A 144,179-nucleotide genomic window follows, 5' to 3' on the forward strand; every position below is an offset into this window, starting at 1 on the left:
CCAAATACTTTAAAAAGTGTCCATGTGACCATGTTGTGGGACCCTGGCTCAGCAACCATGACGTGGGACCCTGGCTCGGCGATCATGACGTGGGACCTTTGCTCGGCGACCATGACGTGGGACCCTGGCTCGGAGACCACTATAGGAGTGCATTGTTCCTCATCAGCCTCTTCTACAGTGAAAGATGAAGCACTCATTCGCAGGTGGAAGTCGATGTATTGAGCCAGACTGAAGGTACTCCGACCACCAAGCATCAAAGAGAACACTGGCTCATTCAAGCCTGCATGGAAGAAGTTTTTGGGGCAATCTCATTAAACCCAACCTGGTTGGCCAAAGTGCAGTGGTCTTCTACATATTCCTCCAGGGGACGATTCCCATGATGTAGGTGCAGGAGCTGAACTTCTGGGTCCATAGTGTTGGGTCGAGTATTCTGTAAAGTGTGCTGGCAATGACAGGCAGATGAAGACGAGATGATGTGAAGAACCCAAGTGCAGTTTATTACAAAAGTGTAAACCAAAAACCGTAAGAACAACATGAAAACAAAACAGACATAAATTAATAGACTGGACTGGAGAGGACAACACTACACCAAAACAATACTCAACAAAAACAAAGGCAAACATAAGGGCTATAAATACTCTGACATGTGTAACAAGTTAACAAGACCACCAAGACAAGACTAATAAACAAAGGAACCAGTGAGAACAAAACACATGAAACATGGCAGAAACAGGATAATCACATGACTAGACAAGGATGCGAACAAATTCTAAATAAAAGACCTGAAGACATGAACAAACACATTTAAACGTGATAGATATGCATGGAAAATCCCAGATTCAAAGTGATAAAATTACACCTATTTTGTTCCGATCAAGCAAGTGGTTATTCATTTATTATGTATTTGTCGTTTGTTTTTTGTTTTCCACAGGGAAACAGTATAAGCTCAGTTTAATTAATCCTTCTATCAGGTTTTTGTTTGAATATATATATATATATATATATATATATATATATATATATATATATATATATATATATATATATAAAGAGTACAAACCCTGTCATAATTAAGAATGAATACATTTAAAAAAGTTGATAAAAAGATCGAATGCAATATATTGTGATAATATCTGCAATATGAGAGATTTATAAACAATCTTTATGGGCTGGTCATTTTTGACCGGGAACACAAAATGTTTTAGGACAAAATGAACACAACACAATTGTTAATGATGTCATCAAATATGTCAGATTATTAACACCACCAGAAAAGACAAATATCAAACATCAATCTCTATAAGATCTTCTCTTACAAGTTAGCAATTATGAATTTTGTTGTGCCAATTTTCCAGACTGCTGATAGTCTATTGATTGACAATATTGTATGAGGTACATTGTGGGTTACTGTAAAAGATAGAGTATACGGCACAATAATGAAACTTTAATTGTTAAAGTAACCGTAAGACAACTTACATATGAGAAAAAGCACAAGATGTTTATCATGCGAGAAACAAATAGCAGGCTGAACCGCAGTAAACCAGAATAGTACACAAGAAGAGATGTGTAATAGCAGAACAGAACAGGAAAGAGAAAAAGGCTTTTTTTCTTTTATAAAAAGTGCTTCTATGGTAGGACTAGCAATGTACTCATGAAAGAGGTCCAAAACTTTCTATAAATTGAGACCAACAAATGCTTAATACCAAACCAAAAGCACAGAGCATGACACAGTTGTAGTATTTTATATATATAAATATACAGTATATATTTTTTTTCCCCTGTTTATATGTCATGTATTTTCAGTGCACAATGTTACTGCTACTGTATATGTAAACTTCCACACCCTTATTCACAAGATTCTTCATTCTTTTCATAATGGATTATCCGGCTCCTGTGAATAATCCTCAGAGTAGCTTTATACTGAAAGACAGTTTCTGTATAGCCACGTACCATACCATCTAGGCTTCAAAAATGTACATTTGAACACTGAACATTTGCACTGTTATTGCCCAAAAAAGATAGGCCAACAGTTGATAGAACACACATTGATCTTTTTGTGACAACATGTCCCAATAGTGCGGTAAGTTGTGACACTTGTACAGTCTATGTTATGAAACCTGACATTAATGTGCCTATTATACAGGACAGTCTTTTCAGCTAAAACAATAAACCATAAAACAAAAAAACATTTTATGAAACAGCAAAAATGTAAAAGCCTAACATACAAAACTATCAAACCATTGTTTTGTCCAACAAATAATCAAATTACTACATTGTATACATTTACAACATTTAAAAAATATGTGACAACTTGCCCCAACTTGACATAGTCTTTTCAACACATTTCTACCTTTTTGTTAAAATCTACCTTTATTATATAATTGACGAGTATCAGAAATGAACAAGGGCTTGGGGCAAAAATATCAAGAAAAGTGATAAAAATGCCCCCAGAATTCAAAATGAGCAAAAATGCCCCTGTAATGAATGCCACTGTGTTTTATTCCCCATCTGATATATTTCTTAATATTTTATTCTAAGCCTAGGTATGAATATTATTGAATGAAATGTATGATCATTTATGTTAATGATTAATATTAGTACGTCACATTTAGAATTACACATAATATGTCCTCATAAGGCCAAAAAATACCCATGAAAATCGATCAAGGGAGCAAATAATACCCTTAATGAGAAAGTTCATTCCTGACGCTGTAGTTGACCCTTGCCTTAATGTTCACTTGTTTTCCTAACAGCTATTGCAAAAACATGGTGAAATTTAAGTTTGTATAGAATTTACAAATAATATGCTTATTTAGAGGGTTTGAAACTGCGTGTTTGGAACCAACATACAAAAGCCACTGCTAGGGAAAAAAAACACATTTGTGTAGTTTTAACGTAAAGCAGTAGGCCTACATTGTAAATATACTTCACATAGAGAAATGCTGCACTCTAGCGCCTATAACAGGATTCAGGAACAACGTGTTCGTAATTAATCACATGTGCGGGATATTAGTGTGTTCTGAACTATTGTGCAGAGCACCACGTGCAAGGTCCATGTGCTCGTGCTCGTGTGCCCATGCGCAGAGTGCTCGCGCGCTGTTTGTGTGTGATTAGAGATGAACTTCGAGTTCACTTCACTGCAGCAGTGACAGTATGTGTTCACTATGAGATAACGAGACTTACTGCACACGGAGAAGAGTCGATGTGGAACAGGGCTGGATTTGAGATCGCTGCTCATGTTGAGACAGTATGAGTGAAAGAGTGTTTGTGCGTTTCAAACATACCTGTTCGGATCAGAGCAACTGTGTGGGATTTCCAGGAATCGGTTGATCAGGTGAGTCTGTCAACAACGCAAACACCGTGCTTTCCCCCAGCATATCTAAAGAGGACCATCATGACTTCAGATGAAGTGGTCATAACAAATATAATTTAGTTGGGTACTTAAAGTTTATATACTAAAAAAATATATACTAAAGATGGGTTGGATTTATTTAAAATATATTTGTTGAATTTTTGCATCACAATTTTTAAGTAAATGCAACTTATGGTCCTTTTATGTCAGCATAACTAGAAAACATTTGTTAGATATATACAAATGTATAAGTGCATTCATTTACTTAAAAAGGTTATGTCACACAAATAAGATTTGACAACAAATTGCACATTTTTTAAAATTAACATTTTGTTTCTATTTTATTTAAGTGTCTCAAAATAAAATGATAGGTCAGGCGCAACGAAAAATGACTGGATTGCACAGAACCCTAATGGTGACTATAAAAAACAACTAATTACAGTATAACAACATCAATACTAAAAGTGCTAAAATCTCTATGAATTTTTATTAACAACAACATAAATGCCCCAATAAGTTCCTTTTGACCAATGCAAATGAAAAAGTAACAACAAGGATAACATTTTGAGGGAAAAGTGTAAACGAATCATAAATTTCAGAGTTTCCTAGTAATTTGGTATGTCCTCCTATTACCGTAAGAGTGAGAATGTTGGGAATGTTGATTTATTGATGTAAATGTGTATTCAGAAACATCTAAATTTGTTTAATAGGTTATTTTAAAATGTTCACTATATTTTGAAGTGCTCATGACAACATCATTGTGCATGTTAATTATCACGGTATACCTTATTATTATGATTATTTTTTTTAATCCCCTTTTATCCCCAATTTGGAATGCCCAGTTTCCACTACTTAGTAGGTCCTCATGGTGACGCGGTTACTCGCATCAATCCGGGTGGTGAAGGACATGTCTCAGTTGCCTCCACTTCTGAGACCGTTCATCCACGCATCTTATCACGTGGCTCGTTGTGCATGACACCGCGGAGACTCACAGCATGTGGAGACTCATGCTACTCTCCGCAATCCATGCACAACTTACCACGTGCCCCATTGAGAGTAAGAACCGCTAATCATGACCACGAGGAGGTTATCCTCTACCCTCCCTAGCAACCGGGCCAATTTGGCTGCTTAGAAGACCTGGCTGAAGTCACTCAGCACACCCTGGATTTGAACTCCTAGATTTTGGCTTCATAGATTTTTGAAAAACGATTTTGAGTTTAAAATTATCCTTGCATCTTGAACACACATATGCATGTACACATAATAAATAAAACAAATATTTTCTAACTTATTTTATAGTGTGTATATGTATATGTGTATATACTGTATATATATATATATATATATATATATATATATATATATATATATATATATATATATATATATATATATTTATTATTATTATTATTATTATTATTATGTAAATAAAACCACCTGCCTAATATTGTGTAGGTCCCCCTCGTGCCACCAAAATAGTGACAACCCTCATCTCAGAATAACATACAGAGATGATATTCTTCTTAAAATCTGAAGTACTGGCCTGACTGGGACAGCAGAAATAAATCCTTAATAGAATCCTAAATAGACTTACAGTATATAAGAAAATGTAATGAATTTTATATTACATTATACCTGTATAATAAAATCCTTAATAGACCTATATATTTCATGTATTTTTTGTGTCCTAATGAAATAACACACAAATTAGTCTTGCATGAACTACTGAACAGTTTCTTTACTTTTCAGAGTGCTTAATTACTTTGCATTTGTTGACCTGTCCACACTGCTATGAGGAGCCTTTGATCAACCACATGATGGATCTATCGGTCAATATCTCCATCAGCAGGGATGGATCTGACCCCCCCTCTGTCCTGCCATCCAGCATGTCCATTGATAAACTCTTCCCTGCTCTGCTTGAATGTTTTGGGATCATTCTTTGTGGATATGTTGCCGGCCGTGCAAACATCATCCCGGCTACACAAGCCAAAGGACTGGGCAACTTTGTGTCTAAATTTGCGCTGCCTGCTCTGCTGTTTAAAAAAATGGTACTGCTAGACTTTGGAAATGTAATCTGGCCATTTTTCTTCAGTATTTTGGTGGCTAAAGTGACTGTGTTCTTTTTTGTGTGTGTACTCACACTTCTGGTGGCAAACAGAGAGAGCCGTTTCTCCAAAGCCGGACTGTTTTCTATATTTGCCACACAGAGTAATGACTTTGCTCTGGGGTTCCCTATAGGTGAGTACAACTGGACAGCCAAACATATAATATGTGTCAAAGACCTACAAGCTTAAGTACAGTATGCATGTTAACGGAGGTGAAATGCTTTCCTAAAACTATAATGAGGAAAAAAAAAACATACATCATGAAAAACATGATCTCAAACAAACAAACAAAAGAAACAATTCTAAGCCTGTATATGTGAATTCTTTCACTTTCATCTTCTCATTGTTTTCACCTTGCTTCATGAGTCGTTAGGCAACATAATCCAAATGTTGCACAGCCAGTTCGTTTGGTTTGAAGTTTAAGGGATAGTTCACCTAAAAATGAAACTTCTCTTATCATCAGCCATAGTGCACCAGGACACTCACCACACTCCAGCTATTAGTGGAGAGTAGTAGAGTGATACAGCCATTTCACACATATAGTGGATTATTAGCAAGCCATGATTTATAAGGGCTATTGGGCAAATTTGGCCAGGACTCCAGTGTTAGGGGTGTTTTATGAGAAGTGCCGTGGGTTTTTTAATGACAACAGAGAGTCAGGACCTCTGTTTAATGTCTCTTCTGAAAGATCGTGCCTTTTTATAGTATAGTGTTGCCATCGCTATATTTGGGTGTTAGCACCCACACAGACTGCATGGTGAGCACCTCCTGCTGGCTTCACTAAAACATCTTCCAGCAGCAACCTTGGTTCCCTATCGTAGAACTTTACGCTGCATCATTACGCAATTGGGACACGTCTGTGGTCATGTTGTCTGAAGCCCTTATACAATCACGGCAATTTATTGGCTGATGGTGCTTAAGTGACACCCTGAAGGCTCCTTAATGCACCTTAATGATAGGATAAACCATGGTTGTATCATTCAATTCAGATGGGCACCTCCAATGTTCAATAGTGTTATTCCAACAGAGGTTTCTGTTCAGGAAGCCCTGTTCTTGACTCAAGGAATTCACTGTCTCTTGCTGAAAGGGGCAATAGAAGATATTCCCAATTCTCAGAGAGAATGCATTTTTACAGCTGTTATTTCCTGGTCCCGAAGAAAGTCGGTGGCTTACGTCCCATTCAGGATTTAAGATGTTCACATTTAACTCTAATAAAATGATGATTGCAAAAACGAATAGTCACAAGTGTGGCTGGTGGACTGTTTTGTGACAATAGAATACTATATTCACATTCAGATTGCGCTGAACCATAGGCGTTTTCTCAGATGCTGTTTTGGGGTCAAAGCGTACTTTACAAAAGTACTTTTCATACTTGCTTTGGCACCATTCACATAATGCATGGATTCAACTCCATCAAATTGGTTGGTTTTATCTCACTCAGAGTCCCAACATCGAGATTCATTCTCAGGCATTTGAACAATCTAGTGCTGTGAGTCAACTTGGACAAGAGTGTCCTATTACCGAGGCAACAGACTCTGTTTCTAGGTGTAGAGCTAGACTTGCTGGCGATGAAGGTGCACCTGTCTCCAGCTCACTTTCAGTCATTAAACCAGTGTCTAGCGATGTTCAGAGTGGGATGTGCTTTTTTCTGTGAGAACATTCCACAGGCTGTTGGGGCTTATGATCATGGCATCCGCTGTCATTCCCCTTGCATGAAAGACCTTTTCAGTGCTGTATGAACTCCATAAAGGGACTTCAAGCGCTGAGGCATGCGCTTTGTCCCTTCAGAGTGAAACATGGGTGTTACCAAGCTCTGTTGCCATGGAAATGGACCCGCTTTCTGATATTGGGCGTGTGTCACCTAAAGTATTTAAGGCAGAAACCTCTGTGGTTTGGGGTACATCCTTTCGCGCGCAGACTAATAATTGCAGTCCTTCTCTCCTTCCCCATTTGAGATGGAGGAGCATGAAGCTTTACATATGCTTTGCCCAATGCAGGCTTTGCGTGTTTATGTTGACCATTCTAGCCAGTGGCGTAAGTCAGAGCAGTTGTTTGTGTGCTTTATTGGTCACAACAGAGGTGTTTCTGTGTCCAAGGAGAGACTCATTGGCTTGTTGATGCAATTTGAGTGCTTATGAGGTGCATGGGTTGCCTTCACCTTTGGGTATCCGGGCCCAATCTGCAAAGATCGTGGCATCCTCATGGGCTTTGGATAGAGATGCATCCTTGGAGTAAATTGTATGTGCTGCAGGGTGGTCCTCTCTGCATACTTTATTTAGATTTTATAATCTGGACAAGGGTTTGACTCCTGCTTCCGAGGTTCTCTCTGTTGGAACAGGAGTAAATTCATAATTTTTATACATTCTAGCTCGCTTGTGCACCACTGTATGCTTGCCACACGTGCTTGGACATTTGACCGCTACTATTCGCATGGCATGAGGATATTCGTTCCCAATTGCGTAATGACTCTACCAGCTATACCAACTAGTTGCTTTATAGGCTCGTGCATTATTTGCAGAAAATCTGGGATGATGGCACCGGCGGGCACTTTTATGGACCTCGTGGCGTAGCTCAAGTGTGTCACTTATGTTCCATCAGCCAATAAATTGCCATGATTGTATAAGGGCTTCAGAAGAGGTGACCACTGACTTGTCTGTAATTCCCGCTTGACTTGTCCCAATTGAATAATGATGCAGTGTCTCGTTCAGTGGTTGTGTTAGACTTTCTCTTTGTCGGTTATTTTGACGGAGAGGATCGTAAAATTTCCGTCATAATCTAATATTACCCGTCATTTTAATTTTCATATTTTAATGATAATAAGACATTTAATAGCTTTTATTTTCATTCACATTTTCATTTTTTATCATGAAGTTACAGGATGAGCATATAGCAGATGCATGCATTTATTTATTTTTGAAGAGAACAGATGAACAACAGAGACCACACACGAAGCAGATGAATGTTTTTTTTCCCCCGCAGTGAGGGGGAAACTAAAGAAACAAAGAAACAGCGGAGGCCACTAAAACAAGACATATGAACAGCGCAATTTAACAAAAAAACAAATACGATTAAAACATGAACTAAACACAAAAAATGAACTGAACAAAACTCAGTCGACAACTCAAACCTTCCTCCTGGTCCACATCAACTTAAACTGTGTGCTCGCCTGTGCGTAATGAAACGCATCAAGGGAGATTGATGCTGAGGCAATTGTCATTAGATTTTGCATCTTTGCCTCAGACAGACGACTTCTCATGGCAGTTTTATTTTGGTTAAATTGGCTGTTACACAGTCTGCCCGTGAGGGCCCGAATGCTTCGGTACCTCTTGCCAGATGGCAGGAGGGTAAAGAGTTTGTGTGAGGGGTGTGTGGGGTCGTCCACAATGCTGGTTGCTTTGCGGATGCAGTGTTTTTTGTAAATGTCTTTGATGGAGGGAAGAGAGACCCCGATGATCTTCTCAGCTGTCCTCACTATCCTCTGCAGGGCTTTGCGGTCCAAAACGGTGCAAGTCCCAAACCAGGCAGTGATGCAGCTGCTCAGGATGCTCTCAATAGTCCCTCTATAGAATGTAGTGAGTATGGGGGGTGGGAGATGTGCTTTCCTCAGCCTTTGAAGAAAGTAGAGACGCTACTGGACTTTCTTGGTGATAGAGCTGGTGTTGAGGGACCAGGTGAGGTTCTCCGCCAGGTGAACACCAAGGAATTTGGTGCTCTTGACGATCTCCACAGAGGAGCCGTCGATGTTCAGGGGAGAGTGCTCACTCTGTGCTCTCCTAAAGTCAACAACCATCTCTTTTGTTTTGTCCACATTCAGGGATAGGTTGTTGGCTCTACACCAGTCCATTAGCCGCTGCACCTCTCTGTATGCTGACTCATCGTTCTTGCTGATGAGACCCACCACGCTCGTGTCACCTGCGAACTTGACGACAGTGAACAGCATTCGAACATATGAGTCCTTTTTATCTAGGTGGGTGAGGTCCAGATGGAGGGTGGTGGCGTTGAACGGTTTGGACGATACGCAAACTGCAGTGGGTATAGTGAGGGGGGCAGCTGGGTCTTAATGTGCCTCATGACGAGCCTCTCGAAGCACTTCATGATGATGGGTGTGAGTGCGACGGGACGGTAGTCGTTGAGGCAGGACACTGAAGACTTCTTTGGCATAAAGTTTTGCATAAATGTTCAGCCAAAGTTGTGAAGTCAGGAAACATTTCTTCCAGGGCAGTAATCAAAAGTTTGCAGGACTCTCTGAATGTGGGATTTCCCGATCCTGCAAGCACTTGCTTCACTGAGAGGAAATCCTGCAGCATGTGCTCCTTCTGCATCAGTGGCACAGCCGCACCCCTCTGTGACACGTAGTGATCACAGACATGCTCCAAAACATCCAGCCCATAGCTCTTCAATGCGTTGTCAGCACCCGGATAGCGAGAGGCATTGAGTACGGTGTCGAGGTCAGCGATGAGGCTCTCATGCTCCGAAGGAAATCTTTTTCTGATAGATTTGGTGACCTCCACGGTACACAAAACTGAAAAGCTCTGCACGTCTTTTTCTGCATCGTTGTGCACCCTCTGACAAGTCCATTACTCATGTTAGCTTTTATGCAGATGTCGCAGAACATTTTGCCACCTTCCCTCCTCAGCCACATGAACTCCTGCTCCCACTGAACCCGGTACTCCCTCCTGACCTCCTTGCTGCACTTGCTTGCCCCGTAACATTAACTGCCGGTGACTGATAAACATTGTCTGTAGTTTGTCCTACATCCTCCACCACATCTGCATCAGCCACTCTTTTTTTTTTTTGAGTGCTGAACAACATCACAACTATTTGGCCGTTTAAAGAAACTTTGCACACTCCGCTACCATGACATTTTTACAATTGTATGTAGTGGTTACTAAAGCTACACAGGACAAAGACGTCATGCACTGAGATCAAAGACAAGACAATACTATATAATAGCTAACTAATATGCGCACTCGCCACCAACTGGAAAGGGCCAGGAATTACAGTTATGAGTTACAATAGATCACCCTCCGTGTAATCCATCAAAATGACGGATGGCCTTCAGATTTTTCCATCACTGCTAAAAACAAATCGGTCAATGACTGGAAATATTCTGTTAATGCGACCTCTGGTCTCGTTGCCACTCAGGGAATCAAGGTTACACAAGTAACTGAGACATTTTATCCCAGAAGGTCTCCCATCCAAGTACTGGCCAAGCTCAATCCTGCACGGCTTCGGTGTGTAACCAGGCGAGAGCTGAAGGATAATATGCAATTTTACAACATTGCCATTACGACGTAAATCCATAATCCCGGTAAACAATTTTATAAACAACTTCAGAGTCAGAAATATGAAGCTTATGATTTTAAACTCTGTTAAAACTCTGTATTACTTATATTATTTGAGCTGTAAACCCTCCAAAAATTTTCCCCCTTCACTTCCATTGTAAGTTCCTCACTGTAACCTCGATTTTTGCTTCTAAAAAGAAGGGATGAAAGTAGTTGATTTTTCAACCCCTTCCCTCAAACCACCTGTCAGGTCACTTTTATTGATCCAATCTCTACCCAATGGATAATCTTTTTTTCTCATTGTATATGTTTCACTCAAAGTAATGTGGCTTGCAAATTCCGTTTCATGGTGTATCTAATAGTCATTTCTTCTTTGTCCTTCACAGTTGAAGCTTTGTACCGAAACACCCATCCTGAGTACCTGCAATACATCTACCTTGTGGCCCCCATCTCCCTCATGGTCCTAAACCCGCTGGGCTTTGCCTTCTGTGAGGTACAGAGATGGAGGACTGGTGAACCTCACCAGCACAGCAAGCTGCATGTGCTGGGTTTGGTGGTCCTTCAAGTTTTCAAGAACCCCATTGTGTTTATGGTGGTGATCGGAGTCATTTCCCACTTCCTGCTGGGCCAGAAGATCCCTCCCTTCATGGAGGAGTTTATAGATGGTTTGGCTAACTCATTTGGAGGAGTGGCGCTGTTTTATCTGGGTCTGTCCATGGTGGGCCAGCTGAAGAAGCTCACTCGCTCAACTGTGGTGTCACTTATTCTGCTCATCACGGCAAAACTGTGAGTCTGTCATGCATATTTTCATTTACACATGTGCACATTCTAGCCTGGTGTGTTACTGGACAAGTGAGAACCACTGACATTAGACTTCAGTCTTGGTGCATTTGGTCGAATTCCAGGGTGAAAGTGATTTGTTGTGCATGTTAAATTCCTATGAAATTTTGCTATACACATTTTCTGCAAATACGAATTTGTCTAATTTTCCAATGAATCAGTGCATAGGCTTATGTTCAGTGGAAATACATTGACTGCAGTTTGACTTTGAAAGCCTCTTTTTGTATGGCCTAATCAAGACTTTACTCATCTGCCACAGTAAAATCTTTGTATTATCGCTCTCAATAGGCTGATGATGCCTCTGATCTGTCGAGGGATGGTTGAGTTGTTGGACTGTGGAAACACAAGCTCACTGAACCACACCAGTCTTTCAAACTACGCCTTCCTGTATGGAGTTTTCCCTACTGCTCCAAGTGTGGCCATATATGCGTCCCATTACAATATGGAGCTGGAAGTGGTATGTGGATTGTGTCGATTTTTTTTGCACCTATGCTTCTGTTCATGGCCCCAAAAGTATTTGGAATTCTTAAAAATGGATGTCACGGCAAAAAACACCATGAAAGCAATTACAATTTATTTACAAAAAAGAAAGCATAACTTGTAGAAGTTGACACTAAAATGTAGACACTTTGTGGTTGTTAAACATTAGTGGAACATGTTCATAGTTCATGTCATCTGTAGTTACTCTGCTAGGACAACAGTGTGAACTTGAGGGCAACTGTACGGTGGCTGTGAAGTGCACAACAAAACGAGAAATCTGAAAAGGCAACAGCAAATCTAAAATCAAAATAATTCAGAGATACAACACCAAACCTTGAAACACAATGGCAAGACAGGAAACATGTCAGTCGAATCAGAAAGGCTAGGCATCATAGCTTCTCACCTGATTAGCGATGTGGATGTATTAAGCAAGTCCTTTATTCATAATTGGTTCACTGATTATTTCAAAAATTTATGCCAAATGCTCAGTGACTGAAAAACTGAATAATTTGGTAGTAATGATAATCTTAATAAAACAGGAACTGGACACTTTAGAATAGAGCTAAAATAAAGGGATATTGTGACTGTAGGTACGATATTCACCTATGGTAAGAGATGTCTAAAAGTCCACAAACTGTGCTAAAAATGTTGTGGCGACCAAGCATTCATTCATTACTTGCATGTTCCAACTTAACTGTTTTCTGTTATTTAAATTTTTTTACCAAATTATAAAGGTCCCAGTTGCTGCCAATGAATGAATTGACTTGTAATAGGATTCACCCAGTTAGTCCAATTATATGGATTCAGGATTAAATTATTTTACAAAAACATTACTAAAATTCAAGATGTTATTTTTCCATTCTGAAGGTTGTAGTAGACTGCCATTGGTGTAAATTACTAATTTACTTGATGAATTTCAGTTATTTATTAAAAAAATATATTGAAATCTGTATTTGTTTCATTTTACAAACTGGGAAATCTCACCTAAAGCAAGTCAGCCTGTCCAATAGCAGCATACTACAATCTTTGTGAATTCCAGTTAATTTATTCTAAAATAAAAGAAATTTGTGTTCATATAAATGGAAATGCTGGCAAAGCTTCATAATTAGTTAGTCAGCCATCACACTGGCAGCCTATTGCAACCTTTTGAATGTGAAAATGCTTTTTTAATAACACTGTTTGTTGTATTAGAATATCAAGTCAATTGAATGACCGACATTTTAGTACAGGATGTGGACTTTTTATTTAGACAATCCCTTGCAAGGATATCAGGCCCTGTAGGAGGATAGCGATTCTTCACTAAAACTATCTTTGCCCCACTTGCTTTGTTTGCTCAAATGATTCAGTTTTTCAGTCAGTGAGCTTTTGACAGTAATTTTGAAATAATCTGTAAAGCAGTCATGAAGAAAGGGCCAGACACCATCCATACAGCCAATCCGGTGAGAAGGTATGGTTACGTTTGACTGACTTCTCGTTGTTTTTTTTTAATAGCTGTTTTGTTTTGCACTTCAGGGCCACTGTAGAATTTACTTCATACATCCACTAAAATCACCTTGTCATTTACCTTGGTATGGAAATTACAACTTAAATTATTCCCTGGTTACTAAGCCCTTAGTTTGATCTTGTCATCCCAACTCTAGGGAGCACTTAAGCAGAGCTGGTGCAACCCCACACAGCTGATGAACAGTCATTTCAAGAACGTCTCAGAAATTTTAGTTTTAAGAAAAGCTCTAGAATAATTATTTTTCTTATTTTGTAATGAAATGCAATGACTTTCCATTGACTTCAACTGTGAAGTGTAACTCAAGCATCCAAATTGGAGCCACTGTACGGGAATTGTCAATTGTGATTGGGTCAATAGTGATCAACAGTTCTTCACTTAATTGATGATTTGTCCACCGTAGGTGACATCAGGGATGGTGATCAGCACATTTCTCTCCGCTCCCATCATGTATGTTTCTGCCTGGCTGTTGACGATCCCATGGATGGACCCAATGCAGCTAGCGTCTGCTCTACAGAACGTGAGCTTCAGCATCAGCATTATCAGCCTCTTTGCACTGGTGAGTGTCGACACGCTTACCCAAAGAAAGACCTCTCTTTTCATTTCTCTTTCTTTCACCCTCATTATTTTGTCCTGCTCTGCTTCCTCTTAAAAACATGATTAGCTACAGTGTTGATCATGTAATTGTCCCTCATGTTGGAGGTGGGGGCATGTGTTTGCGTTACTGCTGCTTTAATGCAGGTGATTATTATGGGATGAAGGTAAATGCGTGTTATTATCAGTATTACTGCAGGTGTTGTGAAAACCGGGAGTAAATGGATTCTCACGCTGTGGGATATCTGTAACGATGGCAAACTAATCGGGCTTGTTTAATTGTAGACATTTGAGAAGAATGAAGACTCTGACTCTGTTTCAAGGTCTTTAATTAATGATCAGATAAACCATATTCCCAAAATAGCAAGTCCTTGTGTGCCTTATTGCTTTTTATAAAACTGTTACTCCATAACAATATTAAGAACACAATTTTTTGTAATGTATTTTACATTTTTGTTATATAATCTGTAATATTTTACATTATTACTCTTAAGATCCTTGCCATTTTTGGGGATTTCCGCCTGGATTTGGCCTACCCAAATTAAAAAGCTTCCCATTCCCACATACTTTGGCCTAAATACACAGTTTTGGTGTCATTTTACAGGAAACCCTTTGAAGTTGCATAAAACACTGCTAAAAATAAAAAAATAAATAAATATATGTTGTCTGAACTGTAATAACCCTCCTAAAAAAAGAGGCGCTTTTTGATTTTTTTTTATATAAATTCATTTTTGAAAGTGTATAACTCAAGCCCTGTTTGCCATAGCAGCATGCAGACAGTTTTGGCTGTTTCCACTAGATGTCAGCAAATACCTGAAAAAGGAATTTTGTCTGTATCATGTTTTATTTAATATCTATTTAAACGTATCTGAAGGGAGGAATATTACCTTTTTTTGGTGTACTTTCCGCCTACCCAAATCTAAAGTCTCCCCATACCCATATACAGTGCTATAAATGCAAAATCCCAGTGTAATTTTACAGAAAACCCTTTGTCATTACATAAAACACTGTTGAAAGTGGTAAATATGCGCTCAGGTGTCTGGTGAGACGCGTCTGTGTGTTTTGCGCACGTAACCTACCTAGTGATCACTTCACTGTCAGGATACAATATCACAGCCCCTGATTGGTCTATTTGATCTTGAGAGACATTGCCGGAAAGCGGAGGGTCTAAGCTTTACGGCAAAATATGCTTTATCCGGATCGGATGTTTACATATTTTCCGGATTGTTGAATATCATATAACATTACTTTGTGGTGTTTCTGCACTCGCGTGACATATCGAGGAATTACTTGGGCACACAACCACAGAAAACACTGAAAAATGGCTCATTTTGCAGAGAATAACCTTAGGTAAAGGATTATGTAGCATTTGTGGCTAACTGTGCTGTCTAGTGCGAGTAGCACGGCAAATATTCAATAATTTCACTTGTATGTTTACAAATGTTGAATGTATACTTCATGATTCATTCGAAGTGTTTTAGATATGTGATTATACCTCAATAAAAAGACTTATTGGAACTTCTTACTGGCAATGAGAGCTTTCATTTGATACATGGTTTGTACATGTGCATCATATTTGAGCGATATGAGACATATATGTATTCAAAAACGCACATAATTATGACACGACTTTTGATGGGTGGAACTATGTAATTTATTGTAAATAAGTTACTTAGTGTAAAACAAATGCCAAAGTGATGCATATCTCAAGAAAGTAGACATTCTAAGCTTTCAAATGGTACCAGATATGAGCTCATAACTCCTCCGCATACATTTAAAATTTGAAGTACATTATTACTGACGTCATTTTAAATCCGGGATCGTGGATTTTAACTAAACAGTTCAATATAATCAATTTCATTCTTCGACTAGAAGATACAGTCCTTGACATCTGAAAATGGGGGGAACTTGTATCACTAAAACATCTGAAATGCTACAATAATCTCACCTAAATCTCAAGGGGGAGCTACTTTTATCAATTCCAGTATATAGCAGAAATCATCCAGTAAGGGCCAATATTTGATTTTCTGGGGCATTGTTTTACCATTACAAAGGGAATTTGTTTCTAACATTGAAATAAAACGTTTCAACAGATTCATTTTATAAATACATTCATTCAAACAATTACATTTTAAAATTGCATGATCTCTACATTGCATAATGGGCTTTTCTTTCTCATTCACATATTTCCAAATATTTTGGCTATTAAATTAAAATAACTAATGCACCAACACACAGGAGAAAACATTTCTCTAGATTTGGAATAAGGAGCTTTTAGCAACTCTGCAGCTCCTTCATGTCAATTTAATAAAAGTAATATTATACAAAACTAAACATTTAACAATGAACAAGTATACAGTCAGTGTAATGTGTAACCAGACGAGAGTAATCGGATCTAAATGCAGGCTTTTATTATAAAGAACTCAAAACAAACACTAGAAGCAATGGGAACAATAGAACACTAGAAAACAAACACTACAGCCGTGAACGGACAAGAACCGACAAAGACCCAGAGCACATGAGGAACACACAATGGTACCAAAACACAGCTGGGATCAATCAAGGGGAGCACAGAGAACAGAGACAAGAACCCAAAACCTCAAACTAAGTAATAACACTTAAAAATATGAGTCCACGCATAACTAAAATGTACCAAACCTCCCAGTGACCTCTGGTGGCTGCTAGGGGACAGACCTATATGTATCATAGAGCCGGAGAGGTGAACAGAGGGGCATCCATCGACGAAATCTGCGGACCCACCAGAACATTTTTTTTTTCAAGCCCGCCATCTCCAGTGAGAGAAAGCGCTGGTTCAGGGGTGTCCCCTGAGAGAAAATGTATAAATATGTAAAAGTCTGAATATTGTCCTTAAAGTGAGAATCTACATAATACTGCTTGTTTATAAAAAATTCAATAGGCTTTCCTTACCACCCATATATAAAAAAAAATGAATATTCCAGAATCTGTAGTTGTGTCTCCACTACTGTTTTTGAAAATAACCACGCCTGCAACTATGTAAAGTGAATCAGGCTTTATGCTGCGTCTCTACAGCGGGGAGGGGTGGCAACGGAATAAAAGTGCATTCAGTGCAAGGGAATAAGCGCATAGAGCTTGACATGCCCACTCCGCGCACGTATAAACATATGCATACACAATCACTTAGCCAGTTGTCATATAACAAGCACAAAGGTTTAGGTCTCGGTCCAGACTTAATTGTCCTTTGGTCCGGATTCAAACCGGAGTCCGCCTATTGAGCACCCCTGCTCTATGGTGTCCGTGTCTTGCTGAAGAGACAAAGAGTTCCAATGCCGCTAGATCCATTTTGGTCGGTTATTCTGTAATGTTTGCAGAGTGCCAAGACAAAAGATGAGGATCTTAGTGCAGCTTTTATATATAAACTCAAGAATCACAAGAAACATAGGATAAACAAACCACTACATCGAATGGACAAAGACAGAGCACATGAGGGCAATATATACACAGGAGCTAACAAGACACCGGTGGGAGACAATCAGAGAAAGAACCAGGAACAGAATTAAGACAAGAGACAAAAACTACATTTCAAAATAAAAGTCCACAGACACTACAGAACATGTTACAGATCCCCGGTGGTCCAATAGATCACCACGACTACCTTGTGGTCACTCCACCTTCTTTGGAGGTCCCAGCTTCAGGGGTACCTACCTCTGTGGTTTCAGTGGTCTCAACTTCATTGGTCCCAGCTTTGGTGGTCCCGGTGATTTCACCCTCTGAGTTAGGTGTGATCTCTCTTTGGTGGAATTTATCGATTATGCTTTGAGACTCACTCTCTCCTCCTATACAGTGGGGTACAGCAGTACTTCCACTGCAGCATGCAGCGCTCTTGCTGGAGATGGTGGGCTTGAAGAGGCAAAGTCCCCATCTCTGGTGGTCCCCGAGATTTCTCTGAGCCCCCAGCTGCCTTGACCTCTGCGTCCCCAGCTTCCTTGGCCTCTGTGCTCTCTACATCCTTAACAGGCTTGACCACTGAGCTCTCTGTGACTCATGCTGCCTTGACCAATGAACACTCTGCATACCCAGCGGCTCTGACCACTGAGTCCCCAGCGGCTCCATCCTCTGAGTCTCCGCCTCCTGCAGGTCTGCCCTCTGAGTCTCTGGGCCCTCTGCCTGCTTCGTCCTGGTCTTGGGGGGCCCTCTGCTTGCTCCGCCTTAGTCTACTGGTCCGCCTGCTATGCCCTGGTCTCCTGGTCCACCTTGTTCTCCGGGCCCTCCACCGGCTCCGCCCTGGTCCAGGCACACTCCTGATTCCCCAGATAATTTTTGGTTCTTATTTTGGGTGACAGGTGCCGCACTTAAAGGGAGGGATCTGTAACATGTTCTGTTGTGTCTTTGGTAGGGATGGAACGACATGGTTATCTCATTTGTATTTGGTTCGATATACGATATGAGGTTCACGTTTCGATATAATCACATATAAATGACAAAATATTTAAAGTATATATATATATATTCTGAAAATGTTTTAAAGCAAAAAGCTAATTTTCTCATCAAAATAACGTTTTTTAATACACATGTCATCGTTATTATGATAACAAATTTGACTATGTAAAAACACAAAAATTTACATCCTTTTAATATTATATCATGAAATTGTGTATATATAATAATGAAATGAGATATTGCTGTTTGAAATAATGTGTAAAATTTGCAAATAATACATTGAGTTTACATTCATTTGTATAAGAAATGTTAAAAAGTTATCATCACTTTAAGAGTTTCAATGTGCATTTCACATGGTTCTGGTTCAGCAAACATAAAAAAAATCCCTCGCGCATCCATGCTTCTTGAGATTAAAATAAATTTTTCATTTCACCTTTTATCTGACTGTTAAGAACAGAAAGGACATTCAATGAGAGTACGGGATCTCATCTTTGGACACACATTACACGGAGGAAACGGTCTGCTTTAATCTCAAGCACTTCATCACAACAAGGCGATTTTAATTTTTTTTTCCAGGGATTTCAGTACTTAAATTTGTAAAAGATAAATTCAAGCACTTTAAGGACCTTGTGTGTACTTTGTAAACAGTGTAGAAAAAGCACAGTAGGGATAAAATCAAGCGATAGAGAGATTATGATGTTTTACGAGTTATTTCCTTTATGATCACATGGAAAGAAAGCAATGTTGAAAATGTCAAAATATTGAGTTGTTTGGTCGCGATATATCGAAATTCGATATATCTTCCCATCTGTAGTATTTTGACTTTTATTTTGAAATGTAATTTTGGTCTCTTGTCTTAGTTCTGTTCCTGGTTACTTCTCTGATTATCTCCCAACTTGTCTTGTTAGCCTTGTTTGCTCCTGTGTATAAATTGCCCTCATGTGCTCTGTCTTTGTCGGTTCTTGTCCATTCATGGCTGTAGTGGTTTGTTTATTCTCCTGCATTTTCTTTTGAGTATATATATATATATATATATATATATATATATATATATATATATATATATAAAAGCTGCACTTAGGTCCTCATCTCTTGCCTCATCACTATGCAAAAATTACAGTCAGACATATGATTCATACACTAGCAAAGTGTATTATCAATTAATTAATTGATTATCAATAATAAACCGAATTATAAACATGATAAAAAAATTGCATGTAACTTTAACATGTAATATAACTAAAGCATGTTAGTTTACATGTTAGCATAGCATGTTCAATTAAAAGTAATGTCCTATGATTATTAATAATTAACATATGCTGTAGGTGCGTGAAAGCAGATAGACTGCTCCTTCTGCAGGACAGATTTTACATTGTAAATCACATGGCTACCTGCCATAGTAAAAACCTAACCTGTATTTAATGTATCCTGGGTCGCATTTCCTTTTATGTTGCATTGTTTTGTTCATGGTTTTCCAGTACAAGGACATGCATCAAGGGACATTATTTTTGTTGTTGACGTCAACAACAAAATCTACAGGAAGATTTCTCTCCCAACTTTTAAACATTGAAGAGCATTTTTACTTGTATGAGCCCATAATTATCCCATTTGTTTCTAATTTCAAACAGAATTCAAACAGAACATACATATTTCACAGGAGGAAAGGCTCCTCTTTACCATGGTTATGTCAGTGTAGCTAGGCTTCATATTTTTACTGGCTATGCTAAAGTTTTCACTGGGCCCAACACAAAAATGGTAAATAGCTATTTTTACCATCATGGCTTTAAAAATGTCTCAGAGAATTATTTTTTACATATATTATATTTTACAATGTCCCCACCAAACTGAATCACATTTATATTTTGCAAGATATGATTTATGCCTTATGTAATCCCATATATGCACTTTTCATAAATGCATCGTTTTAACCTCAGCCGTCCTGCCATTTACACGTGCTTTTAAGCAAAGTGTTCTGTTGTGCAGATGATGGGTTTTCAGTCACCCGTTTAGTCAGGCTGTCATGCAACTTTTGGCCATGTGTAGTGTATTCACACACAGGATCAAAGATTTAATCACTGAGTTAAAGATGTGATTATTGGCTGAATGTAATAAACTTATGAATCCCTGAGAAGAGACTTACTACCAAATCTGTTGGGATGTGTAATATACATTAGGGGGATATTAGGCCTAATCTGTGAATTTAAGAATGTGTATATAACATGAAATCAGACAACCTAAAGACCAACACAGCCATTAATTCACACCTGAGGAGACAAAGACCCCTCCCCTGAGCCCATCAATGAGGAATGTGACAAAAATACCTGTACGGTCCAGAAATGAGAGATGTAACGGGTGTTTCATGAGGATGATATAAAGTAGACTGTTTTGAATATTCATCTTCACCCTGCAGCTGAACAGCTCTGATGATGATAATAATAGCCTAATAGCCATAGTGATCTTGCTCCTTTTCATATCAAACACCATTATCAGGTGAAATTAATGTTTACTTTTAGAAACATTACCTAATTAAATGTACATTACATTTTGGATATTGAGCAGCTCGTGATTTCCAGGCAAGTGTATAACTGGGGTTTAACAAAGTGGGATTTCTTGTGTTCCAATGTGTGGATTACTAATTTTCACCTACATTTAAAAATGATTTCACACACTGTTAACATGGAATGTGCAGGGATACTTAAAATGTTGCATAAGACGTGCAATCCCACTATGATTAGGGGTTTTCTTCCTTCTATTTTCTACACATTGGTAATAGCTGCTGCTAAGACACTTGGATAAGAGTACAATGCTAGGAGAGTGCGCTCTGTGTCTGCGCGATCTTGTGCATGCACGCGACTGTGCCTTGGTGCCTCCGGTATATTATGCATTTGCACGTCTTTGCGAGATAAATGTACTCGCGCTCGCTCCTCAGTTAGAAGACTTTGTTCGCCCAGTGTAATTGTTGTACTCTCTCACTTGTTTTCTTGCACTAATGTTATAAATGCAGCACTGGCCCGATCGGGCAGTCCTTATTGTCGAGCCCTGTTTATGAAAAAATAAAAACTAGCTGAAACACATCTTGAAACTTTAATTAAAACTGCCGCTGTTGATATAAAATGAGGTCTAATAGATTCTACCTTTTAGATAATTTCATATGAAACTACAACATTTTGTCAAAATATAACAGTTACTTTTAAAATGTAAAATCATGAAACAAATTTGTAAAGGTGCTGGTGTGTAATTATTTTTTGCTGCATAGCACAGTGTTGCTCTTTTCCTCCTCAGTGCTGTTTGGCAAGTCAGGGCTGCTACTGTTTGAGAGGTTCGACTTGACTTCCTCTTTAACGCTTTTAAACTTGAAAAGTCTCACTATTGAAATTGGTCACATCAGTTTTGAGGTCTGCCTTCTGCATCAGAGATAAGAGTAGATCATGATCGTGAGCTTGTTACACTTGTGTGAAAGTGCAGATGAGAAGCCTTTAGCTGATTGTGAGATCAAATTAAATCTCATTAAATCTGCCTTAGCAGTCCTAAATAGGACTAGGCCAAAATATCTTCAATGGGAGAACCATGTCATTGTTCTTTCCCTGCTGTCCACGACCCAGTCCAAATAGACCTGCGACCCACCAGTTCAACACTGCTTTAACACACACACACACACACATATATTCACATATGTCGTTTTGGTCATAACTATCACTCTATTGTGTATTTTACCATGACTGGAATACTGTATTTACCAATCAACATCCAGTACCGAAGTATCTGTTTTGTGGTGATGTATATAAACTGAAATGTGATAAATGGAATTGAAATGGTCATGTTAATGTTTAAACACTTCTAGCAGTTTCTGTGTTTATCTGAAGATGTTTGTCAATCTCAGATGGTGTCATGTTCAAGTGCAGCTGTTTATGACACAAACTTTCTTTTTGCATGATCTTGAGGCCCTGTGGACGAGTTAAACTGGTTATGACGGATTGTTACTGTAGGTGTACTGTATGTGAAGTGTTCAGAAGTGATGGCAAAATGCAAAAAGTATCACAAACCGCAGTGGTTGGAGGGTTATTTTGAAAACTATTTGAAAATCAGACAAAAAGAGAAAGGTACAAGGCTGTGTACTTTCACATGTCATGAACTACAATCCCATGAAGCATTGCGTATAATGTAAATAAAAAAATTATGAGAATATACCAAACTATTGGTTTTAGGTTGTTTATAACAAGTATAGAAATGAAATATTTTGCGTGTATTGCAAAATATTCCAATTTGTTAAGTAGGGAGACCAACTAGATTGCGTCACTCACAGTGCGTTATTAGACTGGACGGTCACATCAGGGCTTGTTTGGCTGCAGTTCTCTGATTGGTGAAGCTTTCTCTGCTGGATCATAGGTTTTGTAGTTGTTCACCATAACTCTGCTATTAAAAACGATTTTTAAACAATGAAGTTGAATTATGGAGACTGAGGGATTCAACGGAAGCTTATACCATCAATTAATAACCTCAGAGCTCATGGTAGGTCTGTCTTAAATTGATTTTCAACTATAATTTATAATCCTTTAGTGTATGAAAAAAAGTTATGGCATTTTTACCTCTAAGTTTTTAGTTCGTTTATGCTAGTTTTAATTTAGTATTTTTCAGTTGATTGTTTCAGTGGATTTCAGTCTATTTTTTTATTTGTTTATTTAAGGGCTGCTTAAGATAACACTTTTATATATTTAGATATGTTTAACACCAGTGTTGTAGTCGATACCAGCTCATCAGAGGATGAGTCCAGGCCAAGACCAGAAAAAGACTTGTATATGCCTAATGCACCCTTAAATAATGTGTTAAATGTACAGTGTAAAGTACTACGTTGACTCTAGGTTTATAAATCATATTTACCTCATATATTATTTGCCTTTTTTAAAAAATTTTTAATTTGGCATGCTCAATTCCCTATGCGCTCTAGGTCCTTGTTGAACTAACCTCAATCTGGGCTGCAGAGGACAAATCTCAGTTGCCTGTGCGTCTGAGACTGTCAATCCGTTCAACTTATTACGTGGCTTGTTGAGCGTGGTACCGCGGAGACCTAGCATGTGTGGAGGCTTCACGCTATTCTCAGCAATATCCACGCACAACTCACCACGCGCCCCACCGGGAGAGAGAACCACATTATTGCAACCACAAGGAGGTTAACCCTCTGGGGTCTGAGGGTGTTTTGGGCCCTGGACAAGTTTTGACATGCCTTGACATTTGTGCCTTTTTCCATTGCTTAAAAACACATTAATGACTAAAGTCTGATAACACTGTTTTCAGCACAAACTGGACTAAAATAATATGTGAGCAACATGTGTGTACATGTTTGTATTTTTGAGAAAATAATGTTTATGCGTGGTTTTTGAAAAAACTAAATTAAGTCATTGAAATAAGGCCATATAACACATACTAAACATTTATCCACAAGCCTTTTGAGAACTGTATCTTGTAGCCTAGAGTTTTTGCTACAAAATGATGTAAAAACCATCCTGATCACTTATTCATACAAAACAATATTGTAATTTAACTTTTGTAAGACACTTTTAGTGTTAGAAAGGTCATATTTGAGGAGGCGTGAACTATCATGAATATTGATTGTAATTCACACTTGAGACAAAAGACCCCTCCCCTGGGCCTATCACTGAGGAATGTGACAGAAAGAGAATGAATGTGAGGAGACTTATTGATCAAAATTAAGTTTTAAGTTAAAAGTAATCTGACTATACATTTTCTTAAAGACTTAATTTTAGACCTATACTACAGTTTAAAAGATGTGTCTTCTGCTCACCAAGACTGCATTTATTTGAGTAAAAAACATTGCAGGAGAATATTTTTTTTTATTTTAATTGTTTTATTTAAAAGTCTTTCTTTAGATATATGTTTCATGTTTGTGTGATAAGTATTCGCGGAGTTTCAGTTCACTTTTGTGACGTGTTTCAGATATATGCTCGCAAACCCAGAGACTGCTGACAGCTCACCCTTTTTATTTTCTTTATTTTACAAAAGCACAAGGTTTTGTTGTTATTGTGAGTGTACACAAATAAAAGTAGACCCTTTATATTCTCTAATGATGTCTTACACTTATCTGTATACCCCAAAATGATGGAGAATTTTATGTTGTTTCTGCTGTAATGATGAAAAAAACCGACGCGTCCGTTGACCCCAGAGGGTTAACCCAAAGTGACCCTACACACCCTAGCAACCGGGCCAATTTGGTTGCTTAGGAGACCTGGCTGGAGTCACTCAGCATGCCTTCCCAGATAGCAATGAGTTGGCGGGCCGCTGGCGGTGCTCCGGAGGCAGTAGAAGTGGCAGAATGGCGATATCGCAAACACGTTGCGATACCGCCTTCGTTCCGCGGCCGGCCCGCTGGCCATCCGCCATTCCGCCGCCGTTATATCGAAGGCGGACCTTCCACGGGGCGTCGGAGGCAAACGATATTTTCGAGCGATCTGCCGCCGCTTATTGTGTGTGTGTGTGTGTGTGTGTGTGTGTGTGTGTGTGTATATATATATATATATATATATATATATATATATAGGCTATATATAGGCTATATATAGGCTATATATATTAATATTTATAGCATGCAGTTTATCAAGAATAATGATTGATCAAACCAGACAAATTTCCATTTGGCGTTTTAATTCCACATTTCAAAGTACAGTAACTGTCATTGAAACAAGATGTCAGATCACTGAAATATAAATAACAGAAAAATACAAACATTATATATATATATACATATACATATATATATATATATATATACATATATACAAACACATACTAAAGAACATGCAGGTTTCCAATTCGATTTTGGTAAATTAAAAAAAAAAAACACTATTGTAACACTTACAATAATTGTTTATAATATAAAGAGGTCAGCTCTGGGATGAAAATAATTACCAGTAAACATAAGCAATGAGGATATTTGGTACCAAATAAAGTGCAGGATACCAAATAAATTGAGGTATAACATCATATTTACACGTCATTTCTAACAATAGGTTAAGTGGTAATAATTTAGAGTAAAGCTCTGGAGTAGAATATACCATTATAACTGCAATGCTGACCTGTGGCACAAGGATTTACAAGCTATATTTAACAATAGAATAACAGTTAAGCACTGTGATGGAATGAAAGTAGAATTTTTGGTACTAGTTAATGTGCAATATCAAGTATCAGAGGTATGAAATAGGATTTACAAACTATAATAGAATCGTTAAGCACTGACGGACTGAAATAAGCCAATACTAAAGTCACGGTAAGTAGAATATTTGATACCAGATAATGTGCAGATATCAAGTAGTAGATGTATAATCTAGGATTTACAAGCTATATTTAAAAATAGAATAGTTAAGCACTGTAACAATGAAATAAGCAGCAAATTGTATATTAAATAATTGAGAACTTTTGGTATCAAAGAATGTGCAGGATAACAGGTATAATATAAATGTTGACATTCAACTTACACATGACAACAAGTGGGAACAAATACAATTAACAGCAGAAAATCTGGCTGTAGAGAACAATCAGAATGTCTGGGGTGGTTGGGGTCTGCGTGGCGTAGTGGGCTAAGAATCACCGGTTTTCCCCGACCTCCAGAATGAGGCAGTGCAAATTGGCATATCTTCAGTGATTCCTTGTGCGCCTGTGTATATACACAAATAAATTAAAAAAAAAAAGAGCAATTTCCACAGTGAACAGTGTGGATTGGGTGAGTGTAGTCTGACACTTTTAGTAGGCTTTTTTAGGGGTCTTGATGTTACTGACTGCAGGATAAAGAAAGGGTTCCAGTTGTCAGTGATGCTGGAGTGTCAGTAGTCAGCCTAGGTTTAAGGGGTCGGCTGTGGGTCCCTCTAAGCTGTGCGGCGCCTTTTTCCACCTTCACGTTCAGATGCTCTTTTCAGGTAACGCATAACTTTAACCTGGATCGCCTCATCAGTGGCATCCTGGGTTGCCGGGTTCTTCCAGATGGCTCCTGTAGAAAATAAAGATCTGTCATTCCATTTGAATGGCATAAGGTCATACACATCTACTTAAATATAAAAAAAAAATATCCAACTTACTTTGAACAATGGTCTTCAGGAACATGTCTCTAAAACATGCTTTATCCCCTACACCAGTCCAGGTTGTATTGATGGAAAAGTGATTAGAGAAGATACACTGAAGCATTCGCCACACGGTTGTCTTTAGGTCCCTCCCACATTTGATTGCCAAAAACCGAAGCTGAAAATACAAAAAAAAAAACGTGTTACAAATTACATTTCTCTGAATCTTCTCATAAATTTAAAATGTGACAGGATGTGGATTCAGACTGTAGAATATGCAGTGTACAATCTTAATTGTACTTTTTAGATTACCCTATGGTGTTATAAACGAAATCAGCACACTTACAAATTGTTGCTGGAGCTCTTTATCCTGCCTCAAACTGTTGTCAAGCAACGCCAAATCTTCCTGGGTGTCTAGGGAGGAGTAACAGATCCCCTGTCAGGGATAACTCTCCAACAGACACATTGGCACTGAAATGTTGCAGCATAGTGTCCATTTTGGTGTCCATGCTACGCACAACATCGCCAAACTCTCCAAGACTTCGCAGCATTAGGGTCTGATCTGCACCTACAGGGGTTCCCAGAATAAAGTAGTCAGTCCTGGTCCTTCAACTACTAAACTATGACATTTATATCTAGGTCTACTACATGTACAGGTGGCCCCAGTGGGAATTAAACCAACAACCACAGGTGTTGTTTGCAAGTTGTACCTGATTGCCCAGTGCGAGCAAACGCCTTCAACATTGTCCCAGCTTGCTTCACCTGCTCTATAAGTGAGCCGCTGTCACCTGGGAAGTAACAATATATTGATTAGCAATACACTAAATATAATAGTAATATAATATAGCCACAATTATCATACCAGTAACTTTCCCTGTAATTTCTATCCACAGTATGTTATGCATGGCATACAAGTTCATAATGAAGAACCGCCTTCCTACCGCCTTCGTTCCGCGGCAGGCCCGCTGGCCATCCGCCGTTCCGCCACCGTTATATCGAAGGCGGACCTTCCGCGGGGCGTCGGAGGCAACCGCTATTTTCGAGCGATCTGCCGCCGCTTAGTGTGTGTGTGTGTGTGTGTGTGTGTGTGTGTGTGTGTGTGTGTGTGTGTGTGTGTGTGTGTGTATATATATATATATATATATATATATATATATATATATATATATATATATATATATATAGGCTATATATATATATATATATAGGCTATATATATATATATATATATATATATATATATATATGCATATATATATATATATATATATATATATATATATATAGGCTATATATATTAATATTTATAGCATGCAGTTTATCAAGAATAATGATTGATCAAACCAGACAAATTTCCATTTGGCGTTTTAATTCCACATTTCAAAGTACAGTAACTGTCATTGAAACAAGATGTCAGATCACTGAAATATAAATAACAGAAAAATACAAACATTATATATATATATATATATATATACACAAACACATACTAAAGAACATGCAGGTTTCCAATTCGATTTTGGTAAATTAAAAAAAGAAAAACACTATTGTAACACTTACAATAATTGTTTATAATATAAAGAGGTCAGCTCTGGGATGAAAATAATTACCAGTAAACATAAGCAATGAGGATATTTGGTACCAAATAAAGTGCAGGATACCAAATAAATTGAGGTATAACATCATATTTACACGTCATTTCTAACAATAGGTTAAGTGGTAATAATTTAGAGTAAAGCTCTGGAGTGGAATATACCATTATAACTGCAATGCTGACCTGTGGCACAAGGATTTACAAGCTATATTTAACAATAGAATAACAGTTAAGCACTGTGATGGAATGAAAGTAGAATTTTTGGTACTAGTTAATGTGCAATATCAAGTATCAGAGGTATGAAATAGGATTTACAAACTATAATAGAATTGTTAAGCACTGACGGACTGAAATAAGCCAATACTAAAGTCACGGTAAGTAGAATATTTGATACCAGATAATGTGCAAATATCAAGTATTAGATGTATAATCTAGGATTTACAAGCTATATTTAAAAATAGAATAGTTAAGCACTGTAACAATGAAATAAGCAGCAAATTGTATATTAAATAATTGAGATCTTTGGTATCAAGGAATGTGCAGGATAACAGGTATAATATAAATGTTGACATTCAACTTACACATGACAACAAGTGGGAACAAATACAATTAACAGCAGAAAATCTGGCTGTAGAGGCTAAGAATCACCGGTTTTGGGCTTCCGGTGACGTCATGGTTGGAACAACAGGTTAGAGACGAAGCTCTGTCAGAAAAAAAGATAGAAAACAGTGACAACTGTATATATATATATATATATATATATATATATATATATATATATATATATATATATATATATATATATAGCTTTCAGGGTGGAAAATAGCCCGTGAACAAGATGACTACTACATCGAAAACGAGAGGACAAGGAAAGACAGGACAGTTGAAAGAATCCGACACTAAACCACCGAACACGAACAGCGCTAGCTTAGATGCTACTAGCCGCGAAGAGCAGGTAGCACATGAGGGCGAAATGTCTTTGATTCAAGAAATGAGAAAACTTCGCGAAGAAAACAGTCAGGGACATAAACAAACAACAAAGACCCTTGAGCGCTTGGAAAAGACTGTGACAGATATTAAGGAGCAGCTCGGTGACCATCAGCAGAAGATCGGTGAGCTGGAGGGGAGAGTGAGCGAGATGGAAGATGCAGGTGCAGGGCAGCACCGTGTGATACGGTACCTGTTTCAACGTGAAAAACAACTCACAGCTGTTTGTGATGATTTACAAAACAGGTTGAGGAGAAATAACTTTGAATATTTCAAATACCAGAGGAAAGTGAACGGAGAGATGCGGTGGAGTTTGTGAAAGCCCTGCTTCCCAAAGTACTGACATTACCAACTAATTTGGACATTAAAATCGAAAGAGCGCACCGCTCACTTCAGTCCAAACCGATAGATCCAGCGGCTCCCCCCAGATCAATCATTGTGAGATTCCTTGACGCAGCAGTGAAAGATATTGTTTTGCAGCAAGCATGGAGCCAAGGAAAGGTGATGTTTCAAGACAAGAGGATTTTCTTCGATCAAGATTACTCTCCTGAGCTACAAAAGAAGCGAGCTAAGGTTCACGCAGTCGTCAAACAGCTAAAGCAGAGGGGCATTCAGGCAAAGTGCCTGTATCCAGCACGACTGAAAGTCAAGATGGACTCGGGAGAAAAAACGTTCCCCTCGCTGACAAACGCCGCGGAAACTTTGAAAGAGATGGGTGTAGATGTGCAGTGTGGGGAGAAAGAGCGCATCGAAGAGAAACTAACTGGAGGATGGAACATCAGCGCGAAGAGGAGGAGAACCAACATGTTGGCGACAGCGGATTTAAAGGCTATGATTCAGGAGGAAGATGAGGATGAGTGAGTAGTCGGAGGTATATAACACCTACAATTTATTTCAGCGTTAAAGGGCTGCTAACGGTACACACAACGTTGAGTGCATATGAACAATGCATAGACTGAAAGCAATAACAGCATAATACAAAAAAAAAAAAAAAAAAGTTGTCACAAAGGGTTTAAAAAAAAAAAAGGAAAAAGTTCTGACGGACTCTTGATGTCTACATGAGTGGTTCACACTCACTAAGACCTTTTTTACATGTTAGTGTAATACTGGTCATTATTGCACACTGGGTGCTTTTCACCACAGAGGGATTAGGTCACCACTCTCTGTCCCATTATTATCGGGGGTCAGACATGGCTATAGTTTATTCTCTGTGTCTGACTGGAAATGTGGAAGTTCTGTTCTATGTTCATAATGTTATTGTTTTGTTTTATCTGAGGCAGGTTGCACTTTTTTTTTTTTGTTTAACTTTGTAAATTTGGAGTTAAATTATTTTATTTGTTTTTGTCTAACAGATGCTTATGAGAGGTTTGGGATGTGTTACATGAATCACTATAAATACAATGATGGCATTACTTAACTTAATTACCTACAACATAAAAGGTATAAACAACCCAATTAAAAGAAAAAAGATACTAGGACAGTTGAAGAAAATGCAGTGCTCTATAGCCTTACTTCAAGAAACCCACCTCACAGAAACAGAACACCAAAAATTAAAAAGAGAATGGGTGGATCAGGTTTACAGTAGCTCTTATGGGAAACGGAAAAAGAGAGGGGTAGCTATATTATTTAGTAGGTCTGTGTACTTTCATTGTGAAAAGGTTTTCCAGGATACAGAGGGTCGATATATTATGGTCATAGGAAGGATTGCTGGTTTTAAATTAACTATTTTGAATGCTTATGCACCAAATGAAGATTGTCCAAAATTTTTCAAAAAGCTTGCACATTTGGTAGTAGATCATGGGGAAGGTTTTTTTTTTTTAAGGGGGGGGGACTTAAATTGCGTACTGAATAATAGAATGGATAAATTACCATCATCCTCAACCTCAAAGCAGAATGTCGAAAAGTCTAATGAATATTATGAAGGAATTAGGGTTGATAGATGCTTGGCGCTACCTTCATCCAAAAGAGAGAGACTTCACCTTTATGTCACAAGTGCATGGAAGCTACTCACGGCTGGATTACTTTTTGGTGTCCAAAAAAGACACATACCGAGTTAAAAATTGTGTTATTAAGCCAATAACCATTTCAGATCATAGCCCAGTACAAATGACACTTGATTTGGGATTAGAGCCATGTATGAAGTATTGGAGATTTAATGTTTCATTATTGACAGATGTTAACATAAGAGAAGAAATAGGGTCAGCAATAATGGAATATTTTGCTTTGAACGACAATGGAATGGTCTCACCTACGGTTTTATGGGAAGCAGGAAAAGCCACAATAAGGGGAAAAATAATATCTATAGGATCTAAGTTAAAGAAAGACAGACTTAAAAAACAAGTAGAATTAGAAACTGAAATTAAGAGATTGGAAAATGAACATAAGCGAAGGGGAAAACAAGAAGTATTTAATAAACTTAAAGACAATAGAGCCAAGCTAGATGAGATTCTGACCTATAAGGCAGAGGGTGCCCTTAGGTTTATCGATAGAAAATATTATGAATCGGGAAATAAGGCTAGCAGGTTATTATCATTTCAACTACAGAAAGCACAAGCTAGTCGAACAATTTCTAAAATTAAACAACCCCATTCCAACAATGTCGAAACTAGTCCAAAAGCAGTAGCAAATACCTTTGCCAAATATTATGAACAATTATATAAGGGTCAACATCAGGAATTGAAAGAAGAAAAAATACATGATTTCTTTAAAAATCTTAAATTAGACAAGCTGACGGCAGATGAAGCCTCTGCGTTAGTAGAGCCAATTAGAGAAAAGGTGAAAGAAACAATTATTAAATTAAAAAATAACAAAACGCCAGGAATAGACGGGTTTTCAGGAGAATATTATAAATTGTTTGTTGATGACCTCACTCCGGTATTATGTAAGTTATACAATTATGTGTTAAATTCAGGGAATCTTCCAGAGTCATGGTCTGAGGCTATCATCACAGTCCTGCATAAGGAAGGAAAAGATCCACTGCAGTGTTCTAGTTATCGTCCTATTAGCCTCCTGTGTGTGGACTATAAAATATTAACATCTATTTTAGCATCTAGAGTACAAAAATACATCAGGAAACTAGTAAATGCAGATCAGACGGGGTTCATTTCAGGTCGCCAAGGGACAAATAATATAAGGAGAGCACTAAACCTGCAGTCACTCGTGGCAAAGGATACTCAAACGTCAATGCTTCTCAGCTTAGATGCTGAGAAAGCATTTGATAGGGTAGACTGGCAATTTTTAGAACAAACATTAATTGAGATGGGCTTCAGTGAAAAATTTACCTTTTGGTTTCAGCAGTTGTATAAGAATCCCAAATCAAAAATGAGAGTTAACGGACATTGCTCTGACTTTTTTGATATAGAGAGAGGCGTAAGACAGGGTGATTCTCTCTCACCCATTCTGTTTGCTCTCAGTATCGAGCCTCTAGCGGAGGCAATAAGACAGGATATCCAGATTGGGGGGGGGTGGAGGATGGTGGGGGGAAAGTTCATAAAATTTCTCTTTTTGCTGACGATATCCTGCTCTTTATAAAACATCCCCTTACTTCAATACCTCGACTAATGCAATGCCTAAAAGATTATGGAGACATTTCTGGATACAAAATTAATCAAAATAAATCAGAGGCGATGATGATATCAGGAATATGGCCTAAACAACTAAACGAGATGGTGTCATTTCATTGGTCTAAACAAGGATTTAGGTATTTGGGGATTATTATCACACCTGAAACTACAAGACTTTTTGAGGCAAACTATAATAAGCTAATTAATCAAATAAGGAGTGATCTAGTTTGTTGGGAAGTTCTTCCTTTATCTCTGTTTGGAAGAGTTGAGACCGTAAGGATGAACCTGCTCCCACGTTTCCTATTTCTATTCCAGTCGTTGCCCATAAGAGTTCCAATTTCCACTTTTAATATGTTAGATAAATTAATTTCTCAATTTATATGGCAACACAAAAGACCCAGAATTAAATTTAAAACACTTCATTTGGCTAAAAATAAAGGAGGTTTGGCTTTGCCAAATATAAAATTGTATTACTGGGCAGCTCAACTAGCAGCAATTGTGACTTGGATCAGGGGAGATGAGGAAGCAAAGTAGACCCAAATAGAGCAAGGGGAAGTTAAGGGTGTACAGTTGTCGGTCCTACCCTTTATAGATCTAAAACATGTCAACAAAATGAAAATTGAAAATGAATGGATAAAACATACAATAAAGGTATGGGCAGAGGTAAAGAAAATGCTTAAGGATGTTGGAACAATTTCTCGAGCTATGCCCATAGTGGGTAATATAGATTTTCCACCTTCAATGTGTGACCATGGTTTTAGGAGATGGGCAATTAATGGTCTCTTTATTCTTAATCAGCTCTTTGAAGATACACACTTAAAGTCCTTCACACAACTTCAGGAACAATTTGATCTTCCCCCAAGTGATTTTTATAGATATTTGCAAATTAGGCATTACATTACAAACCATAAGGAAAAAGAAAGAATTGGCAAAATCCCAAATGGTATAGAACAATATTTTATCACAATTTCAGAAAAATGCCTCCCTGTTGGTAAACATGTCTCTCATCTTTATAAAAGATTATTAATAGACAGGGTTGGAAACACTTATAATATTAAGGAAAAGTGGGAAATAGAAGCCAATATAGTAATAGAGGAGGAGTTATGGGATAAACTCTGTTATAGGTGTCATAAGGGAATTAATAGTCAACAGTGGAAGGAATTTGACTGGAAAATTAAAATGCGTTATTTCATACTCCTCTGGTTATTTCAAAGTTTGTAAAAGACCCCTCTGCATTTAGGGGTCTTGATGTTAGTTTCTATGCTGGAGACAATGTGGTAAAACAGGTGACCATACACATATATTTTGGGACTGTCCAGTAATCCTTGCGTATTGGAAAAATATTAAAGAAGAGATGGAGAAAATTGTAAAAAGAGAAGTTCCCTCAAATGTACGGTTTTTCTTACTGGGTGTTATATCAGTTGATGTGTTCAATGCTGACCAAAGATATATTTTACGGGTACTACTACTAATTGCCAAAAAAAACATTACTGCTAATTGGAAGTCTGTGAAATCACCAACTATAAATGAGTGGAAACCGAGACTAAAACAGATTTATATGATGGAAAAAATGACTGCATCATTACAATTGAAAACTGACCTCTTTAATCAAAGGTGGCACATGGTTAAAGAATATTTAAATCTGTAACTTTTTTTTTTTTATTATTATTTTTTATTATTATTTTGTTATTTTTTAATTTTTTTATATCATTTATATGGCTGTATAGTATTGTATCATGTTTGTTGAGATGTGAAGCTATATATATATATATATATATATATATATATATATATATATATATATATATATATATATACAGAATATTTTTATTTATTACAATTATGATTTTTCTCTGTATTACTCTTGTTATTCTATCACTTGTCTCAGATAATGTCTCTTTTGTTATGTTTTGTGAAAAATATAAATAAAAAGTTCAAAAACAAAAAAAAAGAATCACCGGTTTTCCCCGACCTCCAGAATGAGGCAGTGCAAATTGGCATATCTTCAGTGATTCCTTGTGCGCCTGTGTATATACATAAAAAAAAAAAAAAAAGAGCAATTTCCACAGTGAACAGTGTGGATTGGGTGAGTGTAGTCTGACACTTTTAGCAGGCTTTTTTAGGGGTCTTGATGTTACTGACTGCAGGATAAAGAAAGGGTTCCAGTTGTCAGTGATGCTGGAGTGTCAGTAGTCAGCCTAGGTTTAAGGGGTCGGCTGTGGGTCCCTCTAAGCTGTGCGGCGCCTTTTTCCACCTTCACGTTCAGATGCTCTTTTCAGGTAACGCATAACTTTAACCTGGATCGCCTCATCAGTGGCATCCTGGGTTGCCGGGTTCTTCCAGATGGCTCCTGTAGAAAATAAAGATCTGTCATTCCATTTGAATTGCATAAGATCATACACATCTACTTAAATATAAAAAAAATATCCAACTTACTTTGAACAATGGTCTTCAGGAACATGTCTCTAAAACATGCTTTATCCCCTACACCAGTCCAGGTTGTATTGATGGAAAGGTGATTAGAGAAGATACACTGAAGCATTTGCCACACGGTTGTCTTTCGGTCCCTCCCACATTTGATTGCCAAAAACCGAAGCTGAAAATACAAAAAAAAAAACATGTTACAAATTACATTTCTCTGAAGCTTCTCATAAATTTAAAATGTGACAGGATGTGGATTCAGGCTGTAGAATATGCAGTGTACGATCTTAATTGTACTTTTTAGATTACCCTATGGCGTTATAAACGAATCGGCACACTTACAAATCGTTGCTGGAGCTCTTTATCCTGCCTCAAACTGTTGTCAAGCAACGCCAAATCTTCCTGGGTGTCTAGGGGGGAGTAACAGATCCCCTGTCAGGGATAACTCTCCAACAGACACATTGGCACTGAAATGTTGCAGCATAGTGTCCATTTTGTTGTCCATGCTACGCACAACATCGCCAAACTCCAAGACGTCGCAGCATTAGGGTCTGATCTGCACCTACAGGGGTTCCCAGAATAAAAGAATAAAGTAGTCAGTCCTGGTCCTTCAACTACTAAACTATGACATTTATATCTAGGTCTACTACATGTACAGGTGGCCCCAGTGGGAATTAAACCAACAACCACAGGTGTTGTTTGCAAGTTGTACCTGATTGCCCAGTGCGAGCAAACGCCTTCAACATTGTCCCAACTTGCTTCACCTGCTCTATAAGTGAGCCGCTGTCACCTGGGAAGTAACAATATATTGATTAGCAATACACTAAATATAATAGTAATATAATATAACCACAATTATCATACCAGTAACTTTCCCTGTAATTTCTATCCACAGTATGTTATGCATGGCACACAAGTTCATAATGAAGAACCCTTATGAGAACATCAATTCAATTTAATTTTTTTTCTTTGAAGCAGAATATTTGTTTGTAAAAGGGGAGGAAAAAGAAAATGAAATATTGGTATACAGATTTTGGTTGACATATCATACTGTACAGTGAAATTTGCTATTGTTATATCCCTACTCACCTGAAGGATGGATAGATCAGGCAAATCTCCAGTCAGGCCTTTGTAGAGTGTGTGCTCCTTTTGAATAAAACTTTCATGAGTGGGAAGTTGCATATCCACAGGTATTTTAATTCAAACATGCAACATATTGTAATAAATCTACAATATTCAGCCTTTACCTTACACCCTCGGTTGTTTCTCTACACTTTTATTATATTAAATACTTATTTATATAGCTTGCTCACTGTATAATCATGATAGCCTAATACTTAGAACACAAGATTGCATCTTAAACGAATGACTGAGTTGAAAACTTGAATAAGAACGCATTTTACACAGAGGGGACCAGCTAGGGAAACTTACCTGCCTACAATAACTGTTTTCATTTGAGTTACATTAAACATGAATAACCTTAGCCGAGTCCCCAGGAACATTGGGCTATTAAAGTAAAAAGCCTATAACTGCGGTCTTATCAATTCTAGCTTCACCATACTCTGCTTTTCTCATGGACCTGTAACACAATGCCCTGACAGTGACTTCACCTGTGCCCTGATCTTTATTAGAAACTGAGAGGAGAGCAAGTTAATATAATTAATATTACAATTATCACAAAAATTAACAAACAGTCTGCTTTAAAACTAAGAAAAAACAAGCTTCTATACTAACGTTACATTAAAAATGAACACGTGGCGAACTAGCTTAGCCGCTATCTGCCGGCACACCACATTAGATTAAAATACTTACCCTTGTAGTTGTGCAGATAACTCGATATGTAGAGTTTAAAGCCCTTGTCCCTCTTGCTTGTCGGAGCAGGGGACCAGGCATCAACAATGCGATGAACATCGCGGACGCAAATTTTCGGAAGATCCTGGAGACATCGAAAACATTTTGGGCGACGCACAAGTACACCGTAAAAAGATATGCCGACTTCTGGTGACAGCGGAAGTTCGTCACTACGCTTGTGCACGTAGGCTATTCAGTACTCCCACAGTTTTTGTAATGTGTTTTAGCAACACATTTAACATTTATAATGTGTTTAGATTTTTTTTTATTGCCTTTACAGGGACTTTAACACTTTCTTAAACATTTGTACAGGTCATAATTGCAAATGAATCCCTTACCTGAAAAAGGTAAAATAACAAAAAAAAAAAATGTAAAGACAAACGAAATTTCTGCGCAACTGTGAAACCAGAGGATAATTTAGCTTTTTCATTGAGTTTATCCTTCACGTCAAAACGGGGATTTTCATGTTTATGATATCACCATGGTTGCAAATGAATAAAAAAAATATAAAGTATACCCGAGATTTTGGCCATGTTGCTGATGTCTTTCACTGTTCACTGATACAGGCATTGGTGAAAAGTCTAACTTCATCAATTTATTCTGCTAAATTGTTCATACCATGAATTAAATATCTATTTTAAAACCTAATCAGAATCAGAAAGATATTTATTGCCAAGTAAGATTTACAAAAGGAATTCTTTTTGGTTTATTGGTGCATGTCTCAAATGCGCAGCAATCAAAGAAATGTAAACAATTTTCACCTAAGTGCATAAAATAATTCAATATATTTTACACATATTACTGTATAATCGCTTCAGAGTTTCAAAGTAATTTAAATGTAATTTCCTAAACCTTACCTTATCATGGAATCAAGAGTCAAGACTATGTTATAAACCCTAATGGCTTTGGAGCAAAAAATAATAATAGCCAACATGGCTGGTCGATTTTGAGAGTCTAAGCTGTCCTTGTATTTCAAAGCAGCTTGCCGCCAGCCGGCCGCGGTCGATTGGCGCGAGGCAACCGCCAGAGAAAATGAAGCAGGCGGCCCGCCAGCTTTTCGCGGGCGGCATCTCGCAAGAAATGGGAGCGACTAATTCGGCGGCAAACGTTTCATCCCCGCCAGTGGCACGCACCTATAGCCGACAGCTTGGGGTCTGCGGCAAAAAGAAGCTGTGTGGACATTTTTTGCTATCTGGGTTGGATTCGAACTTGCATCTCCAGGTGTGGTAGTCAGCGTCTTTACTTGCTGAGCTACCCACATATATTATTTGCTTAATATTATGTTGGTTAAACAATATTAAATTATTAAAAGGAAATAAATGCCAGATCATAGTGAACAAAATTATTACAATATCAGTGTTAATAATATGTTAGTAAAAAAAATTAATTAAAGGTATAAGGTGATTGTGACATTGCATGACAATACAGTACAGACCACCAGCTTCTGCTTTCAGTTGTGACGTCAATTTTAGCTGAACCCGGAAGGCTAATTCGTCATTGGTTCCCTTGAGATTTTCCTATGGGTTTTTATAAGAATAATGTTTTTTTTTTTTGTTTTTTTTTAAACCTGTGAGTATAATAAGATCTGTGATCAAACTTTCTTAACTCAAACGTGAATTTTGAAGCCGTATTGATTTGCATACTTAAATGCATGGCAGCTTCAAAAATCACATTTGTCTAATGACTGTGTCTTCAAATAATGTTAACCACATATCTTATTTTACTCATAAATCCAAAACTGATGTTAGGAAATCCATAGGAATATCCAGAGGAAGCCCATGGCGAATTCTCTTCTGGGGTTTTGGACTACAATCTGAACAGCTCTATATTCCATTAATTGTAAGTCAAGTAAACATTTCTGCCATTTAATATACAGGAGCGGACGTGTGATAGACGAGCTCTGCACACTTTGCTAGTTTTTTATTATTTTTATAACAAAATTATTTCATAAACCAGTACGATTCTTAACACCCTGCAACATATCTGTTCTTTTGAAGTCAACATGGCCAAGAATTTAAAATCCTCTGGCTCTGGAGATATTAAAAGACACTTGGATGCTAAAGCAGGTGCCTCGGATGGGCTTGCAGACCAGGGACAATTGGCGAGCATGTTTGTGATGCTGACAAAAGTTGTTGCTGATTTAGAGGATCTTAATCCATTATACGTTGATCGATTATTGCAATGGAAAATAAATTCTCATTGTTTACAATAATCTGGGACGTCAAGAGACGGATTGTAGACTCAAGGAAGTAGCTGCTAATCCACTAGCAACCAATATAGACTTGTAACACGTTTTGGAAAGACTGAAGGATTTGGGAAATCATAGTTGGCGAAATAACGTCCGAATTGTTGGGATTCCTGAGCAAGAAGGCCAAAGGTATGGTGAAATTCATAGACTAGCTCTTCCCGAATTTGCTCGGCATAACAGGCCATAAGCTGGAAATCGAGCAAGCTCACAGGGTCCCGGCTCGCAGATCGGCTGAGTGAAACATGCCCCGATCAGTTCTGACTACATTTCTGAGATCATCCGATAAAGATCTCGTGTTACGTGAGGTGAGGAGCAAAGGAAAGCTTTCTTGGAAGAATCACAAAATATTTTTGTACCTAGACTTTGTGAATTCGACGAGAGTGAAACGTGATGGATTCAAGGAATGAAAGAAACTCTTACATACATGGAAGATCACTTTTGTTGTTCATGAATCTTCTCGTTCTTTGTGTTTATGCCTCCTATTAGATGGACTTTGTTTCGTGGAGTACTTTTTGTAGGACGTTGAAAAGATTTGCTGCACTCACTGAACCTTCGTTTGACTGTCCGAGGAATCTGAACGACTTTTTTATTTATTAATCTTTTGTGTGCTGGTTCCACTAGTGGATGGAATTTTTTTGTGGAAGAACATGCTTTCAAGACAGTTTTGTGAAATGAATATACACGTTCTTTGTGTTTATTCTGTCTATTGGCTGGAGTTTGTTTTATAAATTATTTTCTGTTATGTAATTTCTGTCTCACAAAATGTATATGGACTTGAGCAATCTGATGCAAAGTTGTCGCGGGGACTCTCATAGGTGTACATGGACTGTTTGAGTTTAGAGGGATTGGCGGTGTTGTGCGCAGGGTTAATGTGCACGTTTTTCTTTTTTCTGTTTGTTTGGTTTGGGGTTTGACTATTGCATTAATGTTGGAATGTGGTCTTTTTTATTTTTGACACCCAATCTATTTTTTCTAATGTGTCAAAATGTTAATAAATGTTTCTACAAGAAACATATCTTTCCCCGCAGGAAGCTGAAAAATTTGGGAAGATATGGGTTGGATAGCTTTTCTTTGGTGCTGGCTTGAGTAACAGCAGGGGAGTCATTACATTGATAAGTAAACATCTACAATTCAAGTGTCTCAAACAGATTAAAGATAAATTAGGTAGAGTCATTATCGTTTTAGCAGAAATTCAGGGGCAATTGTTGATTTTGGCTAATATTTACGCACCTAACATTGATAATCAGGGCTTTTTTATATATCTTGAAGGGATGTTGCAAGATGTTGGCACCCCTCATGATATAATATTGGGAGGAGACTTTAATATTTTGATGGATTCAGTCCTTGATCATAGTGAAGCAAAAGTGTGTAAGCCCCCTAGAGCAACATTGACACTTCACAGAATGTGTAAAACATCTTGGCCTTAGAGATATTTGGAGGCTTTTGAACCCATCTGGTAGGGACTATACATTTCATTCATCAGTCCATAAGATTTATTCTAGAATAGATTTAGTTTTTCTAAGTCCCTCATTTCATCTGTTGTGAATTGCTCAGTTGGTATCATTTTAATCTCAGATCATGCCCTGGTGAGTTTAGAGGTTGGTACTTTAATGTATCCCTTTTGCAAAATCCTGATTTCCAACAAACGTTAAAGGCAGAAATCGGTGTTTATATGGAGACCAACTGGTCCTCCGTATCCCCTGTGGGTGTGGCTTTAGAGGCACTTAAGGTGGTTCATTGGGGTCGGATCATACAGTGTGCATCATTCATCAAAAAAATCCAAAGCACGAGAAGTCGTGGAGTTGGAAAGGAATATTGAAAATGCCAAGGCAGAGCTGAAGTGCCGAATGTCATCTGATGTCATAAGAGAATTGACCCGATTGAAATACAGATAATACTATTTCGTCACTAGTTTTGGTTCTTTAGTACAAGACATTTTGAGTCGGGGACAAAGCAGGGAAGCATTTATCTAGATATATAAAGCAGAGAGAGTCTTTTTCTACCATTCCCTGATTCCATGATAACCATGACAATTTAATTAAGGCCCTGCCTACAGGCAAGGCTCTGGGGCCATATGGTTTTGCCACTGAATTTTTTTAGATCTTATGCTACAGAACTGGCTCCACTTTTGTTAGAAGTTTATATGTAATCATTAAAGAATGGAAAGCTTCCTCCAACCATGACTCAAGCCCGGAACAGTAGGATTCTTAAAAAGGACAAAGATTCAAGCAAGTGTTATAGTTCCCGTCCAATTTTCCTTATCCGGCTTCAAATTTTTTCAAACATTCTGGCTAACGGATTAATAAAGTTATGACATCTTTTATACATCTAGATTAGGTGGAGTTTATTCAGGGCCGTAGCTCTTCTGATAACATTAGGCGTTTCGTCAATATCATGTGGTCGCTGCCATCTCACTTGATGCAGAAAAGGCATTTAATATAGTAGAATGGGATTATCTTCTAAGATTTTGCAAATGTACGGGTTCATGACTACTTTTATTGGTTGGATTAAGTTACTTTATAGACACCCAATAGCGGCGGTACAAACAAATGGTTTAATTTCAGATTATTTTACTCTGGATTGGGGCACCCGGCAGGGTTGCCCTCTTTCCCCATTATTGTTCTGTCTTGCCCTTGAACCATTAGCAGCCGCGATAAAAAAGGAGGGTGATTTTCCAGGGATGATGGCAGGAGGTGTGGATCATAAGCTTTTTTTTTATGCAGATGATATTTTATTATTCATCTCTGACCCCATTATATCTATGCCTTGTCTCCACAGGATTATTAGTTCCTTCTCTAAATTTTCAGGTTACAGAGTGAATTGGTCTAAATCCGAAGCTTTGGATCTGACAGGGTATTGCCCAGTAACGGATTTTCAGCTGGGCACCATCCAGTGGCCCAAACAGGGCATTAAGTGTTTGGGCATATTATTCCCAGCTAATTAGTGTGATTTAGTTAGTTAATTTTGACCCCTTAATAAAAAGGTTTTTGAGCGATGTGGGCAGGTGGGCTTCATTACATGCCTCTACGATTGGGAAGGTTAATGTTAATAAAATGTATTTCATTCCAAAGTTCAACTACCTGCTACAATCTCTCCCTCTCCCCCTCTCTCTTATTTCAAGCAATTTAACAGCATAGTGAAGTCCTTTATTTGGAATGGTAAATGTCCCAGATTACATTTAAACAAGTTACAGAGGCTGATTGACAAAGGTGGGCTAGGCCTACCCAAGATTTAGTTTTTTTATTATTATTATTATTATTATTATTATTATGCATTCGGTCTCAGACATTTGGCTCATTTGTCGCTTTACCTGAGGGAGCCCCTCTCTGGTTTCGTATTGAACAGGATGTCTGTGCCCCTATTTCGCCATTGCAAAGCCTTTCTATCAAACTAATCGGAGAGATTAAGTTACACCCTGTTATCTTGCATTTGCACTGTATGGACAAAAGTGTCCAGAGTGTTTAATTCTGACATGTATTTACATGTTGCCTCAAGCATATGGCTGAACCCTAAATTACGTATTAATAAGTCCTCTTTCTGTTGGTCAGAGTGGATTGTGAGGGGGGGTTACTACACTCTGTGATCTATATGAGAGTGGAGTGTTGAGATCTTTTGAGAATTTGGTTCAACATTTTGGGATTCCCAGATCTCAGTTTTATAGGTATTTACAGCTGCGGCAACTGCTCTGTATTGTTTTTAGGAGTAGCACCCCCTGATATTTTTAGTCAGAAATGTTTTTCAGATAAGTTGAAGCTCTCGTGATATATATTTTGAAGAGACTCGACTAGTCATGGGTAAAAGTCAGATTCAAAACTTTTTCAAGTCTAAGTCAAGACCGAATCAAATGCTCATGAGTCCATGGCAAGACCAAGACTATAAAAACATGGTCTTGAGACCCAGTCTGGTCTCCTCTCATCATTTACTCCCCCTCATGTCATCCCAGATGCGTTTGACTTTCTTTCTGCAGCAGAACACAATTGAAGATTTTTACGAGAATATTTCTGTAATAATCCATGCAATGCGAGTGAATGGTGACTAGAAGGTCTGAAGTGATATGATAGCTGTGAGTGAGAAACGGACCAATATTGAAGTCCTTTTTTTACAATCAGTCTCCACCTTTGACCAGCCTCAACCAGTAGGTGGCTGAATTTGAAAGTGAAATTCACTTCCATACCAGAATGTAGAAGTGAAAGTGGAGATTTACAGTAAAAAAGGACTTGTATGTTGTTCTGTTTCTCACTGACACTGATCATATCATTCAGAAGATATGGATTAAACCGATGTAGTTGTATAAATTACTTTAGGCTGTTTTTATGTTCTTTTTGGGACCTTCTGAGATCTGGTCACAATTCAAATGTATTGCATGGACCTACAGAGCTGAGATATTCTTCTAAATATCTTTGTGTTCTGCTGAGGAAAGTCATACACATCTGGGATGGCATGAGGGTAAATGATGAGAGAATTTTCATTTTTGGGTGAACTATCCCTTGACGACATTTACATAATTTGACTTTGAAAACGGCTTGATCGTAATAACTCCTGTTTAATGATGGAGGTTTGTTAAGCTTTAAAATTTTACAATACACTATATATAAAAAAATAAACAAAAATAATAATTCATGGTCATTTTTATGGTATTTTAGTTGAGTCAAGACAACACTGAATATATTTTAAGTTAGTCTTGGCTAACTAGATCTGCTTATGCCACTGTTACTGCAGAGCAAGTATGAAGATTTGCTGGAACATACACAGACATGCTGTGTTGAACATGTAAGACGCTGATGCTGCACAATTATACATAAAACACCGTGGAGCAGATATTGACAAGTGGTGCTGGAGAGGAGGAGGTTTTCACTGAGAAAACTCTTGTAGTGTCCTGCGTTGAGACCAGCTTACCTGCAGACAACTGAGGCAAATGAAATGCTAGACGTAGAGTACACTATTTGATTAGACCATTAAGTACACAACTAGTTGATTGGCATGTTCAAAGAATGTGTAAGGTTATGCCATGTTGAGTTTCTTGACTGAAATAAGTCATTTATTTTGGGATGTTAAGATTTTATTTCATTTACTAACAAGCTTACATTTATTAAACATTTTTGCTTATGATAATAACAATGGTGTTTGAAACAGCCTCTGAAATGCTGTGTTGTTTTTCCTGTCTGCAGGTGTGGAGTGTTGCAGTCATGCTACTGAGCAGGAAGTTTCGCAGAATTCCACATATTTTCACTATAAACTTGTTTGTGGCACAGGTGAGTTAACAGAGAACCTATCCGGGTTTGAGTCATTTTGCTTGTCCATTAAACCTTAAATTGATGGGTTATTCCTCAAAAAATATTACATTTTATTATTACATTACATAATATTACATAGAGACCATTACATACATGTATATTACAAATGTATCTTCAAGGGGGGCCTGGGTAGCTCGTGAGTTCTAATCCAGGGTGTGCTGAGTGACTCCAGCCAGGTCTTCTAAGCTATTGAATTGACACAGTTGCTAGGGAGCGTAGAGTCACATGGGGTAACCTCCTCGTGGTCGCTATAATATGTGGTTCTTGCTCTTAGTGGGGCCGTGAGCTAAATTGTTAATTTGGTAATAGAAAATCACTTGCCATTATATCAGACACAGCTGAAAGCTATTTGGTTTGTTAAATGAAGCTTAACATTGACTTTGTGTTCATTTTTGAATAGACTGGCATGTCTTAAGGTCAATATTTGGTCATAAATTGCAAAAAAAGAAGCAGCTTTCTCTAGAAACTTGTCACTCAATCATTGTTTTGAGGAACGAAGGCCATACAATGCTTAAAAATTCCATAAAACTGAAGATTTCATACAAATGTGTACACTATCATACAGTCTTCAAAGACAAAGGACAACTGGCTCTAACAAGGACAGAAAGAGATGTGGAAGACCAGATGTACAACTAAACAAGAGGATAAGTACATATAGTTTGAGAAATAGATGCCTCACATGTCCTCAGCTGACAGCTTCATTGAATTCTACTTGCTCAACACCAGTTTCATGTACAAATGTAAAGAGAAGAATTGCAAAGAAAAAGGCACTTTTGAAACAGAAAAACAAAAAGAAAAGGTTAGAGTGGGCAAAGAATCGCAGACATTGAACAACAGATAATTGGAAAAGAGTGTTTTGGATCTTAACCCCATTGAGCTTTTGTGGGATCAGCTATACTGTAAGGTGTGTGAGAATTTTCCGACAAGACAGCCACATCTATGAAAAGTGCTACAGGAAGTGTGGGGTGAAATGTCACCTGAGTATCTGGACAAACTGACAGCTAGAATGTCAAGGATCTGCAAAGCTGTCATTGCTGCATGTGGAGGATTTTTTTTTAAAATGAGAACTCCTTTAAGAAGTTCTGAATAGAGGTCGACCGATATACGGTTTTGCCGATTAATCGCAAATAACTATAACGATTTTTGGAACTATCGGTTATCGGCAAAAATGTATACATTTCCCCCTGGAGCGGCTGGGAAGGGCATGCTGTCATTATACAGTATGAGAGCGGCCTCTAGAGGCAAAATAAAAACTATCACTGATGCCTCACGGTGGTTGTTTTGACACGTGAGACTGCACGTTGAATGCAGCGGAACTCTGCACAGAGCTGAACAATGCAGATTTAAAACACCAACAACTAAAAGGTATGTATACAGCACATGTTGTCATATCATAAAAAGTAATTAATTACTCGAATAGATATTGCATTAATAGAGAACAGCAGTATGTTTGCAGACAAGGCTGAGAGGACGCTAACATTAAAGCTAACCTCAAGTGGTTAGAACAATGTGACAAAAAACACGCAAGTCCTACGCAAATGTTTAAATAAAATGTATTCCCATCTATTTGCATAAGTTTATATCCAGTCACGTTTATGCTTTAGCCAGCTAAGTTTTATATTTAAACGTAGTGAGAGATTTGAGAAAAAAATCTTCACGCATTCAAGAGAAACGTATAAACAAATCAGAAACGTATAAACAAATCAGAAATGCATCTGATTTTAATTCATTTTTTGTCCTCACAGTAATACATATTTTTATAATTTTGATTAGATAATCATCAAGTGATCGGCGCGCATGTGTGTGACTTGGAGAATTAAAATTATCGTAACAGCGCAAATTACAACCAAAAATATCACTGAATCTTATAGAAGTGTTAGAAAAAGCATAAGAAATTGTAATTAATGTGAAACTAGGGCAAACAAATACGTGAAAAACCCCTCACCAGAAGTGAAGTGAACAGCCACTTGAAGACATGCAATAGCTCTGTGAATCACAAAAGGCTGTGTTTAATATGTAAATATATAGTATGCGCAGCTGCAACGCGTCAGTGAATGGCGCTGCTCTGTTTACATACACACGCACATACTCGTGGCTATTTTTAGCCTTCACGGCGGTGCTCACAAACCACATCTCGGATGTAGATACTCAATAGATCGGTTCACTTATTATATACATTTAGAACAGCACCGGAGGTGCATTTGGCCTACAAACAGACACATACAGGACTTCCTGTAGAGTTTGGATGAAATGTCAAATTTAAAAGCGTGAGGGTTTAAAATGTGCACAAATTAAATATATTACTGGTGTATTTAAAAAACTTATATATATTTGTTATGATTATTATTGTCATCATTAATATTTGTTTACAATTTTAACAATATTTAAGTTGAATGGGTTCCAAAAAATAACTGAATGAGAAGTACCAGGGGTGGTGGTGGTGGTGTAGTGGTCTAAAGCACATAACTGGTAAACTGGTAATCAGAAGATTGCTGGTTCGATCCCCACAGCCACCACCATTGTGTCCTTGAGTAAGGCACTTAACTCCAGGTTGTTCCGGGGGGGATTGTCCCTGTAATAAGGGCTCTGTAAGTTGCTTTGGATAAAAGCATCTGCCAAATGCATAAATGTAAATGTAAATGTAAGTAAGCTGATGTCTTGCAACTAATTGAACTAAAAAGAGATCTGAATCCTTTAAAGTCCAGATGTAAATTGAAAAATGTTTGGAAAAAACATTCTTGAAGACTGGAATTATTGTTATTTTTGCTGCTACATTATCCAATATACTAGTTTTTTTTTTATTTTTATTTAGTATTTTTTTAGTATTTCCACATAATAATGTAAATATATTCTAAATCGATTATGCAAAAAACAACACTGGTATCGGATTGGGATTGTGTTATTGGTGCATCCCTACTTTTAAATGTTGCTTTTTTTTCATTCAGTATCAATTGTAAAAACTATCGGCAGATTAATCTGTTATCGGCTTGTCTTCCCAACTTAGTTATCGGTATCGGCAAAATCCCATCTCTGTCGGCCTCTAGTTCTGAACATTTTGTTCAAATTATAATAGTAATTTTTCACATTATTAATGTTCTGACTATACATTGTGATTAGCTGAATGTCACTTTGGTGAATAAAAGTACCAATTTCTTTCTATAAGAGCAAAATCTGTACATTATTCCAAACTTTTGGCTGCCAGTTTAGATATTAAATAATCATTAAAAATATGAGTTATGGAAGCTATTAAACTATTACATATCTCTGGTCTTGAATAACCCCATCCATCTTTGCTAATTAAGCTGTTATAAAAAATATATATATATTCTTTTAGCAATTTTGCCTTTTTTAAATTTTTGTTCATTGTTTTTGTTACACTATTCATAAGTTAAAGGTTCAGGAATACTATAGAGGTGTTGGATTTTTCTCTCAGTAAACTCCTTTTCTGGTATCTTTGTACATATTGTGTGCCACACTTGTCTTGTTAATTATGACTATGATTTCGTTACATAGACTTTCACTGTAAAAAATTCAGTCACATTCAGAGTAACATGGAAGTGAAAATTCGGTGATATTTGTCCCACTACACAATCTCTCTGTTGCTGTGTTTGCAGTTATTGGCCTGTGTGGGAATGATAGTGTGGAACTTTGTGGCAGAGCAGGAGAATGTCTTGGGTCAGGTGTTGACCTTTATCCTACTGTACGGCTCCCTCTACAGCACATATATTTGGCCTGGTGAGTAATCAAAAATCATTAAACATCACCTGTCCCACATCATGATGTTCAACCACTAAACACTACCTCTCCCACAGAACATCATTTCTGCACCACTGGCTCCACCAAATGGACAATAAATAAATAATTCCTCCACCCATCAACCATTGTTTGATAAATTCATATATGTATAATATCCCCTTTTTTAATCGCACTCAAAAAATATCAGCAATGGAAGCAAAACTTTTCTTGGGTACATGAATTTCTACTAAAGAAAATGTCTCAAGAAAAAAATCAAGTTTCAAAATGTGATCAACGATTGTTTGTATATTGTGTTGTGAAGGTCTGATCGCTCTTTCTCTACTCCTGCTGAGGAGGAATGAGGAGGTGCAGGTCAGGTCAGGGCTCGTTCTGATCACTGGCTGGGGGTGAGTGTCACAATCATAGTGTTTTAAAAGGATATATCACCCAAAACTGAAACAAAATACTTATCATTCACTCCCCCTCATGCCATCCCAGATGTGTATGACTTTCTTCAGCAGAACACAAATTAAGATTTTTAGAAGAATATTTCAGCTCTGTAGGTCCATACAATGCAACTAAATGGTGACCAGAATTTTGAAGCGCCAAAAAACACAAAGGCATAATAAAAGTAATCTATTAGACACCAGCGTTTAAATCCATGTCTTCAGAATTGATAAAAACAAGTGTGGGTGAGAAATACATAAATAATGAAGTCCTTTTTTACTCAACTTGCACTTTTTCTACCACATTCTTTTTTTTTGAGGGGGGGCATTTTGATCTGTTTCTCACCCACTCCTATCATATCACTTCAGAAAACATGGATTTAACCACTGGAGTCTTATGGATTACTTTTATGATGCCTTTATGTGCTTTTTGGAGCTTCAAAGTTCTGTTGAGCATTCAGTTGCATTGTATGGACCTACAGAGCTGAAATATTCTTCTAAAAATCTTAATTTTGTTCTGCAGAAGAAAGTCATACACATCTGGGATGACATGAGGGTGAGTAAATGATGAGAGATTTTTGGGTGAACTAACCCTGGTGAATAATGCATGTTGATTGATACTGTCCTCCTGTAATACAGTAACAGATTTAGGATCTTTTTAACTCATAGAGAGGGGTGTCTAGTGTTCTCTCTCTTTCCTGCAGTATTCCTGTGCTGGCTTTGAGTGTCACTCTCCTAGCAGGGGAAAGAATGCCAAACACTATTGACTCTGCATTCTTTTATGGAAGGACACAGGTACAGTACAATATAAGGAACAATAGTGTTATTTTCACTGCACTCAATTCTAATTTTCTTTTTTAAATCTGATCTTTAGGACTGACAGCCAGCACTGTTGTTTTGTATCTGTAGTCAATATCTGCTTGCTCTAGTTCCAGACACTGCTGCACGCTGTGTATAATGTTGAATACATGTTACGTCTAAACTACCTTTTCAAAATGTTCCACTCTTTGAGTGTCTGAGTGAATAGTGGGTCTTAGGGAAGCCCGGTTTAATCAGGTTGATTTAGAGTCCTATTCACTGTGCACGGATCAAATGCATGTCTTCAGGGGTGTTCACATAGGATGTGGTGTTGTGTTAAAAAAATCTGATCAGAGTTCAAAAAGCGTCTTCAAAATAACTATAAAACTGAACAGCTTCAGATGTCTGTGTGCATTTGTGCAGAGACCAAGTTAAACATTATTTGAAGTTTATCAGTGTTATTTTGAAATTCATTGAAATTTGTTGAAAGTGGATTTTGTAAAAATTCTGTGCTTTTAGATTGATGGCTGTAGTGGCAGTGCTTTAAAGGGGATGAATTTATAGAAGGGTTTTTTAACATGACAGGCTATTCATTACTGTAACTGTGATCACACTAAAGCATGGTAAAAACACTTGCATTTTTAAATTCATCCCCTGGCTTTAGAACGTCACTGCTAAAATAAGGGAGGGGAGGGGGAGGGGGGGGGGACAAAAAATGCTTACATTTTTATCTGTTTCTCACCCACTCCTATCATATCAATTCAGAAAGCATGGATTTAATCACTGGAGTTTTATGGATTATTTTATTATGCCCTTATGTGCTTTTTGGAACTTCAAAGTTCTGGTCACTATTCAGTTGCATTGTATGGACCTACACAGTTGAGATATTCTTCTAAAACTCTGAATAAACTCACTAGTTGCCCTCACTAAGCAACATCCTGACCCATAGCTTCACAGATAAAAACTTATTTTATTTCCAAATGCATACGAATATGGACTTCTGTGGAATACAAACACCGATATTTCAATAGAGACAGGAGGTGTTTTGAAAAAGAGTGACATTGTGGTCTGTTTTAGAGATGGACCGATTGTGGATTTTGCCGATACCGATAACTAAGGTAGTGCAAAAAACAGACAACTGATTAATCAGCCAATAGTTTTTAAAATTAATTTATAGAATATAAAAACAACAACATTTTATTCTTTCCTTACTATGATGGGCACAGACATAGAGGCAGCAATTGTCCAAACTGAACAAAAGCAGAAGCAGTTTATTGAGCAACCAAAATCCCAATAATAACCAATAATTGGTTATTTTAGAGTGACAAAGACTTGGCACTGTTAAAATACTCTATATTTAAGTATTTACCAAATTAAGGTTTTTATAGCCTACATTCACCAGATTTAAACTATCGGCACCGATTAATGGGTCAAACTGAGATATTGGTCTACCTCTTGGCTGCTCTCACACACAACTGATGTTATCACTTCAGAAGAAATGGATTAAACCACTGGAGCCTTATTGATTACATTTGTGCTGCCTTTGTCTCTTTTTGGAGCTTGAATGTGTTGGAACCCCATTGACTTGTATTGAATAGATAAAAACATCTGTATAATACATCATTGAAAATATTGTGTGTTCTGCACTGATATTGTGAGTAAATGATGAGAGAGTTATCATTTTTGGGTGAACTATTCCTTTACCTCTATACTATAGCATATAAAACATTAACTGGGTCTAAAATAGATGAACATATCAAGTTTACTGTCAGTAATTTTGTAATGTTCTGTAAACTGAATCACTGATGCTGTGCTTTGTGAATGTGTGTGTTGTATGTTGCAGGTGATGTGCACATGTGTGGTGTTGTTTGTGAGTATCGTGGTGTGCGGGGTCTCTCTCAGTTTACTCAGCAGAGGCACACAGGACTATCACACACTTGAACACAGATCATTATCTGGCAGTGAGGAGGATCTGAGACCATCCTATGACACAAACACACAGCCCACCACGGCAGGCAGCATCAATGCAGGTGTCTCTTCATGTATTTCTCTGGCTCTGTCTGGAATTGCTAGATATTGATTGTGAATGTTTTGAGAGAGGTTGATTAGTGTGTGTGTGTGTGTGTGTGTGTGTGTGTGTGTGTGTGTGTGTGTGTGTGTGTGTGTGTGTGTGTGTGTGTGTGTGTGTGTGTGTGTGTGTGTGTGTGTGTGTGTGTGTGCTGTCTGTTTAGAGTGTCAGATGTGTGAGTGTAAGTGTGCTTGTCTGCAGCCCATGCCTGACATGATCACCAACCCCAGAGAGGAAACATCCATACAAGCAGGTACAAACTGACTCGAGATATGAAAATAAATGACTTGATTGATCATAAGAGGTACATGGAACAAGAGAAGCGTCAGAGTTATACTCCTGATAGCATTAGGTAGGATGGATGTGTGAATATTGTAGACCATGGCAGGAGCAGCCTGTTACTAAATTAAAGGTTTTCAAACTTTTTAAAGCAAAGGATTTATTTCATGGATAAAAACCTATTTAGACTTTGTGAGAAAAATAGCAAACATGAGATTATAAAGACAACAATGCAAAATTGTCATTGAAGATTGTACTAAATCAGTTTTTCACAAAAATAAAATACATAGAAAACTGAATGGAAAGTTACAGTCTTCACTGAAAATTATCTGAATGAATGAACTTTGTCACTACATTGTTCTGTTAGTTTGTGTATACTTTGTGTTTTATAAATATATAAAACATTTTAATTATGCCTATATACTTTCAAAACATCCAAAATATAATAAGAGTAAATGAAAAGTGAGACTGCTGCAGGAGTAACCCCTGGACATGAATTTATATCTGTAAGTGGAAATCCGCCTCGGCACTATCTATAAAAGCATTTTTAAAAATAATCAACAACAGTGATTTACCCAGCCTCGTATGATGTTTCCATACAGTGATGTAACTCTTAACCACTATTGTAAGATGCATCATTGGAGAAGTGAACTAGCTAGTCAGGGTTCGGGGTTGTCAGTGAGGGGTAGTACCTCTGATGGGGGAGCTGTCATGCTCCTAAGAGAAGCTTACCTACATTGGTCTCCACTTGACACCCAGCTCTCACCTGTGGCTCCAAGTAGCTGTCAGCATGCAACAGCAGCCATACCTTGGAAACCGCCTTGACTAGTGGGCTAAACCAGGGGGGTCTGAGACCCTCAGTGATTTAGGGCCTGTGAACCTATTGTGTGCCTAGACTGGATCCGGCTGACTGAGCGGAGGAAACCTTACTGGTTCAACAGTCAGGAAGGAGGTGACAGCAAGCATTGTGGAACGCTCAGAGCGTGACAAGACGCGTAGTCATCCACTGCGCCCTGCCATATCTCCAGCTGTCTCGACACTTCTCCTGCCACTGGATACAGAAAGGAAATGGGAAGATAGAGTGAGGCTGACATTTGCACAACTCTCCCTCACTTTAATCCAATTTACATGCAAGTCTTGACATCATATCAAGTCCTGTGGCGCTGGACGAGGGACGAAGCAACAGGTGTGGATACAATTGGAGCTGTAGCCATGGACCTGTACACTCCGGCATAATGGTTGTTCCTCACTGACCAAAAAGCACTGGAGCTCTGTGTCTTCCTGAGTGACTGAGCAGCCCTATTCAGCAGTACTTGTTGCCAGAGAGCTTGCACGCTACAACATTGACATTGCAGCCCTGAGCGAGACTCGCCTTGCTAATGAGGCGGATAATATTCATTCTTCTGGAGTGGCCATAGCAGTGATAAGCATCACGAATCTGGAGTTGGCTTCACCATCAAGAATCATCTTGTTCAGAAACTTGTCAGCCTCCCCAAGGGTGTGAATGACAATGCAGCTCCCATTTCAAAAAGGAAGACAAGATACTCTGATCATTACATATGCTCCCACAATGACCAACCCAGAGGATGTGAAGGATAAATTCTACAAAGAGCAAAACTATTTAGTCTGAGGCAACCGCGTGCCATCACAAAGGTGAAGGAGACTGTGCTGCAAGACTTTCTCTTTGCCGATGATTGTGCTCTGAATGCTAGTACAGAGCCAGAAATGCAAGCCAGTATGGACAAGTTTTCATCTGCATGCAACAACTTCGGCCTCACCATTAATATCAACAAGACTGAGGTCATGCACCAGCAAGCTCCACATGGGAAACCCTCGCACTGAACCATCCACACAGGCAGTGATATTTCTGAGGCGAGGCAAACTGCTAAGGCTGAAAGTGTGGGCTGCGCAATCCGGAGCTGCCCGCACATCATCAACAGTGCCTTCACATGTTTGTCTGACGTGTGAGAGGATATTCCACGACCAAATCGGACTGATCAGCCATCTTCGGACGCACAGAGCCTGGTCATCGAATGAATGAAATGTTGAGGTCTTCCTAGATAATGATGGACAAACATCAACTAGCTATGAACGACCGTTTCCCAAAACTGTAGTAACTATGTCGCACATCCATCGTTTGAACCACGCTGGTTCATCAACAGAGCTGTTTTTAATGACGTTATGTAGGGGGTGGAGTAATATCTTCCGCAAATATTCGATTATAAAAGCTCATATACACATACACCAGAAAGCTGCTTAGTGCGAGAAAGCTGCTGAAGACAGAAAAGCGGCATGCACGTTGTAATGCGATATGTTGCTGTGTTTTAGATATTTATATTGCAAAATAAGCCAAAACAAAAACAAATTATAATCTTATTTTGTTGCAGTGTATAATGGAGCGAAGACTTCCTCTCTCACCTTTCTGTTCACTTCAATCCATCTTTAACTCTTAAAAAAAAAAAACACACAACTTTTTTTTTCCTCCCCAATTTGGAATGCTCAATACCCAATGCGCTCTTAAGTCCTCGTGGTGGCGTAGTGAATCGCCTCAAACCGGGTGACGGAGGACGAACCTCAGTTGCCTCAGTGTCTGAGACCGTCAATCCATGCATCTTATCATGTGGCTTGTTGAGAGCCTTACCGTGGAGACATAGCGCGTGTGGAGGCTTCACGTAATTCTCTGCGGCATCCACGCACGACTCGCCACGTGCCCCACCGAGAGAGAGCACCACATTATAGTGACCATGAGGAGGTTACCCCATGTGACTTTACCCACCCTAACAACCGGGCCAATTTGGTTGCTTAGGAGACCTGGCTAGAGTCACTCAGCACGCCCTGGATTCAAACTTACGACTCCAGGTGTGGTAGTCAGCGTCTTTACTCACTGAGCTACCAAGGCATCAAAATATTTGTATTTTTTTATATTATATTCAACATTCTCAGATAACACTTTTTTTCTTCTGCAGTATAGGTGCTAAAGAAAATGTATGTTATTTTAAATGAGTTTTAGATATTTATATTGGAAAACAAGCTAAAACAATTCAAAGTTGCATTTTGTTGCAGTGTATAATGAAGCGAAGACTTCCCTCTCACATCTTTGTTCATTCTCTCTTATATTGCCAAATTTCTTTAAGACATGCACAGTGAGACTCATACTGTATTATGATAAAGTAAGTCGCGAGTCATCATGTTATAATCTAGCTGCAGCAAGGTTGCGGGCTCGAGGTATGAGCGTCCCCGTGACATCAGCCTGGTGCAGTTTCAATCTCGCCCTCCTTAAATCGGGTCATTAGCGCAACTCATAGAAGAGGTGCAGACCGCACAGAGAAATGCCAGTTTGGGAGTTTGAAGTTATTTACATTATTTACAACTTTAATAACGCTATAAAGCATTAAATATAACTGCATTTAAATTGTAACGCCGGGGCGTTTCCTTTAAAAACGCTCAACACACATGTTTTTCTCCAGCTCTACTTATTCCACAACGTGAGTGCTTCTGTATTTACTTATTTTGTATTTTTTTATAATTTCCTTGTACTTTGTGATGTACATCACCTGAAACTGTTTGCAAAGTTTCGAGTGCATCTGGACTGTGATCTGTGTCATTCTTCCTCTGTCAGGTGTGAACTGCAGTGCTTCTCTCGTGCGTCATCAATAGAGTTGAATGTGATCTCGTGTTGTGTTAAATGAGATCAAACAACTATTCGACAACGAAAGTTTTTGTTGACAATTTTTTTTTGATCAATGTTGTCGATAACGTATTCCTAATAGTTTCATCCCTACTATAAATCCCCTTTCTACGTATTCAATGCTCGTATCTCTAACAATAATGTGATGTCTTTGAATTATCTTCATTTTTTATGTGTTTTTTTCTCCAGAAAATACAGATATACAGTATGTGATTAATTTGATTTATTGCCATTTCATGTAAATTATTCTATTCCAATTTTTTTGTGATTTGACAGCCTTTTTTATCTGATGTCAAATATTGTTTGCCGTTTTCAGGTCAGTGTAGTCAACGATGTGCGTCCACACACTGTTTGCTGGTTGAAGAGAAGCAGAAGCCGTCAGACAGACAGAACACAGACATACATTCAACCAGACATGTGCTTGTGTGTCTGTTACTCAGCGTCAGTCTGCTCGCTGTGAGTACTGCATCACCCATCCTCACACACACACACTTATTAAAAAACAATAGAAGTCAATGGAAGTCCCCATCGGGATTAAAGGTCAAATGTGTGTGTTTTGTAGAATTTCTCCAGCTGTCTCTGGTGGCTCTTTAATGAAGTCCCTGGCCAGTTGTACCTGGAGCTGCAGTTCTTTTGTGTTGTGGCAAATTACGGGCAGGTAAATTTGTGTGTGTGTGACTGTCACATGTTGTTCTAAATGTCAAACATGAAATTTTACTAATTCACCCACTCTGTCTTTTGTATTCAAGGGTTTCATTTCATTTGGCTTTTTTGGCCTTGACAAGCATTTGATTATCTCTCCATTCAAAAAGAGGTAAGTTACTTTAGAAAAAGAAAAAACATCTTATACTTTTGTATTATAATTAGGGCTGCCGATTTAACACATTAATAACGTGCGATTAATTTGACAAAAATTAACGCGTTAAAAATATTAACGCACTTTAATCGCAATGCTTAACTGAGAAATGCAAGCTTGTTGTACCACATGTTTACTCCAGAGGGCAGTAATTGAAATTTCAGCTGTGTGAGCAACACAGTTTATACAGTGAAGAAAACAATTTTGCTTTATAAAGACGTTTTATTTGGTTTTCACAGTTTTGATACCTTAGGTTAATATTTTCTGATTAATCTGTTTATTTTTCTTGCCAAGTTTTAAAATAGATAAGTGTAAATTTATGTCTTTAAAGCCCCTATTTGCACTTTTTTGTAAAGACTTAAAATATTTAAATACCCTTTGTACCTCCAACAACTCCAAAGCATTGAAAACCATTGCACTATGTAATGAATATAATGTCTTGGCATTATTGTAAAATATACAGGTGAAACTCGAAAAATTAGAATATCGTGCAAAAGTTCATTAATTTCAGTAATTCAACTTAAAAGGTGAAACTAATATATTATATAGACTCATTACAAGCAAAGTAAGATATTTCAAGCCTTTATTTGATATAATTTTGATGATTATGGCTTACAGCTTATGAAAACCCCAAATTCAGAATCTCAGAAAATTAGAATATTGTGAAAAGGTTCAGTATTGTAGGCTCAAAGTGTCACACTCTAATCAGCTAAACACCTGCAAAGGGTTCCTGAGCCTTTAAATGGTCTCTCAGTCTGGTTCAGTTGAATTCACAATCATGGGGAAGACTGCTGACCTGACAGTTGTGCAGAAAACCATCATTGACACCCTCCACAAGGAGGGAAAGCCTCAAAAGGTAATTGCAAAAGAAGTTGGATGTTCTCAAAGTGCTGTATCAAAGCACATTAATAGAAAGTTAAGTGGAAGGGAAAAGTGTGGAAGAAAAAGGTGCACAAGCAGCAGGGATGACCGTAGCCTGGAGAGGATTGTCAGGAAAAGCCCATTCAAATGCGTGGGGGAGCTTCACAAGGAGTGGACTGAGGCTGGAGTTACTGCATCAAGAGCCACCACACACAGACGGGTCCTGGACATGGGCTTCAAATGTCAAATGTCTTACCTGGGCTAAAGAAAAAAAGAACTGGTCTGTTGCTCAGTGGTCCAAAGTCCTCTTTTCTGATGATAGCAAATTTTGCATCTCATTTGGAAAACAAGGTCCCAGAGTCTGGAGGAAGAATGGAGAGGCACACAATCCAAGATTCTTGAAGTCCAGTGTGAAGTTTCCACAGTCTGTGTTGGTTTGGGGAGCCATGTCATCGGCTGGTGTTGGTCCACTGTGCTTTATTAAGTCCAGAGTCAACGCAGCCGTCTACCGGGACATTTTAGAGCACTTCATGCTTCCTTCAGCAGACAAGCTTTATGGAGATGCTGACTTCATTTTCCAGCAGGACTTGGCACCTGCCCACACTGCCAAAAGTACCAAAACCTGGTTCAATGACCATGGTATTACTGTGCTTGATTGGCCAGCAAACTCGCCTGACCTGAACCCCATAGAGAATCTATGGGGCATTGCCTAGAGAAAGATGAGAGATATGAGACCAAACAATGCAGAAGAGCTGAAGGCCGCTATTGAAGCATCTTGGTCTTCCATAACACCTCAGCAGTGCCACAGGCTGATAGCATCCATGCCACACCGCATTGAGGCAGTAATTAATGCAAACTGTCACGGGCAATCTGAGAGGCAAAGCGCGCACACGCCCAGAGAATCCACAGTCACTTCCAGGACAGCGGTGACACACGGCGCATGTGGCAGGGCATCCAGGCCATCACCAACTGCAGGACAACATCAGTTGCTTGTGACAAAGATGCCTCCCTTCCAGATGCGCTGAACGACTTCTACGCTCGGTTTGAAGTGCAGAACGACGTGATGGCGAGGAAGTCCACCCCTCCTCCCAATGACCAGGTGCTCTGCACGGCAGATGTGAGGAAAACTCTACGTAGAGTCAACCCACGGAAGGCTGCTGGACCAGACAACATTCCTGGCAGAGTGCTCAGAGGATGTGCAGACCAGCTAGCAGATGTTCTTACCAACATCTTCAACATCTCTCTGAGCAGCGCTGTTGTTCCAACGTGCTTCAAGGCCACCACCATCATCCCCATGCCAAAGAAGTCTTCAGTGTCCTGCCTCAACGACTACCGTCCCGTCGCACTTACACCCATCATCATGAAGTGCTTCGAGAGGCTCGTCATGAGGCAGATTAAGACCCAGCTGCCCCTCTCACTAGACCCACTGCAGTTTGCGTATCGTTCAAACCGTTCAACGGACGATGCCATCACCACAACCCTCCATCTGGCCCTCACCCACCTAGACAATAAGGACTCATACGTTCGAATGCTGTTCATAGATTTCAGCTCAGCATTCAACACAATCATTCCCCAGCACCTGATTGGAAAGCTGAACCTGCTGGGCCTGGACACCTCCCTCTGCAACTGGATCCTGGACTTCCTGACTGGGAGACCTCAGTCAGTCCGGATCGGAAACAGCATCTCCACCACCACCACACTGAGCACTGGGGCCCCCCAGGGCTGTGTGCTCAGTCCACTGCTGTTCACTCTGCTGACTCACGACTGTGCAGCAATGCACAGCTGGAATCACATCATCAAGTTCGCCGATGACACGACCGTGGTGGGTCTCATCAGCAAGAACAACGAGTCAGCATACAGAGAGGAGGTGCAGCGGCTGACGAACTGGTGTAGAGCCAACAACCTGTCCCTGAATGTCGACAAAACAAAAGAGATGGTTGTTGACTTTAGGAGAGCACAAGGTGAACACACTCCGCTGAACATCGACGGCTCCTCTGTGGAGATCGTCAAGAGCACCAAATTCCTTGGTGTTCACCTGGCGGAGAACCTCACCTGGTCCCTCAACACCAGCTCTATCACCAAGAAAGCCCAGCAGCGTCTCTACTTTCTTCGAAGGCTGAGGAAAGCACATCTCCCAACCCCCATCCTCACCACATTCTATAGAGGGACTATTGAGAGCATCCTGAGCAGCTGCATCACTGCCTGGTTTGGGACTTGCACCGTTTCGGACCGCAAAGCCCTGCAGAGGATAGTGAGGACAGCTGAGAAGATCATTGGGGTCTCTCTTCCCTCCATCAAAGACATTTACAAAAAACACTGTATCCGCAAAGCAACCAGCATTGTGGACGACCCCACACACCCCTCACACAAACTCTTTACCCTCCTCCCGTCTGGCAAGAGGTACCGAAGCATTCGGGCCCTCACGGCCAGACTGTGTATCAGCTTCTTCCCCCAAGCCATCAGACTCCTCAATACTCAGAGACTGGTTTGACACACGTGTCCTGAGTTGCACTTTAATTACTGTCACTTTATAACTGTTTGCTACCTCAATAACTGCTATGTGCATAGAACATTATCTCATAGTATGTTATGTTTACATTTTTAGAAACTGTCATCTTTTTGCACTACTGAGTACTGGTCGGCGCTGCACTGTCTATTGTCCTGTTCATTGTCAGTAATTTGTTGTACTGTCCTGTACTTTTTGCACATGTTTGCACGTGCACTTTATATAGGTATATATAGGTAGTTTATATAGGTATTTTATTTCGTTGTGTAGTCTCATGTGGTCCTATGTTGGTCCTTTGTTGTTTTTATGTTAGCACCATGGTCCTGGAGGAACGTTGTCTCGTTTTGCTGTGTACTGTACTAACTGTATATGGTTGAAACGACAATAAAAACCACTTGACTTGACTTGAAAAGGGGCCCAAACCAAGTACTGAGTACATATGCATGATTATACTTTTCAGAGGGCCGACATTTCTGTATTTAAAATCCTTTTTTTTTTATTGATTTCATGTAATATTCTAATTTTCTGAGATTCTGAATTTGGGGTTTTCATAAGCTGTAAGCCATAATCATCAAAATTATATCAAATAAAGGCTTGAAATATCTTACTTTGCTTGTAATGAGTCTATATAATATATTAGTTTCACCTTTTAAGTTGAATTACTGAAATTAATGAACTTTTGCACAATATTCTAATTTTTCGAGTTTCACCTGTATCTGTAGTATTGTGTACTATGTATACCCCTGGCTTGTTTCTAAAAAAAAAAAAAAAAGTCTGATGCAGGTGTACATTGACGGATCCTTAAACAAGCCCTCATAATAAATCTCCAACTGATTGACAAATTCACTTGTAAATGGATTGCTGTGAACTGTATGTCAATGATTGACTTATGATCAATAATATGGTATTAAACAATACATTGTATTCTAAAGCTGCTTTTTGAAAGGTCTTATTAATGATTAACTCTTCTGCCACAAGAATGTAATGCATTTTACTTATATATAATTTTTTTATATTTAAAGATAATTAAAGTATATAGTAATAGTATAGTAATAAAGTATAATTATTTCATCATTATATATTGAATTATTGTTATATGAGGGGCTTTCTCAGCAGATATTTGTATATGCGATTAATCGCGATTAATTAATCGGGACACTAATAATTAATTAGATTACAATTTTTTTTATTGATTGACAGCCCTAATTATAATGTTTTCCCCTTAAGTCCACTTGCAATGTTCACTGTAAATAGTCGTAATTTAGTTTTTAATGACCAATTTCCACCCTCTCTCTGGCACTTGCAATGAAACGGGCTGTTTTTGCTGTTGTACCTTTAAGACTTTGATGCAAATTACCTCTTATGATTGGCTAACCTCTGCATACTTACGTTGTTTATGCTAGGACTTTTTTTGTTTACGAGATCTCAATATTTTTCAGCCTGTTGATGTTGTTTGATATTTATCTCGATAATTACTGTATTTGCTATAAATCGGCTTAATATATATATATATTAAATTCAACTAAGGGATCTCAAGATGTGTTCTAAGTATTAAACTATATTTAACTTGACACAGTGACCTAAAATTTTTATGTTTATGACGCAATGCACCCGAGAAGCTTCACAAGCATGTCTGACGCAGGTGTACATTGGCGGGTCCTTAAACAAGCCATCATAATAAATCTCCAACTGATTGACAAATTCACTTGTGAATGGATTGCTGTGAACCGTATGTCAATGATTGACTTATGATCAATAATATGTTAATAAAGAATACATTGTATTCTAAAACCGCTTTTTGAATGGTCTTATCAATGATGAACTCTTCTGCCACAAGAATGTAATGAATTTTAATTATCTGAATATTTTTATATTTATATACAGTGCATCTGGAAGGTATTCACAGCGCTTCACTTCTTCATATTTTGTTATGTTACACCTTATTCCAAATTGGATTAAATTCATTATTTCCCTCAAAATTCTACAAAGAATACCCCATAATGACAACGTGAAAGAAGTTTGTTTGAACTTTTTGCTAATGTATTCAAAATAAGTAAGTATTCACAGCCTTTGCCATGACACTCAAAATTGAGCTCAGGTGCATCCTGTTTCCACTGATCATTCTTGAGATGTTTCTACAACTTGATTTGAGTCCACCTGCGGTAAATTCAGTTGATTGGATATGAATTGGAAAGGCACACACCTGTCTATATAAGTTCCCACAGTTAACAGTGCATATCAGAGCACAAACCGAGCCATGAAGTCCAAGGAATTGTATGTAGAGCTCCGAGACCGGATTGTAACAAGGCACAGATCTGAGGAAGGTTACAGAAAAATATCGGCAGTATTGAAGGTCACAATGAGCATCATCCGTAAATGGAATATGTTTTTGAACCACCAGGACTCTTCCTAGAGCTGGCCGCGATCGGGGGGAGAAGGGCCTTAGTCAGGGAGGTGACCAAGAACCTGATGGTCACTCTGACAGAGCTCCAGCATTTCTCTGTGGAGGGAGGAGAACCTTCCAGATGAACAACCATCTCTGCAGCATTCCACCAATCAGGCCTGTATGGTAGAGTGGCCAGACGGAAGCCACTCCTCAGTAAAAGACACATGACAGCCTGCCTGGAGTTTGCAGAAAGGCACCAGAAGGACTCTCAGACCACGAGAAACAAAATTCTCTGGTCTGATGAAACTAAGATTTAACTATTTGGCCTGAATGGCAAGCGTCATGTCTGGAGGAAACCAGGCACCGCTCATCACCTGGTCAATACCATCCCTACAGTGAAGCATGGTGGTGGCAGCATCATGCTGTGGGGATGTTTTTCAGTGGCAGGAACTGGGAGACTAGTCAGGATTGAGGGAAAGATGAATGCAGCAATGTACAGCGACATCCTTGATGAAAACCTGCTCCAGAGCGCTCTGGACCTCAGACTGGGGCGAAGTTTCATCTTCTAACAGGACAACGACCCTAAGCACACAGCCAAGATAACAAAGGAGTGGCTACGGGACAACTCTGTGAATGTCCTAATACATTTGCAAAGATTTCAAACAAACTTTTCATGTTGTCATTATGGGGTATTGTTTGTAGAATTTTTAGGAAAATTATGAATTTAATTAATTTTTGGAATAAGGCTGTAACATAACAAAATGTGGAAAAAGTTAAGCACTATGAATACATTGCGGATGCACTGTGTGTGTGTGTGTGTGTGTGTATGTGTATATATATATATTTTTTAATATTTAAAGATAACTGTATAATTATTTAATCATTATATATTGAATTATTGTTATATGAGAGGCTTGCTCAGCAAATATTTTTATATGTGATTAATTAATCGGGACACCATGTAATTCAATTAAACATTTTAATCGATTTATAGCCCTAATAAATAAATAAATAAATAAATATATATTGAAGGAAAACATTAATCCAACACCTATATCACCCATGTGAAAAACTAACTGCCCCCTTAAACATAGCTGGTTGTGCCACCTTTAGCAGTAACAACTGCAACAAAACACATCCTATAACTGGAGATCAGTCTTTCACAACACTGTGGTGGAATTTTGACCCTCTCTTCTTTGCAGAACTGCTTTAGTTCAGCCACAATGGAGGTTTTTCAAGCATGAACTGCCCGTTCTAATGTCCGTCCTGCCACAGCATCTCAATCGGGTTCAAGTCAGGTCTTTGTCTAGGCCAATCCAGAACTTTAATTTAGCATCTTTTAATCCATTCAGAGGTGGACTTGCTCCTATGCTTTGGATCATTGTCTTGCTGCAGAATCCAGCTGCATTTTAGCTCCAACTCACAGACTGATGACCAGATGTTCCCCTTTAGGATTTTCTGGTAGAGAGCACGATTACTGTCTTTCAAACAGTTCATAGAAAATAATAAGTTTGAGCATCATCAAGGTGTGTTTTGGCAAAAATCAGATGAGCCTTAATGTTCTTCTGGGTTAGCAGTGGATTTCGCCGCGCCACACTTCTATGGATGGCATTTTTGGCCAGTGTCTTTCTGACAGTCATGAACGGTGACCTTCATTGATGCGAGAGAGGCCTGCAGTTCATTGGATGTTGTCCTTGGCTTTTTTGTAATTTCCTGGATGTCGTTGTCATAGTGCTCTTGGAGGAATTTTGGAAGGTCGGACACTTCTGGGAAGGTTCACTACTGTGCCAAGTTTTCTCCAGTTGGAGATAATGGTTCTCACTGTGGTTCTTTGGAGTCCCAGAGCCTTTGAAATAGTTTTGTAACCCTTCCCAGACTGATGTACTTCAATCACCTTTTTACTCATCATTTCTGGAATTTCTTTCAACCTTGGCATAGTGTGCTACTGAGTGAGACCTTTTAGCTAACGTCATTCTAGTATTGACCCAGTTAGTATTGGATAACTTTTTTGCTTCAATGTGTTTACTCAGATTGCCTTTGCTTTGTTAGATTTTGTTTTAGATTTTTTAAACAATTTAGTATGAAATATACACAAAAACAGAAGAAATCAGTATGGGGACAAATAGTTTTCCACAGCTGTGTGTGTGTGTGTGTGTGTGTGTGTGTGTGTGTGTGTGTGTGTGTGTGTGTGTGTGTGTGTGTGTGTGTGTGTGTGTGAGTAAGGGCGCTTTCCATTAAATATGATATAAATGTAGGATATTATAGAATTTATTTCATTATGAACTGATTTACTTTAACCAGTGTCTTTGTTTTATATGGTTATTTTGCTGTGGTAGCCTGTATGTTGTGTGTAAGTGGGTGAGACGAGAGCAAAAGGGTGCTTTTCAACCGAAATTGAAATATATTTAGGATATTATAGATTATATGCCAATGCCTTTGTTTTTATGGGTAATTTTGATGTGGTAGTCTGTACAGTTCTTTGAAATAACTGAAATGATATGGAACTGTTATGCAGTCAAGACCTGGAATTACTTCATAGCTGTTTTTTTTACTGGAAAATAATTACACAACTTAGAACCAATCAGAATCAAGCATTCAACAGACCCGTGATATATACATTTAATATTTAATATTATATTATGAGTTCCAAAAACAAGTGTAAATGTAAAATTTATCAAAACTAAAGCTGACCAAAACGAGACTTTAAATTTTAGATTTAAAACATAATTTTTCATGTCATTCATAAGTTTGTAAAGCCTTAAAAGAAAAGCCTAGAGCCCTATTAGGGCTGCAATGGTACATGTTTCTACATTGAACCGAACAGATGCAGATCCATCGGTATGGTACATGCAGTCACACGAAGGATTTTATATCTTAGCATGCGTGAAACCAATATTAAAACAATATATAACGAACAGCACAAACCATGTAGCACTAAAATGAAAAAAGATCGCAGAGCAACACAGGACCGCACAAAACCAAAACTTAACAGACAGAGTGCCACACAGCACACTAGAAACTGCGGATCAGATAAATGCATGTGAAGTTTATACTAGCTAGCTCGCCATTTTTCCCAACTGTGATGGAATATAAATATGTTTAAATAAGCCAAAGTTTGAAGACCCACCCACCAGAGATCCACATGCGTCTCTTCAGCTTACAGGAGCAAAGCATAAACAGCCTTTGCAAGTCAGTCTTGCCACAGCATTCAAGAAGCCTCTCACTGCAAGCTCAGACAGAGCTAAAGCGATAATGAACGCAGAAGTATTTATTGCTGCAGATATGCGACCATACTCAGTCGACGAGAACACAGGATTTAAGCATCTGCTAAACGTGCTTGAGCCCCTTTATAAAGTTCCTACAAGAACACATTTCAGCAATTATGTAGTGTATGTAGAAGGGGACATTGTTAATACTAACAGATCCACTCTTTCCTCTGATAATGTGGATATTCCGATTTTTAAGGGGGGAAATTTTTTTTTGAGAGAGATAAGTACAAGTGGTGAGCTGAAAGGCAAAAAATCTGCACTGATTGTGTCTTCATTTTGTTACAGTTATTATAATTTAAAAAATGTCCTCATTATTATTTATGTTTGTATACAATATGCATATAAGAGACTCTTAAGTTTTGTATTGTAATTTAATTGAAGAAATATGCATAGTGCAGTCATGTATAAATGAGCCTTCACAATAAGAGTTGTTGCCCATCAGCCACTGTGTTTACAAAATAAATAATTGAACCGAAGTAGACCTAAATGGAAATCTGTAATTGATACTTTTAATGATTTTTTCCTCCCTTTTCTCCCCAATTTGGAATGCCCAATGCACTCCAAGTCCTTGTGGTGGTGTAGTGACTCGCCACAATCCGGGTGGCGGAAGACGAATCTCAGTTGCCTCAGCATCTGAGACCGTCAATCTGCGCATCTTATCACGTGGCTTGTTGAGTGTGTTACAGTGGAGACATAGCATGTGTGGATGCTTCATGCTATACTCTGCGGCATCTATGCACAATTCGCCACGCGCCCCATTACACATTACACATTATAGCGATCACGAGCAGGTTACGCCATGTGACTCTACCATCCCTAGAAACCGGGCCACTTTGGTTGCTTAGGAGACCTGACTGGAGTCACTCAGCGCACCCTTGATTTGATCTAGTGGCTCCAGGGGATGTTGATGTTATTTTGATTAATTTTGCAAAATTGTTGAATACTAAATTGGCATCATTATGTAAATGTGGCCGGTCATATATTAAAATGCCTCAGTCATAAACATTTCTGAATGAGTTGTTTTTGCAACTTAGTATTTAGAAATGCCCTGTTTGGACTGGGGAGTGTAAGAAAAAAATCTGTTGATTGATATTTAGTGTGGCTATCAATCAACAGTACTTGCCTGTGTTAATAACTGTAATGCCAATGTGGTCCTCAGGTTAATGAGCCTGTGGCAGGGCTGGGGTCAGGAGGTCACGGGCTCTGCTGGGTCAGAGGAGATCAGAATGACCTGCAGTCAATTCCTCACGTATCATAAGGAGCAGTGCGTCCGATATATTGTTCACAAGAAGAGGTGAGTGGCCTCCCCACTGCTGTCCCTTTATTCTCCACCACCTTATCACTCAATTATTTACATGATTCATGTAAATGGTCACTTTGTTTTTTGGTTCTTAAAGGGATAGTTCACCAAAAAATGAAAATGTATTTGAAATGTCCATTTTCCTGCCCATAAAATCATGTTTTCTACTTTTATGCATGACTTTGAAACCTCTGTGTGTTTTGTTTGTGTTTCAAACCTCTTCCCTTGCTTCTAATCATCTCTAATTTCCTGTATATCTACGACCTGCTTCCCCTGCCTGTCTTTCGATTTCTGTCTGTCTGGTTTTGGCGTAGTGGGTGACACATGCTGTGCTGTGCAGGTGTGGAGAGTGCAGTACCACACAGGCGTTTCTGGGCAGCGACATGGTTCACTGGCTGCAGAGCGTAGGATTGGCTAGTGACCAGGGGGAGGCGCTAACGTACTGCTCACGTCTGCTCAAGGGCAGAGTCATTCTGCATATCACCCATGAGCACGGCTTCCAGGATGAAGCCTTGCACTACTGCTTCACATAGATGAGACAGTGTTTTGGCCAATGAGCACAATGCATCTGAATTATTTATCCTCTGATAATAAATCAATAACCAGATGTAAAATGAGTTGGTTAAAATTATGTGCTTGAAGCACATGGCCTTCACCTACCTCACATACTGGATGGCAATAACATTTCATAACTTTCTGCTGTGTTGAATTGGCCCCGAGATATTCCTGAATCTGTCTTTATTTGCCCTAAACATTCAAACGCTTGTAAATTTAACTACCAGAATGGACTGCCTAATGAACTGATTTCAGAAATTAATAATGTACGATTAAAACATTTGCCATGGTACTGCCAATATCAACATTGCAGCCTTTTCTTTCTAAACAAGTTCAAGTCAGATGTTTACATACACCTTAGCCAAATACATTTAAACTCAGTTTTTCACAATCCTTGACATTTAATCGTAGAAAACATTCCCTCACTTAGGTCAGTAATGATCATTGGAAATTCCCAAGGATGAACCAGACATGTGGAGGTCAACAATTTGTTTTCTGAGGTCTCGGCTGATTTCTTTTGATTTTCCCATGATGTCAAGCAAAGATGCACCGAGTTTAAAGGTAGGCCTTAAAATACATCCACAGATACGCCTCCAATTCAGAACACTTCCTATCAGAAGCTAATTGGCTAATTGTCTAAAGGCTTGACATAATTTTCCAAGCTGCTTAAAGGCACAGTTAACTTACAGTAAACTTCTGACCCACTGGAATTGTGATATAGTCATTTAAAAGTGAAATAATCTGTCTGTTAACAATTGTTGGAAATATTAGTCATGTCTTGCACAAAGTAGATGTCCTAAACGACTTGCCTAAACTATAGTTGCTAATATAAAATCTGTTGAGTGGTTAAAAAATTAGTTTTAATGAATTCAACCCAAGTGTATGTAAACTTCTGACTTCATCTGTAAATGTTGTTATAAATTGTCATAATGATGATTAAAGCATCAAACATTAAAGTTAAAAATCTTTGCCTTGTTCGAATCAGGTTTAATAACAATGTTTTAAAACTACTCATCCTTTCAGTAAGGACATGTGTAATGGAGGACATTGTTTTTCTCTCTTTTTTTCCTTTCTTTTTTTGTTGTTGTTTGGTTTTTGCACATTTGATTATTTCAATAGAGTGGACATTTAGTAAGTTATTGTCATGTATTCAGTCCTGTCAACTTCCAGTTCATACAATAAAACTTTTCTCAAAGTGAATCTTTCTGGAATTAATTATTTTATATTAGATTGAGTTAAAGAAATCCTCTAATTAAAATGAATACCACTGGATTCTGGGCATGATGATAGGCATGGACATGTCAAGGGTTCGTACAAGGTGCTTGAAGTACTTGAATTTGGCTTTTTCAAATTTAAGTCCTGGAAAACCTTGAAAATAGTGATTTTTACCAAGAGGTGAGAAAGTTCTTGAATTATTGAAAATCTTAAAATCCGTTGCTTAAATCGTTTAATAAATGAAAGGTATTTATTTATTTTCGGAAAACCATGATGACAGACCAGTTTCCCAGCCTCTGAAATGCGCTTTACAATGACGAAAGAACAACAAAAAATTATTATTTGCCTATTATTGTGGTCTTTTCTGATAAAAGCCATGCACAGCAGTTTAAATAGCCTACTGTAGGAAAATTATACCATAGATCTGCTTTGTGTTTTTAATTCTTCTACTGAAGTCAGTAGATTTGTTGTCTTGCAAGTTTTAATAAAGAAGGCCATTATTGAAACTCACTATTATTGTTGTGTTTTTGGATGAAAAATAATGCTCAGACTGAAGGAAGACTATAGAGCTATTTTGTTCTTTTAATGCTTAAACACTATAAAGTCTGTTGGTAGATTTCGGTCATGAACGACTCAAAATGATTCACTGACTCACTCATCACACATCAGACGCTCATTTCTCACCACCTAGTGACATTTCCAGAAGGGGTCACTGAACTAATCAGTTAATCAAATTGAACAAACTTGTGAAACCGAAGCAAGCCTCACCAAAATATTCTTTATTTTGCTGATAATTCTGCACAATTGTGAAGTTGAATCAATTTGAATGACTAAATAGCCGGGATTGGTGCTTTTAACTTATTCTTTAAAAAAATATATCCCCAGAAAAATGTTTGTGGACCAGTGATTGTCTTACCTTTTTCACCCCTCATGTGTTTCCATCCCTGTAATTTCTTGTGGCATTGCAAAAACAAAAATACAAATTAGAAAAGAAGCTCATTTGTTGTTTTTTTTTATTACCCATTTAGCTCTCTTGCCACCTGTGACCTCACACAGCGTTGCCTTCATAGCCGAATTTCAAACATTACAAGTAAACGCGCTACTAAGACAGGCAGAAAACATGAACAAGTTCTTGAAATGGACTAATCTTGACGATGGTTAGCCTATGTGGGACAGTGGTGTGCCATAGAATTTTTTAGTCGTATAAAGTATGGCGTGTCAGAAAAAAGGTTGAGAAGCACTGTTCCAGATCACTGCTGAAGCAGGCAGCACATAGATCGCAGATAGACGGTGCCGTGACGTGGCAACTGTCATTTTTGGCAGTGCTGTTCAGAATGAGCCAATAGCTAAATTGTTACGGGATGATTTAAAAAAATATATATATATATTTATAGATACTGATGTGGTTAATTTAACAAGTATGAATCCTTGCAACTAACAGTTTTTATTGCAATTTACTCTCCAGAGTGAAACAAATATTTGAGATGTAAAACTTTTTGAATGATTTGAATGCAGATCAACGGAGGATTCAGTTTTGTCAGCCGTCCAGCACCCCCTTGTGTAAAGAAAACTTTGTCTCACAAAATAGGTTCTTTCTGACAACATTTGGGTCAATGTCAAAATATGTGAACAAAGTCATGTCCCTTGACTTTTTTTAGTCACGAAAATGCTTTCAAATAGCGAAATAATTTATAATTCTATAACCTAACCTTTAATGGTATGAAATGGCTTGACTCATGAAATTGATAATTGCCTGAAAAAATTCATTGTTCCTTTTTCTGGTACACCACTTCTATGACATGTAAAGTTATTTGTGTATTTATTTTGTACTTATTTTTAATAAAAGCATTAGTGCAAGGCCGAACAAGTGTGCAAAAGAGCAAAACAAAATTATTATTAATAATTTAAAAAGAGTGTTTGATTTCATGGCATTGGTGTTATCAATATTAAAACCTTTTCTTTTTTTTTTTTTAAAAAAAAAGGAAAAATATAAAACGTTGTGGAAAAAGTTCAGAGGCTGCTTAAATATGCATATAGTGATTTTCCCCAGCATGTTAAAAAGTTTCACACAAAAATATTTGGTGGTGTTCCCCACTGAACCCTCAAAATTTTTGGTCGTTACCCATTTAACCCTCATTAGTGTTAACTTGCTTAGTTTGTGAAACATAATTAAATAAAAAAATAAAGAACAACAGCCAAGTTGTCCTTTATGAATAAAAATGAATGTCAACATTTTACAACATATTTCCCCTCAGCGATTATTGGCAAAAACGGAACTAAATGGCAAATTTGGAAAGTCACATTTTTTGAGAATGACCTATTTGCAATTTGGGTTAGTTCCTCACATAAATCTGTTGTGTGACTTTACAAAACATGAAACAAAGCACACGAGTCACATGGATTACTGTTTACAGACCCAGTTATTCACTTTTGTTGGAAAGCGAAGTGCATTTTAAGGGAGCACACTACAACTGCACATCAAGTTTGTCATGAATGAACCAAGAATTGTTACTGTGAGAATATGTAGTTTTAGATGCTCATTGTTGTACTTGTAATATGTGGTGTTTTATATAAATAAATTAACTGTATGGTTAAAATAGTTTTATTTAATATTAACAAAAAAATAGTTTTAATGACATCTCGAGCATAGTCCTTGAAAGCAAATACAAATCTGCTTAACATGTCCTTGAATTTAACTTTGAAGCATCTGTACGAACCCTGTACAGATGAAAGACACAGACACTTTACAATGGTAAAAATATACAGCAATTAAAACCTATGTACTGTAAGATGCCAATGTATGTGACTAATAAAAATTGTCTATAGTGCAAAGACTGAAATATGAAAGTACCGGCTCATTCTAGTATTAAGTGTTAACATTTTGAGCATATACCCAGATAGCAAAAAATGTCCGCACGGCTTCTTTTTGCCGCCGTATAGGTGCGTCCCACTGGCGGGGATGAAGCGTTTGCCGCCGAATTCGTTACTCCCATTTCTTGCGAGATGCCGCCGGCGGTCAGACGGCGGGCCGCCCGGTTCATTTTCTCTGGCGGTTGCCCGCGGCCGGCCGGCGGCAAGCCGCTTTGAAATAGCCTACAAGGACAGCTAGACTCTCAAAATCGACCAGCCATGTTGGCTATTATTATTTTTTGCTGCAAAGCCATTAGGGTTTATAACAGATTCTTGACTCTTGATTCCATGATAAGGTAAGGTTTAGGAAATGACATTTAAATTACTTTGAAACTCTGAAGCGATTATACAGTAATATGTGTAAAATATATTGAATTATTTATGCACAGGTGAAAATTGTTTACATTTCTTTGATTGATGCACATTGAGACATGCAATAAACCAAAAATAATTCCTTTTTGTAAAACTTACTTGGCAATAAATATCTTCCTGATTCTGATTAGGTTTTAAAATAGATATTTAATACAGGGTATGAACAATTTAGCAGAATAAATTGATGAAGTTAGACTTTTCACCAATGCCTGTATCAGTGAACAGTGAAAGACATCTGCAACATGGCCAAAATATCGGGTATACTTTAATTATTTTTTATTAATTTGCAACCATGGTGATATCTATCATAAACATGAAAATCCCTGTTTTGACGTGAAGGATAAACTCAATGAAAAAGCGAAATTATCCTCTGGTTTCACAGTTGCGCAGAAATTTCGTTTATGTCTACATTTTTTCCAACCTCGATTTTTTTTTTGTTATTTTACCTTTTACAGGTTTTGCAATTATGACCTGTACAAATGTTTAAGAAAGTGTTAAAGTCCCTGTAAAGGCAATAAATAAAATCTAAACACATTATAAATGTTAAAAATGTATTGCTAAAACACATTACAAAGACTGAACTGTGAAGTTCCGCTGTCGCCATATCTGTTTCCAGTTTACTTGCGCGTCGCCCAAAATGTCTTTTTACTCGATGTCTCCAGAATCTTCCGAAAATCACGCATCAGCGATGTTCATCGCATTGTTGATGCCTGGTCCCCTGCTCCGACAAGCAAGAGGGACAAGGGCTTTAAACTCTACATATCGAGTTATCTGCACAACTACAAGGGTAAGTATTTTAATCTAATGTGGTGTGCCGGCAGATAGCGGCTAAGCTAGTTCGCCACGTGTTCATTTTTAATGTAACGTTAGTATAGAAGCTTGTTTTTTCTTAGTTTTAAAGCAGACTGTTTGCTAATTTTTGTGATAATTGTGATATAAATTATATTAACTTGCTCTCCTCTCAGTTTCTAATAAAGATCAGGGCACAGGTGAAGTCACTGTCAGGGCATTGTGTTACAGGTCCATGAGAAAATCAGAATCAGCTTTATTGCCAAGTATGCTTACACATACAAGGAATTTGTCTAGGTGACAGGAGCTACCAGTCAACAACAATACAAACAATACCAAAAAACAGCAGCAAGACATAGGTAATTAAAAACAAAAAAGAACACAAAATAAATAATTATACATATACGTACATACACTCACCTTCATACATACCCACATACACACACGTAGTGCAAATCTAATACAATCTGTATATAAAGAACAAAAAACAGTATATTATGAACAGAGCAATGTAAGTAAAAGCAGATAAACCTCACAGTTTGAGTGTATGGTGAAGCTAGAATTGATAAGACCGCAGTTATAGGCTTGTTACTTTAATAGCCCGATGTTCCTGGGGACTCGGCTAAGGTTATTCATGTTTAATGTAACTCAAATCAAATGAAAACAGTTATTGTAGGCAGGTAAGTTTCCCTAGCTGGTCCCCTCTGTGTAAAATGCGTTCTTATTCAAGTTTTCAACTCAGTCATTCGTTTAAGATGCAATCTTGTGTTCTAAGTATTAGGCTATCATGATTATACAGTGAGCAAGCTATATAAATAAGTATTTAATATAATAAAAGTGTAGAGAAACAACCGAGGGTGTAAGGTAAAGGCTGAATATTGTAGATTTATTACAATATGTTGCATGTTTGAATTAAAATACCTGTGGATATGCCACTTCCCACTAATGAAAGTTTTATTCAAAAGGAGCACACACTCTACAAAGGCCTGACTGGAGATTTGCCTGATCTATCCGTCCTTCAGGTGAGTAGGGATATAACAATAGCACATTTCACTGTACAGTATGATATATCAACCAAAATCTGTATACCAATATTTCATTTTCTTTTTCCTCCCTTTTACAAACAAATATTCTGCTTCAAAGAAAAAAAATGAAATTGATGTTATCATAAGGGTTCTTCATTATGAACTTGTATGCCATGCATAACATACTGTGGATAGAAATTACAGGGAAAGTTACTGGTATGATAATTGTGGTTATATTATATTACTATTATATTTAGTGTATTGCTAATCAATATATTGTTACTTCCCAGATGACAGCAGCTCGCTTCAAGAGCAGGTGAAGCAAGTTGGGACAATGTTGAAGGTGTTTGCTCGCACTGGGCAATCAGGTACAACTTGCAAACAACACCTGTGGTTGTTGGTTTAATTCCCACTGGGGCCACCTGTACATGTAGTAGACCTAGATATAAATGTCATAGTTTAGTAGTTGAAGGACCAGGACTGACTACTTTATTCTTTTATTCTGGGAACCCCTGTAGGTGCAGATCAAACCCTAATGCTGCGACGTCTTGGAATTTGGCGATGTTGTGCGTAGCATGGACGACAAAATGCTATGCTGCAACGTTTCAGTGCCAATGTGTCTGTTGGAGAGTTATCCCTGCCAGGGGATCTGTTACTCCCCCCTAGACACCCAGGAAGATTTGGCGTTGCTTGACAACAGTTTGAGGCAGGATAAAGAGCTCCAGCAACGATTTGTAAGTGTGCCGATTTCGTTTATAACGGTATAGGGTAATCTAAAAAGTACAATTAAGATCGTACACTGCATATTCTACAGTCTGAATCCACATCCTGTCACATTTAAAATTTATGAGAAGCTTCAGAGAAATGTAATTTGTAACATGTTTTTTTTTTTATTTTCAGCTTCGGTTTTTGGCAATCAAATGTGGGAGGGACCTAAAGACAACCGTGTGGCAAATGCTTCAGTGTATCTTCTCTAATCACCTTTCCATCAATACAACCTGGACTGGTGTAGGGGATAAAGCATGTTTTAGAGACATGTTCCTGAAGACCATTGTTCAAAGTAAGTTGGATATTTTTTTTTTATATTTAAGTAGATGTGTATGATCTTATGCCATTCAAATGGAATGACAGATCTTTATTTTCTACAGGAGCCATCTGGAAGAACCCGGCAACCCAGGATGCAACTGATGAGGCGTTACGGGTTACCTGAAAGGAGCATCTGAACGTGAAGGTGGAAAAAGGCGCCGCACAGCTTAGAGGGACCCACAGCCGACCCCTTAAACCTAGGCTGACTACTGACACCCCAGCATCACTGACAACTGGAACCCTTTCTTTATCCTGCAGTCAGTAACATCAAGACCCCTAAAAAAGCCTGCTAAAAGTGTCAGACTACACTCACCCAATCCACACTGTTCACTGTGGAAATTGCTCTTTTTTTTTTTTTTCTCGTGACCCTGCTTTGAGGGCAGCTCCTTGGATGAATATGGGATGGTTTGTCCTTTTATACAGGCGCACGAGGAATCACTGAAGATATGCTAATTTGCACTGCCTCATTCTGGAGGTCGGGGAAAACCGGTGATTCTTAGCCCACTACGCCACACAGTCCCCAACCTCTCCAGACATTCTGATTGGCTGTGTTCTCTACAGCCAGATTTTCTGCTGTTAATTATATTTATTCCCACTTGTTGTCATGTGTAAGTTGAATGTCAAAATGTATATTATACCTGTTATCCTGCACAATCCTTGATACCAAAGATCTCAGTTATTTCATATACAATTTGCTGCTTATTTCATTGTTCTATTTTTAAATATAGCTTGTAAATCCTAGATTATACATCTAATACTTGATATTTGCACATTATCTGGTATCAAATATTCTACTTACCGTGACTTTAGTATTGGCTTATTTCATTCCGTCAGTGCTTAACAATTCTATTATAGTTTGTAAATCCTATTTCATACCTCTGATACTTGATATTGCATATTAACTAGTACCAAAAATTCTACTTTCATTCCATCACAGTGCTTAACTGTTATTCTATTGTTACATATAGCTTGTAAATCCTTGTGCCACAGGTCAGCATTGCAGTTATAATGGTATATTCTACTCCAGAGCTTTACTCTAAATTATTACCACTTAACCTATTGTTAGAAATGACGTGTAAATATGATGTTATACCTCAATTTATTTGGTATCCTGCACTTTCTTTGGTACCAAATATCCTCATTGCTTGTGTTTACTGGTAATTCTTTTCATCCCAGAGCTGACCTCTTTATAATATTAACAATTATTGTAAGTGTTACAATAGTGTTTTTTAAAAAAAAAGAAATTGGAAACCTGCATGTTATTTTGTGTGTGTGTGTATATATATAATGTTTGTATTTTTCTGTTATTTATATTTCAGTGATCTGACATCTTGTTTCAATGACAGTTACTGTACTTTGAAATGTGGAATTAAAACGCCAAATGGAAATTTGTCTGGTTTGAACAATCATTATTCTTGATAAACTGCATGCTATAAATATATATATATATATATATATACACACACACACAATAAACGGCGGCAGATCGCTCGAAAAAAGTGTTTGCCTCCGACGGTCCGCCTTCGATATAGGAGCGGCGGCTGGCCACTGGGCCGTCCGCGTATCGAAGGCGGTAGGAAGGCGGCTGCCGCTTTTAAAAAGCGGCTGCCGCCGGCGGACCGCCGTCAAACGTGTTTGCGATATCGCCATTCTGCCGCTTCTACTGCCGCCGGCGGACCGCCGACTTATTGCTATCTGGGTAGCTGTTTTCTATATTAATATTTTATATACAAGGCATTATATTATCTAATTACACGGCTCACCGGAATATTCGATTCATATTTGTCAATGGCGCCATCTAGTGGTCAGATATTTCTCAGTAACAACCGCACATCCACATATCAGACCACTTATCTGGGTATCGGAGCCATCGTTCCTGCTTCTCAGATCACTGTGCATTCACTACAACGGGTTCTCAACAGTGGCGGTACCACCCACCAGGATGCGCTGAGAGCAAATTAGTAGAGAGGGGGGTGTTAGGTTACAAATGGGGGCGATTATAGGTCATAATAAAATCTATCATCAAGTTCCTCTTTGCATTAAAATGTTTACCTAGACTTGGAGTATATCAGTTGGTTCTCAATTATACAGGTTGGTTTGCATTTGTACCAAGGTTCATCTGATGTTGAAGTCTAGCGACGCATCTGAAGTATCAGACAGAGGCACAACCTCGGCTAATGCATCTCAATGGCTCTGTAGATGGAAACGGTTCAATGGACAGAGCAGCATGAGTGCAAAACTCTTAAAGCACAAGCTCTTAAACTTGCAGCTTTGCAAGAATCAGTGAGAAGCAAGGCGCAAGAAGTTCTACATTGCCACCCTTGAATTTAATAGTTACACTAACTGTTACAGAAATAGATTGATAATAAATATGATCATATTACTACTTCAGCTGTATTAAATTTGTCATAGGCTACATTAGGGGAGTGAGGAAATATAATTAATTTTAGATACAACTTATATATATTAATATTTGTATTTATTATTTTTACATGTGTTTAGAGAAGTATACTGTTCATCAAAAAAGGTTGAGAACAACTGCTCTACAAGCTAATAAAATAATTTCAACTTTAATCAATAATTCATGTGCATTTTTTTGTATTATTATTATTTGGCAAGTAGTCTTGTAATAAGATGCATAATGAGCAGTCAGACGGTCATTTTCACAAAATAAACACCAACAGATGTTAGTAGCCGTGTAGTAAGCGCTATATATATATATCTATAACAACTAGCTTGATTTTATATCCAAACATACAGGAAGTGCCAAACTCATTATGGGAATTAAAGTTCCCACTAGTTTGGGAAACAGTGCTAATATTTTCTGATCAATAAATATGTCAGACAGACTTGGGCTTTACTGTAAATACTGAACTCTTCTGTTACAGTTTTTGTTAAGAGATGAACCAGCAGTGTTTCCTCTTTTATCCTCTCCATTAGATATTTCTCTGTCTCTGTCATCTTCTGCTTCTCCAGATCTCTTGTGTTCTGTATGATTTTCTGTCCTCTCTCCTAAACAAACAAAAGCAGACAAACAAATCTATTGATTTCAGTTGGGACAGTGTGTTGCAAGGATGTTGAGGTAAAATGCAAAGGTTTGCGAAAGTTCTACAACTTCTACAGCAAGACACTACGACAGTCATCCATCGACCAATGAGAATTTTAGAGAAGCGAGCTCATTTGTGAAATCCAATTAGATGCTTTCCTACTTTTTTTAAAACTGACCCACTATAAATCTTACATATTACTTAAGATGAAACATTCTGTATTTCTGATTTGCGACGTTGAACGCCTCACCCTGGTGCTATCGATGATGGTAGCGACTGCCTCATGTTTCAGGAACAGCAGGTGTTTGCGGTTTGGTTTGCTCTAAAAATGGGGTTGCTTCTTGACAGGATCCTTCTCTCCGTGACATGGAGAACACGTATGCTTTAACTGCTTTATGTCCATTACAAATATAAATGGCTTAAACAGCCCTGTGGACACAAAACATTCATTACATGAATTTTAATTGTGTTTAGTTCTAACATTATAATTCAAGAGAACGTGAAAGATGTTTGCCCATTCAAAACTGGCTGATAAGATTGCTGCTGGTTTACAATAGAAAACCCCTGTACAGCTTTAAGGTGCGTACACACTGCCAGCGACATCGCGCGTGACAGCAACTCAATACCATTCATTTTCAATGCGAGCACAGCGAGTTCCGGCGACACGAGCTGTCGCGACCGTTGGCGCTAGATGTGGGCGTGTCCAGCGACGCGACAAAGTTGAGAAAAGTTCAACTTTGGAGCGACTAACGGAAGCGACAGCCAATAGGAGAGAAGACGGGAGAGCTCACGTGATCCTTCTCTCTCTCTCAGCTCCTGCAGTAACGGAAAGATGGATGAAAGGCTAATTCTTGCTGTTAGAAATTTTCCAGTGCTCTATGATATGTCTCTTCCCACGTACAAGGACATTTTTAAGAAAAATACTGCGTGGAAAGGTGTATCTGAGATCGCGGGGATTTTATGGACCCAGACAGACCGGCATTTGCATTTTCGCAGCAGATAAACAGCCGCTATTGCAAACGCCTTGTTTCTCATTCATCTTTGATAAAAAGCATTTTATGTACTGATTCCATTTATATTTAGTCTTTTCCCTCCAAAATGTTTGTTTTTAGTGGCAAGAAAAGAGATTCGCTGTCAACAGCAATGGAATGGTGTCAACAGCAATGGAATGGCATCCGTGAATGTCTTTTATAAACGTTACTAGGCAACCAGTAGTGGGAACACCCACTAGCAACTTCACCGCCAGCCACTGGCGACCTGCAGCGATAAAGTCGCTGGCAGTGTGTACGCACCTTTACTTTACATTGAGTGTACCTTTCTCGGTCTTGTGTAGCAGTGAAGAAGTGGACACCTGACAGCAACGGGTCGATAGCCAGCAATATAGAGTGCCAGAAGTATTTTTCCTATTCATTTCTTCCTTAGGAATTTCACAAACTTCTTCAAAAATGAGCCATGAACCAAACCAATCAGCTTCAGGGTAAATCACAACATTACAAACTTTGATTTGAAGCAAAAAAGACAAAGATACAAGACTGTGTACTTAATATATTTAATGAGTGAATGAACTACAATACTATGAAGCATTGCAAATGACGTAATCAAATGAAAAACTATTTTCAGACATTTAAAAATATATACAGTGCATTCATTAAGTATTCAGACCCCATCGTTTATTTTTCTTCACATTTTGTAATGTTGCAGCCTTAAGGTGCGTACACACTGCCAGCTACTGCAGGTCGCCAGTGGCTGGCGGTGAAGTCGCTAGTGGGTGTTCCCACTACTGGTTGCCTAGTAACGTTTATAAATGACATTCACGGATGTCATTCCATTGCTGTTGACAGCGAATCTCTGTTCTTGCCACTAAAAACAAACATTTTCGAGGTAAAAGACTAAATATAAATGGAATCAGTACATAAAATGCTTTATATCAAAGATGAATGAGAAACAAGGCGTGCTGTTTGCCAGAGCGGCTGCGGCGAAAATGCAAATGCCGGTCTGTCTGGGCCCATAAAATCCCCGCGATCTCAGATACACCTTTCCACGCAGTATTTTTCTTAAAAATGTCCTTGTACGTGGGAAGAGACATATCATAGAGCACTGGAAAATTTCTAACAGCAAGAATTAGCCTTTCATCCATCTTTCCGTTACTGCAGGAGCTGAGAGATAGAGAGAAGGATCACGTGAGCTCTCCCGTCTTCTCTCCTATTGGCTGTCGCTTCCGTTTGTCGCTCCAAAGTTGAACTTTTCTCAACTTTGTCGCATCGCTGGACACGCCCACATCTAGCGCCAACGGTCGTGACAGCTCGTGTCGCCGGAAGTCGCTGTGCTCGCATTGAAAATGAATGGTATTGAGTCGCTGTCGCTGGCAGTGTGTACGCACCTTTAAGCTTAAATGCTTTTTTAAAAAAAAAATAAAACAGCAAATTTACTAAAAATATAAAACTGAAATATCACTGACATAAGTATTGAGATCCTTAACTCAGTTATTAGTTGAAGCACCTTTGGCAGCGATTACAGCCTCAAGTCTTTTTGGGAATGATGCGACAAGCTTTGCACTCCTGGATTTGGGTATTATCTGTCATTCTTCTCTGCAGATCCTCTCAAGCACTCTCAGGCTGGATGGGGACTGTTGGTGGACAGCCATTTTTAGGTCTCTCCAGAGATGTTCGATTGGGTTTAAGTCCGGACACTGGCTGGGCCACTCAAGGACATTCACAGAGTTATCCCTAAACCACACTTGTGTTGTTTTGGCTGTGTGATTAGGGTCATTGTCCTGTTGGAAAGTGAATCTTCGGCCCAGTCTGAGGTGCTGAGTACTCTGGACCAGGTTTCCATTGAGGATATCTCTGTGTTTTGCTGTGTTCAGCTTTCCTTCAACCCTGACAGTCACCCAGTCCCTGCCGCTGAAAAACTCCCCCACAGCATGATGCTTCCACCACCATGCTTCACCGGTGGGATGGTATTGTGCAGGTGATGAGATACATGATGCTTGGATTTGAGGCCAAACAGATCAATCTTCGTTTCATCAGTTTGAGAGTCCTTTAGGAGCTTTTTTGCAAATTCCAAGTGGGCTTTCATGTGTCTTGCACTGAGAAGAGGCACTCTGCTGCCTGGGCCGTAAAGCCCAGATCGGTGGAGTGTTGCAATGATGATTGTCCTTCTGCAAGTTTCTCCCATCTCCACACATGATCTCTGGAGCTCAACCAGAGTAAATGGTAAATGATCTGCACTTATATAGCGCTTTTTTAACCTTAGAAGTTTTCAAAGCACTTTACACTCACTTTGTGAACTCATTCACCCTTTAACACACTCACACACCAATGACGGCAGAGCTGCCATGCAAGGCACTAGCCTGCCATTGGGAGCAACTTGGGGTTCAGTGTCTTGCCCAAGGACACTTCGGCCAACCCGCTCTACCACCTGAGACACAGCCCCCCCTGCCCACAATAAGACACCTTGAGTAGTATTTAAGTAGATTTGATTCCTTTTGTAAAAAAAAAACACAATTTTTTTTGCCAGATTTTGTTGTTTGGCTATTCGTTCTTCGATTTTGTAGGAAGTATGCAGGGACTTTTAGGATGATGCTTTTCACGTCAGCTACCTCTGTACTCAGTAGACAGTAAGGCAGCTCACATAATCAGAGTCATAGTCATGAATGTGTGAATGGAGTGAATATTACTTTCCATACCACCAAAATGACCTTCGTTTTTCTTCAGCCCTCACAGTATTTTCCACCAGCGGTCTCTATTCGAGCTGTAGATTGGAAGGAGTACATCTCAGCAAAACTGAATTGAGACTGTCCATCTCACCAGCTTTGCTCTCGGCCATAGTCCCTCAAACCAGGGTGCTCCTTTTCAATCTTAGTGGTGATGAAGTATGGATTGGAGAAAATGAAACCCTAATATCTATAATTTCTTAGTCATCATTGTGCAGTTTGATAAAATATGATTGTGAATTGTGTTTAAAAATAAATAATTAAATAATAATTGTATTTATAACCCCAGAGAGCAAGCCGAAAGCAACTGTGGCAAGGAACACAAAACTCCATAAGATGTTGATTAATGGAGGAAAAATAACCTTGGAAGAAACCAGACTCACTGTGGGGGCCAGTTCCCCTCTGGCTAACATCATGAATATAATGCCAATATTACTTATGCATAGTGCAAGTCATGGTTTAAAATTATTAAACTAAGTAAGTGTTAAGGGTCAGGGTTTAAACAAAGATTTTGTATGAACTGTAAGATTAATGATTAATGTCTTTGAAATCCATCCTGGATTAACTGCAGAAGTTCACCTAGATGCAAGTGTCCTTGTTAGTTGGCTTATGAAGTTTTTTTTGGCAGTTTATTGATAGTATATGTATTCCATTTCAAGAGTGTAGTCCATCATTAGACCGATGTGATGTGCAGTTCAACCTGGCTGGTAATTTCGGTGAGGTCTATCCTAAATCCAAGGCTCAGGCAATGGCATATGAAGTATCCCATGTCGTATGGTTAGAGTTGGCATCAGTTCATCCTCTGAAGTCCATCGTAATAGACTGAAGTGATGTTTGGCTGACACCGGCTCATCACTCAGCGACACGTATCAGTGGATTCCAACACAAAGCAGGAATGGAGCTGGATCCAGCCAGTTCTGGTGACCTCAGGATAGGAGTCCCGAGGTTGAGACAGGGAAACAAATAGAATAATATTAGCATAGATGCCAGATTGCAGAGTTATAGATCATGATCAGTGTTTCTGATTTCTGGAGGCAGATAAATTAGGTGTATGTCTATAGATGAGTCTTTAGTCTAGACTTAAATTCAGAGTGTGTGTCTGCATCTCAAACTGTGTTAGGAAGACTATTCCATAGTTTAGGATACAAATATGAAAAGGATCTTCCTCATTTTGTGGATTTTGATGTTCTAGGGACTATTAACAGGCCAGAATTTTGTGATCGTAATAAACATGATGGAATATAGTGTGGTAGAGGGTCAGTTAAGTACTGTGGAGCTAGACCATTCAAAGCTTTTCAAATTAATTCAAAATTTAACATGTAGCAATTTATGACTAAGTCATTATAGATATTACAGTTTTATTTTCTCCAATCAGTACTCCATTACCACTAAGATGGATAGGAGCAGTGGTGGAAGATACTGTGAGGGCTGAAGAAAAACGAAGGTCAGTTTGATGGCATGGAAAATTATCATCGGATTTATGCAAAGTAATAATCACTCAATTCACACATTCATGACTATGAGTCTGACTAGGTGAGTTACTGTCTACTGAGTACAGAGGTCGCTGATATGTAAAGCATCATCCTAAAATTCCCTGCATACTTCCTACAAAATCGAAGAACGATCAGCCAAACATCAAAATCTGGCCAAAAACATTTGTAGTAGAGGAAACTGTTTTCTGAGGTACAGATGATTGCATAATTCCAATTTTATTACTGATTGTTTAAATTTTATCAGTAATTCAATATAAGTAATTCATGAAGTCTGGTAATTTCTGGTTCTTTTGAGGCTTTATTCCTAACTAATTTAGCTACAGTACTGAATAAACACCTAGGATTGTTGTGGTTATTTTCTATGAGTTTACTAAAATATGCTGACCTGGCAGCTTTTAGTGCCTGTCTGTAGCTACAGACACTATCCTTCCATGCACCACAAAATACTTCTAATTTTGTATTTTTCCACATGCGCTCCATTTTCCGAACTGCTCTCTTGAGAGCATGAGTGTGATCATTGTACCATGCTGCAGGGCTTTTTTCTTAAAGTTTCTTTAATCAAAGGGGGGCGACACTATGAAGAGTGCTAGAAAAGACTACATTTATATTTTTTGTTATTTCATCAAGTTCTTCTGGGCTTTGGGGTTTACTGAGTGTATCAGATTGGTCTAGAAGATTATCTTTCGTGGTTGAAAGAATAGTTCTACCTGAATGATAGCATGGTGTAGATTGAGTGACATTAGCAGAATTTCGATATTATCAACTCCATATGACAGAATTAAATCTAGCGTATGATTATGGCGATGAGTTTGTCCTGTTACATTTAGTCTGACACCAAGAGATTTGAGAATATCGATAAATGCTTATCCCAATGTGTCGTTTTCATTATCTCTATGAATGCTGAATTCACCAACAATTAAAGCTCTATCTACAGTATTGCAAATTCTCCAACGAAATCAGAATTAGATCCGGGTGATCTATATACTGTAGCATAGATAAAATAGTTTTCTTTATTTATATCTGATGGTTTCACATTAAGCATTATTAGTTAAAAATACTTACATTTATATCCTGTCCTCTGAGTAACCCCAAAAACTTCACTGTAAATTGTAGCAACACCTCAATTCCCTTCAAACGAGGCTCCAGTTTATAGCAATAACCTGGGAGAGTATCTTTATTTAAACTAATATATTCAACCAGTTTAAGCCAGGTTTCAGTCAAACAGAGCACATCCAAACTATGATCTGTAATAATTTAATTTACATATAGTGCTTTGGTAGAAAGAGATTGTGGCATGGTCATGTGTCTGTCTGCGGGAGAGAGAGTGTGGTAAGGCCCGTCACCTGGTTCACAATGATCTTTAACACCTGTCTCTCTTTGTTAAAGAGATCTAATGTTTAGTAGCCCTACCTTCATATGTTTCTACTCATTTTTTAGTTTTGTTCAAGTTTGACCTTCATCAAATTTTTTCTAAATGATTTAGTGAGAGTTTTGTATTTGGTAGTTTGGGGAACAGACACAGTCTCTATGTGATATCTAGGTGATGGTCTCTATGTGACCTGTGTGATGCCTCAAGGCAGCTAGCAGATGTTCGGATTAACCAGTTGGTCTGCTTCCTGACCTTGGTCCCAGTTAGTCAGATACTTTAATTATTAAGACTCTGAGCCAAATTACTAGAGAGGAGAGTGGCTCTCTTCAACAGATCAGGTCTACCCCAAAAACTCTTCCAATTGTCTATAAATCCTATTCTATTCTCCAGACACCACTCAGACATCCAGCCGTTCAGTGACACTAATCTACTATAAACCTCGTCACCACAATGAGCAGGGAAGGGGCCAGAGCAGATTACAGTGTCTGAAATAATTTTTGCAAATTCACACACCTCTTTAACATTATCTCTAGTGATTTCCGACTGGCAAAGCTGGACATCATTAGTGTCGACATGAATAACAATTTTTGAAAATCTATGTTTAGCATTAGCCAGCACTTGTAAATTTTATCTGATGTCAGAGAATCTGGCACCTGAAATGCATTTAACAATAGTGGCTGGAGTCTTTCCATGTTCCTTACAATAGAATTACCAATAACAAGGGCTCTTTCAACATGATCCTCAGTGAGTGCATCACTGTGGGGAGAATCAATTGGAAACCTTAACATGAACGGGAGAGTGGTGTCGCTTTGCTGATCGAGTATGCCGCCAAGACGTCACCCAAACACCCTGCTTCAGGGGCTCTACAGCTGGAACCAAAGTGTGTGTGTTGCTCTATGTACTGCAAGCACCCGAAACAGTATCTACCGGCTTCTCTTTCTCACTGACCTCCACTAGCATTTGGATGGGTGTCTCTAACTCATTAAACTTCTCTGTCAGCCTGACTTATTCTTTACATTTATCACATGTGAATCCCTCACTGCTGATAGAAGAAGCAACTGAAAACATGTGACATGTAATGCAGGAAGAAATATCATGAGTGGATTGATTGTTATTGTTTGTGGTTAGTGAGCGGTGAGGTTTGAGATCAATGTGAATCCCTCACGTGATTTTTTGTTGTTATGGTTGTTCTTGATAAGCGGTGCTTTGAGATCGATGCAATAATTCGTGTAACACAGAGGAAAAAATGGATGCATGCTGTAAAATCCATTCAGTTTAATCGTGTTAAAAATAGAATGCAGATGCACGTGGAAAATGCACGCAGTTGAATTGTGAAAAGAGAATTATGCGGGGGAAAACCCGATGCACGCTGAAAAATGGCAGATGTTAAGAATTAATAGCTGAAAACAGATAGATAAGCGACTCGAGCATAATATATCCACATAATTTTCCTTCCTCATGATGCCATCTATTTTGTGAAGTGCACCAGTCCCTCCTGCCGCAAAGCACCCCCACAACATGATGTTGCCACCCCCATGCTTCACGGTTGGTATGGTGTTCTTCGACTTGCAAGCCCACCCTTTTCCTCAAAACATAACAATGTTCATTATGGCCAAACAGTTCAATATTTGTTTCAGTAGACCAGAGGACATTTCTCAAAAGGTAAGATCTTTATCACCATGTGCACTTGCAAACTGTAGTATGGCTTTTTTATGCCGGTTTTGGAGCAGTGGCTTCTTCCTTGCTGAGCATCCTTTCAGGTTATGTCAATATAGGACTCTGTTTTACTGTGGATATAGATACTTGTCTTCCTGTTTCCTCCAGCATCTTCACAAGGTACTTTGCTGTTATTCTGGGATTGATTGGCACTTTTCACACCAAACTACGTTCATCTCTATGAGACAGAATGCGTCTCCTTCCTGAGCAGTATGATGGCTGCGTGGTCCCATGCTGTTTATACTTGCATACTATTGTTTGTACAGTTGAACGTGGTACCTTCAGGCATTTGAAAAATGCTCCCAAGGATGAACCAGACTTGTGGAGGTCCTCCTATCAGAAGCTTTTTCTAATTGTCTAATTTTATAAAGGCTTGACATAATTTTCTGGAATTTTCCAAGCTGCATAAAGGCACAGTTAACAGTAAACTTCTGACCCACTGAAATTGTGATATAGTCAAGTGAAAAAAATCTGTCTGTAAACAATTGTTGGAACAATTACTCATGTCAAGTAGATGTCCTAAATGACTTGCCAAAACTATAGTTTACTAATATTAAATCTGTTGAGTGGTTAGAAAATTTGTTTTAATTACTTCAACCTAAGTATATGTAAAATTCTGACTACAACTGTATGCAGTAGTAAATGTGAACTAATATAAGAAAAGTAAAGCCAGGCCTTTGGGTGTGGTCAATTTATTTTGTCACAAACACCTAATAACGTTGTAGTACTATCAAGGTTTACGCAGTTGCCCATAGTCAACAAAGTCTATGTTTCAGAGGTGTTAAACTTCTTATGTCACAAGCCGTTCTCGAATACGGGTCTCTGGTGAGGGAGTGGGACTGACTATCCATTGAGCCACAGAGCAGTAAGGAGGGCCCAGAAAGAAGACAAACACACCAAGCAAGATAAGTCCAAAGCTTTAATAATAAAAATGTGAATGTTCCAAAAGAGTCAACTTGGCACAAGAAAAAAAAAAAAAAAAAATCTTCTGAATCCAATGAAGAAAACTTTAAAAGGAAACATCCAAGTCCAGCAAGGGAAAAAAACTAAGAACTCACACCTCGTAGTTACAGGGCAGGCTAAGAGAGCAACACTAGGGACTGGTGGCTAGCACATTAAAAAGCCAAGTGAAAAACAAGGGAACTAAGGTAACTTAAATACATAGTACCAAACAAGACACAGTTGAAAACAATGACATTAAAATGGCAGGAACACAGGACACAAAAGGAAACAAAAACAGAGAACTAGGGACATCTAGTGGGTAAAATGGGAATTACAGGAAAATACATGACACCTTATTGCTTTGATTCCCAGATATGGATTGCATAGCATAAGTTTACCTTCTAGAAGAAGCAGGAGGATCTGATGCAGTATTACCTGAAAGAGCAGGATACGTACAGACTCCAGCTGACAGGACAGCATCCATGCTTACATGTGATGGAATAGACAAGAGCTTTAGAAAAGCTATGTTCTTTAGAAAATGTCTTGGTAGTTTTCTCCATAAACTGCTTTTGAAGACGTTTAAAGCCGATCATTTTTGACGTGGATTTCAACATGATTTTTCAATCAAATGATATACAATATTTTAACCAAGCACAAGTTGCTTATATTCAGCAATTGTTGTCACTTTTACAAAATCAGCAAAACTTTTACATACAAAAGATGAGTCCTTCCCAAGTGGACATTTTGGTATTAAAAAAATAGTTCTACTTCTACTTAGAGAAATGTACAGAAACGTACACCAGATGGCAGTAGACATCTAGTACATTGCATACATCAGGATCTTTTTTTATCTGTTTTTTGACTGTTAAATGTTGCAGAGGTTTTAGAAAATCACATATCAGATTTGATACAGGCGGCTTCATAGGGTTCATTTCTGCATAATATTTTTATTATAATAAATTAACTAAATAAAAGAACAAATGATGTTAGAAATTGCCAAGATTCCTTAATCACAAGCATTCTTTTAAACTAAACATGTTTTCACCCATGTCATGTTCTCCCTGTGCTCCCAGAACAGAAGAGACTAAAGAGGTAACGTTCATTTACATATTAGAGTGAGCTTTCATTAGTGATCTTGCACTGCAATGCTGTTCAATGCTGAAATTTGTCAAATAAAAAAAAACTATTTCTAGAGTTTCAGCTCATATTGACACTCAAGATGGTTCTCTCCACAGCTAATAACCTCATAATTAAATCTGTTTTTGCTCAGGGAGGAGAATCTGAGTACAGGTTTGAGTGGCAGAAAGTAGCTCCTTGTGAAAAGTCCTCAAGTTCTGTTATCTAGATGAGGGACACTTGTCATGCTCGTGTTAGTGAACATTTAAACTGATCTGTCAATTTTCTTTCTTCAGGTATGCAAAGGAAGACATGAATATTCGCAATCAGCCTTTTGGGATTTAGGTGGTTTTCACATCTGCATATATACTTACCTGTCCACTGAAGTCTTAACTGCAGTAAACCTGCGTGGCCTACGTACTTGTTTAAATTCATTTGTTTGTTTTAGGTGTGTAATGTGCGCTGTATCAAGTGTTATAAATGGGGTCATGTGAACACAGATCATGAGTGTCCTCTCTTCGGCCTGTCGGGGATCAATGCCAGCTCGATGGCCAATGATGAGGCAGGAATGTCATTTCACAGCTTTCCCATAAATCACCACACGCACGTGCATTTATTCTTTCCTCTCTCTCCTCATGTAAGGGTGCATGGGCACTTTTAACACTTTTTCATTTATCCACTAACCAAGTTCAACATTGTTTATAGATGTTTCACAGGAGAATTCTGTCATTTTTTTTATTTTTTGTCTTTTCAATCACATCTCAAATCACCTTTTCTTTTAATGGTGGGAATGACAGTTTGAACATTTTTGGAATAAAATTGCAGACTAGCATTTTATGTATCATAAATGCACACGATTAAATAATGTTTTCTCACCTTAATTTGCATATTTTAAAATATTCAGTTTACCTTGATTTTTCTCTATTTTCTTCTTACGTCACATCTCTTATTTCAACTGACGTGTGCTCACTGTTGTCTCATAGGTAAACAAGTGCACTAACTTTTAAAAGTACTAGTATGGTCAAAATTGTTTGTTGATGGTAGAAATGGCCACCGATGACAGTTGATATTTGTGTAAAGTTGTATAAGATTCATTTTAAATAATAAATATTGAAGTTGTTTATTTTACCCTTTAGATTATCATAGTTTGGTAAACTTTTTATGACAGTTTTCATATCTGTTAGTTCCAATAAACAAATCAACCTGTGAGACATCAAAGTGTCTTTAAAGTATTTAAAGCTAGTGACATCTGTGGTTGACACTTAAAATTGAACGCAATTTGCAGAAGAACACTTTATGCAAGTTGTGTTTCTTGGTTCACTTTTTGTGCTTTTCCAACACTACACTCAAAGCACTTTTATTATGATAACAAATCACTGCTAGTTACCAATATATTTTAATAGGATTAGTGTTTTATCTACTATTGATGTTTGCATTGTACTGCACTTCAATTTCAATCAATTTAAGAGGTGAAACTCTTCATATGGTTGATACAAGTTCAATAGAATAGAAGAATTATTTTACATTATATTGTACAGCCTCAGCTGATAATGAAAGTGCACTGCACACAATAACACTGTAAATTAAAACATGTAAAGATGGGGATAAAATATACTTTATTAAACATGAAAATAATATGCTTAAATATGCAATGTAACAATCATAAGAAGTTAATTTCAGAAGTCATACATAATAGTAAACATGTCACAGTAACTTCACCGCACAATGTAGATACATCGCGATCGGTTCCCACACGAGTAATGTTTGATTCATTAAAACGTGAAAAGCAGTCTTAGCTTCAACAACTGTACCAGACAACAAATCCAAACATTATAACAGGTAAGAACTTCTCCAGCTAACAGATAAACATCTATCCAGACTGCAGTGATGCTGTCCTGAACGGTGTAACTGACTGAACTGAACTGTGTAGTTTCCCCAGCCAGAACCAGTGACAGCCGAGTACTTCTTTTCTGTGTTTACCGATATGACGTAATGACATTAGGATGAAAGGCGTAAGCCTGTGATTTTATGGCAAATCTGACCCACAATCTCAAAATACAAATCGTTTTATAGGCTTGAATCCAGGTAAGGCAAGGACATTGTTTTGAACACTGTTTTTATATACTTGATCAATAATGGCAGTTTGTTCATTTTTAAACAAAAAATCTTACATAGAGCAGCTTTAAAGAAACACCTAAACAGTTTGATATATTTCCTGTAAAAGGGTGTATATACGCTTTCAGACCCGTAGGTGGCGACACTGTCATGTAAAAAACACGTGGTGGGATTCTGCCCATTTAAATATGGTGATTGCAGATTGATTTAATTCAAAAGATGGAAAATATGAATCTTTATCTTGATGGTATTAAATACAGTGATTGCGGCTTTATATTTATTTATTTTGAGTTACAAGGAAATCTTTTACTACTTGTCTATTTATTACAAGAGGCATTTAAAGTTATTTTTGACTGCTCTAAACTTGAACCCAATCCCAGATGTTAGCACAATGCTCAATAAAATCAGCATTAAATTGTTAAAGAGATGGGTATTTGACTTGTTTCTGATATTAGAGTTTATTTCATTTGTATTATTCAAGTAGTAAGGCCAATGCTGTCTGTAATGTATATGTTGCAGTCAAGCTGAAGTCGATGCTACTCTTGTGTTGGCAGAAAAATGCCATTATTATGTGTTCTGATTGGTTAAAACCTCTGCCTTAGCAGAATAATACTGTAGGCTTTACTCAGCTGGAAGACAAGCGAGTTGATTTGGCGTGTCTCTGTGTTAACAAAGCATCTCGCACGGTCACACATTTTGTTCTGAAAGAGTGATTTGTCCTAACAGGGCATGCAACCCTTTGAGTTAATGACAGAAATGCAAAACACTGGGTTTGCCATGAAGAAATGTGCCTTGGGAGGAACACGACCATGAGTGATCTAGCACAGGTAATCTCCTGCTTTCTGCCCAAATAAGACCAATGATATCCATGTCTGGAGCTCAGCGTGTGATTGGAGAAAAATGTCAAACAGGCGGCTCACAGGCGAATCCCATCATTACAAGTTAAGGGGTTTGGCTCGAACTGACAACAACTACAATTACAAGAGCAGAGAGCACACACATACTTTATTCCCTGCTATCTTCTCACTGCTGTGTTTGTGCTTGAGTACCTTTCAGTTCAGTTCAGTCTCTTGTGCTGTATTTGTGGGCCTAGCGATTGTGTCTGCTAATGTTTTTTCATGCCGCAGTAGTTTGTGGGTAGTGAGGATGAAGAGGATCCTGAGATGGAGTTTCTGAAGTCTTTTTCCACAAAACAAAAGGAGAAACTGCTCAGGTATGATTGATCTGTGTTGTTTGCTCATGTAATTATCACTGTTAATATTTTTGACACTTGAAGTTAGGGATGTACACTTTATTAGTTTTAATGTCCGTAGTCATTGCAAAGTAGAAATTGATATCATCCATGTATTTTAAAACTTCATAATGTACGCTATTGTTCAAAACTTTGGAAACACTATGGAATTTTTATGTTTGTGGAAGAAAATTATCATTTTATTCATTAAAGATGCTTTAAATTGATTAAGAGTTATAATTAAGAAATGTTAATTTGCTAAAAACTACTATTTCTATTTAAATAAATACTGTATTCAAACTTGAGGTTCATCCAAGAATCCTCGACTTGCAGCAATGACACGTTTATTCCAGATCTTCAGGTAAAATCACATGCTTTCTCCGGCACTTCTCAAACATGTCATTGGTTGGTAGGTATTTGTTCAGAGATAATAGTAGATAAAAACCAAGCTATTCTAAAAACACCTCAGCACTTCAAACTTTGATTCATCCCTCCATTATACTCATTTCTAATAATGCACCTCTCAATCTTTGTTCTTCTGCCAGATGTGGCTTCTTCTTTGAAAGTCTACCTAAAAGGCTGTCCCAAAGTGTTCTCCTAGTCTAACTGTTGCAGATTAAAGTGGTGTTTGACACTGTGGCAGACAAGCCTTTCAGGAAAGGAGGACGCAAGAACCGAAATAACAATCAAAAAGATTTAAATTCAACATAAACTGAACTGAAACATAACAAAAGTGTTCACACACAAAGCACTGCTGTGTGCGTCTCTCTTTCTCTCTCTCTGGTGTCCCCAGCTCCTCCTTTTATCTCTCTCCCGCTGATTGGGCAACTTAGTGCTGGGCATGAATACTCTTGGCCCGGCCACGCCCCCCTCCTTGTCACAGACATACACTGTTCTTTGAAGCTGAAGTTTAGGACCTGTGAGGAGTCTGTTTCTCAAACTAGAGACTCTGACTACGTTCACACCGCTGCACTGCATGAGCATGCGTATAACAAACTCTGGCATGTTCATCATTATAGTATGACTTATGAATTAAATTATAATTAAACAGTTAATTACCAATTTTTAAAGCAGATAGGACACATGCCTTTCTGATATGTCTGCAAGTAAAGGAAAAAGACCTTTGATTGATAATGTATTTTTATGTAGTAATTTGATTTCGTACATTGGAATTTATATAATCATCGAGTTCAAGTATAATAACACCTACGAGCGAAACACACAATAATGTCGAAAGACAGCAGTAAAAACGGCATTACATAAATGTAAGTTAAGAAGAGTTATCTTCATTTCATATTTCCATTGACCGGCTTGCTTTCGTATTTTGAGAAATATAGAAACTGTATGTTCTGAGTGAGTGACACAAGCAAAGAGTGCTGTTATATAAATCTAAATCTTGCCATATGCATATTTCTTTTCTTCTTTTTTGCATTTTCTCCCCAATTTGAAATGCCCAATTCCCAATGCGCTCTAAGTCCTCGTGGTGGCATAGTGACTCGCCACAATGCGGGTGGTGGAGGACGAGTCTCCGTTGCCTCCATGTTTGAGACCGTCAATCCGCTCATCTTATAACGTGGCTTGTTGAGCATGTTACAGCGGAGACCTAGCACATGTGGAGGCTTCACACCATTCTCCGCGGCATCCAAGCACATCTCACAACGTGCCCCACCAAGAGCGAGAATGACATTATAGCGACCAAGAGGAGGTTAACCCAATGTGACTCTACCCTCTCTAGCAACCGGGCCAATTGGTTGTTTAGGAAGCCTGACTCGAGTCACTCAGCATGCCCTGGATTCAAATTGCGAATCCAGGTGTGATAGTTAGCAATCTTTACTTGCTGAGCTACCCAGGCCCCCCATATGCATATTTAATGTGCAATCTGAACAAATTGCTGAACCCAGCAGTTGAAGCCTATACTTTTATTTTATTTCCTTAAAAAAGACATATATGAATCATAAAAGTTTTAAAATATAACAGGTGAACATACGCTGGAAATGAAGCATGTAAATGACGAATGTTGAGGTAGATCAAGTAAAAATCACATTAAATCTATCTTGGCTATTCACATCGAAGACACATTTGAAAAATTCAGATCCGATTTATTTCTAGGTGTGAAAGTGGCCCAGATCGGATTTGAAAATGTCAGATTGAAAGCACTTTTGGCTGTTCATACAATCATCCAATTAACAGATCTGTGTCACATGTGAGTGAAAAAAATCTGGATAGATTTGGGCCACATTCAGCTGCTGTGTGAACGAAGCCTCTGATATACTTGTCTACTTGTTGTTGCGCATCTGGGCCATCCACTTCCACCTCTATCCTGGTTTAATCCAGTTTAATTTATTCTTTCATGTAGTGCATAGAATAGCCTTCATGTCTTGTGATAGATTGATGAGTTTCTTTAGAAATGTGTTCTTTTTGACAATTTTTAAAACCAAAATTTGACGTACAAGGGTAAAGGGACTTGTAAAACCAAGGTAAAGTCACTGTATTGTAATGTTCAAAAGTCATTAAGTAGCACAACCAATTTCAACTATTCTAACAAAAAGAAAAGTTTCTTCAGTACCAAATTAGCACATTCAAATTATATCTTAAGATCACATACATTATTTTATTAGTGGACTGGAGAAATGACTGCTGAAAAGTAGACTCTTATGGGTAAAAATAAATTAAAAAAATATATGTGAAAGCAGCAGTTAACAGGGTTCAAGCACTTAAGAAGCAGAGTAAGCAGCCAAGCCGAATTATCCAATGAGACCAAAATCATCATTTTAAATTAAGCAGTTTGAAGGGTATTTCTAGATCGAACTATTACTATAGCTTTCGACTGCTAGGTGGTGCCATCCTGAAATTTCACATGGAATCTCAGGACATGGTGTAAATAATCAAGCAATTTTCCAGATTTATGCACCACTAGGTGGCATTGCGCCCAAAGTGCTCAGGTACCCTCAGGGCATGGTGTTGATGAGCTATACCAAGTTTCACTTGCATTCCCCACAGTCCTGGTTCTAGAATCAAATCTCTGAGGGTGCTTCTGAAAATATCGAGGGTGCTCACTAATGTGTAAATAAATATGTAGGAAATGGCTCCTTATCTTCAACAATCTGAAAATAGTGCCACCAAACATGGTATTATCCACTGGGAAGTTTGTTTTTTTACACATCACCAGAAACGCATCACCCGAGATTCAGCAAAAAATAAAATCAATCATTTCAAAACATTATCCAACACCATTTCAGAAATGCACTGACTTGGTATAACTATGTTATAGCATAAATCTATGAAAATGAAGAATAGTATTTTTGAATGAAGACAGATTTTTCCATTTGTCTTATGATGTTGGCTGTTACAACTAACATGTGCTGAAATTTGAAAAAGAGTAAAGTGCTTGCTAGCTTTTATAACAGAAAACTTCAAAGGAGGAGACATCAAAATATGTACAGTTTATGGAAAATAATTAGTTATGTGGAAGGATGCAAAGTATGCCTGTCAATAGGGGCCATGGACTAGGGGACACATCACCTAAATTGGAGAGAAATAAAGATTAAAGGTTAAGTGCCTAATCTATCTTATCTAGCAGTACAGAATCAGGTATGATTTTAAATAAACTAGTCATTCTCCATGAAATAGTATTGCATGTTACATAAATAACTGACAAATGGCACAGAAATGTACAGTTAACATTCGTCATATAAGTCAACAACAAAAAGCTTTTTCTTACCATCATTCAGAACAGCTGCAGCCTCCTAGATCGACTGGGGTATTTTTCTAAGCACATCACCTTTAAGGGCTCTTCCTCACCTAGGTCACTCGGCAGCACTTAATAGGGTTTGACGCCCGGGTGTGCAAGTTGTATCAGGCGGTGCGAGAGAGGTTGTAGGTCATCGGTAGGTGGTGTTGTTTGATAGCTTAATCGATGAGCATCTTGCATAGTGGTGGTTTGGGCATTATTTAGCCAATTTCTTATATCCATAATAAGAATTATTCATCGTGCAACATGGATGATGAATATTTTAATGCTACTGTAAAACCCAGTCTCACAAAGTCAGTTAACGAGTTTCCTGAGCGGGACGCACCTAACAGTCAAGTGGAAAAATTAAGGAGATACGCACACTTATGCCCATCACGCTTGCAAACTGATGAGGACACGTATCAAATGGCATTATATATGGATAACAAGTGGATATCGGAGACATGGAAGCATGATGAAATTAAGATTCGTATCGGATTTGAAAGATATGAAAGTGTGTGCATCTGTCTGTGTGTCTATTGGCGGCGAAATCTGGTTTGCATATACGCTATTAATAATTTCATCTGAGGGTGCTTTTACATTTGTTTGAGGGTGCTTAGCATGCTCAAGCACCCCCGTAGAACCGGGCCTGATTCCCCAAAGCGTTGCTGAGATACAGCCTTAGATCCTATTTTGGCATATTGCAATGTATTTGTTGATGCACTATTCGAGAACCATTTGTTCTTTTGAAAAGCTTTTGATATATTTTTGTCTTCAATTTCCCTAGATTATACACAACAAATTTTGTGTGAATCGGATGTACGGCCTAGGAGGAGTTAGAAAAAGTATGTTTTCAATGACATTCAAAATGGCAGACAAGAAGTATGCCTGACTATGGCAAATTGGCTATCATCATACTCTGCTTGACCCAAGGAATGTAGAGAGTACAGTCACAGGATGAAAGGCCAAAGTAACCAATTGTAACCAAAAGCATTTTTACACATTTTTTTATGACTCATGACCAAGGTGGCACTGCCCCCAAACTTTATAAGTGCCCTCAGTGTATTGCGCCGATGATGCATGGCAAGTTTTGTAATTATACGGCATTACACATGCACGTACAGTATATACAGGTGGTCGATGTAAAGGCTATGTGCAATGACTGCTATGAGATACTGGACCACTTTTTCTTCTGGAGATTAGACCTGTAAAGATGTCTTTATATTCCTTCAGACTCGAATTATACAAATGCAGGTATCTTGTGACCTCCTCACACACACTTTTGACATGTACATCAACTGTTGTTTCCACCTTCGTCTCCTGATGTTTAGTGATGATTACATCAAACTCTAGTGCTTCTACGTGACAGCGACGGCTCGAAAGTGAGTGTTTCCATCTTCTGGGCCTACCAATTATTGCAAATAATTCCAGGAGCGTACACATGCTGCATGTTCAGAATACGCATTGGTAGAAAAATCGGGCCACACACATTCAGTGCTTGAGTTCTCTGCTGATTTTGTAATTTGCATTGCACGTTCTGTACGCAGATTCTAAGCATTCTCATCAAAACTGAAGTGTCTGCCGTTTTCCTGAATGCAGTAGTGTTCCTTAATTTGCCATTTTCAATTTCTGGTCTCGAGTGTTTTAACTCGCATTGGCGCATATTCTTAGCGGGTAATGTGATGTTTATTAAATTACGTTTGTAAAAATGTACAAAAAAAGTGCTGAAACTTCCCAGTGTCTTGATGACCATTTTATATTGAAACTGCCTCATCTGAGATACATGAAGCGATGATCCAAGGATATCAACAATAGTTTTGTTGAAATCATTAACTACTTTGAGTTTTAATGACAGCCAACAACTGCACAAGCTGAGCCTGAAATACATTTTTACTCTAAATAACACTAAACACTATGGTTGTTGTTCTCCCTCTGGATCACTCGTTTCAGTAGGTTTTACACTGAATCTTGAGACCAGAAACAGAAAACAGGCAAGTAGAGTCGTCATGGTGACTCCCAGAGGTTTCTCAGGAAAACGGTGGATACTTTAGGCTTTAGGGCTCTATGTTCATACCTTAAGTTAATTTTTGGGAGAGGTCTATATCTAAGTGCAGTTTTTGTGCCTGGGCATGGGTGGTGTTTTTGTTTGCGTGCAAAAAGTGGATGCATTTGCAAAAAATAATGGATAGTTGAAGGGGCGCAAAGCCTAATTTGCTTTAATTGCATATCATTGTGGGCGGCTGTGGCTCAGTTGGTAGAGCGGGTCGGCCACTAATCGCAGGGTTGGTGGTTCGAATCCATGCCTCCACATGCCGAAGTGTCCTTGGGCAAGACACTGAACCCCAAGTTGCTCCCAATGTCAGGCTAGCGCCTTGCATGGCAGCTCTGCCATCATTGGTGTATGTGTATGTGTGTGTGAATGCGTGATTGGGACACAGTGTAAAGCACTTTGAATACCGTCAAGGTTAAAAAGGTGCTATGTAAGTGCAGATCATTTGTGTCTATACTTTTAAAAAGTGAGTATTTGAACTTGCCCCCATTCACTTCCATTGTAAGTGCCTCACTTTAACTCAGATTTTTTAAGAAAACAAGGGACTTTGAAATGTTTTTTTCACTAATGCTGTCAATTGAGCTTAACTTGTATTAAACCCAGAATATTCCTTTAAAACTAGCTGTGTTGTGTGTCAGTGATTAAGTATTATTTATACTTGTATTCTCTATAAATGTAATGGAGCCTACATCCAATTAGTCCCAACAAGCACCACTGTTTCCATATATAAAGAGCATGCCATAGAGATAAACCTGACACTCAAGAAGGACATAGTTACTACACAAAAATAAGACACAAATGGTCTTTTTCTATTTTTCACTAGCCACCGACATCTTACGAACCGGCAGTCTTCATTTATATCACTTGGATGTTGAGCACACATCTTCGCCAACCAACTTACACCTAGACATTGTGCAAACCTTCATAAAAATACCAAACTTCATGGACATGCCCACTGTCTTTGCATGTAAGGCATATTGCACATTGCACTATGCTGAAGACATAGTGGTTTTAAAACAGGACCATTACCTTAACAATGTTTACTCAGAGTTCTCTTGCAAATGTCAGAAAACAGAATGATCACTTCTGATAATCGGCCAACTGGACACAGTTATTATTTGATGCATTTAATCTCGGTTTTCTGGCATGGCGATATAGCGGTCTATGACCAGTTTTTGTGCTTGAGGTAAGAATGTTTCCACTCACAAAACTCTCATCCCCCTTTTCCCATAGAAAACATGACCACCTTGAAAAGAAAAAAGAGAAGAAGAAGAACAAAAAAAAAAAAAAAAGAAACAAGCCAAGAGTGAGAGTTCATCCAGCAGCCCTTCAGACAGCAGCAGCATCTACTCTGAGGATGACAAACAATCTGGATAGAAACGCAAAAGAACGAGAGCCCTTTCAGAGACAGTAGCTCTGAGAGAGAGAGCTTGATAAACACAAGCAGGGGAACAAATGCTCCCACAGTCTGGACTCCAAACACACGTGCTCTCTGACACACAATGAGCGAGGTGGAAGAGGAGAGATGGGCCAAAGGTCACCAGAGGGCAAGTCAGAACAAGACGGGATGGCAGAGAGAGATGGGGAGGAGAGAGAGGAACAGGAATAGGAGTAAGGAGAGAGGAAGAGAAAAAAGAGACAGGAGCAGAAGCCCTCAGAGATGAAGGGATGAGAAAGAGAGAGAGGTAAGGAGATGCAGGAGAAAATTTACATTTTTGGGTGAACTTTTCCTTTATTACGTGGCAGTGTTGGTATTTGTACCAGAAGAGGGCGCCATAAGTATGTAGAAACGGCACACTTCAGAAACAATTAATTAAACTGGTGTGATGAGTGTTTTAAATATGGTTAATGTGATGTCTTGGAACAACACGTGTTGGAGCATTTTAACGTTTTTCTTATTTGTATGTATATAAATATATATGTGGAAAATGCAAAACAGATAGTGCCAAATGTAGTTTATGACTAAACTGTAGATTCCTTGTGAATTCTATTGGGGAAAAATGTCTTAAATACAGGTCGTTTGAAACTTGCATTGCATTAATTTGAACAAAACTTAATATCAGGATAAGTTAACTTCAGCTTGAATTGTTCCTGAGTGTTTAAATGGGAGTGTGTTGTTTCTTTCAATTCAATTTGTGATTTTCCACATGTAATTGTGCCATGATAGTTTTAAATTCAGCAGCGTAACAAATGTCAGGTACTCTTAAAATGTGCTTCTTGTGGTATCATCTAAATTAATTGATTTTATTCAAGTCAAAAATGATATTTAATCTGAATCTAAGGTCACACCATCCAACGTAATTTTAGGGTCAGGGCCCAGTTGCAAGAAACCTCTTAAGGAAAGTCAACCTTTCATAATAATAATGATAAGGCTGTTGTCACTTATGGTTTTTGAACTTTTCTTGCAACCAGATGCAAATAAAGTATTCCTCACAGGACACAGTTGTTTTGTTAACAACTGCACATTTCTACTTTTCGTCTGTGAGGGTTTTCTCTCATATTATTTATTGATAACCTGTAAACACAATTAGTTTGTTTTGGTGTTTAGAACGTAAACATTTAAAACGGAAAACGTGGTGAAACTGACACCAACCTGTTCAGCATTTTGTCTCTTGCATATAATTGACGGGATTATTATGGTGCTTTTTCTTTCTTTTTTTCTTTGGCTAATACTTGCTTTGAAACACAAATCCGACATGCATTTTCTTTAAGAATAATTTTATTTGTATTACGTTTCTGCTGTTCTGTGACGCCACATCAGGACAACATAGGCTAACCATATATCACAATATTTAGTAGCCTAATGTTTAAATGAGCCCAAGGGTGTCGCTGAAGTATCCAACAGTGGAATTATGTACAATTAAATTATTTTTACTTATTAAAATAATAATAATAATAATAATGACAACAATAATAAACCCTTTATTTTCGACATTGTCGTCACGGAAAAATATGTTCGGCTAGCGCATATTGAAAAGTCAAATGCGATAGTAAAACGTGCAGGGAAAGTTAATGGATTAATTACATTATTATTGATTGAACTTTAATTTGTAAACATGATCAGTGCTGCAACAAAGTAGAGCTCAAACAGAAGCGCCGCTCCGGACGCGCGGGAAACTCAGCCGCTGTGGCTTTGATCTCTCTTTTATTGCCGCGCGCAAACAAAGTTGACTTCTGCCTCGCGCGCAGTCAGAGGGCATTCCAGGAAAACGTGAACAAAAGGCTGTGAGTGACAGCGCTACTGTCCGCAACCCCAGGCGCATCATTCCCCTCCAATAGACTGAAAAGCACTGAGCTCTTGTCCATGTATAAGCTCCCGTTTGTAAATCTTAAAAGAACCATATAATTGTAAAGCGTGCTTGTGAATGCCTTCACGCCCAAATAGCGCCCATTTCCGTAACACAAATTTTGAATTGTGTGCAATAAACTCGTTGCATCCTACATTAACTTTTAAAAGACCCGGAATTGCGTTCTGTTATTTGGAGAAAACATTGCCTGAATTGTTTCAAAACGGAAATCAATTTGTCTTTTCTATAACCTTTAATTATTTGACAAGACTCGTTAAAATTTAATTATATAATAAATAAATATAGATGATTTTCTTAGGGTTTTTTTTTTTTTTTGTATTTGTTATATGCAAAATGTTATTATTTTTCACTAGTCCGTTAAATTATTTCTAGTTGTGTTTTTTTCCCCTAGGCAACTGCCTGTTCGGAACCGGCCACCAGCACACAAAAGGAAATGAAAACAATTTTAGTCTATTGCCTTCTGGTCAATTTACCTTGTACCGCAGCAAGTGTTTTGAGCAGACGCACAGCCCTAACGAGTTCCCAGGCTGTGGCTTGAGCTGTAATTATTCCGGGTTTTCTGTGGGATCGGACGCTGCACTGGATAAACACAAAGAAGTCAGAGAGCATCCTTGAACCTTTTCAGTACAGGGCCACTGATATTCAAATGACAGCGAGGGACCATTTGACTGCGATAGCATTTTAAATTCAACATTTGCATAAGGCCTCTCCTCATTTCCCCTTTCAAAAGTGGCATCCAGAAAAGGGGAAGAAGAAGAAGAAAAAAAAAAAGACTGGGGAAAAAACTGTTCCCATAACACCAAATCAAGTGTAGCGTTTTATAAAAGCAGAATGATGCTTTATGCCTTCAGCCCTCTCTCGGATGGACATTTTCCGTTTGACATGCAAATTTAAGCAGTTAATTTGAGCAATTCAAATAAATATTCAGAGGCCCTTTGTCACCGAATCCCCTCGGAAAATGTGCGATAAAAAGCCTCTGAACAAATGATGTCTCGGAGAGTAATTAGATATTTGATAAGACACGAATCCCTAATCGCCAATACACGGCACATGGGGCTGCGATGCGCTCCGAGTCATAATTAATACTATTTAACAAGATTTTCATTTGGACAAAAATGCCTTTCAGGGACATTAACTATTGATTTATGCTACTGGGAAAACATGCCCATATTATTGACATCTATTCTGTAAATATAAGCATTATTCGATTCGTTTTCTTCTTCTTTTGAACTTTAAATAAATGTTTGTTAAATAAATAATTTCAATGTATGCCAAGATAATGTAGTTTTAAGATTAAAAATAAATCAAATGAATTTATGAAAACAACTGCATCAGACAACCCAAGCCCTTGATTTTAAATCCCTTTAATTACAAAATGAAAGCCTTATAAGCGTGACTTTTTACAATTAAACATTTATATTTTTTTAACAAGGTAAAGGGAAGATTAAATGAATTTTAAATAGCTGTGTAACATACATACTGACATCCACAAAGTGCGTCAAAAGGAAAGAAAATTCCCTGAATTTCAGGATCCACCACAAAACAATCTTAAGTAACATTTACAGAAGAAGAAGAAGAAGAAAAAAAAAACATTTTTGTGGATTTACACATTTAGCGCTACCGGCAAGCGTGGCTATTTAGTTCCCTCTTTTGCGCACTGAGTCTTGACCAGAATGTATCGTCCGGAAAGATGAAGTGTTTGTGCAATGTAGAAATAGCCAGTGTTGTACTGAATTTGCCGTTTCCAATGCTTATGAGCCATGACATCTCGTTTTCCCCCAAGAAATGCAGAATATTAAAAGTTTGTCACATAGTCCAGACCCGTTTGCTTTTCTTGATTCACCCATAAGGAGGAAAATGGATTTTGAGGTCATGTTGTTCAGGACTCGTGGTGTGGAGACTGACCTTCGACCGTGACCCGTGGGTTTACACCTTCTAAAATCAGTTCCGGCGACTCTGACCTGGGGGTCTCCAGGTTGCTGTTGTCGGTGTCACTGTCGCTGCCCTTTTTGCCTCCCCCTCCAGCGGTGTGTGTTTTGATGTGCTTGCTCAAGTGGTCGCTCCGCATAAAGCGCTTGTTGCACACCGGGCAAGCGAATCTTTTTTCCCCCGTGTGAGTGCGCAGGTGCCTCTGGAGCTCGTCTGATCTGGTGAACCTTTTGCCGCAAAAAAGCCAGTTGCACACAAAGGGTCTCTCGCCGGTGTGCCATCTCAGATGCGCTTTGAGGTGAGACGTTTTGCCGTAGACTTTGCCGCAGCCCGGGATGTGACAACTATGGAGTCCTTTCCTCCGCAGGCTGGCACCGGCTGGCCCGAGCCGCTCGGCCTCCTGACAGTTCGGGCAGTCGCACGTGGCACGTCCGGAGTATCTCCTTGAGGACCGGGAGGAGGTTCCTATGCCCGAGCTGGCGCCCGATATCATTGCGTTCGTGGCCGACGCATCGGTGTATGTGGGGATCACAGTTTTGAATCCTTCCTGCGTCAACAGGTGTTGGCTTGTTGACAGGAGGTGGGACGCCGTGGGGCTGATGCCGGTGGAGCTGAACGCGGAGTGCGTGAGGGTGGAGAAATCTGGACTGTAGCCGCTGAGCTGGGAGTGGATGGCCTGTGGAGTTCCGGAGTGCAGCGAAGTTTGCAACGTGCTGGCCGGATTTTGAACCTCGAGCCACGAGCCCGGGTTCGTGTGCACGTCCCACCAGGCGGACGCCCCGTTCGCCACCTCGCCCGAGATGGTGGAGTGAAAACCGGACTTGTACCAGGATTCGTACGGATGAGCCATGCCTACCCGCGGGTACAGAGACTCCGCCGTGGAGTGAACTTTGGAAATGAACGCGGACTGTCCCGACTCCTGTGAGGAAACGCTCGCCGTGTTGGAGAACAAGCTGCCGTATTCGGCGGAGAACGCCGAGGACGTTGGCGAGGTGGAGGCAAGGCAGAAAGCGCTGTTGCCCGTGCCGGTGTTGCTCGTTAATCCGGAGGTGCTTCGGCTTGTCGCCACCGTGAATCCGGGCAGGCTGGAGCCCAAGTTGCAGCTCGAAGAGGCTCTTTTCCAGGGATGAAATCCACCTTTTGAAAACGCGCTGGAGTCGGGCAATGTCGTGAGAGGACTGGTGTTGCCGATTTTGTTGCAGGTTGCAGCCAGCATAGCTAAAGGGGTAGTTCCAAACCGCGGCTCTTCCTGTGTGGATGAAAAGAGTGTGCTGTTTATTACACTGTGAAACACAATTGGGGGGGATTTCATAATCCAACAATTGGAAAACCACTCACCATTAAAATATTAAAGCACCAACTAAAATGACTTGCTTGACTTTTCCCCGCTAACTTTCAAAGGAATTCAAACTTTGCCTTCATGTCTTCGCTAAACATAAAATCTTTCATAAATCGATCCCGTTTAGACTACGATAATGGAATGCCAGGCTAAAAACATAGACTCCATAATGACACAATTTTCATAAGAATAAACAGTAGGCTACACTAAGCAGATACAATATTTGTCCAGTGGTCATTTTTAGCGTCTCTGAACATTTTTATTATATTATTCTTGAGTTTATATAGTTCATGTTGTTCTTTGGAGAGTCCAAAGTTCTGGACGTTCTTAAAATCAGCGTCTGGGTTCTTTAAAGCACTTAGAAAGTTTTCTAAAGAATGAGTGAATAAAAAGTTATTTGTGGGAGTTGAAAAGGTTCCCCCATATGCCATAAGGCTGTGTTTTTGGTTAAGATTTTCACTGTTATTTTTAGGAGTGAAGATAAAAGTCATTGAAAAGTTGGAGGGGGTAACATTGGATTTTACTAACGCTAATGATGCAGAAAATTCTTGATGTCCAAGTTAAAATAAATGCTTACTTACCCCAAGTATAGACGTAGCCATATCCAGGCCTTTTCCTAGACCAAATAGTTGACGAGAACAATGACTCCGTGTTCCAGTGTGACAGTGCGCTGAAGCTTTACTCTCTCTACTCGAGTTGTATAGTGAGCGCGTGCTTTGAAGTACAGCTGGCTGCAACACTCAGCCAATCTGAGCGCATGACGAGTCGAATTCGACCAATAAGCGACACGACCATGACAGAAATACTAAAGCTGAACGTCAATCAATGACTGGGGAACACTGATCCCACCGTCAAGCAATAAGCCATCAGCTATTTCCAGCGTTTAATATATATAGGCTATATGGGCATGAAGACGCAGTATCTTGACTGTGGTGCTCAGCACATGTTGGTATTTAAAAGTCATCTGGCTGTGGTAAGCTCCTCATCTCGATTGAGATCCTCAAATATATGTTTTGTTTGTTTGTGCATGTGCACATGCCTATGCGTAAAATGGAAGATTCACGCGCGTAACCGTTTGCACTTGAATGTGACTAATGTGATGAGCATTGTTAGTAATATTGTCAGTTTAATGTGTAAGTGTTCGTTTCTTCAAGGATTAAAACGATATTTCTGTTTAAGATCGTTAGCGTTATTATTAAGTAACCATGCTTTTATTTCCCTGTACAGAGCTTATAGTGTCAATGTCACACGTGTTAAAAAAAACACACACACATTTTTTGATTTATATGTTTTTTTGTTTTAATTATTGTTCTCAAATGTCAAATACGTCCACATTTCAAATTAGAACCAGCCACCGAAATACAAGACGTTACCTTGGATGAAGAGGACGGAGGGGCACCATTAAAATCACAACAGGTGTGTACACTTTTGTTTGTGTGAGGGAGGGGAAGAGGGAGGAGTGTGGGGGTGTTGGGGTAGTAAGTTAGAGTTTGCGGTGTTAATGGGCGCGTGCGCTCACCCTCGCGCTTCTTTTAAATACCTCAAGAAACGCACCCAAGCACATGACCTAAAACCTCAAGAAATCTTAAAAAAAAAAAAAAAGCTTTTCAGATTGACTACTTTTCATACCATTCCATCGATAATATATAATAATAATAAATACAAATCCTTTCGAATGGAGAGCAGAGATCAAAATAATTAACCACGATTTTTTTTTCTCCGAATTTTCTTTCTTTATTTATTTATTGCTTTTTATGTAAAGACCAATGCATTATAAAAGTGTGTTGCGCTGCTTGTTAAAACATTTAAGGGTAATGACATAATGTAACAATGGTGCTGCTTGAGAGCGAATCGCCGTCCTTTTAAAAGTTAAAGCAATTTTCTTGAGAATGGCCCCGCCGAAACGCTGTGCATTACAGTATTCAAAATGACCAAATAATGCGCTATTATAGCGGCTGAACGCTGCCAGTCAGTCTGGATGCAATTTACTCCAAAGCGCTTTGCTTTAAATTCCCTCCTGAGAGAGCTAGGGAATATAAAACAATTTATTCAAATCTGAGCGATTGAGTGTCAAAATGATTTCTGCAATCACCGCAAATTGACGGAGGAACAATTAACACTATTAAACGACTGCTCAGCATAAACAAATTGGCCTGAGGCTCATAGAGGTTTAGGTTACATATTTAGATTTGTACCCTGTGTGTATGCGCATGCACCGTATGTCAATGTAATTAAAAAATTAAATGATCAACAGAGCAGGCAAAGCGTGTGTAAAAGACGTTGATAAAAACAGAGGATTCAATTCTCGCCTTTAATATATGAATTGTGAATAGCATTGTTATTGAATTGTTTTTGTCTTGGGAGTGGTTTCAAAATGGGAGTTAAATAATTTTATAATACAACTGCTTTAAATTGTACTTTTCATTTTAAATGGGTTGGCTTTGTAGAATGTTTTAAACCTTAATATATTTGTATTATTCAAATGTTTCTTCATTTACAAATGACTAAATTAGACTATAATTCAAAATAATAATAATAATAATAATAATAATAATAATAATAATAATTGCATTTTATCCGTACTTATAGGATCTTAGGTCACTCAGCATATTTAGAATAAAACCATGAAGAATCAGTTTAGAATTAAATAAAAACTGTCCGGCTGGTGCCTGGTGAGCACTTTTCTGTGGTAATTAGGAGCCTATTACAAGTCATTAGATTGATCAATGTACCTTAAACAACGTGAGTGATTTATTTGGTAAGAACAAAACGCTGTGCATCTATTGTCTTGAGCCTGAGTGACGATATACATCCATCACAGCGTTAAACAACACAAGATGAATGATTAATCCGGGCCTATTCATTAGGACAAGGGTCTAGCCGGCTTCGAAACCTCTATATATTTACAGAGGCTGGAAAGGAGACTTTTTTGTCGGTTGCCGCTGGGATTAATTTGCCCCCACCCTTAAGAGGAAAAGCGCATTTGTGGACAATTAACTAATCTGACTCATTTTAAACCCCTCTCTACCACATGTCCTTCACTTGATCACCACAAACAGGCTGGTTTCCTCTGACAATGCAAAGAGAGTCAAAACAAATATGTACTCGCATCTCAGTTAAATTCATCGTTTTTGCAAACAGTGTCACTCCTCCAGAGATTATGTAGGTTGGTTTTGTGGTTAAACGCATCTGTCTTTACAATTTTAAGAGGCCAGCAGTAATTTCCCTGTGTGTTTGCGCACTTCATGAGTTTGACAGTAAAACAGATCCCTGTTCTCTCCGTTGACAGGTTAAAGCATGTTAAATAATTCGAATGTCTAACCAAATACTGGCTGGTTGAAGAATATGTCCTATTCTACTTGCATGCTAAAGTAGAACAATTATTATTATAATATAAAATTATTATTATTATAATGAGAATTTCTATGTATGCCTATATTATTCTGGTTGCGCATTTTGGCGCAAAACAAAGCGCAATCAACCAGTCACACTCCTTTTGTGTTTTCTCAATGAATTATTTCATTTGTTTTTAGATTTGAAAAAAAAAAGAAAAGAAAAAAAAACACAAGACAAGTATTGTCTTATTCTGTTCACTAATTTATTCATGCCACAACAATGTCTTCATTTTCGGTGTTTGGGCATTGCTTTTACTTTGTGGAAATGCATAGATGCGCCTGATTTGGCAGCATGTACAAGTGGACACATAACCTGCAATTCGTGTCAAAATGTACTTCATGACAGCTATGAATTGAATATAGTACCATTAATACAATCGAATCCCTGTTGCAAAATTAAAGCACTTGTCAAATTGTCCATTGTTCATAAGGTGTAGAGCCTCCATTTGAAGTCCAGAGTCAGGTGCATTTTGGGAACCCGCAGTTTATATGCATCATCCAACCATCCATCCATCCATCCATCCATCCATCCATCTTCAACCGCTTATCCGAAGTCGGGTCGCGGGGGCATCATCCAACATTTTTTACAAAAACACATCCTTCTCTGATCACTTCAATATCTAAACGCTATGATCTTATCAGTGCACATGACGTTTAAGAACCTGCGGTGGATCTTTCTGACAATAGCATGCAGGTCACGGCGAATGATGTCGTGTTTGTTCTTAAGTGGTCGGTGAATGTCGTCTATTATTCTCCTCGTGCCTGACGCTCATGTCACAATAGAGCAACTGCGACACATTAATGCATGCCTGCTTCTTGGAAATTTGCATGGTGTGTAGCATTGTTTTTCTTTTTTTCTGTTAGGTGTTTATTGATATTTACTATTTCTTTTGTGCTATCATGCTATTTTTGTACATTACTCTTTAGTCTTTAATTCTTGTTTTATGACATATTTAGTTTTTATTATTTTATAATTAAAACACGCGTGTTTATTTAATATAGTTATTATTTTTACGGGGCTAAAGTTATGTTGGGTCGTGTTCCGCAGTGTTTCGTAAGTGTCTGTCATTCCAGTTGATTCTGTTCCAGAGACTCATTCTTTCAGTACACTGTCATGTTTGTGGCGCGCGGAGGATCCAGCTCAGATAAACGCACGCGCCAACAGGTGCTTAGTGAAAAATCCCTCGATTCTCGGCTCAAACACGACACGACCTGCCTCTCGTCTGTAATTTCTAGCGCAGAGGGATGAGTTGTGTGTGGGGAAAGTACTGCAGTCCACCACTGCTAATCTCTGCAGTGACCGTGTGACTGACGGCTCTGTCAGCTATAAATGAAAAATATGATGATCACATACACTCCTTTTTAACCATATAGCTGACATAGCGTTTACAAAAAGCACAATGGTATTACCATAAAAATATACCATGAAAAAAATAGTAATACTATGTTTTTTGGACATTACCATCATTGTATTATCATGGTATTCTTTGAAGACTCACGGTGCAATTTAAATACCATGTATAAATGTAATTAAACGGCACAGAAGGGATAAAGAAATGTTATGGAAATAAATGTGCACCCTTTTCTCAAGTGGCTATTCTGAATAAGCATTATCTTAATTTTTTTTATTCAAAAACAAAACAAAACAAAAACCACCTTGCTGTCTCAAAAGCATGTGCATAAGCTGACACATTTTCATAACTATTGCAAGTGTGGGGTCGCACATTATCCTTAAGGGACGCCTTTATACCTGTTGTACTCTACCATGGTATATATTAAAGTGCCATAATATTGTAATTCCATTTTTGACACTATCATGATGATAATAACCACTGCGAGTGGGGTGGCATAGTGGGATAAAGCACATCATTTGTAATCAGAAGGTTGCTGGTTCGATCCACACAGCCACCACCATTGTGTCCTTGAGCAAGGCACTTAACTCCAGGTTGCTCCGGGGGGATTGTCCCTGTTATAAGTGCACTGTAAGTCGCTTTGGATAAAAGCATCTGCCAACTGCATCAATATAAATGTAAATATAATACTATGGTGTTTTATTTAAGTACCTTACAGTTCAATTTCATGGTATATATCAATATAGGTTTGTCAATAACTTATTCTTACCTCACCATCACCCAGCCTGATCTCACAGTGAAATCAGAAAGAGTAGGTTGACATTCCTTCAGCAAAACTTGGTGTATGCTTACCAAAATGCAAAACACATCCCCCAGTCACCAAAGCGGTAAGTGTTGTAGGGCGTATAGGCATGTGTGAGCTCTGTTTATGTCCAGTAGAGAAGGGAGCAGAGGTGTATAGTAAAAAAGTACAAATACTTAGTTACTATACTTAAGTAGTTTTAAAATATTTGTACTTTACATGAGTATAAATATTTCTTTGGACTTTTAATTTACATTTTGAAGAGAAAAATGTATACTTTTATTTCAATAAAGTTCTCCTGACCCTTTAGTTACTTTTGCGAATGAACACAGCAAAAACATAACAAGCTGCACATGCAAAAATGCATGCAGATTGGCAATATTGATGTCTGATTCATGAAAGAATCATTTGAGTCAAATCTTTTAAATTTGATTCCTTTGAACCAATCAAAAAGATCTAAAAGCATTCTGAATGTATCATTTTGCAAATCACAAATCTGAATCAAAATCACAATCGAAGCACACGCCAGATAATGTGTTCTGTTATCTTACTCCACTTGGGAATACAAGAAACTGCTCATGTGAGTTTAAATTAGTTTTTTCAGAAATGAATTTGATACGTTTAGGCTTAAACATTATGACAGCTGAGAAATAATGAGGAAGTTATGTTATCAATATCCCGCCTTTCCAAGAAACCTGTTCATATAAAGTAAATCAAACACATTACCATTTACATTTAATCAAGGTGCGATGTGTATGAATAATTACCAGTGCTCTTAAAAATGTCTAACAATATTTATTTTATAAACAAGGGTGTTCTGGGTAGTTGCTAAAGTGTTCTCTTTGCTTTTCAGCACAGTGATAACAGTGTATGTGGTTACTAGGGTATTCTGGATGGTTGCAGTTGTCAAGGTGATCTGCCTTGTGTTTAAGTGCATTGCTATGGTATGTGGTTGCCAGGTTACTATGATGTTGCAAAGTTGTTTTCTGTGTTTGTAGCACATCGCTAGGCAGTTGCTGGGGTGTCTAGGTGATTGTCAGGTTGTTGATATGCTGTTGTTAAGTTTTTTAACTATGTTTTTAGCACATTGCTGTGCAGTGGCCAGGGTGTTCTGGGTGGTTACTTATTGGCCCAAATGAAAATAGCCCAGTCTCTATTCTGGTATCTAAATATGACTCAGCTTAGTTTCTTATGAACAGTTTTTTCTTCTTCTCAATCATATGTCTAATCCACATATTTTTAAGACATAGCCAGTATAAACACTATTTCATTTATTGTGTGGTTGAAACTGCATTCAAGTTCTCCAAGGAAGTTCTTACTTACAATGTAATGAGCATTCAAGCGATTTTAGATTTTAGATAATTTTGGCAATTTTTCATCTTTTCCACTTTATGTAAAAGCAGGAAGCTTTTTCAGCACCAGTGCAACGACATGTACAGTACATGTATTCATCTACACACTGCATAGTAGGTGTGTCTTATTTGATCATTCTTGTTTGGCCACATGTATACTGATGGGAAATGTTATTCTGTAAGCCTGCTATCTCACATAAAATAGCTTAATGAGTCTTATTTTTCTGGCAAACTTTATTCTTCATCAATAGGACAAAAAAAAAAAAAAAAAAAAAAAAAAAAAAATTAAATCTAAACTGTACAGTCACCAATTTGCTTGATTCTTGCCATGCTTCTTAAATTGACATATCCCCATCTCCGAAAATCGCCACTCTATCTGACTGGATTTATGACTTTATGGTGGTGTTCATGTACAGTAATCTCATAAATATGATCATTCTGATGTGACTTGAATGCTTAATTAATGGGATAGTTCATTCAAAAAGGAAAATTCTCTCATCATTTTCTCACCCTCATCCCATCCCATATCTGTATGACTTTCTTTGTTCTGCAGAACACAAAGAACACAAAGCATTTTTTAGAAGAATATCTATGTTTTGTATGTCCTTTCAATGTAAGTGAATAGTGGCCGTACATTTGAAGCTCTGAAAAGCAAATTAAGGGTGCATAAAAATAATCCTTACGACTCCAGTGGTATAAGCAATGTCTTCTGAAGAGATCCAGTTAGCTTTAGGTGAGAACAGACCAAAATATAACTCCTTTTCACTGTACATATTGTCATTATACTTCCTATAGCACCATCTAGCTCACTGAGCATGTCGAACACTAGGCTTGGAATTATGATTTAAGGCTGCAATGGCAACATATATAGTGAAAAGGGAGTTATATTTTGGTCTGTTCTCACCCTTAACCAACTGGATCTCTTCAGAAGACACGATTAAACCACTGGAGTCTTATGGATTATTTTAATGCTGCCTTTATCTCTGTTTTGGAGCTCCAATGGTCTGATCACCATTCACTTGAAACCTGTGTTTCGCGCTCATCACAGAATAAGTGAACGTGACTACTTCCTAGTTTTAATGTGAATATGAACCCAGGTCTCTCCCACTGCTGACACAGCAGGCTGCTGGTTGAGACACGTGAGAAGATAAACACACTAAAACCAATGCCTGATGGGAAATGTTGTATGTTAGTGAGTCGGCATACTGTCGCCGATGCTAGGGTACGGGAACTTTCTGAAACGGCGTGCCGACTTCTTGTGTAATCATTTTGCATTGTCCGCAAATATTTGGTTACATTTCTGCCATTGATATAATTTTTTGGCCTTCATCTTTAGCAAGTACAAACAGATTTGATGGATCTCACTCTATTGTATTCAGCTGGTTACAGAGAGGTTCCTTCAGTACTTTAGAGGTCACTTTTAAAGTGCCCTTGAATTATGTTGTGCTGTCAGATTGGATGTGTGATTCTGGCAGCAAAATATCACAAACCCTATGTCATCAATCTAAAGCAATTTCAGCCCTATTGGTTTTTCAGTTTCGACGAAGCAGTCATTCACATTCACAGCAGCAGGTGAGGTGGAGACAGCTGCTCTCGCGGTCACTGAAGGACTCTTTAGACGCCTCAGAAATCCCTCATACTGCTCAACATGGGGTCATGCTCTCACACAGTCACTCCAGCCGCAGAAACAATTGACCCCTGAATCCCAAATCCAACAGATCCATTATGGGATTAAAGATCTTGTTATCAGGCCTTGCAGTGTAATAATTCCAGGGCATCGTTGAAATAATACACATTGTTTCCTTTGTCTTTTGTATTTAAGTGGAAATGACTACATTCATGCTCTGTGATGTTTGCACAGTTCTGATCTGGCCATGAACCTCATGTCAGTGTGTCTGCTGTGTCTCTATTTTCAGGAAGTCTGCTTGACACAACAGCGAACCGCATCTCAAGGCTTCCTCTTCCGCATCACTGAGCCAGATAAAAACGCTGCATTCAGGCACCGCCAACGCTAAACGAACACACACACACACACACACACACACACACACACACACACACACACACACACACACACACACACACACACACACACACACACACACCTGTCAGGTATGGGGTTTGTCTGTCTCACACTGTGCATCTGTCTGTCTGTGTTGGTAGACAGTTTTCCAGACATGTTGGTTCTACGGCACAGGCTTTCAGTTAAAGTGCGGATGTGTTTTTATGCTTAAAGAGTGAAAAAATAATTAAGAAATTAACATTTCAGACCACTTGAGCCCATTTAACATCTTAAACCAACTGAAATCAAGGCGAATTTAGTTAGAAATCAGTTTCCACATGTGTCCTAGCACAGTAACCACAGGTGGAGTTTATCACATTAACTATGAAAATGTTCCTCTTAAGTTTTTATTTCAAAATATTGAAGTCTATAATTTGAAACCTAATAAACTATTTGCTTTAAAAGTGTGCTTCTATATTTCTTTAAAACATATTACACTTGCTTTGATACTTTATGCATTTTTAAGAGGACAGGGAGCACACAAAAAAATGTTTTGCGTTCCTTCACAATAGTTTTTGTTCCCTCGCAAAAATGTATGCGTTCACTTTATATTATGTTGGATTTTCTTGCAACTATTTCAGGTTCTCTCACAATATCTTTATCCATCTCGAAAATTAACCGTGGTTTACTACAGTAACCATATTATACCATGATATTTTTAGTAAAACTATAGTAATAATACAGGAAAACCAAAATTATGGTTAAAATAAAAAAAGCACTGTCATTCTAAAAAAATAAAAATAAATGTTTACTAAAGTTTTACTACAGTAACACCATGGTTAATTTGTGGTACAAGTAATTTTTTTTTAAACCATGGTTTCCACACACACACACACACACACACACACACACACACACACACACACACACACACACACACACACATACAAAACATTTAAAATGAACCGTGGTACATTACTACTGTTTTACTTCAATATCTTGTTTGAAATATGGTTACTGTAGTACGTTTTAAAGGAACGCAAATCTATTGCAAGAGAATGACATTTTTTTTTATGAGGGAATACAAACTATTGCAACGGAATGAAAACTATTAGGAGGTAATGCAAAACGTTTTGCTAGGGAACACAAACAATTGTAATGGAATGCAAAGTATTGTGAGGGAACACAAACTATTGTGAAGGAACACAAATGCTTGTGAAGGAACACAAACTCTTGTGAAGGAACACAAACTCTTGTGAGGGAACACAAACTCTTGTGAGGGAACACAAACACTTGTGAAGGAAAACAAACTATTGTGAGGGAACACAAACTCTTGTGAAGGAACACAAACTATTGTGAGGGAACACAAACTCTTGTGAAGGAACACAAACAATTGTGAGGGAACACAAACTCTTGTGAAGGAACAAAAACTATTGTGAGGGAAAACAAACAATTGCGAGGGAACACAAACTATTGAGAGGGAACACAAACTCTTGTGAAGGAACACAAACTCTTGTGAAGGAACACAAACTTTTGTGAGGGAACACAAACTATTATGAGGGAACACAAACTCTTGTGAAGGAACACAAACTCTTGTGAAGGAACACAAACTCTTGTGAAGGAACACAAACATTTGTGAGGGAACACAAACTATTATGAGGGAACACAAACTCTTGTGAAGGAACACAAACTATTGTGAAGGAACACAAACTCTTGTGAAGGAACACAAACTCTTGTGAAGAAACACAAACTATTGTGAAGGAACACAAACTCTTGTGAAGGAACACAAACTATTGTGAGGGAACACAAACTCTTGTGAAGGAACACAAACTATTGTGAGGGAACACAAACTCTTGTGAAGGAACACAAACAATTTCAAGGGAACACAAACTATTGCGAAGGAACAAACAATTGCGAGGGAACACAAACTCTTGTGAAGGAACACAAACTATTGTGAGGGAACACAAACTCTTGTGAAGGAACACAAACTATTGTGAAGGAACACAAACTCTTGTGAAGGAACACAAACTATTGCGAGGGAACACAAACTCTTGTGAAGGAACACAAACTATTGTGAAGGAACACAAACTATTGTGAGGGAACACAAACTCTTGTGAGGGAACACAAACTGTGAAGGAACACAAACAATTGTGAGGGAACACAAACTATTGTGAAGGAACGCAAACTATTGTGAGGGACACAAGCTAATTGTGAGGGAACACAAACTATTGTGAGGGACACAAGCTAATTGTGAGGGAACACAAACTCTTGTGAAGGAACAAACTATTGTGAAGGAATGCAAACAATTGCGAGGGAACACAAACTATTGTGAGGGAACACAAACTATTGTGAGGAAACACAAACTCTTGTGAGGGAACACAAACTATTGTGAAGGAACACAAACAATTGCGAGGGAACACAAACTATTGTGAGGGACACAAACTCTTGTGAGGGAACACAAACTTTTGTGAAGGAACACAAACTATTGCGAGGGAACACAAACTCTTGTGAGGGAACACAAACTATTGTGAAGGAACACAAACAATTTCAAGGGAACACAAACTATTGCGAAGGAACAAACAATTGCGAGGGAACACAAACTCTTGTGAAGGAACACAAACAATTGTGAGGGAACACAAACTATTGTGAAGGACCACAAACTCTTGTGAAGGAACACAAACTATTGCGAGGGAACACAAACTCTTGTGAAGGAACACAAACTATTGTGAAGGAACACAAACTCTTGTGAGGGAACACAAACTCTTGTGAGGGAACACAAACTATTGTGAAGGAACACAAACAATTGTGAGGGAACACAAACTATTGTGAAGGAACACAAACAATTGTGAGGGAACACAAACTATTGCGAGGGAACACAAACAATTGTGAGGGAACACAAACTCTTGTGAAGGAACACAAACAATTGTGAAGGAACACAAACTCTTGTGAAGGAACACAAACTATTGTGAGGGAACACAAACTATTGTGAGGGAACACAAACTATTGTGAGGAAACACAAACTCTTGTGAGGGAACACAAACTATTGTGAAGGAACGCAAACAATTGCGAGGGAACACAAACTATTGTGAGGGACACAAGCTAATTGTGAGGGAACACAAACTCTTGTGAAGGAACACAAACTATTGCAATGGAATTCAAACTATTGCAAAGGAATGAAAACTATTAAAAGAGAAGGCAAAACTTATAGTGAGGGACTGGAAACTATTGTGAGGCAAAACAAAATGTATTATTGTGAGGGAACTATTGCGAAGGAACACAAAAACTTTAGATGAAATGCAAACTAATGTGAGGGAATGCAAACTATTAGAAAGGAGTGCAGAGTATAGCAAGGGAACACAGACTTTTGCGAATCAACAAACTATTGCAAAGGAATGCAAAACATATTGCGAGGAATAATAAACAAATTTAAAGACATTAAAACTATTGCGAGGTAATGCAAGCTATTGCGAGGGAACACAAAACCTATTGCAAAGGAACGCAAGTTATTTTGAGGGAACGTGAACTTTTGAAAATCAACAAACTATTGCAATAAAACACAAACCTCATTGTGAAGGAATACAAACTATTACAAAGAAATTAAAACTATTGTGAAGTAACGCAAAACATTGCGAGGGAAAGGAGCAAAGGAGTACAAACAAAAGTTCCAGGTGGACGGGGTAGGGGTTCGCGTGATGTGAGTGTTCCGCAACTGCTTTCGGGTCCTTGAATAACGTATAACGTGCAAGTAAGAGCAGCCGGTTGGCTTTCTGGTGCCCTCCCAGGCTAAGATGGTGCCCCCCAGGGAGTTGGTGCCCTACGCAGACTGCGTAGTATGCGTCTAGGGAGAGGCAGTACTGAACTTAAACTAATGCGAGGGAATTCAATCTATTGCAAAGGAATTAAAACTAATAAAATGGAACGCAAAACTGCGATGGAATGAAAACCATTGTAAAGGAATGCAAAGTATTACGAAGTAACACAAAACATTTTCCCAAGGAAAGAAAACTATTGCATAAAAAGCAAACTGTTGCAAAGGAATGCAAACTATTGTGAGGGAACACGAAAATATTTCACAGAAAATGTATTCCTTCCTGGGGCATGATTAAATACTGTACACTCTCCCTATACTTTTTATTTTTGCCTTTTTCTCCATTGACTGCAAACAGAGGGAGGGGCTTAAAATGTTTCTTTCAGGGCCCTAATGTGGGCGATATTATGATCAGAAGTCTTGTATCGGTTTTCTGTATGTAGGATGTGTATATAATATACTGTATGTTTTTTTCTGTCAAGGTGGTGTGTGTGGAATGTAAAGTCTTTCAGTCACGCAAAAGTTTTATGTTCGGCATTGATTCATGTACAAAAGCATCTGTCTGGCCAGATCTGAATGGGACCGCACCTAACGTGAGCAATGCAGTGACTCTCTTAAAGGGGTCATGACATGAGAAACCAAATTTGCCTTGATCTTTTGGTATATAAGAGGTCTTTGTATCATTAAAACGTCCTGCAAGTTTAATATTTTAAGACGTCCTCCCCATTCTAAACGAATCATTTATTTAATCAAGCTCAAAATACAGCTCGTTCTGGATTCATGGTTAGAAGTGACGTGTCGGTTAGAAGTGACGTAACAGCGTTTGCATATGACCGCCTCCAGCACAACATAACTACGCTATAAGCGCCAAGACAACTACGCTCATTTCAGTATCGCCGTGCGCCTCACAAGTGTTCAGTCGATGGACAGCGAGCTCTGACAGAGACTACTTGTGCACAGGAAAATTACGATGCCACACAGATGTGCTGTTCCTGGCTGTGGTCAAACAAAACCTCTGAATAAGCTGCCGAAAGATCCAGGCGTCAGGGAAAAATGGATGCAGTTTATTTTTTGCGGACGTCCCAGTCACGGCAGTGTTAACTTAAGCGTTTGTTCTGTACATTTTAAGGATGACTGTTTTGAGAACAAATCTCAATATGATGCTGGCTTTGCCAGAAAACTGTTGCTCAAAGATAAGTCCGTGCCGACTATTCTGGGAACAACGACGACGCAAACTGTAAGTAATCTATTTTAAACTTTAAACTACTTTTTAAAGCGCAATTTCATTCATTATGAATAATCACAGTGTTTTTACTTAGTTTACTTGCATATTGTTCTGGCTGGAGGCGTCAATAATTGATACATAGGCACTGGCGTTAGCCAATCATAACAGTGAGCGTTAACACTGAAGTCTTAAATGGAAAACGCCCCCAAAACAGACTGTTTGAATCAGAGGATGAGAAACAGGGTGGGAAAAGGTCATAAATCACTAGATTTTAAAAGTTTTTCTTAAAAAAATATATATTAATACTATAATTGCACCTAAGGGAACATAATAATACAATAAAAAAAACCATGTCATGACCCCTTTAAGTTTTACAACTATGTCATTGTGATGATTTCTCCTTATTGATTGACAGAGTTATGTGTTATAATTCAGAGTTGTATTATTAGACATAACTTTGCACTAAAAAGGTAAGCAATTTTTTCACTCTAAAATCATGTTAACATGTATAATATTTACATCTAATGGTTATTCTCATTCTAAATAGCATTTTATTGGTCAAAATCTTTAGACACCATTGAGTGCAAGATTGACTGCCACTTTTTTTCTCTCTCCCCCCAATTTGGAATGCCCAATTCCCAATGCGCTCTTAAGTGTCCAGGTGTGTCCAGGTGTGTCCAGGTGTGTCCAGGGGTTCATAGTCAGCATGAATACTTACTGAGCTACCCATGCCCCCCTAGAGTGCCACTTTAAAAAAAATAATTAACAAATATAGAATAAATGTTAAAAATGTATATCTGCAAAGTAGACTTTGTCAACAAGGAGTACACTAGCATACAGATGAGCACAAAGCTATGCAACTGAAAACCACAACATGCCTTCAATTGTGATTTCATGGGGTCTTTAATGTAATATGCAATTAAAGCAATCCCATGTGAAACAGTGGCTTAAATACATCTTTCCAAAAGGTCAATATCTTTGAAAGGCAATCCTCAATGTTTTGAATTCTGCAAATAAAAAGCATGTTGTTTAACTGCCAAGAATGAAATCCAACAAGAGATTTCAACCCGGCCTAACTTTGATATGCTCCTACCTGTAACTGCATTTCTTTATCTTCATTAAGAGGCTGACATTCACAACAGCTTGAAGACAAACTGTTTGTCTCTGCCTTATTATGGCGACTAACTACAAACTGTCATTTGCCATCGGCAGAGCGGTCCACACTCAATGCTTATCGCATGTCATCTCTGCGTGGCAGCACAGAAATTACGCTCCTCTCATGTCTCTTTTGTGCTCTCGACATCGTCTTTGTCTTACACAATTAAGGTGTTACACGGTAGAATAATTTAAATTGTCAGCACTAAAATGGAGATGGAGGCTCTTTTTAAAAATAGCAGAATTTGTTTACTGATTGTATGCACCTATTGACTTTCCCATTACTGGAAAAGAGCTCTGATTAGTGGATTGCGATGAGAGCAAGAAACGTAGCGGACAGGGTTACAATACAAAGTGTTTCATCTTATTGTTTAGTGGCTGTCTGTGCTCAACATTACCACTGGACTCTGGAATGAAGGTGTCATGGGGACTCTGGAATGAAGGTATCATGGCAACTCTAAGGCCATTTTTCGATTGATGCTTGACAGGTTGAGCCTTTTAGAAGGCTCTTGGCTCGCATTTTCCATGAGTTTGAGATTTTCATATTTGAAATGCATATGAATGCAAAGTAATCTCATGTTCCTCTCAGACTGCAGGTGAAAAATATTATTCTGGAGCTCTATGTTATGGAGATCTCTGTGGAAGTTATTGTTTTCTGTGTATGTGTATGTGTATGCATGCACACAAACAGGAAGGAATGCAGGCTTGCAGTGCAAACCAGAGGATGAGAGCCAGTCTATACACAGTAATGTGTTTGTATGCTGCTTTGTGAAGCATGGGGAACTATGTTGTTTCTTGAGCGCAACCTATTGTGGTCCATAATATGTGGTGAAACTGTGGTCCCCAACAGGTAACCACTCAAATAGCAACACGTTTCCACTGCCTGAAAGGAAAACATATTCTACATTTGAATACATGTAGATGTGTAATGGCAGTATCATACAGTACAAGTACAGTGGGAGGTTTGTGGTCGGAGAAGGCTTCTGTCTGTTCAGTTGCCTGGGTGATCCATATGTATGGATCCACAATTTAGTCTCAATATGAATGATACTTTCACATTTGATTTATCATATTTGCTGATTAATCTGTGCAGATGGTTGCTTTTCAAACAAAAAAGTAAAAAAATCCATGATGACAGTTCACCTCATGTGTGGCATTTGAGGGGTCTGCAGTACAACCACATTCTCTAGAGGTGAAATATAAACAGTCACTGACACCTCGTGGGGATTTTCTGTATCTATATGTGACATCCTTCATAACTGACCATATTCATTCATATATTTATTCTCACTTTAATGCCCATTTTGTTAGTTTGATTTGACAATCAAGTGGTCTAAGTTGAAGCGAGGGCATGCAAAGAAAAATGTGAGAATATGGAAATGTACACCATCAGCACAAACATTGCAGGTCCTATTTTAAGAACACTAGCGCTGAGCGCAGGGCAATGAGAAGGATATAGCTGCAGGCAGAGCTCCAAAAAGGGGCAGGAGCTACAAACCGCATATGCTCTTTTTAATAAATGTGCGCAACTATGTATTCAAAAGTGGGAGCACAAGCACGTCTTCTCAAACTTCTTCGAGGACCCGAAAGGCTCCCAAGAGTTCCTGAGACAGACAACTGCATGGCTCCAAGGCACATACCGTGTGATTATCACCCCTTCCTGCCATCAGTTATTCAACCCTTGGACAGACCACTGTTTTCTGCAGACAGGAGTCCCCCTACAGCAGATGTCCAGATGTGTCGTGGTCACCACAGATGCCTCCAAACTGGGTTGGGGCACCGCGTGCAATGGGCACGCAGCCGCCGGTTCCTGGACAGGACCATGGCTACGTTGGCACATCAACTGCCTAGAGTTGCTGGCTGTACTTCTTGCCCTGCGAAGGTTTCGCCTGCGGATTAGGGGCAAGCATGTCTAGATCTGTTCAGACAGCACCGTGACGGCAGCGTACATAAATTGCCAAGGCGGCGTGCGCTCTCGTCATATGTCACATCTCGCCCGCCATCTCCTCCTTTGGAGTCAGCGGCAACTGAGGTCGCTGCACGCCACTTATATCCCGGGCAGCCTCAACACAGCAGTGGATGCGCTCGGGTGGTCCAGCTGATTTGGGACCAATATGGCGAAGCACAGGTAGACCTGTTTGCTTCCCAGGAAAACTCCCACTGCCCACTCTGGTACTCCCTGTCAGAGGCTCCTCTCGGGACAGACGCACTGGCACACAGCTGGCCCCCGGGGCTGCGCAAATACATGTTTCCCACAGTGAGCCTGCTTGTACAGGTGCTGTGCAAGGTCTGGGAGGACAAGGAACATCTCATTTTAGTGCCTCCTTATTGAACCACTCGGACTTGGCTCTCGGATCTCACACTCATCGCGATAGCACCAACCTGGCAGATTCCCCTCAGGAAGGACCTTCTTTCTCAGGGACGGGGCACCCTCTGGCATCCATGCCCAGACCTCTGGAACCTCCATGTCTGGCCCTTGGACAGGACGTGGAAGATATAAGTGGCCTACCATCAGCTGTCGTAGACACGATGAACCAAGCCAGAGCTACCTCTACTAGGCATCTTTACGCCCTTAAGTGGCGTCTGTTTGCAAACTGGTGGTCTTCCCGATCAGAAGACCCGCAGATGTGCGCAGTCAGTTCAGTGCTCTCATTCCTGCAGGAGAGGTTGGAGGGGTGGCTGTCCCCCTCCACCTTTAAGGTGTATTTAGCTGCTATATCGGCTCATCACGATGCAGTGGATGGTAAGTCCTTAGGGAAGCACGACCTGATCATCAGGTTCCTTAGAGGCGCCTGGAGTTTGAATGCAGACAAATGCAGAGCTGCAGGCTGGGCAACAACCAATAGCTTTGCGAGATTCTATAATTTCCGGGTTGAGCTGGTTTTGTCCCATATTTTATCAGTTCCGAGAACGTAGAACTCGGTAATATGGAACATCTGACCAGGTGGCCCTTACCCCTCCACTGAGGCGAACACGTACGCTCTTACTCCCAGGCGAGCCCACAAACTCACACTACCTGGATGTCCTTTCTCCTTAGCCCTCTAGCCCGCAAATTAGGCAGAGGAATTCCCGACCAGACCCACTAGGGGTACTAATTACTCTGTACTGTAATAGGTGCTCCACAGGTGTCGGTTATCACGGTAACCCCCTGTGTCGTATTCCCTCCTGTCAGCAGACCTGCGTCTCCCTTGGGCAGTTCAAGAACACCCTCTCAACAGCTTTTGTGACGTATTTAACACCCTCTCAACAGCTTTTGTGACGTATTTGCTACATGTTGACATCCCCAGCCTGGGCAGGATGTGGTCTCTGCGGAGTCCTTGAAGTTCCCCCTGAAAGAATAGATTGGAAAAGAACACCTTCCCCGATGAATGTTATAGCGTTAGATGGCCCCAGCCATCTAACACTCTATGGAGAGAAAACATAGGGAGAGAAAAGGCCACGGCTGAACAGAGGCGTTTCCAGCATTGAAGGACTTAGCCCAGACCATTTTATTTTCACACTAGCAACCACTTCTCTGTAGTCCAAAGCTGTTGAGAGGGTGTTCTTTGAGTTTTGCTCTGGCTGGGCCTGTTTCTACGGTTCCTAAATCTTCCATTCTAGTACAATCCTTGACTAACTCATCCTCTCTCCTCCCTGAATCATCTGTATGCAAAAGAACAGATACAGCACATAACTTATTCCAAATCAGCTTCAAACAACTAATTCATCAAGTGCTACATATGTCAAATTGTGGACCAATACCACTGAAGAAAATGTATTGGGAAGAGCAGATCAGTGGGATTGCCCTAAGATCTATCATGATTCTTGAATTTTCATGTACATTAACATAAAGTCGTCACAACAGAGTTATAGTATAGTAAGTAAAGTGAGGTAAAAAAATATTTAATATAAATAATTTTAATTTTTTTACATAAATAGTCAAAATGATGTATAAGATCCTAAGTTAAAGCAATACATGAATGACATTAGTCTAAGTTCATTGACACACCATGGGATCGAACTGTATATAATTCTCAATGTTCATCTGTCAAAATCCTTTCATTAGGATCATTGAGATAAACAATGTTTCACTTTTAACTTTCTCTAAAGTAAAGTGACTTATTAATTGTTACCAGTTTCCATGCCTGATTCTGGCACAGCAGCTGCTGCTCCTCAGTCTGTTACTCATCTTTGCTACCCTCTACAAAACCATTTAATCAAATAAAACTGTATATTTACTACAAATTAATATCACAAAACAAGTCACACATACATTTTATGTTAATGCTTATTGGTTATCCGTAGAGGAAACAACAACTGATAAACAGTGTTACAATGAATGCAAACTTTAATAAGTGAAAAAGACACTCAATTACCACAACATAACATGTAACGTATATAAATAAATAACAATTTCCAACATTCTTTTGAATATTTGATGCCATTAGTGTACCATCATTTACTATTACTATTATTTTGAATGGACATGGAAAATGTAGCAATGTGATCATTTTACATGGTCAGAAAAAGTAGTCCGTTAATTTACCTGATGAACTTTCACCATTTGCTGACCCTTATGCTTCGCAGAGCTAATGTGTGCTTCAATCACTTGCACCTTTATTAGCAAATGACACATAAGTGCCATCTTTACATTCTGCTTCATACGGATCTCGACCTGTACGAAAGCATGGGAATTTTTTGTGCAAATCGTCTGTAAATTTGCACTTTTCTTTGGGCATTGTTTCCACTCAGCTGTCATTTGCTGCTACTGTCAAGCAACTGTTTAATGCCGAACACAAGCGCTTCGTGCGTTCGCAGAGAGATTGACAGGCAGGAATTTGGCCAATAGTTGCTGCAAGCCTCTTATAATCGACCAATTGGTGTGCGAGAAGGCGGGACTTACAAAGAGGGGTTAAAGTAATGCAAACATGTGCACACTCACAATAAAGTATTAGACCAGATGCATATCATAATGCAACTACATCCGAATCCTGGACATTTTCGCAAATTTAGAAATCATGGCCGGACGCATTTTTAAGGTCCAAAAAAGAGGACATGTTCGGGAAAAAGAGAATGTATGGTCACCCTACTACTGTGGGTGAAAGCCAGCCAGGTGATGATCTTCAGACTTTAAGGACCAAAACAAATTTAATTCTTAGCCACTGACTTCTTTCGGAAAAATCCCCAAAGCCTCATTTGCTGTCTTTCCTGCTAACTGCAGTTAACTCACCAATAAGTAACGTTAGTTGATGTCAACTCCTCCCCTACCTGCTGCATATTCAACAGAGAGGAAGAAACGGAGTACCCCATAGGCTACCGATAGCAAAGAAACTTATTTTATAGGCTAGATTATTTTTAAGACCTATGTCTATTTGTACAGGCTGTATGCAGTATGTGCAAAGCCAAAGCACAATGAAATAAGGCAATTTATGATTTCGGGGGTTTACATAGGCTATTGTCCGGTTTCATATTTGTCAGTCAACTTTTCAAAATACATTCGGGGCTACACTCAAAACATTCGGGGCTGAAGCCCCGGCAAAGTCTGCGGCTGAAGCTCCCTGATGGAGGGAAATAGACGTTGTGTCCCTCTTGCTGTGGCACTGTACCAACCACTGTAACGGCCGAACCTTATTCTCGGCTCCTCAGTGCAAAACCTGAATGAACAGCCATATTGCGCCCTCCTTTATACCCGTATGTCTGGGGTAGGGGCATGCAAATTCTGTTTGCCAATTTTTCATTGGCCTTTTCTCAAGTTCAGAGGCTCTCAAGAGAGACCCCTAGTGTCATTACAATAAACACAACATCTCGTTCCCTCCATCAGGGAACGGGTGTTACAACAGTAACCTAGACGATAACCACCTCCCTAAATCCAGACCTTTTTACCCTCTCCAACTTTTTCCACTGGCGCCTTTTGCAGTGATTAAAAATCACTCTTTGACAACATGTAGAAAAATTGCACTACAAATTAGACCATAAATACAATTCTAAAAATAAACCTAATAATAGTAATAATTGAAAGATAAACTATGACCTCTAGAAAGTTTAACATAAATCTCCAAAATGTTTGTTTAATAAATTCCACTTAGAATTAGTGCTCTCATGAAAATTGGATAAGACGTAGCGCACGGTTGTAGCACGTTGCACTGTGCTTAGCGCAGCCATGAAAATAGAGCCTCACATCTCTATCTTCATCTGGTGAATAATAATAAAAACATCTACTGGTGAAATCTACAAAACCTTTCATCTAATGAATAGATAGGTTATATATAAATCTTGTGAATGCTTACATTGTAACGAGGCTAAATCTCTGTCACCATTTATGAACTAATGAATGATTATTAATACGGAATGTTATAAGACAAGACATATGTGAAGCCAAGACATTGCTGAACGTTTATTTATACAACCATTATTCATTGGTTGATTTTGCTAGATGGTGTCCTCAGAAAAAAGTCTGTGTTTACTATATAGTTATATAATGGTTATATCTCTTGAACAATATTATTAAAAAATCTCAAAAAGGAACTCTGTTCCTCACCATATATTCTCCAGACATCTAAAAAAAAATGTTACCTTATGAGAGGTGTGGTTAATAATAAAATGTCCAAGGCGTACATTGAACAAGGGACCCGAGTCATATCTAGAGAATAGAATATTATAATGACTTGGTGGTGGCCTTCTTTGATCGGTCCAGAAAGCAACCACCTAGCAATGCCATTGCAACCACCTATATCAACTGCGTAGCAATGCCCTGGCAACCACTCACAACTACCTACTATTGTGTCAACAAGATTTGCTTACATTAGATTCAAAGTCAAAACTCTCATTTATTAGAGTTTAGTCTATATATTAGATTTGTGTTTTGTCTTTGTCACATTTTCAAGAGAAAATTAAAAGAGACTAAAAACTCCCTGAATTAATTTTGATATTACTGTATTTTATGGCTCACAGTATGTTTTACCATATCTCTTTCCTTTTTTTTTTATCTCAGTCATAAACAAAACTTGTGAATAAAACTGGAAAACCAGCCCATAAAACAGACACTTTTCTTTTATGAATTTACAGCTCAATGTTTTCGCCTGCCATTGTTTTCCTTGAACAGATTCCACTAAGAATAAATGGCTCCTCCACCACTTAGCCATTAACAATTTCTGTCTTTGTTTTGTAATTATAGAAATGTTTTATCGACTGTCAGCAGGGACATGTTTCAACATCCAGGGCTCTTCTTTTTATCTGCTGATTATATGGTAGTGGAAACACGCTTTTTCTTGCAGCAAGATGAACGTTTGCCAAAATGCATTGCGTGTTGAACATAAAACTGTGTTGTGGAACAAAAGTCAGGCGGGCTGTGTGAATGGAGTGTTTGTCATGGCTTCATATGGAAGTGTGTTGTTATGTATACCCTGTCTTGTTTTTCCGTTGCCCTTTGTTTGTCATTTTTGTCACTTTTGTAGTTCCTTAGTTTTCACTTATGGCACCCTTGTAACTCCATAGTCTTGTTTTCCCTCGTGTTCACTGTTCATTGTTTTCACCTGCCCTTGTTAATTTGTCATTTGCTTCTGTTAATCACCTTGTCATCTAGTTTGTGTTCTGGTTGTTCATTGGCCCCTTTGTCCCACATTCTTGTATTTAAACCCTGTCTGTTTGTTCAGTCTCTGTCAGTCGTTGTTTGGTATGGTTGTATGTTGTTATGTTGTCAGCCTGGTATGTCTCCCCTGCCCGTGTTTTGTGTTTGTTTCCCCATTGAGGGTTTTTCCTTTCTGTTGGTTTTTTTTAAATAAAGTTTAACTGCATTTGGATCCGCACCTCCTCGTCTGCCTGATTCATTACAGAACGACTGACCCACCATGGATCCAGCAGTTCTACGCGGCAGATACCACCTGCTCTGCCTGAGGCAAGAGGACCGTCCTATTGAGGCCCACGTCCACGGCTTCCTTAAACTGGCGGCTGTTGCGGACTTCTCGGACACTTCCCTGGTTGTCTTCTTCAGGGAAAACCTGAGTGGCTGGCTGAAGGAGCGGCTGCCGCTGGCATCACGCGGCTGGACTCTCCGCGACTTCCTGGAGTTAACCTTGCTGCTGTGCGGCTCCCCGTTCACGCCTGCCCCGGTCTGCGAGCCAGAGCCCACGCCTGCCCCGGTCTGCGAGCCAGAGCCCACGCCTGCCCCGGTCTGCGAGCCAGAGCCCACGCCTGCCCCGGTCTGCGAGCCCGAGCCCTCGTCAGCCACGGTCAGCAAGCCTGAGCCCGAGCCCTCGTCAGCCACGGCCTGCGAGCCTGAGGCCACGATGACCAGGAACAGCTTTCCAGCCTTGCCAGTCGCATCAGCCTGGAGGAAGAGGAGAAGGGGAAAAGTCTCTGCTCACCAGCTTCCGCCTGCCGCAGCCCCATGCCCTAAACCCCCCGTGGCTCTGCCTTCAGCGCCCAGAAAACCCAAGCCGGCACGTACCACGACTGTCCCCGAGCCAGCGCCTGTAGCCTCAGACGTCAGTGAGCCAGTGCCGATAGCCTCAAACGTCAATGAGCCAGTGCCGTTAGCCTCAAACGTCAATGAGCCAGCGCTTGTAGCCTCAGAGGTCCTTGAGCCAGCGCCTGTAGCCTCGACCGTCCCTGAGCCAGCGCCTGTAGCCTCGACTGTCCCTGAGCCAGCGCCTGTAGCCTCGACCGTCCCTGAGCCAGCGCCTGTAGCCTCGACCATCCCTGAGCCAGCGCCTGTAGCCTCGACCGTCCCTGAGCCAGCGCCTGTAGCCTCGACCGTCCCTGAGCCAGCGCCTGTAGCCTCGACCGTCCCTGAGCCAGCGCCTGTAGCCTCGACCGTCCCTGAGCCAGCGCCTGTAGCCTCGACCGTCCCTGAGCCAGCGCCTGTAGCCTCGACCGTCCCTGAGCCAGCGCCTGTAGCCTCGACCGTCCCTGAGCCAGCGCCTGTAGCCTCGACCGTCCCTGAGCCAGCGCCTGAAGCCTCGACCGTCCCTGAGCCAGCGCCTGAAGCCTCGACCGTCCCTGAGCCAGTGCCTGAAGCCTCGACCGTCCAAGAGCCAGTGCCAGTAGCCGTGACCGTCCAAGAGCCAGCGCCAGCAGCCGTGACCGTCCAAGAGCCAGCGCCAGTAGCCGTGACCGTCCAAGAGCCAGCGCCAGTGGCCGTGACCGTCCAAGAGCCAGCACCAGTAGCCAGGACCGTCCAAGAGCCAGCGCCAGTGGTCGTGCCCGTCCTAGAGCCAGCGCCTCTTGAGCCTTCCAGGGCTCCTCCTCCCGAGTCTTCCAGGGCTCCGCCTCCCAAGTCTCTCAAGTCTCTCGAGTCTTCTAGGGCTCCTCCTCCCGAGCTTTCCAGAGCTCCACCTTCCGAGTTTCCCGAGCTTTCCAGAGCTCCGCCTTCCGAGTTACCCGAGCTTTCCAGAGCTCCGCCTTCCGAGTTACCCGAGCTTTCCAGAGCTCCGCCTTCCGAGTTACCCGAGCTTTCCAGGGCTCCGCCCCTCAAGCCTCGAGCCTGCCAGGGCTCCACCTCCCAGGCCTCTCGAGCCACCCAGGGCTCCGCCTCTCAAGCCTTCCAGGGCTCCACCCCTCAATTCTCTCGAGCCTGACAGGCCTCCACCTCCCAGGCCTCTCGAGCCACCCAGGGCTCCGCCTCTCGAGCCTTCCAGGGCTTCGCCTCTCGAGCCTTCCAGGGCTCCGCCCCTCAAGCCTCTTGAGCCACCCAGGGCTCCGCCTCTCGAGCTTTCCAGGGCTCCGCCCCTCAAGCCTCTCGAGCCTTCCAGGGCTCCGCCCCCCGAGCCTCCTACGGCTCTTTTCCCAGAGACCCCAGAGCCTTCTAGGGCTCCTCCTCTGAAACCTCCAACGGCGCCACCCCCTTCGGCCCCGCCTCCAGAGACTTCTAGGTCTCCGCCTCTTCAGCCTCTTACGGCGCCACCTTCCTCGGCCCCGCCTCCTGAGCCTTCCTCGGCTCAACCTCCAGAGCCTCCCACGGCTCCGCCTCCTGGGCCTCCTGAGCCAGCATCAGCTCAGCCCCGTCTCCTAGCTCTTCCAGGGCTCCACCTCCAGAATCTCCCGAGCCTCCCACGGCTCCGCCTCCCGAGCCTCCTTCAGCTCAGCCTCCTGCGGCTCTTCTCCTCGAGCCTCCCTCCGCCCTGCCTCCAGAGCCTCCGACGGCTCCACCTCCAGAGCCTCTTAAGCCTCCTACGGCTCCGCCTCCAGAACCTCCCACGGCTCTGCCTCCCGAGCCTTCTATGGCTCTGCCTCCCGAGCCTCCTACGGCTCCACCTCCAGAGCCCCCTACGGCTCTTCCCCCAGAGACTCCAGAGCCTTCCAGGTCCCCGCTCCTAAAGCCTCCCACAGCTCCGCCTCCCTCAGCTCCGCCTTCTGAGCCTTCCAAGCCATCACCCACCTCGGCTTTGCCTCTCGAGCCTCCCTTGGCTCTGCCTCAGAAGTCACCTTTGGCTCCGCCCCTCGCGGCTCCGCCGGCCTCCCCTGTGGCCACTCCTCCTCCCAGGCCCCCTGAACCGGTCCTTGCACCACGGCCATCTTCTAGGCCACCAAGACTGGCCTCTGTCCTGTGGCCACCTCCCAGGTTCCCCAAACCGGCCCTTGGCCCACGGCCTCCTCCCAGGCCCCCTGAACCGGCCCTTGCCTTATGGCCAGCCCCCGGACCATCTAAACTTGTCCCTGCCCGGTCAATACCACCCCGGCCTCCTTAACCTGTCCCTTTGTGCCCCCGTGGACTGCCTAATTGCCCCTTGTGCCCCCATGGACTGTCTCATCTCCCTTTGTGCCCCGTGGACTGTCTCATTTCCCCTCGTGGCCCCCCTTGGACTTCCTGCCTGCCCTTTGTGCCCCCTTGGACTTCCTGCCTGCCCTCTTCTGTGCCCCTTGGACTGCCTCCTTGTTCTTGTGCCCCCCCTGGTCTGCCTGTCTGCCCCTGGTGCCATCATTTTGTTCTCTGTGGGTTTTCTGTCTTTTGTCTTGGGTTTTTAGGATTGTCTGGAAGCCGATCCTTTGAGGGGGGGGCTCTGTTATGTATACCCTGTCTTGTTTTTCCGTTGCCCTTTGTTTGTCATTTTTGTCACTTTTGTAGTTCCTTAGTTTTCACTTTTGGCACCCTTGTAACTCCATAGTCTTGTTTTCCCTCGTGTTCACTGTTCATTGTTTTCACCTGCCCTTGTTAATTTGTCATTTGCTTCTGTTAATCACCTTGTCATCTAGTTTGTGTTCTGGTTGTTCATTGGTCCCTTTGTCCCACATTCTTGTATTTAAACCCTGTCTGTTTGTTCAGTCTCTGTCAGTCGTTGTTTGGTATGGTTGTGTGTTGTCAGCCTGGTATGTCTCCCCTGCCCGTGTTTTTCTAGTTTTGTGTTTGTTTCCCCATTGAGGGTTTTTCCTTTCTGTTGGTTTTTTTAAATAAAGTTTAACTGCATTTGGATCCGCACCTCCTCGTCTGCCTGATTCATTACATGTGTGTGGACAGAAAATCATCCCAATTGATTATCGGATTTGTGTAGATGAATGCTGGGAACCTGCGAGGGTCAGAGGTCATGATAAGGGATTGTGAAGGGTCAGAGGCCATAATTGGGTTTAGCGTCATTCAGGGGGCACGTTTTGGCTGGTTAGCATGGGCGGTTAGCCCCTGCTGGTAAAAGCAGTGACTACACTAGTGCTGCAACTATCGATTATTATAATAAGTGACTAATCTATTGATTATTACAAAGATTGTTTGACTATTTGTGTGATTATTGCAACGCTTGATCATTAGCTCTTTGTAAAATATTGTATTAAACGTCCTTACTAACAATAAAACAGACACAATCATCTTCTAAAAATACCTCTAAATGACATTCAGTGAATTTACAAGGGAAAAAAAAAACGTTTTATTGTTTAATTCATTAAAATGCAAAAAATTATATCGTTATCAAGTGTTTTTGTCTTGTTTCCCATTTAAAATTATCTAAATATCTTTAAAACAAGATACTGTACATTTACCTGAGAAGCTATCAACAATAAGATATTTACACTTGCTTTCAGAGTATGTATCTTGAATATACAGCAAATGTATTTTTTCATTCTGCCAGTGCAGTAAAGACAAAATATACTTATATTCAAGAAATTCTCTGAGAGAAAGCATAATATGTTATATGTTGCTTCTCAGGTAAATTAATCTTTTATTAAGGATTTTTAGATATTTAAAAATATTAACATTTTAAATATTATATTAAGCATTTTTTCTTCTTCTGCAGTACAATTTTCTTGACAATAAGATATTTCTTGACAATAAGATATATAATAACACACCATGACGCATATATAATGATTCACTACATCGCGAGCAATCACGTTATAATCTAGCTGCAGTAGGCTTGCGCCAGTGATGAGCATGCGACAGTGTATCAGCTGGGAGTGTGTGCGTAAATATATATATATATATATACATATACAATCCACTTCCTTAGTATTTGAACTTTAATAAATGTTGCATTAAAGATATAACGCCATGGTGTTTTCTTTTTAGACTCTCTAACAGGCAAGTTTTGCTCAAGTGGATAGCCAGGTACAGCTCCGATTTAATTCATGTCAAGTTGACACTGCTTATTTTGTATTTTTGTATTATAATTCCCTAATACATTGTGATCTACATCACCTTAATCTGATTGTAAATTTTGGGGTGCACTGGACTGTGAGCTGTTCTTTCTTCCTCTCCTCAATCAAGTGTGAGCTGAACTGCTGCTCTCCTGCATCATCATTAGCATTTCAAATGATCTCATATTGCATTAAATTAGATAAAATTACTAATCGACAACCAAATTTTTTTGTCGACAATTATTTATTGTTGACGTTTTCAATATGTCAACTAATCGTTTCAGCCGTAGACTACACCATTATGTGGGCAAAAGCATGTTTCTCCATTTACAAACATTTAAAAGTAGCCATGTGTTGTGACACAATATTTGTTTTGTTTAAAAACATATTTTGTGGGCCCTTAAAAGTATTTTTTTTTAAATTGTATTATTATAATAATTTTTTTCCCTGTCTGCTACATTTAATGTTACAGCTCCAACATGTGCCAGCCAAGAAACTGCCATTGAGATGAATGGGAATTTTGGAAATGGGAATGTAAAAACCTCTTTGGTGTTACTTAATATTGTTTAGATTGTAACCCTCATTCTGCGAAATTGATTCACAAGATTCATTTGCGCCATTCATACATTGTTTATATGGAAAAAGTGTATAAATACAGGTAATACAAGCTTTAAAATAAATTGTTTTTCAAATAATATGTTATAGTAAAAGTGCTTTGATATTGTGCAAGAAATAGAGTGGGGGAAAAAAAGGATTATGAAGTCATAATCATCCGCTGTACTTGTGATTTGTAAAGGTAAATAAAACGCACAGTTGTTGTTGCGCCTCACCAGGTATATGTAAAATGTAGAAATGTAGAACGCAGCACGTATAACTCAGTTTGCATAAATGTGGTTATAGTAACGTTAATTCTATGAGACTAGGCTGGTGTTGTCTGAGCTGTACAGTTGTCTGAATCATCGTTTTTATAGTTGTTTTAGGGTTTACATCATCATGGTAATGAAGTTATAAAATAGGATATAACTTACAAAGGTAAGTTACTTACTAACGTAAGTGACTTTATCACACTAAAATGTTGTTAACAAGCATATTGTTTACCTCGGATATAGGAGGCTGTTAGTCAATCTTTGTGTCATGGTATTGCAGTCATGGTTGTTTTATGGGTTAAACACTGCTGTCTGCATGTCTGTAACCAAACAGAGAGCTGCTTCATCAGCAAGGGATTGGAGCCAGGCAGTGGTTGGACTGGAATTGCTGCTCTCGCAGAGACTTTTGAAATACAAGGAAACGTTGCTCAACCTTAAACCCAGCAATGTGTGCGTGAGCTATAGAGATATTTTCTGCTACTCTAATGATTTCGAAAAGGCTGTGTAAACAGTGGATTTACTTTCACTGCAAGCTTCCAAAAACTATTAAAGAGGAGTTTGGGGATCTGAGAACTGAAATCCGAAGCCTCAGTGTGCCTCATGTTCGGAAAGAGGTTCACAGTACCTAACCGAAGGGATACTTCAGCCGAGAGAAATGTGCTTTATCCTTGAATGTAGAAATCTCCTCCTGTCTCAGCTGCCGTAGTCTGGTGCACATTATGAGCTTTCTTTTATTCCACTCTTTATTCTCGCTCAAGTCCCGCCAGCATTCCCAAAGCTCCCAAGAGCCGCACTTTTTCACATGGGGTGGAATTGCCCGATCGGTTGGACCGCCGCTGTGTTGCTAGGCTTCTCCAAACCCACACCTTCTATAATCACTAGTGACACCGGCACCTGTATGTGGCTATTTGGAATGACACACATATCCACAGCTCTGTGGAAATTGCACAGACTACAGAAGATGGCCATTATCCTTGGTAAACCAGTACAATCACAGAAATCCCACTCTGTTCACATAGATCTCGAATTGGGCCAAACAACGTAAAAGTGAACGAAAGTCTGTTTTGAAGTGCTTACTGGCATATCGCCACACTCAGAAATAATTTTTGGGTCGAATTATCAAGAAAACTTTAATTTCAGCATCTAGCACCTCTGAGCTGCTGCAGGCTGACCACATTTCATATTCCATCAACATATCTCTGGGAGATGCTCTGTTATGTGCCACAACTTATAATAACCTGACATTTCCAAACGTACTTGGCATGATTTCATTCTATCCTTATGGAGTTCTCTGGTTAGCCACAACAATAACCAGTGGTCATCTCTTTATTGTAAGAAGACTCAAAGTCTTTGATTTATAACTAGTAGAACCTTATAACCATGAAAAATAATAATAATAATTTCTAGAGCAAACAGTTGCCCTAAAAATGTATGTCCACATATGTGGACAGCGGGAATAAGTTGTGAAATTTTAAACAATACCAAGCTATAGAAAGTCAAATTGTTTATATTGTTTCCAGTAGTGTTTTTTGAGATGTTAGAGACATTACAGCTGATTTTCTATAAAGCTGAATAATTAATTATTATTAAAATTAATGGCCAGCATCATCAAATCACTGCTTACCATGTTAAAATAAAATTGAGCATTATAAATTCTGAATGTACAGTACTGATCATCATTGTCCCATGTCTGCAGACTGAAACTGAACATTTGGTTGGATTTTAAGAGTGATTGCACTTGGCTGCATAGAGAGCTATAGAATGCTCCCTTGCTCCCTATTTAGTGAATGACTTATCCTACAGTGTGCTGTTTGTCTGCACTGGTCTCAGAACAGTTCAAAATGCACCTTATTTTCATCCTAGCTCCGCATAAAGCCTCTGAAAGCTACATTTTTCAGCTTTTAGATGAATACGTTTATTCTCAATGTAAAAATGCATAGTAAATATGTAAGAAGTAAAATGATCCAGACGCATGAGAGCATGTTTTTTCAACTTTTTTGGAAATAAGGTCCAATTTTCCACATATGTGGACTTCATGTTTATCAGCGCGCTGACACGTGAAAAATTCATGGATTTTTTATATTGGCATATCAAACTAAACTAGATACGCTATACTATTTACAACTGATTTCTATAAAAAAAAGTAGAGGTTTCTTACCAGAGGCACTTTTGTTGGCTCTGCGCCCATAGTAGAGCTTCCTGGAAATCAACGTCATGCTGTTGTGTCACGTGACGCGGTGCGGCAGAAGTTGAACCCTTTAATGACAATATTCTGTCAGTTTTAATGTATTTAAATGATGCGTTGTGTATAGTGAAGCCAAAATACAATGAACACACATGTGGACACAGGGTTTCACAAGGTTTTTAAACATGTTATTATAGTGGTGTTTGCTAAGGTTGAGTTATGTTCGTTAAACTGTCACGAAACTCATCCTGTACCATTTGTGCTATATACATAAATTATAATAATTAAACTGAGAAATTAAAGACTTCTGAAAGGATCAGTTTGTCACTTTTCTAATGTTCAGTTATTTCAAAATGACTTGAAATGACTCGGTCCTGCCTTCAATGGAAGTCAATGGAATGTTTTGCTAGGCAATGTCCAATCACTTTGAAACATAATAGCACAATTCTCCTCAATAAAGAGAATGCTTCACACACTAATCTGACACACAAGGTCTCACACTGATGTCATAGCAGAACAATTTATCAGCAAGAAATCCTCCCGATGTACAGTACACACTACAAAATGTACACACTGTCACCATGATAAATTCTGTGATTGCAGTCACTGAGAAAATCGACTGTATTTTGAGCGCCGTTTACAGACAGTGGCGGCGAAGAGGAGGGGTTTTCAATCCTGCGCGGCGTGTTTGCGGTCCGTGTTGAAAGACTGTCAGCGTTTAAAAGGAGCATTTTGATTAGACTCGATTGAGGAGTCTCTCTCTGCCTTGCCTCGTCCTGGGTGATTAGAATAAAACGGTCACTCATCTTGACCGGAGATCGCAGCAGTTCCACATAGCACGCTCTGTGATTGAAGGTTGAAATATTTTGAATTCTAATGGAGGCTTGCTGGATGAATTGCCTGAAATAGACTGTAGAATTTCAGTATGGCCTCGGCTCAGCCTCCCCCTCCCAGCCGCCCATGTCCACTGTGAAAAGAACGGTTGGGAATGGCTGCGCTTGATGATCATAGAATTACTGGATGGTGATTCTAAACCCCTCAAAGAGGAGTTGCTATGGAGATCTCATTCCAAACTGCGAAATGATTCCCCTCAGAAAGCCTGGAGAGCAGAGGGCTGAACACATCATTGTTCAGGTGGTGGTTGGTTAGGAAATTGCCGGTGGCTGAGCAATCACAGCAGCGGCTATAGTTAAGGATCTAAAATGATTTGCTCTCGGAATGGTGTGGGACAACACGGATGTGTAGATGATGGTTTCTTTCAAACAGGCTCTTCTCTCAGACACGCCAGGGCAGGGAAATGACAGTGAGAGAGAGAGAGAGAGAGAGAGCTCCCGTGGAAGACAAATGAAAACCATTATTGTCTCACGAAGCTAATGAAATCTGGGACTGTCCTGATATATCTATTCTTTCACTGCATGAAACTCAAAGCCAGTTTGAAAGGTTGTCTTCCCTGTCAATTGAAACCTCTCAATGTCTCATATGCTCACACTCCGTGCCTCTATAATATTAGTATATAAAACAATGAAGTATTTCAAAAAGATTTACATTTACACATTTAGAAGGTGTTTTTATTTAAATCAACTTACAGTGCATGCAAGTTTATTTATTTACACCTGTTTATTCCAGAGGGCAGTAATTGAAACTTCAGCTTCAACGCACAGATTATACAGTGAACAAAACAACTTTTCAGAAGGCAGCACAACACAAACATGCATTATCTTGTGTTCAAAAAACTTGATTGACACAGTGACCTAATTTGTTTTTTTAAATATATATGTGTATATATATATATATATATTTAAAGATAACTGTAAAATTATTAAATCATTATATATTAAATTATTGTTATATGAGGGGCTTTATCAGCAAATATTTGTATATGCAATTAATTGCGATTAATTAATAGGGACACCATGTAATTAATTAGATTAAAATTTGTAATCGATTGTCAGGCCTAATGTATATATATATATGCACACACTGTTGGCCAACACATTTTTATAATATACAGTATAATGTATTTGTAAATGAATTATTTGCATTAATAAACCCCTTTTATTATCTCTAACAAAGAAAACATTCATGTAATCTGTTCCCGAATGCATTAATATTTGACAAACATTAAAACACCTGCACATGAAGTTCAGTATGATTCAATGGTCATCAGGCTTTATTATATGATATATTCTGTGAATGACATGAAGAGCTGGAAAGTGTTTTTGCAGATGATTTTAAGTAAGCAGGACTAGTTCAAATCATTCTTTTGACACCAATGTGACAAGAAAAGTGACAACACAAGTGAGTCAAGACATTACAGTCATGAAAATAAATACAGAATGACATAGTCCCATTTTTAATATCACTATAATAGTTGATTTTTGCTGCACTGTGAAATAAATCATGAATTACGAATAAGTGTATTCATCAACATGTAATAATCATTACATGCAAGTTAAAATTCTCACTATTTAGCAAGTATTGAATGAAAGTTTCACTTTGTATTCATGTTGTTATAACTGCATATCAGTGATTTATGATGAATTTGTAAAAGACTTATTAGTAATTCAAAACCCCCTTTAAAAACCATCATTAAAGGGAACATTAATGTAAAGAGATATTGAAAATATTTTGCTTTCAGTTGATATTGAATGTTTTCAATATCTGAAATGCAACAATGTAGTTCTGTTTATAGACACAGTGTTTTTTTGTCCCTTCAAATGTCAAAGAACACCAAATTTGTGCGACGGGCTCATCTTGTTTACGACATCTGGCAAAATTCCCTGTAAACGCAGCAGAATCATTGCGAGTCCATTCTATTTGTGTATATAAGCAGATTATTTCTCTGTAGTGCAGACAGAGGCAAATGGCTTCTTATGACAGACTTGTAAAGATGCTTTTACGGTCTTGAATACCAGGGCAATTGCAGCAGCACATTTGTGTAGAACATCTTTACAGCAAGCCAAGGAATGCAAGTGATCTAGATGTGCTCTTCCCTTTTCACTTGTGAGAACACGCACAGGAAGCGCACTGCCGCTGAGGACTGTAATTTGAGTGAATGATGTCGATCACATGATCTGGCAGCCATCAACAACAAAAGAGACAGTCGAGGCATGAGAATCTGTCTTGAATGTGTCATATATTTGTATTTCTGTACTTAATAATGGGCAAATGCTGTACTGAATATCTGTAATGGGACATTTTCAGTAACGGAAAACACCAGATTCTTGAAATTTTGAAGTATATAATAAATTACATCTATATCACAAAAGACCCCAGATACATTACATTATACACACACACACACACACACACACACACACACACACACACACACACACACACACACACACACACACACACACACACACACATACATGTTGGTCTACCTATCATTATGAGGACTTTCCATAGACATAATGACTTTTATACTGTACAAACTATAGATTCTATCCTCTAAACCTAACACAACCCCTAAACCTAACCCTCACAGAAAACCTTCTGCATTTTTACATTTTCAATAAAACATAGTTTAGTATGATTTTTAAGCGATTTGAATTATGGGGACACTAGAAATGTCCTCATAAATCACATTTATAGCATAATAACCTTGTAATTACTAATTTGTAACTTACAAAATTGTCCTCGTAAATCACAAAACACACACACACACACACACACACACACACACACACACACACACACACACACACACACACACACACACACACAGGGTTGGGAGTAACAGAATACATGTAAAGGGATTACGTTACAGTAAAGCACCCAATTTTATTAAAATCATTTTAAATAACAGCTTCAGCTTGTGTAATAAAACACAGATATGTGAGATTCAAATATAGCTAATATATGTAAATTATTGTTCGTTGATGGAAAATAACCATTCGTCAGTTCATCTGTCAAATATTTACAGCACACAACATCAAACGTTAGGTCATCTCTGCTTGCACTGCTGTTCTTTTTTGTCTTTACGGCTAAACAGATGACTTTTAATTGATTGTTTATTTGCTGTTGAATTGCATAAGCTGCAAAAGTTAAAGTTAGTTTGCGGAAGAAAACTTTAAATACAGGCAGGGTACCCGGGACTGAAATGTGTTTTCGGATGTCTGTATGCACACTTGTATTTGCTGGTGTTGTGTCCATGCAGATATCTTGTCTGTGAGACTTTGGTTGTTCTTTTAAGGATGAAGGCTTTTGTTGGGTCAGACAGCCCAGGCACACCTGCTAATGGTCTCTCAAAACACACAGCAACCAAAGAACATCAGTAAAATGGTAATTGCCAGATAGACTTGACTTCTGAGGCTTCTCTCCTTCTTTCCCTCCTCCAGAGCTCATTTTTTACGGTTCTTCATGGGGCTTGCTGTGGCGCCGTGCCCTCCTAAGTGCAGACTTTTCAGAGAACTTTGTTGTTAAAAGACTAATTGTAGAGAATTCCCCTTGGCTTGTCCTTTGTTATCTGTGTTTATGTGCAAACATCAAAAACACATTCACTCACAGTGAAATATAAATATCTGTAAAATACAAGTTTTGTTTTGTCGTGATACACCGATCAGCCACAGCATTAAAACCACCTGCCTAATACTGTGTAGGTCCCCCTCGTGCCGCCAAAACAGCACCAACCCGCATCTCAGAATAGCATTCAGAGATTATATTATTCTCAATACAATTACACAGTGTGGTTATCTGAGTTACTGTAGACTTTGTCAGTTCACACCAGTTTGGCCATTCTCTGTTGAACTCTCTCATCAACAAGATATTTCCATCCACAGAACTGCTCCTCACTGGATGTTTTTTGTTTTTGGCACCATTCAGAGTAAATTCATGAGGGGAACTACACAATATCTGGCAGGTGGTTTTAAGGTTGTGGCTGATCAGTGTATATACTGTATATATATATATATATATATATATATATATATATATATATATATATATATATATATATATATATGAAGATTCCCTTATGAAAACAATATATAGATACAATTGTACTTAAATGAGCAGATGTATTTTAGTGTACATTTTTCTGGTCATCCAGGAGCGATTCACATAATTTTTTTTCTCCTGAAAGTTCAGGCATTAATGCAGAGAACAATAGTGCATTTTCATCCCAATCACTGCAGAACTGGGAGCCAGCAAATTGAAGCAGCAAAACAATAATTCCCTTGATTAGCCCCTTTCTGTGTTGGGTAAGTGAACTGTGTATACTGTGGAGTACCTCAGAGAGAGCAGAGCAACCAAAACATCCTCATTATCCGCACAGTAATTGGATAACTTGATTTCAGCTGGACAACCAGAACACGTCATGACAGCTTTCCACAAAGTGTAATTTCCACAGCAAAGTAACATGTATCACATATTCAAAGGATATTATTTAAAATGTTTTTTGTAAATACCTTAAACATTTTGGGAATACTTTATAAGACCTTTATAATATTATGAAACATTATGCTTACTGTAATAAATCACAAGGTTCTTTGAATAGAAATATCTTTAAACTTTGACTTACATATTTTCACGTATTCATATTTTAATGTACTCTGAAACATCTGAAACCTTCTAAAAATCGTATTTAGAGTGTGATGTCTGAGTTTTGGTTTTGTTTTATTTAGTTTTGTTCTGTTTTATTTGTGTGTGTTTTGCTTTGTTTTCATCTGGTTTTGTTCTGTTTTTGATGTTTTGTTCTTGTTTTTTGTTTTGCTTTGTTTCATTTCATTTCATGTTCTGTTTAAAATGTCATGCAAATGTTATGAAACAGATTTTTTCTCAACAGCTTTCCTAGAAATTATTAATTACTGTTCTCTTCTGTTGTATGTTTTTGTTTTGGTCTGCTGTTTTTTTGTTTTCATGCAAAATGTAATACAACTGATTTTTGTATAATAACATTTTTTTTTTTTTTGGTTTTGTTCTGATTTGCTCTGTTTTTATTTGTTTTGTTTTTGTTTTTCTGAGTAATGGAATTGCAGTAACTGAAGTTTTTTGAGTGGTTTGTTTTAAATTGGTAAATAAAAACTAGACTTCATTAAGAATAGTGTTGTATTATATTTTTGACGATTTCACTTTTTCACAATTAATTGTGATCTAGGGCCTTTATACAACTTTATAAAGGGCTTGTCATTAAAGAGACTGTAAGTCCGTAACAGCCTTGTCTTCATTCCCATTAATATTTAAATATTAAATCAATGGCTCCAAATTATAACCAAAAATTCCAAGAATTTGTATATCATTGTTTAATTAAGTGAATCATCAGTATTTTCTAGCTCAAACTTGTTTGACATCGTTAGAGTGACATGTAAGATGGATGGTATGAATAATTGTCATGACGTATTGTGCGCTGTCATCTGCAGGCTCCAGAGAGGTGTTGGTTAAAATGCCAAATGCCTTCAGGCCAATCGAATAAAAACATAAATGCCCATCACAGCCACTCTTGTCCCACATTCACTGATTCTGTTACAGACTTCAGTGATTTATGAATGACAAAGTGTGCATGATAATTGAATACAGACAGTCTCAGAAAGTATCATCAATATTTTTCCATAAATTCCATATGCATACAGATGTTTGGACTCTAAAAGCTTAGCATGTGTGTGTGTTTATATGCCTGTGTGTGTATGTGTGTGTGCATGATATTTTATAATGATGTTTCGTTTATGGTTTCACATAGCGTGTGGGATTTATATGGATTCACAAAAATATACTTGCAGGTCATGTGACCTCCTCTGTGCACCGTGAGTGGTCAGACTCATGACTTATCACCTCTTAGAGGACCTGCAACACAGGCAGTGATTGGTTTTTATTCTGCAATAATCATAATATAGCTTTTTGTCTGTGTGCCGGCTAGCAGCCGTGGCATATTTTGATGGTTGTACTGAATCAGACCTTAAGTGTCTAAGAGATTCATTATCTAATCACTGGTAGGACGACCCTCCACAATACACCCTGATTATGATCAGAGGACCCTACACACTCTACTCTGCCTTTGCTTTCACACCAACATATACACTGATCAGCCACAACATTAAAACCACCTTTTTAATATCGTGTAGGTCCCCCCTGTGCCACCAAAACCGCTCTGACCCGTTGAGGCATGGACTCCACAAGACCTCTGAAGGAGTCCTGTGGTATCCGGCTTCTAAACGTTAGCAGCAGATCCTTTAAGTCCTGTAAGTTGTGAGGTGGGGCCTCCATGGATCGGACTTGTTGGTGCTGCACGTCCCATAGATGCTCAATTGGATAGAGATCTGGTCAAGTCAACACCTTGAGCTCTTTGTCATGTTCATCAAACCATTCCTGAACAATTTTTTCAGTGTGGCTGGGCGCATTATCCTGCTGAAAGAGGCCACTGCCATCAGGGAATACCATTGCTATGAAGGGGAGTACGTGGTCTACAACGATCTTTAGGTAGGTGGTATGTGTCAAAGTCATATCCACATGAATTCCAGGACCCAAGGTTTCCCAGCAGAACATTGCCCAGAGTATCACACTGCCTCCGCCAGCCTACCTTATTCCCATGGTGCATCCTGCTGCCATCTCATCCCCAGGTAAACGACACACACACATCCGGCAGTCCACATGATCTAAAAGAAAATGGGATTCATCAGACCAGGCCACCTTCTATTGCTCCATGGTCTAATTCTGACACTCACGTGCCCATTGTAGGTGCTTTCGGCGTTGGACAGGTGTCAGCATTAACACTTTGCAGCTATGCAGCCCTATACGCAGCAAGCTGTGATGCACTGTGTGTTCTGACACCTTTCTATCATGGCCAGCATTACGTTTTTCAGCAATTTGTGCTACAGTAGCTCTTTTGTGGGATCGGACCAGATGGGCTAGCCTTCGATCTCCACACTCATCAGTGAGCCTGGGATCAGCTATCAGTTGTCCTTCCTTGGACCACTTTTGGTAGGTACGAGGTAGGTACTAACCACTGCATACTGGGAACACCCCAAAAGACCTGCCGTTTTGGAGATGCTCTGACCCAGTCATCTAGCCATCACAATTTGGCCCTTGTCAAAGTCACTCAGATCCTTATGCGTGTTCATTTTTCCTGCTTTCAACACATGAAATTCAACAACTGACTGTTCACTTGCTGCCTAATATATCCCACCCCTTGACATGTGCCACTGTAACAAGATAATAAATGTTATTTACTTCACATGTCAGTAGTTTTAATGTTGTGGCTTACCAGTGTAAGTAACAAACACATAGTGCCACCATTTGCCCCTATATATGTGAAGAGACCAACATGGTATTAATTATGATTTGCTGTAATATTTGCTGTAATATTTACAGTAAATGTCTGTATAGTGACTGTGTGAACATGTGTATTTATTTGTATGAATTTGGTGTAGATTTGGAACTGATCAAAAATGATTAACCAGTATTTGCAATATGATGATTTTTTGTTTTGTTCTGTTCTGTTCTATTCACACTCTGCATTTGCTTTCACACCTACATGTATGCAACAAACACATAGCTGTCACAGTCTGTCTCCCTCTTATTTTGAAGTGTTTCCCTGGACTACATTACCCAGTATGCACTGCCCTCATCACTGCCATCTGTTCCTCATTCTTCTCACCTGTTTTCCATTCACTCATTAGATTTTGTTTGTATAAATACCCTTTAGTTTTTGCATTCCTTTGTCAGTTCTTGTTCGTTGTTGTTTGAGTTCCCATTTGTTTGTTTCACTGTCATAATTTTTATTAATGCCTGCAAATAGATCCTAAGTCTCCCATCTCATCTCAGCAACGAATCGTGACCATTTTGTTCTCAGTTTTGTTTTTGATTTTTTTCTGTTATTTGTTTTGTTCGGTTTTAAAAGTCATGCAAATTGTTATTTATCTGATTTAGTCTCATAACATCTTTCCTAGAAATGATTAATTACCGTTCTCTTCTGTTGTTGTTTTTTTCATGCAAAATGTTATGTGACTGATTTTTGTATTCTAAAAGCTTTGCAAATGATTTTATTGTATAACCTACAATTTTGATGCTGTAGGTTCACATTCAACCTAGTCTCAGAATAAACGTTAATATAACAGCATTTTTGTACTGACTTTTACGTGCCGCATTCTACGTTTTTGCTCCTGTGTCCTGAAAAAAAACCCCACACCAGGCACTTTCATACAAATCATGGCTACAATGGCTGATTATGACTTTTTGGACAATTGATCACACTTCTATGTAATAATATCTAAACACTTTTACTGAAATGCATCTTTTGAAAAACAAAAAATGTTTATGCTTGTATTGCAGACTCTCCTACATTTACACACTTATTCTAATGTCATTATCTTCTGTGGTAGCTCATCTGATTGCTGGACTTTGAACTATGAAGATCGAGGTTCCAATCCAGCCAAATAAGATAGTGGACACAAAAGTCATAGAAACAACAGGAACTGATGTGATTGCTTCAGAAAATGTGCTTTAAATGTTGCATTTACTTTTAAGACACTATCAGTTAGGTTTTTGTGTTGGTTTAAGGTAAGGATGTTTTACTCACCTCTCATTTGCTTTTTAGGACACTATCGAAGGTTGAAAGTTTTAGGTCAGGGAGGTACGTTTCACTCATTAAAACCTCCATCTAATATTCACCTTAATAACCTTGTGTGATTACGACACCATTTACTTGCTTTTGGCGCCAC

General features: G+C 39.0%; 2 protein-coding genes and 1 long non-coding RNA gene across 5 annotated transcripts; 2 read left to right on the plus strand and 1 right to left on the minus strand.

Moving 5' to 3' along the window:
* Positions 1 to 3,138: 3,138 nt before the first annotated feature.
* On the plus strand, positions 3,139 to 68,540 carry LOC127658710 (integral membrane protein GPR155-like). Of its 3 annotated transcripts, none has more exons than XM_052148146.1 (16): positions 3,139 to 3,334; positions 5,102 to 5,590; positions 11,129 to 11,528; positions 11,871 to 12,039; positions 13,967 to 14,122; positions 44,475 to 44,558; positions 48,215 to 48,335; positions 48,658 to 48,742; positions 49,486 to 49,576; positions 51,423 to 51,609; positions 51,811 to 51,900; positions 55,931 to 56,070; positions 56,177 to 56,272; positions 56,364 to 56,428; positions 66,652 to 66,786; positions 67,133 to 68,540. In XM_052148146.1, the coding sequence occupies exons 2-16, from the start codon at positions 5,167 to 5,169 to the stop codon at positions 67,323 to 67,325; spliced, it is 2,436 nt and encodes an 811-aa protein (XP_052004106.1). In that variant the 5' UTR covers positions 3,139 to 3,334; positions 5,102 to 5,166; the 3' UTR covers positions 67,326 to 68,540. The 3 variants fall into 3 exon arrangements, with proteins under 3 accessions (XP_052004106.1, XP_052004108.1, XP_052004107.1); XM_052148148.1 differs by having other exon boundaries at positions 67,107 to 67,274; XM_052148147.1 differs by lacking the exon at positions 51,811 to 51,900.
* A 33,399-nt stretch (positions 68,541 to 101,939) lies between these two features.
* LOC127658717 (transcription factor Sp9-like) lies at positions 101,940 to 104,574 on the minus strand. The gene is made up of 2 exons (XM_052148170.1): positions 104,426 to 104,574; positions 101,940 to 103,754 (listed from the first exon to the last, which is right to left on the minus strand). The coding sequence occupies exons 1-2, from the start codon at positions 104,444 to 104,446 to the stop codon at positions 102,456 to 102,458; spliced, it is 1,320 nt and encodes a 439-aa protein (XP_052004130.1). The 5' UTR covers positions 104,447 to 104,574; the 3' UTR covers positions 101,940 to 102,455.
* A 107-nt stretch (positions 104,575 to 104,681) lies between these two features.
* LOC127658731 (uncharacterized) lies at positions 104,682 to 113,384 on the plus strand. The gene is made up of 3 exons (XR_007972450.1): positions 104,682 to 104,817; positions 105,190 to 105,260; positions 112,662 to 113,384. It is a non-coding gene; the product is annotated as an uncharacterized LOC127658731 (long non-coding RNA).
* The last annotated feature ends 30,795 nt before the right edge of the window (positions 113,385 to 144,179 follow it).

The sequence above is a fragment of the Xyrauchen texanus genome, chromosome 18 (genome assembly GCF_025860055.1).
Source record: "Xyrauchen texanus isolate HMW12.3.18 chromosome 18, RBS_HiC_50CHRs, whole genome shotgun sequence".
Taxonomy (NCBI): Eukaryota; Metazoa; Chordata; class Actinopteri; order Cypriniformes; family Catostomidae; genus Xyrauchen; species Xyrauchen texanus.

What these genes read in the sequence shown, in the direction of transcription:
- LOC127658710 (XM_052148146.1), top strand. Translation starts at nt 5,167, where the DNA reads ATGATGGATCTATCGGTCAATATCTCCATCAGCAGGGATGGATCTGAC. An exon ending in TCTTTTATGGAAGGACACAG is followed by an intron (nt 49,577 to 51,422) that starts GTACAGTACAAT and finishes TGTATGTTGCAG; the next exon opens with GTGATGTGCACATGTGTGGT. An exon ending in GGAAACATCCATACAAGCAG is followed by an intron (nt 51,901 to 55,930) that starts GTACAAACTGAC and finishes TGCCGTTTTCAG; the next exon opens with GTCAGTGTAGTCAACGATGT.
- LOC127658717 (XM_052148170.1), bottom strand. Translation starts at nt 104,446, where the DNA reads ATGGCTACGTCTATACTTGGG. An exon ending in TGGCTACGTCTATACTTGGG is followed by an intron (nt 103,755 to 104,425) that starts GTAAGTAAGCAT and finishes TCATCCACACAG; the next exon opens with GAAGAGCCGCGGTTTGGAAC.